The sequence below is a fragment of the Eschscholzia californica genome, unplaced genomic scaffold (genome assembly GCF_041429995.1).
Source record: "Eschscholzia californica isolate CP2 unplaced genomic scaffold, dmEscCali1.0.p SCAF_3, whole genome shotgun sequence".
NCBI lineage: Eukaryota > Viridiplantae > Streptophyta > Magnoliopsida > Ranunculales > Papaveraceae > Eschscholzia > Eschscholzia californica.
Genome location: NW_028238420.1, coordinates 40,315,165 through 40,421,928, shown reverse-complemented (window position 1 = coordinate 40,421,928; position 106,764 = coordinate 40,315,165). Strand labels below are relative to the sequence as shown.

The 106,764-nt window shown below is 36.3% G+C and overlaps 10 protein-coding genes, 1 long non-coding RNA gene and 1 pseudogene across 17 annotated transcripts; 7 read left to right on the top strand and 5 right to left on the bottom strand.

Annotated features, from left to right (window-relative positions):
- Positions 1-13,042: 13,042 nt before the first annotated feature.
- Positions 13,043-16,831, bottom strand: LOC147550286 (GDSL esterase/lipase At5g03610-like). 3 transcript variants are annotated; one of them, XM_086670762.1, is made up of 6 exons: positions 16,613-16,831; positions 16,351-16,464; positions 15,997-16,251; positions 14,852-15,123; positions 14,083-14,395; positions 13,043-13,341 (listed from the first exon to the last, which is right to left on the bottom strand). In XM_086670762.1, the coding sequence occupies exons 2-6, from the start codon at positions 16,430-16,432 to the stop codon at positions 13,127-13,129; spliced, it is 1,137 nt and encodes a 378-aa protein (XP_086526888.1). In that variant the 5' UTR covers positions 16,433-16,464; positions 16,613-16,831; the 3' UTR covers positions 13,043-13,126. The 3 variants fall into 3 exon arrangements, with proteins under 3 accessions (XP_086526888.1, XP_086526889.1, XP_086526887.1); XM_086670763.1 differs by lacking the exon at positions 16,613-16,831 and having other exon boundaries at positions 13,043-13,837; positions 14,035-14,395; positions 16,351-16,536; XM_086670761.1 differs by lacking the exon at positions 16,613-16,831 and having other exon boundaries at positions 16,351-16,531.
- A 712-nt stretch (positions 16,832-17,543) lies between these two features.
- Positions 17,544-22,160, top strand: LOC147550285 (protein SUPPRESSOR OF K(+) TRANSPORT GROWTH DEFECT 1-like). The gene is made up of 9 exons (XM_086666360.1): positions 17,544-18,262; positions 19,524-19,629; positions 19,943-20,141; positions 20,243-20,311; positions 20,410-20,484; positions 20,830-20,928; positions 21,093-21,248; positions 21,618-22,005; positions 22,106-22,160. The coding sequence occupies exons 1-8, from the start codon at positions 17,788-17,790 to the stop codon at positions 21,741-21,743; spliced, it is 1,305 nt and encodes a 434-aa protein (XP_086522486.1). The 5' UTR covers positions 17,544-17,787; the 3' UTR covers positions 21,744-22,005; positions 22,106-22,160.
- A 1,420-nt stretch (positions 22,161-23,580) lies between these two features.
- On the top strand, positions 23,581-26,612 carry LOC147550284 (S-adenosyl-L-methionine-dependent methyltransferases superfamily protein). 2 transcript variants are annotated; one of them, XM_086666358.1, is made up of 6 exons: positions 23,581-23,627; positions 23,665-24,009; positions 24,127-24,233; positions 24,413-24,893; positions 25,678-25,796; positions 26,167-26,612. In XM_086666358.1, exons 2-6 carry the CDS (start codon positions 23,767-23,769, stop codon positions 26,387-26,389), a joined length of 1,173 nt encoding a protein of 390 aa, XP_086522484.1. In that variant the 5' UTR covers positions 23,581-23,627; positions 23,665-23,766; the 3' UTR covers positions 26,390-26,612. The 2 variants fall into 2 exon arrangements, with proteins under 2 accessions (XP_086522484.1, XP_086522485.1); XM_086666359.1 differs by having other exon boundaries at positions 23,581-23,655; positions 23,714-24,009.
- Positions 26,613-26,944: 332 nt separating this feature from the next.
- On the bottom strand, positions 26,945-30,035 carry LOC147550283 (RNA-binding (RRM/RBD/RNP motifs) family protein). Its single transcript, XM_086666357.1, has 9 exons — positions 29,471-30,035; positions 29,265-29,362; positions 28,784-29,024; positions 28,599-28,696; positions 28,257-28,322; positions 28,031-28,105; positions 27,554-27,622; positions 27,323-27,429; positions 26,945-27,241 (listed from the first exon to the last, which is right to left on the bottom strand). Exons 1-9 carry the CDS (start codon positions 29,878-29,880, stop codon positions 27,155-27,157), a joined length of 1,251 nt encoding a protein of 416 aa, XP_086522483.1. The 5' UTR covers positions 29,881-30,035; the 3' UTR covers positions 26,945-27,154.
- A 5,029-nt stretch (positions 30,036-35,064) lies between these two features.
- Positions 35,065-103,760, top strand: LOC147550275 (uncharacterized). The gene is made up of 5 exons (XR_015237937.1): positions 35,065-35,957; positions 101,183-102,080; positions 102,587-102,641; positions 102,745-102,843; positions 103,255-103,760. It is a non-coding gene; the product is annotated as an uncharacterized LOC147550275 (long non-coding RNA).
- LOC147550282 (uncharacterized) lies at positions 36,260-39,004 on the bottom strand. Its single transcript, XM_086671137.1, has 11 exons — positions 38,693-39,004; positions 38,488-38,582; positions 38,239-38,296; positions 37,892-38,083; positions 37,663-37,739; positions 37,417-37,499; positions 37,255-37,306; positions 37,095-37,163; positions 36,814-36,900; positions 36,672-36,736; positions 36,260-36,557 (listed from the first exon to the last, which is right to left on the bottom strand). Exons 1-11 carry the CDS (start codon positions 38,832-38,834, stop codon positions 36,440-36,442), a joined length of 1,038 nt encoding a protein of 345 aa, XP_086527263.1. The 5' UTR covers positions 38,835-39,004; the 3' UTR covers positions 36,260-36,439.
- Positions 50,435-53,280, bottom strand: LOC147550281 (uncharacterized). Of its 2 annotated transcripts, none has more exons than XR_015237642.1 (11): positions 52,881-53,252; positions 52,686-52,780; positions 52,465-52,522; positions 52,083-52,274; positions 51,931-52,007; positions 51,753-51,835; positions 51,531-51,582; positions 51,190-51,440; positions 50,999-51,085; positions 50,856-50,920; positions 50,435-50,740 (listed from the first exon to the last, which is right to left on the bottom strand). XR_015237642.1 is itself a non-coding variant. In XM_086669278.1 (11 exons), the coding sequence occupies exons 1-11, from the start codon at positions 53,026-53,028 to the stop codon at positions 50,629-50,631; spliced, it is 1,038 nt and encodes a 345-aa protein (XP_086525404.1). In that variant the 5' UTR covers positions 53,029-53,280; the 3' UTR covers positions 50,435-50,628. The 2 variants fall into 2 exon arrangements, 1 of the variants encoding a protein (XP_086525404.1); XM_086669278.1 differs by having other exon boundaries at positions 51,372-51,440; positions 52,881-53,280.
- On the top strand, positions 57,261-59,076 carry LOC147550280 (zinc finger A20 and AN1 domain-containing stress-associated protein 4-like). Of its 3 annotated transcripts, XR_015238900.1 has the most exons (3): positions 57,261-57,632; positions 57,758-58,849; positions 58,911-59,076. XR_015238900.1 is itself a non-coding variant. In XM_086672481.1 (2 exons), exon 2 carries the CDS (start codon positions 57,804-57,806, stop codon positions 58,326-58,328), a length of 525 nt encoding a protein of 174 aa, XP_086528607.1. In that variant the 5' UTR covers positions 57,490-57,632; positions 57,758-57,803; the 3' UTR covers positions 58,329-58,510. The 3 variants fall into 3 exon arrangements, 2 of the variants coding, with proteins under 2 accessions (XP_086528607.1, XP_086528608.1); XM_086672481.1 differs by lacking the exon at positions 58,911-59,076 and having other exon boundaries at positions 57,490-57,632; positions 57,758-58,510; XM_086672482.1 differs by lacking the exon at positions 58,911-59,076 and having other exon boundaries at positions 57,492-57,632; positions 57,753-58,510.
- On the bottom strand, positions 61,616-64,334 carry LOC147550279 (purple acid phosphatase 22-like). The gene is made up of 5 exons (XM_086668963.1): positions 64,069-64,334; positions 63,558-63,849; positions 62,354-62,922; positions 62,182-62,270; positions 61,616-62,026 (listed from the first exon to the last, which is right to left on the bottom strand). Exons 1-5 carry the CDS (start codon positions 64,225-64,227, stop codon positions 61,822-61,824), a joined length of 1,314 nt encoding a protein of 437 aa, XP_086525089.1. The 5' UTR covers positions 64,228-64,334; the 3' UTR covers positions 61,616-61,821.
- LOC147550278 (beta-1,6-galactosyltransferase GALT29A pseudogene) lies at positions 69,550-70,803 on the top strand (annotated as a pseudogene).
- LOC147550277 (uncharacterized) lies at positions 80,001-81,744 on the top strand. Its single transcript, XM_086669289.1, has 2 exons — positions 80,001-80,745; positions 81,238-81,744. Exons 1-2 carry the CDS (start codon positions 80,298-80,300, stop codon positions 81,597-81,599), a joined length of 810 nt encoding a protein of 269 aa, XP_086525415.1. The 5' UTR covers positions 80,001-80,297; the 3' UTR covers positions 81,600-81,744.
- LOC147550276 (Sodium Bile acid symporter family) lies at positions 86,503-94,140 on the top strand. Its single transcript, XM_086669288.1, has 14 exons — positions 86,503-86,987; positions 87,066-87,168; positions 87,312-87,419; positions 87,510-87,577; positions 88,281-88,359; positions 88,457-88,515; positions 88,619-88,687; positions 89,795-89,908; positions 90,078-90,099; positions 90,248-90,315; positions 90,661-90,746; positions 93,098-93,227; positions 93,596-93,697; positions 93,786-94,140. Exons 1-14 carry the CDS (start codon positions 86,790-86,792, stop codon positions 93,858-93,860), a joined length of 1,281 nt encoding a protein of 426 aa, XP_086525414.1. The 5' UTR covers positions 86,503-86,789; the 3' UTR covers positions 93,861-94,140.
- Positions 103,761-106,764: the final 3,004 nt, after the last annotated feature.

Genomic DNA, 106,764 nt, shown 5'->3' with positions numbered 1-106,764 from the left:
TTTATTAGTTATTATTTTTTTTGTTTCTTTTCTCTTAAATTAGTTATTATTTTATTGAGAGATAGAGATTTTAATTTCTTTTTTTAACCATTGAAATTTATTTTGTTTCTTTTTTTCTTAAATTAGTTATTTTATTTCTAAGAAGGAAAGGATTATTGTTTTTTAAATAGGTAACTTTATTTCTACGAAGGACTATATTTTAAATTTTGAGAAGGGTTTCTTGATAATATTCCTTATTAAAAAAGGATGTTTGTCCCAGTCATCGTTTTCCCTTCTGTTTTATTATATAGATATTGTCTAGAAGCCCTTCTCAAAATTTAAAATATAGTCTTTCGTAGAAATAAAGTTAGTCTTTCGTAGAAATAAAGTTACCTATTTAAAAAACAATAATCCTTTCTTTCTTAGAAATAAAATAACTAATTACGAAAAAAAAGAAACAAAATAAATTTCAAGGGTTAAAAAAAGAAATTAAAATCTCTCTCTCTCAATAAAATAATAACTAATTTAAAAAAAAAGAAACAAAAAAGTAATACAAGAAAATAATAACTAATAAAATCTCTCTCTCTCAATAAAATATGATAATAAATTTCGTAACATTTGATTGATACAAGTGTTCGTGCCCTAGGGCACGGGATATACCCTAGTATCATATACATCATGAATTTTGGATGATTACTATAACAAGCAGTTAAGACATCTTAGACCCGAAAGACCATATAAATATCTTTGGAGCCATCTTGAGAGACCTGTAAGTCTATCGATTCCCACCTCTGCTTTATTCATTGCTTAAATTATATGAGATAAATTTTAGTGATAAATTACTTCTACCGAGACTTATCTCAAGATTTTATGAGACTTAGAAAAAAATGTCCAAACACTGCACTAAAAGTTAGTGGACATATTTTCTTGTTTTATTATATTATTTTATGTATTTTAATACATGTGAATTGTTTATAAAAGATAACCGTTGCCTTAATTTAAGTTTTGGAGTGATATATTACAAAAATCACTTGTAAAATATCTTCATTTTTTTTTTTCATTTCCACTTATGTTAGATTCACCTTTACTTTTTATATTTCTTGTAATAATGATGGACCTATCTCCCCATGTTTTCTTAATTTTATAATTAATAATAGTTTCTTTTGACAGGGAATTCTTTTTTATTAACAATATTATCACTTCCATTAACCTATACATATAGAAAGACCAAAAATAATAATTACATTGACGCTAAGGTTGTAACTAAGATATCCAGGTTTTTTTTTTTTTGGAAATTGACTACGATCTACGATAGTCATTACATTGGCATTGATACATCAAAGTAGTGATAAGCATGAAACTGTCGAATTCAAACTCCTACAAAGAACAAGCCTGTAACTCAACTAAACCATGACCTAAGGCATCCAAGTTAAGTATAAAGTCAGACAAACAAAGCCCCCTTATCCCATTTTGATTAGTTGCCCATACCCGAAAGGTATAACGCTTTTATTGAAATTATTGCTTGGCCCACAATCTAATTGGCATCCACTTATCAGTCTCTTGTTAATTAAGTTAATACTACTTGCTTTCTTTCCTATAATATGGAATAGATATTAGTTTGATAAAGTCTAGTGGTATTGTCGTCTTTGATACACCTAAGTCTCACGGTTTAAAAAACTTTACTAGAGAAGGACGTCTAACCTCTTAAGAGAAGTATTGCACACCGTCTCACCACTGATGTGGAATCGTTTTAGAACACACCATCTCAAGACCACATCACAGTAGAACGAATCGTGCTGATAATGTGTTATAGGATAATGTTAACCAGCTTTTTGGGCTGCCAGTAATACTGTCTACTTTGACTTTTCTAGGCCTCACAGATTAAAAGACCACACTAAGGATTAGGGAATGGTGTCTAACCTCTTAAAAGGAGCATCACACTCCGTCTCACCACCAATGTGGGATTGCTTTACAACACACCATCCCAAGACCACATCACAGTAGAACAAATCGTACTTATAACGTGTAGTAAAGACCAACTTTCTAGGCTGCTAGTGTTACTGTCGGCTTTGACACTTCTGGGCCCCACAGTTTTAAAAGGTCACACTAAGAAAGGGTGTTTAATCTCTTAAGAAGTACACAACACTCTGTCTCACCATCCATGTCGGATTGTTTTACAACAAATTGAAGATAAAATTGATATTCAATATAATACGAGATAACACCATTTTTTAGTGGTAGGTTTAGAAGGGGGTATTAAAATGAATGGAAATGTAACATGCTAATGTTAACGGTGACGTGGACTAACATAACTTTTTAACTTAAATTCTAATTTGATTATCTTTTAGAGATTCCATTAGATAAAAGTGAACACAAAGACGCATCTCAATTAGGGGTGTCAACGGGTCGGTTTCGGTTCGGGTATCTCACTACCCAGAACCGGAACCTATTAAAAATTACAGTTCCGGATCCTAGCGGTTCCGGATCCGGTTCCATAATTTAAGGATCCAGAACCGGAACCTATAAAAATTGCGGGTATCCGTCGGGTATCAGATATTTATCGGTTCTTTTTATGACTTCTTATTTAATCACTTTTAACACTAATTAGGAAGGTTATACTTCATTCAAAAACTTAAATATTTTTTGTAAAACCTATTTAATAAAAGATACACGAATGAGTTATTAAAATTTTATAACAAATCCCATTATTGTATATTATAAGTTGCAATAAAATTTGTTATTGAATATAACTTGATTACCAATTAAGAATGTTATGTTAAGTGAGAAACTCAACGACAAGATAAGAAAATATTTATCATGTAATAGGTAATTAGGACCTTAAAATGTGTGAAAAAGTCAACTAATTACGTATTAAAGTCGGGTGTCGGGTACCCATCGGGTACCCGTCGGATATACCCAATAAGTATTGAAATCTTATCGGTTCCAATCGGGTAATACCCGTCGGGTATTAAATTCTTATCGGATATCAAAATAAGGATCCAGAACTGGCATAAACAGTTCCGGTTCCGGTTCGGTTCCGGGTAAATGGGTACCCGTTGCCACCCCTAATCTCAATTGAAATAATAAGTTACTCATTGTCGGATTCAGAATTTGGACTCAGGTAACAAAATTATATGCCAAACGAAAAAGAATTATAAACACAAATATTAACAAAAGAAAAATTATCAACACAAATGCATTTTATATAGTGTAGAATGTTATATATGAATGTATATTGAATCAAATGCAGAGCCAAACTTTCACATTAGGCAAAACTGATCATACGTTTACAGGGGCGGAACCAGAATTTTTAGCTAGCCTGGGCAAGCTTAAATATGATGTATTAAAGAAAAAAGATTAAAAAAGTTATTTTAAGGTCTACTGTAGAAGCTGGTAAAATTTGGAGGTCATTTTTGTGAGTTATTCATATTACAAGGGCAAAACGAAGTCTTAAAAAGACCCCAAAAAAACTTTAAGGACACCTCTTTCCTACACAAACTTTGACTTAATGGAGGCGCCTTTCATAAGTATTGGGGTTATTTCCCAAATGGCCCCCAACTTTGTGACCAGCTTCCTGCCTGACCCCCTACTTTAGCAAAAATACCCATATGGCCCCTTTTCAGTTATCTTTAAGTTTCCGTTACTCCCTTTCCTCCATCTCATTTCCTCTCTCTGCCACATCATTGATTGCACCATATCATCGTCTTCACCGGCAGGGGCCTCCGGCCTGCGACCTTCAATTTTTTTTTAATTCTCTCTCTCTATAATTTTTTTTTATTCTCTCTCTTTTCTCTCTCTCTAAACTCCGGCGAAGGGGGTTTCCCTTCGCCGGAGGTTCGAACATACAGACATTGGTCTGTTCATCACGAACAAACCAGACCTTGGTGTTTACTGAAAAAAAAAAAAACATAGGGTGTGTTTGATATCTCCTATTTCCATGGAAATAGAAGAATTTCCATGGAAATAGGTATTTCCGTCGTTTGATACGAGGTATAATTCCATGGTTTTAATTTCCTAAGGAATCTATTTTCATGAAATAGTTCACTTTTAATTCCTTGCTCCCCCTAGGAATTAGTTTCCGTGGAAAGTCAAAAATCAAAATAAAAATATTTTAATATATTCGGATACTTGAAACCTAATATTTATCTCCATATATGTTCAAAATGACATTTTTACTCTAATGTGATCTGAATGACATTCTTATATTTACCTTGTAAAAATGGCATGTCTACACTTTTAAATTAAAATGACAATTTTACTCTTTTATATTAGTAAAATCTCTTTTTTATCCATACGTCATCAAATTTACATTTTTATCTTGCTTGACATTCTTACTCTTAAATTAGCAAAGTGACACAAGATTAAATAATTTTACAACATATACTAGTAAAAATATAGTTTTACAAATATAAAGGTAAAAATGTAATTTAGACAACATAAGGATGAAAATGTAGTTTTGGCAACATAAAAGTAAAAGGGAGATGCTAGAGTGCCTAGTTTTTTGGGCATTTTAATGCCCCGCTGATGTGGAATCACTAAAAGACAAGGTTTTTTCAAAGTTTGACTACGGTGGGGACCGTTTTTGTTTCTAAATGAGGAAATATGTCACCCTCTAAGTACCAATTTCTAAGTCACTCTATCATTTCCCAAAGTAAAAATGTCATTTTTACTAAATAATTGAAATTATTTTCGTAGAAGTTAGTTGTCAATCAAATAACAGAGTTCGTAATTCCATAGAATAATAAATGACTACCAAACAAAATAACTCTAATTTTTACTAAATAAATTCCGTAGAACACTTTCCTTCGAACTCTTTTATTTCTATGAAAATATTTCCCCGATATCAAACACAACCCTCGTGCATACGTATAAATTCTCACATAGTGCATAGGGCCTATTCTCACATAATCACATTTTATTTTTGACTCTGTACACACATCATATGCAGATCACTGACGTCAGTAAATCCTAAATAAAAGCGTCACTGGTGGGTCTTTTAAATAGTAGATAGTCGGCAGAAAGTTACTGGTGACCAGGGAACGAAGACAAAATTAGTAATCACTTACAGAGTTTTAAAGAAGACAGAATCAGTGAGCAGTTGGCAAAACCATATATCATTATCCATTGTTAAAGCAGGATGAATTCAATGGACGTACGCCTATGGATAATAATAGTACTGATGCAAGTTGCATTTTTCAACCTTGGAATGTAGTAACCCCTCCATGTCAAGAGATGCAATTGGATTGTTCAACTAGCAGTTAAATTTTTTCTTCTCAAGATATATAAGTGGGCTGAGATTTTATGACAAGATAGAAAGATTTCTCTTTTCAGTTTTGTCTTAGAACAATGGATAATGATATATGGTTTTGCCAAAGTATATTTTACTTTGTCATCATGTATAAGAGGAAAAAACTGTATGTGGCCGTAAATAACAGAAAAATAAAACCTTTGTTGTGTTGTTTTTCTGGTTATCAATCGAGAAGTCGATTTCTCTCTGGTTTGGCTTGATTTAGACAGAGTTTTCTTTCTCTAACTTATAGAGATAAACTATTAAAGAATAATGATTTATCAATATTTCTTCTTTCGGACTAACCGAGATAGGTGTTAATGTAGTCGAGGCAAGAATTAATTCTCTTTCCTTAAGACATTTTACACCCCCGTAACAGTACCAAACGTTAGGGTGTATGCCTTCGGGATACAACGACTTTCCTTTCAGAGTTTTAAGATGGTACTTCTTTATTCTGAAAGCGGACGAACCTTTGTAAGTATTATGAGCTCTTGGACTAATGCCGATGATCTTCTAGATGCTTCGGAAATTCAAATTTCACTCGAAACTTCTTTCTTCATTTTTCTAGATATTCTAGTCTAACCAGAACTTCTAGAAATACTTCCTAATTAGATATTTTAGGCAAACCAGAACTTCTAATTGTTAGAAGGGAAGAGAAGAAGAGAATGAATTGAATTGATGAAAAATGAAGTGGGTTTGGTGGGTTTATATAGGAATTGAATAGGTACATTAGTTTGAGACATATCTCTTGATTTTTTGGGACAAAACCCTTAGTTTTTGGGACACAACTCTTAGAAATGAGTTGGTTAAGTAACTGGGATTTTCGGGTGTAATTTGGAGCGTTCGATTGGCTAGAAAACGCGGACAAAACGCCCACCATTGGATGGACTTTGATCCAGCCCGAAATCGTCCCAAAAGAGTCCATAGATGACGTGTTAGTACCTATTTCAACCGAATTTCGTCTAAACTTTAATCTTGAATTTCTCATTCATCCGGAATCGGATTTGAGTGATTCTTGGCTCTAAATTGAAGAGCTCGACGAGACGAACGCAATGGTGCGTTCCGTTTCTGAGTTTGACGAGTCGGGTCGAACCAAAATTGGCTCCGATTCCAACAATTAATAAGCAAATTCAATCGGTATCCTAAGCATCATTCATTTTTTATGTTTGTTGGGGCCTCATGTGCACATATGTTTCAAACACAAGTCGTTTTCAAATAATGTGTATTAGTTGTATGTATCTTAGCACTCTTCTTGTGAGCTTCGGATTGAGCAGTCCGAGGTCCACAGATTAGCGAAGTCTAAGTGCATTTGGACTGAGTAATGTGCGTTGTTCAAGCCCAACACAAACTAGATCTAGTCCAAACGCCCTCAGACTGTGCCAAGCCGTGGGGCGCTGAGAGAGACAGGCCCAAGAGTAGACAGAAGGGGCGCCAATACACGCCCTCATATTAGCGTGTCAAACTAACTTTCCTTATTTAGGAATACATTATTTGTTATTATAGATTTTGGGAGTGATTATCTATCATTTGATTCTTACAGGAAAGAAAAGAAAAGAAAAAGAAAGAGAGGGGGAAGTTAGATCATAAAAACTGATATATCATTTTCTGATGGTGACTTTGCCGACTCAAATTAGGGAACTGTAACTATAAAGTTTCCCACGTTTTGAATATGTTGAGACATTCTTAATAAAGATGTCTGATTCGACTAGTCCTCATTCATGTCGACCATGACTTTGTAGGGTCACTAATTTGAACTTTCTTGATATTTCTTGGATCTCAACTATCCAATGGTAAAAATTATATCATACTAATTATGTATTCTCAGTGCTTCGGTTAAAGAATCTTCAGTGGACAAGTTCGATCTTAAATATCAATCGTCCGAGTCACAAGTAATTGGGGTAGAATAGTATAATGTATAGATATGAATAAGTTTAGTGGACTTGTAGACTTGTTATTTTCTGGATTCTAATGACCGTAGCGTGCTTTTTAGTTTCTCTCGCTCCATAAACTACGTAAAAAAGATTTTTACCCCTCTTAACCGAAAGTGTGAGAGAGCAATGCAGGTGGAAATAATAGAGACACAAATTTATTTTACGAAGAATAAATAATGACGTCATCTAAAGAATAAGCATCAACTACTTTTACGACAAAAAACTACCTCTCCAACAACTATCACGAAAAAGTGGATGTAAATGTTATACGAGGTAATTATAAGACATAAAGAGTTTGTAACTTGCTTTTCCAATAGTCGAATGCGAAATCCCATGACTCAACCTGGGGCACACTCAAATGGTTCTAGCTCTAACATTTTCAGCTGGACTGGACTACTTTAGCTCCATGAGATAAAAAAAAAAAACTACATAGAAGAAGGAGAAACTTGTAACTAATAAAACAGAGGAAACATGAAAAAATCCAAGTGATGAGAACATGAATATGTCGGCAAAAAGTGGGTGATAAGAAGATGATATGATGGGCATGGAGTACTAAAAAAAAAAGTGGTTCAATTCAGATAAGAAGAAATTTCATTCCTTTTCCACATGTGGGATGATCGAGTCTGGCCCGCTTGAGACTCTGAACTTGTACCAAACAAAAATATCAGACTCAACCAGTAAAATTAATGACAAAAATAAATCCACATGTCTCTTTTTTATTGTGCCTAAATGACCTAACTAGTAGCTAAAGCTACCTAAATATGTTTTATCTTATTTGAGTCATTATCTAATCATCAAGTTATTTCTGGATTAAGTGAATCATGCCTAACTTTCATCAATTCCTTTACTTGTAGACAATATTTTATAAACACATGCAAAATTTTTACATATAGGTCGACCAGACGGAAAATTTTAAGATATAGGACCACCAGACACACAAGTATAGAAAACATAATGATAAATAGATATTTATATTACAAATTAAGATTATTTTAAGTCAGACTATACGAATGTCAAGTTATCAACTGAAATTGTTAAAACATAAAAGAGGTGATCAGTCTCATGTACGTAGGACGAGCCCACATAGAGGCATGTGAGGGCACGTGCCCCAACAAACCCAAATGTGGGCTTTCCCAACAAATGCCCTCCAATTCAATTGTTTCTGACCCAAAACACAGTGGGCCTATTTGAGAAGCACCACTCACTATGTATTTATGTAAACCTCATCTATTCTTACACCTTTTAGCCCCCAATCTTGTTCCTTAACATTGAAACCCCACAAAGGTAATTTGAACTTACCTCCACGTAATTGTATATTTTAGATGGAAAATGTTATTTGACTCGATAAAAAGTGGCGTTAACATGGCAAATTGATGATGTCATGCTGATGTCTTGTCCAAAATTTGCTTTGGCGGGTCATTCAAGCCACTTTTTCGAATCTAGTAGCATTTTTTTATTTAAGATATCATTTTTCAATTACTAATCGGAGCTACTCCTTCTGATTTTTCATAAATCATGTGGGTTTTTTCATGCCGCTTCAGATGTTGGTTAACCGACAATTAAGATTGAAATTTATTTGGTAACATCTCGTCCCAGTACAACTAGTGATGTAACAATACCAAAGCTAACTACCAACTCTATAACACCTTGACAACAAAGCTAACTACCAACTCTTTATCACGAGAGGTTCTCTTTTTACTCAAGATCAACACATTTAAACAATAATAAGTGTGTATGAGGTCATAATTTCGAAGTTCTTAAGAAACTTAGCTTGTAGTGACGGGGGTTGTATTTCGAAGTTCTTAAGAAACTTGAAATCGAATGTGCGGGTAGTACAATTTCTAGTAGTATTTCAATGTTCTTAATTTTTTTTGAGATATCAAGTTATTAGTTCATAAATTTTTTAATTAATTACATTCAACATTATTGGTTTAGATATTTCTTAGAATTTTTAAATGATACCCAAAATTTTGACTCAAAATCAGGCTCTAAGACTTTTGGATATCAAATTACTCAAATTTTAAGAAATTTGTACTCACCGTGGTGCACATTACAAGTTCGTAGGGCAAACAACTGGAGAGTTAAGAAGTCTCATCTTTCTTCCTTTCTCACTCTCTAGCAATCGAACCAAGCAAGTGGTCTTTCTTACTCTTTTCACGCCACAAGCAAGAGCCCTCGAAACGCATTTCAAATCCGTTATCATCTCAAAGACAGCAACTGTCAGCAATAAATTGGGAACGTGGAACTAAAGCTCGACGGAGCCTGACCTTGCCCAACTTTACTCGCTTTGGGCCACAAGACTTTGGTGGTCACATGGCATAAATTAGTCCAAGTTATGTATGTGATTTTTTAGAATTCTCGGGAAAGTAGAATAAACTTTGATCTCTGTCCATGGTTATCTAAGGGATTTATACCGGTATGATAAGATGATTTAGTCCTACTGAAATCATCGCTTTTTTTTCTGCTCTAGATATGTGAATCCTAGATTAACAGTTTTCTTTCAATGAAGTAGAATAGTATACACGTTTACCTCATTAGTTGTGTTTGGTTACAGGTAAGGGTGGGAATCGGGCGGGTTCGGACGGGCTCGGGCAATATTTAGTCGGGCTCGGGCGGATCGGGCATGAGTAGTACTAGCCCGAGTGTTGTTGGCGGGCGGATCGGGCCGGACATTTGTCTCTATAATCGAGCCCGTAGCCCGTCCGAGCCCGCCTGCCCGAGCGGGTTCCAACGGGCTCGGGCCGGACGGGCTCGGGTAATTTGATTTAAAAATATTTAAACATAAAATTTTTTATTAAATAATTACTCTAATACTCAACCTCCTTGTGTGAGGAAAGTGAGAGAGAGATGTTTGAGATAGTTGGGAAGATGGATATATATAACTTTTCTCCAACTAGTGTTTCTTTTGTCTCAAAGGTGTGGGACTAAAACATAATCCATCACAAAACAAGAATTGAAGATCACTTTCTTTACCTCCATTCATCTATTTAGTCCCACACCTCTCATCTTCTCCTCTATTTATTCTCACACCTCTATACATCATTGTATCAACAAAGCATGAAAGCTTGTATATCAGAGGAACTGTTTAATTGATTGAAGTCTATTTTTTGGACTCGGTATGAATTGATTAAGGAGGATTGGACTCATGGACTACATTCAGGGTTTAAGATATTGGCTCCTACTGCCTATATCTTTTTCGCTTCCACTCTTCCTGTTATTGCATTTGGAGAGCAATTGAGTAGAGAAACAGATGGAAGCTTGAGCACAGTGGAAACCTTAGCTTCTACGGCTATTTGTGATATACTACATTCAATACTTGGTGGACAACCGATGTTTCAACCCCATCACCTATACGAGTTAGATGCAGCTGTATATGAAGAAATTTCTGGTGCACCTTTCCATACACGAAGCCTCTCACTCAAGGAGCCAGCCACTTCTGGTGAGGACACTGTACCAGAACTATGTGATGCTGAGATATTGGATGAACTCACCACAAGTAGAGGAGAGTTGAAGCTTAGAAGTGTAAGCTATAAGGAAGAGAGGCACTTGAAGAGAGGCACTTGCAGTGTAAGCTATAAGAGATATTGTTAGAAAGGAAATCATTTGATTAAGAAAAATGGTAGTGAAGAAAATTCATTGGAGAAGGGAAGTGGAAGAGGATTTATCCACTCGTATTTTCAACAACCATTTCACTAAAAGATATATATCATCATAATAAAAGAAAAGGGAGGTGGTGAGGGAAAGTGTAAGTAAGAGAGAATGACAGAGATCAGAGAGAAAAAATGGGAAGATGAAATGTAATTTTGTTTTGGGGTAGTGGCACTTCTTTTTACTTTTTTTTTTTTACCATTAGATTATTCATCATCATAACAAGAGAGTTAATTTTTAATTCTTGATATTTTTAGTACTTTGGGTGGAAAGAAAACACACCAAAGGAAGAGAGAGAAAGATATTAAGAAGACAATGTAATATTAATGATAAAGTGAGAAAAAATTAAGAAAATATAAATAGTTAAGTAGATGATGAGAAAAAAAAAAACTTTGAGCAATGGGGGGAAATCAAGAATTGTGGTTGAGTTATAATAAATTAATGGGTTTGATGTGCAAATAATGATTAAAAAGAAACGTGTATATTGGAGGGTCGGTACTTCAAAGACAAACACTACAACTACAACAATCTAATCACATATTGTCATGTCCTTTTGTTGAGTTTTCTTGTTATCTCTATATTATAAATATACATCTAATGAAAAATATCGAATCACAAATTAATTAACTTAATTGGAGATAAAATACTGGCGCGTCTCTCAGGTAGTTAGTTTATGTGTTCACTACTTCTTAGATGATATCAACGTACTCATCAAGGGAATAGTTCATCTTATTATCTATATTTATTATATTCAAATATTGGCGGGATATGAGAGTTGTACGAGAAGCCTAGATTCTACTATCTTGACTCATAGACATTTTTGATGTAGACAATTACTATTTACTATGTCCCATAGTTAGTCAAGGTCACAAGAAGGCCAACTTCACACAACAAATTTTAGACAAGCTTTAACTTTTAGTCCCACACCTTTGAGTTAGAGACAAAAGAAGCAAGGAGAGAAGTTATATATAACCCTCTCCTTTGCTTTTGAAGACATGCTTTTAGTCCCACCTTGTTGAGATTAAAGTAAAAGAAGCAAGGGGAGAGGTTATATCTACCTCTTCATTTGCTTCACAAAACAAGGCTTGATAAAAGCTAAAATTTTAAGTAGCTCAAGCTCTTTAGTCCCACACCTTTGGAACATATAAATTTCTGTTGGTGATATGTGGATTAGAGTGGTGCTCGGGTAGCAACATTCGGGTAGCGGGCGGATCCTCGTGGATGGGTTTCGGGCGGGTATTTCGGGCCGGGACTCGGATATGAGGACATGTCCGAATCCCGGCCCATATAGCCCGAGCCATCGGGCCGGGTCTGCCCGACTCGGGCAGCAGTCGGTTTTTGGACGGAAACGGTCCGGGCCGATCGGGGCGGGTATCGGGTTCCCGGACCGTTTTCCCACCCCTAGTTACAGGTAAAGTCCTCAAACACATTTGTTCTATGGGAGATTTTATAGGGCCCCCTCATTTTTGTTAAAATGACCCCCTCAATGATAATTTACCAAGTGAAATGGTTCATGGGGAGGCCTTTTAACAAAATTGGGGAGGCCCTATAAAATTTCCCTTGTTCTATTCTTTTTTCCTCTTTAAATTAGTAGACTTCAAACGAGTACGATAAAATTTGAAAACAGAATGTTAGTGGTTTTCTCTCCGTACGATCAAAGTTTTTTTTCGTTCGGAGTGAGAATATAGTGAATTTTAGCTATGTCTTGTAACTTGTTTTGTAGCTTCTCAAAGGCAAGAACGAAAAACTTATGTTGTTCCTTTTGTTCTAATGTTAGTTATGGGTCTTGAAATAGAGTAATAGACCCTTTAAAGTTTTAACATAAGTCTCTCTCTCTCCCCATCGAAAAAAGAGGACGGGAAATTTCCTTCTCTTTTGATGAAGGCAGCGGTTTGCCTTTGTCACGGTTTTAACACTTAAATTGGTCCAAGTCAAAGGACGAAATCAAGAATGTCGGGGTGGTGTAATACTAGTACTAATGTACTATTGCTATTGGCAAAAGTTTAGACGCCCCGAAAATGGTGCCGCAGCATGGTATATTCATGGAGTGGAAAATGGGCATACCGCGTCAACACTTTGTCAACATTTGGAGCCATGTAGTACCGATGATTGGCAAACCCGTCTCACTAGACCAAAGTGAAGATATGAGATGGTACATCTTTCTTCTCCACCTTATTTTTGACGAACAAGAACTAAGTAAACCAAGAGAAAATTAGTTATATAAAAAAGTAAAACGATACAAACATACAAGGGAAATTCATATGCTTGTAAGAGAGAGAAGTTATAAATACAACTGATCAAGAGAACTTTTCAAAGCTGAGTAAACTGCATGCCAACCTTGTTGTGTAGGATGAACCTGATCCCAGAAGAAGGCATCAAATGGTTTATCACAAACACTATATTTCTTCACTCCATTCTCATCAACACTCCCGCACTTGTATTCACTGCTTATACCCACACAACATGGTTTCAACGGGTTCTCGAATTTCAAATTACCTGTCCAATTACAACACCAAATCAACCGTTATTCTTCGCGGTGTTTCTTTTGTTAGGTTAATCCCACATTAGTTGTGGAAGGGGCAAGGGGTGTGTTAATAAGTGTGGGAGAAGCCTTACCTCTTGAGCTAGCTTTTGGGGTGAGAGAGGCCCAATACCACCCAATACTGGTATCAGAGCCCAGTAATAACAAGTCTCAGCCCAATAACTATGATGTTAAGAGCCAATGTGTGAGGGGGAGATTGTTAGGTTAATCCCACATTGGTGGAAGAAGCAGGGGGTGTGTTGATAAGTGTGAGAGAAGTCTTACGTCTTGAGCTAGCTTTTGGGGTGAGAGAGGCCCAAGACCACCCAACATCTTTTTCTCCAAGTGAGGTCTAAACATTTTACTCGAGTTCCAAATTGACTCGAGTCAGATTTCAAACTGTTTGCTTTTGTCTGACTCGTAAGCCTAACTCATTCGCGTGGTTAATTAGGGACAATTTTGACTCCATGCCTGTTGATAAGTGTGGGAGAAGTCTTACGTCTTGAGCTAGCTTTTGGGGTGAGAGAGGCCCAAGACCACCCAACATCTTTTTCTCCAAGTGAGGTCTAAACATTTTACTCGAGTCAGATTTCAAACTGTTTGCTTTTGTCTGACTCGTAAGCCTAACTCATTCGCGTGGTTAATTAGGGACAATTTTGAGTCCATGCCAATAAGACGATTCAGATTCAAACAAACTCTACAAATTCTGAAGTTACCTGAGGGGAGAAATGGGTCTCGTTTGTTAAAGACAGACATGAAAGCATTGAAGAGATCAACAATCATAAATGGAGAATCCTCTGTTTTGTTGTTAAGTTTCTGAACCATTTTCTGCAGCAACAAGTTGTGGAATCCAACAGCAGTGTTTGTGGTTTTGTTGCATTTCTGGAAAGAAGAAGTTGCAGTATTTACTGGAAGGCATCCTATTGGGGGCAAAGTTGAAACAGCTATCTTCTTTACTCCCATGCTATGAATTTCTCTTACATTTATTCTTAGTTGATTTATTACTCTTGTTATGAATGCAGGCAGACCCTGAGAAGAAAAAGGAAGAAAACATTCAACAATCAATTAACGTACTTCGACATATTCATTGAAGAACAGACCACTCCGGCGAAGGTCTCCCTTCGCCGGAGTAATTTTAGAGAGAGAGAGAGAGGAAGAGAGAAAAAAAAAAATATTTTTTTTTTAGTTTGAAGGTCGCCGGCCGGCGACCTCTGCCGGAGATGGTGATGAGGTGGCGTAACAGATGATGTGGTGTGAGTTGGCAGAGAGAGAAAACATGATGGAGGAGAGAGAGTGACGGTGTTATAACGGAAGGGGGCCATATGGGTATTTTTCGTAAAGTAGGGGGCCAGGCGGGAAGCTGGTCACAAAGTAGGGGGCCAGGCGGGAAGCTGGTCACAAAGTAGGGGGCCAGGCGGGAAGCTGGTCACAAAGTAGGGGGCCATTAGGGAAATAACCCAAAAGAAAATGTGCATAGTTTGATACCTCTGAACTGCCATTCTTGACATTGTAAGTACTATAGTCATTGCCAGCAAGGGAGATATAAGCAATGGAGGTACCGAGGTCCTGTTTTGTGTAAACTCCATCAGTCAATAGCTGTTTCAAGAACTTGATTTGGGTAGTCATGTTCGGTTCTGGAACCAATGTATCAAATACACCGGTTCCTCCGAACGCAAAGTTCATCCCGTACCCGATACGGTTCTTCCCATATTCCCTCCATCTGTATGGCAATGGTGACTTGATTCCCACATATGATGCTGTTCATAGAACCATTGTGACTTTTTAATTGAGTCATTGACTTCATTTGTTATGGAGAAAGCAATAGATATATCATGAAATATGAAACAAATCCATCTTGGTTGAGTTTAGGAAGACAAGGAATGCTTTCAGCTTTCTCAAAAGCAAGTGAGAACATAAAAAAGAATGACGACATAGTGAGAAAAAAGAAAGAGGATCCAATCAAAACAAGCATAGTATGGACAAAATAATGCTCATCAAGTAAAGTAGAAAAGAGTCCAATAATTATGCGTGTTTTTACTCTTAGCACCTCCATTTTCTATAAACTTACTAGATAGCCATCCCAAATAAATTAGAATTCGATCCCTATGAGGCTTGGGGGGCTTTACTAGAAGTCTACAACATGTACAAATGAAAATTTAGAAGTAAACAATGTACCCTGAAAATCACTTTAAGTCGAGGCGGTCACATGTATATCTCATCGGATTTCGGGAGTAAATGCACTACCAACTATCGAAGTAGTTGTTGGCGCAAGACTCATCACTATCTACCTTACTACCTTACCACCTCTAATTAGAAAGAAGAAGAGAAATATAGTTTCAAGAGTAATCTCGTAATTTCAGTCTTTTGTCCTATTATTCTCGCAGTGTGAGTATATTTCTATATGAAAAAAATGTGATCGGCTGACTAAAAATAATGTTAGGTTGCACAAAGTCATTGTCAATTAATTTTGAGTAGGACACTTTGACAAAATCTAAAAGTATTTTTTCATTTTCCAAAACTACATCCACCAATAAGGACTACTCTCACTAACTTTTATATGTCACCTTTAGCAAAAAGAGAGAAAAGAAGGGAAACAAAGAAGAAAGAGACATGATAATTGATAAACTTACCGAGGTAATCGGGGAAGACACGGCCGTCGGAGAAACGACCAGAAGATTTACCAGGAAAAGTGACACCATAGGGGACCTTCCAAGAGTTAGCCATGGCTTTCTGACTATTTCCTGTATCAGCATATGAATCTCCAAATACAAACAGCTTTGACAGTCTTCCGTCGTGGTGGTCATTGTTAGACAAGTGGAGGTGGCGGTGGTGGTGGTGGTGGTGGTCAGATGATGAACCAGCAGCTACTTGAACTACATGAGCTCCTGAAATTCAAAATTCAAAAAAATGCATCATTATAACAAAAACCCATCAAGGAATTACATAAAAACAAACATAAAATCATCATCTAAAAGTAATTCAACCTGTGAGAAGAGCAGTGAAGAAGAAGAGTATAATTGATGATGAAGAACAGAAAATGAGCTTCCTCTTTAGTTCACCCTCCATTATGACAGACTGCCCAGCTAGCTAGATATTTCCTAGTAGAGAAGGAAGCAAATTAGGAGAGAAAGAGAGAGAATGGGGTGGGAGTGGGTGCCTTTCACTAGTTAAAGGAAGAGAGAGAGAGAGAGAGATGGGAGAAAGGAAAAGGAGATTCCAGTTTGTACTAAAGGCTATAGTGGTTACCTCTTTTTGTCATTAGAAAGTTTACCCTCTCCCTCTCTCAAGAGAGCCCTCTCTGAGAAAAAGATATGAAAATTTTGCAATCTCCCATAGGCCACAGTCACTTTTGTCACATGTGATGATTCATTTTACTAACTTTTAAGGGTGTCTTGTTGATAACACCACCGACGGATTAGACATACCGAGCAAGTGCGCTGGTGAGAGTCTAAAGGATTTTGCCTCAAAATTCATTTGGTTCTAATTGGTGTTAAATTGGAAATAACTCCATTTAAATTTTATCAACAATTTGATGATGGATAATTAAGATATAGAAGACCAAACCAAGACAATCATCTCTCTCTCTCTCTCAAATGGATCGGATGTATCTATGAAAAGGCCTCATGATCAAATATTTGAATCTTTTATTGAACCCAATTCAAATCAGTATTACAGTTTTGGTAGATGTGATTCGAAATGCCATTTAGACTGAAACCACATTGACTTCAAATCTCCAATAAGCCTCCCAAGATTATATATACTATCACTCCATGTGTGTTTTTTTTTCTTGTTGAACTCCATCACTCCATGTTAAAGATCCAAAACTAAACTCCAATTGCTATTCTTGTAAGCCTTAAAATGAACCTCAAAAGACATATTTTCTCCTGTTTTGTTGATGTTAAATTTATGTTGTACTTTCGTGCGACAAATACATATAAAGTCTCTTTGCAACGTCTTAGATATTATGTACGTGAAAAAAATAAGTGTATGCGGATAAAAATAGAACTAGACCTGAATAAAAAGCAATCTTGAGTGTGATCGATAAAAAAGATAATTTATACATAATTTCTCATAAAACGCCTTTTAAAATTGTGTAACATAAGTGAGGTCTGAAGATATAAGTGTAACCAGACTACGAATGAAAATATATGCAAATGTATACAAAATTTTCTTAAGAGGCCCTTTCAAAATTGTGATGCGCCAAGTTACCAGTTACCACACCACCTAGGCATCTATCATGGCCATGACCCATGGCTAAAAAAAACAAAGGACAATTATACGCCACATTCATCTGTCTCTCTCTCCTACAAACGAAACCCTAGAATCTCTAATGGAAAATATCTTCTCTCGTAATTCTCAATTCCGATCTTTGTTTGATCATTAGGGTTTAATCTTCTATGTGATTAGCTGAAACCAAAATTATGTATAGCAATTTCAAGGAGCAAGCAATAGAATTCGTAAAACATGCTGTTCAAGAAGATAATTCAGGGAACTACGCTAAAGCTTTTCCCCTTTACATGAATGCTTTGGAGTATTTCAAAACCCATTTGAAGTACGAAAAAAACCCTAAAATTAAAGAAGCTATTACTCAGAAATTCACAGAGTATTTAAGACGAGCTGAGGAGATTCGAGCTGTTTTAGATGATGGAGGAGGACCTGGTCCTGCTTCTAATGGAGATTCAGCTATAGCTACAAAACCAAAGACAAAACCAAAAGATGGGGAAGATAAAGAAGGAGATGATCCTGAAAAGTCAAAATTGAGGGCTGGACTTAATTCAGCTATTATAAGAGAGAAACCAAATGTGAAATGGAATGATGTTGCTGGACTTGAAAGTGCCAAACAAGCTTTACAAGAAGCAGTTATCTTACCAGTCAAGTTCCCACAGTTTTTTACTGGTTAGTGTTCTTCATTCATTAATCCCATTTAGGTTTTGCCAATGATTTGTTCCCCTACTTGTTTTTAGATTTCTCTTATAGAAATGTTTAGTTCTAAATAGTAATGGGTACTCTTTAACTTCATTTAATTAGTACTAAATTTGGTTAATTTGTTGCAATTAATGCCCGAACGACGCTCATTACAAACGCAATTGTGGTAGGAGTAACTTGTTTTGCTAGTAACCTTGCTTGAGAAGTAATCAGCCATTAACACTAAATTTATAGATTTTATTTTCAAATCGAGTGGGAGGCGGAATTGGTAAACCACAATCACACCATGACTCATTATAGTTACTCAATGAATATATCCTGCTCAGAGAAGGATTAGAGCAATGGAAAAGCCTGAAACTACTACAAGGGGAAACGAAACTTGGAGCCTAATCCCAGCGGCCGTCTTTTGGATCAGTTATTGGAAAAAAGAAATAAGGGATATTTAAGGAGAAGGATTGTTGCACAGAAGACACAATCCGGGCAGTTAAGGGATTACTGTTTCACTGGAGCAGAATTCGAAGTTGGATGAAACTCAAAAGTTTCCAAGATTTTGTGTTTTTTTTTTTTTTGGAAAACTTGTATACCGAATTGGCAACTGTTTTCCTATCTTCTCTTTTTATTGCATAAGTGATAATGTGGGATTCCCTTGGCTTGGTAACTGACTGTTGAATAATTGCCAGAGCACTATATAACTGTCCTGATAGAGACTACCCAAAACGGATACTTAGTCAACAAGGAAGGCACGGATTCATTGTTGTATACTTCCACTCGGGGCTGTTAGCCATTTTGTTACTTCTAACTTGAATCGAACGTCTTCCCTAGATTTTACTCTCTCTTGTGAAGCTCTTATTGCGACATTGTAATTTTCTTTTTCTCAGGCCTGCAGATGCCTAATCTGCATAAAATCCTAAACCCATGGCTCTAGGATCTTGTAATGATCTCATTTCATTAATATTAGTTCAATTTTTTTTATAAAATGTATTTTCTTTGAATGAATTCTGAAGCTTCAATTCCAAATTATAAGAACATTGATATATGGGATTGTCGAAAAGTAGAAATCTGTTCTATCACATGTGTTTCAAACAACTGAACACAATTTTTATTGTGAGACTTTTAGCATCATCTTGGTTGATATTGTTTATAAATAACTGAAATACATATTATATTGGCACCCAGTTCATTCCGTTCATTTGTTTGACATTGTTCACTTGAATGAGTTTTTCCCTCATAGGCAAAAGGCGACCATGGAGGGCATTCCTTTTGTATGGGCCACCTGGAACTGGAAAATCATACTTAGCAAAGGCCGTTGCAACAGAAGCAGATTCAACCTTTTTCAGGCAATTATATTCATCATTCCTTCATACACTATTGTTTGTTTTTTTGAGAAAACGTGTGCATCAAACCTCCATGAGCCCAATTAGACGATTAGTGATTAATTGCGTATTTTGAGTTCTGACGGATTTGTTATTGAAATTGCACTTCAGTTAACAAGTTTCCGTGCATATACAGTTTTAATACATAATCAATACATAGTGGAGTTTCTATAAAATGTTGTAATATTTGGGTTGTCTATCTTTTCCAGTCAAGGTTGTCATATACATGTATGAAACAGGTCAACAAATTGATGAGTCACATATTCTATTTTTGCAGTATTTCTTCATCAGATCTGGTTTCAAAGTGGATGGGTGAAAGTGAGAAGCTTGTTTCGAACCTTTTCCAAATGGCTCGTGAAAGTGAACCTTCTATAATATTCATTGATGAAATAGATTCTTTATGTGGCCAGCGTGGCGAAGGAAATGAAAGTGAAGCTTCCCGAAGGATCAAAACGGAACTTCTTGTACAGATGCAGGCAAGTTATATTTCTAAATTCGGTTTCCAGATCCTATCAAGGATATTTTGATTCTTCAGTGCCAAATGTTAAGGCTTGACCTTTTGCCTCTAACATTTCAGGGCGTGGGAAACAATGATCAGAAAGTTCTTGTCCTTGCTGCAACAAATACTCCCTATTCTCTAGATCAGGTAAAGAAAATCTACAAGTACGTGCTCAAGGTTTCTGTTTGTTTGTCTAGGTTAGGAGACAAACTAGGTACTTCTGTTGCTAATAGAATGATTAATAGGCCATCCGGCGGCGATTTGACAAGCGGATTTACATTCCTCTACCCGATGCTAAGGCTAGACAACAGATATTCAAGGTAATAAATCTTGTTTGCATAAATCCATTATCTTAATTTTTTTCTAATTCTAGCACTTTCCCTTGTTTGGCCTGATTTATTTTTAAAACTTCGAATGGAACACATTAAAAAAGTAATAATTACATGTGGTAACCAATAGATTTACGTGAGCCTAGGTGAAAGAAAACGAGCTACACCAATAGATATCATAAAGCTCCTCTACAAAAACAAAAGTTTCATAGTTTCTACGACTCTATCAATGCTCCCTTGTTGGGTCATATTCTCTATAGCAATTTTTTCTTCTTTTATACAACAAATCTTAGTTTCTGTTGATTTGAGGTAATAGGGTATGATGGCTTTGAGCAGGTGCATCTGGGAGATACACCTCATAACTTGACAGAAAGCGACTTTGAGCACTTGGGTAATAAAACAGAGGGGTTCTCGGGTTCTGATATTTCTGTCTGTGTAAGTGGTTCACATTCTTCCTTCATATTCATTTCAATATTTTTGCCAATTTCTGTGTTCTTTTTCTACTTGTAACTGATTGAGAGAATGAGAGTAGTAGCTACTTTGGGCTTGTCTTATTTATTTATATATTCTGAGTGTTTTCCCCTCATTCTGACGAGCAGGTGAAAGACGTTCTCTTTGAACCAGTTCGAAAAACTCAAGATGCGATGTTCTTTGTTAAGACTGCTAATGACATGTGGATGCCATGTGGACCGAAGCAACGAGGAGCTGTTCAGACAACTATGCAAGAGCTTGCTACAAAAGGACTTGCCGCACAGGTATAGCCTTGGAAGGATTTATCGAATCAAAATTCCTTCGGATGTTGCAGATAGTAACCCAAAAACGCATCCCTAAAGCCTACTACAAATAACTAATCTTAAGATCTTTTATCAAATCCGATACTAACCTACTTCGGTTCTAGAGATATTAAAATGCTATATGATTCCAACAAACAACTGCACAACATTGAACCATGTAGGCTAGCTTAGTTGTGGGAGAAATACCTGAAGGCCTTGTACTCATCCTGATCACCTAAATCCTAGAGAGCCCATGATCTCCCATAGCCCCAATGACCTTTACACTGTTAAATTTTTTTTAGAAATGATGCACTTCTCAGTGCTAATTACTAGTTAATTCTTTGTGTGTAGATCCTTCCACCACCGATCATGAGAACAGATTTTGATAAAGTACTTGCAAGACAAAGGCCAACAGTGAGCAAATCTGACCTCAACGTGCACGAAAGATTTACGAAAGAGTTTGGAGAGGAAGGCTGATACAATGAAAACGGTACCCGAAGTCGAGACTCGAGCGATTCCAAGAAGAGATAGGTCTATGTATTCTAGCTATCATTATGGGATTGAATGAAGCATGCATCACACATCTTTGTGGGCAGCTTCTTCAAATGTGACATATACATGTACGGGGAAAAGAGAAGTTGTAATTGAATTTGATAGTTTTTCTTATTTGGGATTAGATTTCCTCCAAATCAGGAAGGCACAATCTAGGTCTTACTGTAATCTGTTCTGTCCTGTTACTGTAATCTGTTTTTTTTTTGTTGAAACGTTACTGTAATCTGTTCTGTCCAAATCAGGAAGGCACAATCTAGGTCTTACTGTAATCTGTTCTGTCCTGGCAGAGTTGTAAACACTACAATTTGTTCAAGGGGGCGTTTTGTACAAGTATTAAATAAATATTAATTGCTCTTTCATTATCTAGTTTTTGTTGATGAACGTTTTAATCCTTCATTATCTAGTATTAGTAGTATATGCTGTAAATGGCAATATTGTGTATGACCCCCCATGTGCCCAGAGTTCCAGTTGCAACAACTTGATTTGGCTTCGGCTTTGGCTTCCCAAACTATGATTTTGGTAGTTAAATGTGACTGTCAAAAAATTTCTTTAGCCATTCTTCTCTAGACCCCCTCATAAATTTAGGTGGCCAATACGCGGACAACCGTTTTTCTTATATGGACAACTATCTTATGTGGACAACGCAAAAAAATTAAATTTTTATATGGACATCAGTTTCTAAGGGGACAACTCTCTATTATTTTTCACTCAATCCTCTTAGAATCAAATGTATTATTTTTTATGACCTCCCTCTTTCTCCATAAACCCTAGGTTAGTTAGTCTTCATCTCTTCTATTACTTGTTCTTCGTCATCACCCAAATTTCTAGAGAGAGAAATTCCTTGGAGAAGCATTGGTGGTTATGGCATCAAACAAAGGCAAGGGAGTTGTTGTAGAATCTTCCCAAAGACAAAGGTTAGAACCCTAAAACTCTAAAACCAACCATGAAGAAGAAGATGGTACTGATGGGAGAGAAAATCAGAGAAGATGTGGAAGAAGAAGATGAATCTGTTGGTTCCGACTCTGAAAACGATGGTGAAGATGAAGATGAATCTGGTAATTGGGGTTGTGCAAATATATGACATAACAGAATTACTTGCGATGAAAATCTGGCATAATCAGAAAACTTGCCAGATTTCGTCGCAACTTAGCTTCTGTTATGCAATATTTTCGTCGATTTTCTGCGAAAATATGGCATAACAGAAGCTAAGTTGCTACGAAAATCTGGAAAATTGTCCGATTTTGCCAGATTTTCGTCGCAAGTTATGTTCTGTTTTACCTCATCAATTTCATTAATGCCTATTATAGAAACGTCCGGAAAAACTTCTTCATGTGCAGATTGAGGGATTTTGTCTTCTTCATCCATCTAGGGTTTGATAAAAAAATGGTAGAAACTACAATTTACTTTTAGTAGAAGTGAAGAAAGAAGAATAAGACTAAGAAGAGATTTTGTCTTCTTCATCCATCTAGGGTTTGATAAAAAAATGGTAGAAACTACAGTTTACTTTTAGTAGAAGTGAAGAAAGAAGAATAAGACTAAGAAGAAGGAAGAAGATGAAGAAGAAGACAGTTTAGGTTTTCAATCTTTAATTATTATTTTTGTTAGTAGTCCACAAGTTACTAATTATTAGTATTTAAGACTTTACGGAGTTGTCCCCTTATTAAATCAAAGTCAACTAAGTCAAGCATAGTTGACTAGCATCGGGCCCGAAAATAGTTGTCCATATAAGAAAAACGGTTATCCACGTATTGGCCACCTAAATTTACTACCGAAGTTTTGACCTCAAAGTTTGGGCGTCAAATTAGGAGAGTGGAAAATTAGGGCAATAATTAGTTGTGTAGGAGAGTGGAAAATTAGGGCAATAATTAGTTCACTACTAGTGAAGTAGTGAGTAGTACTATTACCTAGGAGCAGTAAGAAAGAGAAAGAAGGTGGAGTAGAAGAGAAGATGGGAAAGCGCGGGAAGAAGCAACAGCAGCAGCAAAGGGGGGGTCGTAGGGAGTATTACGGCTCAGATGCAGAAGAAGAACGAAATGAGGTCATTCTTCCTCCTTCCGACGACGATGATGAATCAGATGATAATCAACAACAAAAAACCGACGACGATGATGAACATAATGAACAAGATCACTCTATTACTAGCTGTACTGATATTCCTTCCAAGTTCTCTCTCTACCAAGAATCCGTCCAGGTAATAACAATAATCCCTTCATCAAACCAATCTACCCCTCTCTCTCTCTCTCTCTCTCTCTCTCTCTCTCTCTCTCTCAAACTTTATACTCATTTGATCGTTTCATATTGTTGGTAGTCTCCAAAGGGGGATATAAGCTATCTGCAGAAGTTTTTCTTGATGTATGTCGGCGGCAGAATGCCCCTCCATCTCCAAGAAGATTTCTGTGGTACTGCTCTTCTCAGGTACCCTCTCTCTCTCTCTCTCCTTCCCCTTTAGATTATCCTGTAACTTGGTTTGATATGAAATAGGTTGTTGATTAATTTCCATCCAGAATGGTCTTGTTTGCCACTAGATATATAACCCTAATGGCCTACAAACTTAGTTGAATAATAAGAAACCCTTTTTCTTGAAAAAATTTCAGTACAGAATGGCTTCGTAGTGACTCAAGAAGAACTGCAGTCGGAGTGGATTTCGACCTCGAATCACTTACTTGGAGCTTGGAGAACAACATTAATAAGATTGGAGCTGATGGGTATTCAAGAATATCCTTGTTTCATGGGAATGTCTTGAAACCTAAGGAAGCCAAGCTTGTCAAATGCAAACTCGAAGATGTCATTAAGAACATGACATTGGTAGATTCTGAAGTCATCGAGAAACCTGAAGCTACCAAAATTGATGAAGAGGAGTTTGAGGAGGAGGAAATTTCATTGCCTCCAAGAGACATTGTGTGTGCATTTAATTATAGTTGTTGTTGCCTTCAGAAGCGAGCTGAGCTTGTACTTTATTTCAAGTACGTTCTAGCAACCTTGTCTATTAAAGGTGGGATATTTGTAATGGATGTATATGGAGGTACATCTTCAGAACACGGGCTTCGTCTTCAGAGAAGGTTCCCTAATTTCACGGTAATTCACTATTGATATCAGAATATATGCTAGATTGCCAGCTATAATATTAAACATACTCTCGTTCTTCTGTTTTTTTCTGGTTTTACTGCTATCATGAGAAAAAACCAAGTTATATTTTATTCGCAAGTATGAACCTCAGAGGTATATAAAGTGTATGATTTGCTTCACTGATGAAGCAGGATAAGTCATGGAAGCACGGATTCCTCTGTGCAGCATATTGGATAGCGGTTATAGATCATTTTTGTACCTTACATGAATTTAAATGCTAACAAGAGTGGTTTCGAATCTCTCGTGGACTAAGCAAAAGCATTTAACACTATCTAAATCTTATAGAGATTTTACTGTCAGTTGGGAGGTGTTTTTAGCAACATTATAGCATCCTATCTTCTTTTTATTGTAATATTTTTTGTCCTTTTTATACCGTTTTTCATATGAAGGATCTTTTTTTTTCTTCAAAAGACACCCTTATACTTGTTCTGGAACCGAGTTGGCCGATTGTCCGTTGTATCAAAAGGATGAGTGAAAAGCATTTCATTAACCTTTAATCATAAAATGTTTAGTATATGTAGTGATGGATCGTGCATTAGGTTGTTTAGATTGCAATTTATCTTCCTTTTTAGTTTTTGATATGCTATATTGGTTCGGTATTACTTTTCTTTGTACTCGATAAGACTGTAGAATTAAGTAACAAATCAAATATGTTGTACTTTTATTTCATCATATCGGATGAACATCATATTATTTCCGTTTCCTATAACTATCGCTATATATAAAACTGCAGTATACTTGGGAGCAAGCTGAGTTTGACATTCTCCATCGTACGACAAGGATAAGCCTTCACTATGATCTCCGAAATAAGCAAAAGAAAATCCGCCATGCATTTTCGTACAGCTGGAGACTGTAAGTGTTCTTTGTTTACAAATGCTGTGTGTATACTTGCTAACTATCCGACCAAGATTCACAAATGATGTGCAAATGGTTGGATGGAATATCGACCGATAGTATTTCTGCAAATTCATAACTTATTTCCCTAACTTTCACCAGTCATAGAATAAGGTTTTTCAACATAGCAAGCACTCGTTGTTCTTGTTTTTCTGACAACAGGCTATGCCGCTTGAGCAAGTGCCCGGACCAAATTCTCTGTTAACACTTTCTCCTGTTTATTGGAATTTGACTGGAGTTTCATTTGTTCATCCTCCTGATTTCATTGTTGAATGTGTTTAGAGAAGACGAGTCGATACTCATAAGTTGGAGTTGTTTCTTTGTGCAGGTGGTCATTGCCTGAAATCAAGGATTGTTTAGAAGAAGCTGGATTCCAATCTGTCCATTTCTGGATCAGGCAGATGCCAGATACTAGGCAAGTGAGGAAGTCTGAAGGTTTTGGTGTTGGACGAGATGTTAAGTACGAGGAAGTCACAAGTTTTGAGCAACAAGATGCATGGAATGCCTATATAGTTGGTGTTGCTAGTCGAGGTAGCAATTCCACTTTGTGAGGAACAGAAGAAAACATTGTACCTACGAGGTTAAACTCTGGTACATTTAAGAGTCCTGTGGAAGGGATTATTTCATCTGCTACATTTTTCCATTTTGTGCTCCTTTGATGTGTTCTCATGAATTGATATGCAATTTTCTAGTTTCTCTATTACTTGCAACCGGGTTTAACTACTTTGAAATTTTGAATAATGCTTTTGTGTACATAAAATTTTCCCACCGTTCTATTGTGCTCCAATCGTATGTCTTAACCCTGAAAGTATTATGTGGTTGGCAGTCGGTAAATCCATTTTTTTCATCTTTTTGTGCACATTACAAGGAGGTTCTATCTAGCACAAGCGAATGTAAATTTATATCAGAGCTTGGTCAGGCATAAAATTAGGGCAAAAATATACTTCTCTTAGATTTCCTTACAAACAGACAACTACGCACGACGAGTAAACAAACAAAATAAAGGAAGAAAATAACAGCTCTACAAGCTGACCTCCTTATTGGCAGGAGAAATAATAGAGATGCTAAATGTGAATTAGACCCATAGGTGATTAGGTTACAATAGCTGAGACCAAACCCTTTCTTAAATATATTAATTCAAAGAAGCAAGATAGTTTTAAAGGATTATCATCAATTTCTCTTTATCACGAGAATTGCTGATTGATCAATACAATTCTCATCAGAACAATATTCTCCGAATACTCCATTAATGGCTCTCTGATGCTTTACTGGAAGATTTCGATGAAGGAAATAAGGACTCCTTCAGGTGTCTGTTTTTAAAAGGTTGGTCTTGGACGGTTTCTGCTAAATTTGGGTGGATTCATTTTTGCAACGTCGACAACTATCATCCATCCATTAATGATCTGCAAGCAAAAAAAAAGACAGTATTGAGTATGGACTTTCTAGATCTAACAGAAACAGTGAACAAATCTAGGGGTCTCTACCTTGCCGTTCATCTCCTTGAGAGCCGAAGCTGCAGCTTCCTCTGTGGTGTACTCGATAAATGCATATCCTTTCGACCTCTTAGAGATCTTGTCCATTATAATCTTGACTGTTTAGAAAATACAGGGAAGATTCAGCCATTTATCTCACAAGTTGTGGAAAATATATATACATAATTTATAATTGAACTCAGAATGAAAATGATAGTGAATCAGATCGGCAAAGAAACATACCTTCCACGAGCTCACCAAAGCCTTCAAATGCTGCACGTAATGTTTTCTCCGATGTATAAAAGGAGAGACCTGCCCAAAGAATGCATCAACATTGTCAATGGGTTAAATTTATCTGTTCTCAAGAATGTTGAAAGAATTTCCGGTTTATGATCAGCTTAACATTCTTGCATGTTCATAATATCCCCTTTAACCGGTTCTATTAGGGCCAATTTTAGGGTTTTAGAGAATTGCAATCTCCTCCTTCAACCTCGTACCAAGATATCTTAAACTAGGATAAGCCTTCACTATAATCTCCGAAATAAGCAATCTCCTCCTTCAACCTCGTACCAAGATATCTTAAACTACTAAAGAATTGAATGATCATATAAAGATACAGCATCAGATTATTTATCTCATTACGTACTATACTGCCATCTAAAGAATAACCAAACTCTAGCTTGACAATGGAGAAATAATATGTTCGAGTATAAGTCTTACCAGTTATAAAGAGCCTCTTTGTTTTAATATTTGGTGTTTCGTTTGTACTTGATGAATCATCTGAGTTCCCATCACCTGTATAATACATAACGATTAAAGAATTTCGCTACCTCGGTTATCTTAAAGAGATTCGCTAAACCTTTAAACAATCAGTAGAACTTGCAAACTGTATAGAGTTATATAGAAACCTGCACGTAGATTTCTCTTACTTATTTACACATCATACCTCTGTAATCCTTATTTTCTGATGCAAAATTTTTATCCGATTGAACAGACATAACGCCAGGCACACCTGCAGCATGCGAAAGTCAATATACTCGTAATAACATACAACAATTTTATTGTGCTGGAATTCTGTGGAAACTCAATCACCCGGGCCCGTATATTATGCTGCTAACAATCAAATAGGAAACTCGTTTTTTCATGTACATCTCAGGTGGGGGCAGTAACTCGACAAGAGCCTTGAGTCAATACTCGGGCCGAGGTCCAGGCATAGGATTCTGTTACAATATACTATTCCGACAATAAAAGTAAGACATCATAAACTACAAGACTTGACGATACTAACCAGTGAGTTCACGGGCACACTCGTCGTCAAGTTCACAACAGAACCCAAAATCGTCTCTCCAAGAAATGTGATATATACACATTTGGGCATCCTTCTCACTGCACGAAACAAAACGGCGCATTGGTTTTAAAGTTGGGAAAGGCGCGGCAAACTGAAGTAAAAGATGCTTAAAAGATGAAGCTTACTTTCCCAAAACCTTAGTTAGTATTAGAGCATAGTAGTCCACCATTTGTGCCTTTGTTACGACTTCAACAGCTGGTTTCTCCATCCTAACAAGCCAGTATTTAGAATTTCCCTCCGGAAATAAACGAGGAATTCCGCCATTTGACTGCAACCCATTATCTAAGTGACCATTTCCGAAACTGTAATCCTTCTCCACAGATTCGAAATTAGGGTCAGGCCTAACAGATACAACTTCAGGTAAACCTAAAAAGCCAAGGATAAAGAACAGAAAACTCCGCCCCATTAATAAATGAATCTTCATAATTATCCATAGCTAAATAAACAGATAGTTGAACATGAAAAAAACCCATTTTCGAATCACTCAAAGCAACAATTTTTGTTGTTCTTTTTCTGTTTTTGTTATCAGTGGGTATCCATTAATGTTCAAAACCCTAACTTGTTTTTAACAAGACAAGTAACTAGAATGAAGATTGATGAACTTACAGGCGAGTTGGCGGGAAGTCTCTTCATCAATGTCACAGCAAAACCCAAAATGGGTTTGCCAGGAAACATTGTAAATACACATTTGAGCTTCATCTTCACTGTAAAAACACATCACCCACAATCAGTAGACTGAGTCAGTACTCAGAGTTGCTAACAAGAATAGAAATGAGGAAGATAATAAGGTTCAAATTACTCTACAAACTCACCTTCCTAAAACCCTAGTAAGGGTTTTGACATAATAATCAACGAATTCTGATTTAGATTGAAGTTCTTGTACAGGTTTTTTTATCACCACAATCCAGTAATGTTGGGTAGAAGAAGAGGAATAAGGGAATGATGATGATGAAGAAGAAGAAGAAGGGAGGAAATCTAACGTTTTGGCTGAAGCATTTATAATTGCTCGTGTGTTTTTTGAAGAAGATAGGGAAGGAGTATTAGGGTTCCAACCAGAGGTGATTCTAAGAGCGTTTCTCTTATTTGAGTTGCTTAATTTGATGTTTATGGGTGGGAAAGTTGAAGCTTGAATTGAGATTTTTAATGGCTGAACTGCAATTACGTTGGTGTTCTTGACGACGGTGGTGATGGTGGTGGAGGAGGTAGGGCTGAAAATCTTCATGGCTATAAAACCTGCAAGGTTTATGCACAAAACCTGCAAGTCCAGTTTTTTACGTTGTAGATGAGGCTATTAAACTTTTATAGATCAGACAACACTCATAGACCTTAACTCCAATCAACACTAGTATCACACTAACTGTCTTAGATTTTTTTTTTGCTGACCAATACGTGGACAACCATTTTTCTTATATGGACAACTATTTTCGAGTCTGGTACGAGTCAAATATGCTTGACCTAGTTGACTTTGATTTAATAGGGGGACAACTCTATAAGGACTTAATAAAAATATAAAACCTAGTCAGTTCAAAAAACTAAACTAGGTCATTCTTCCTAAAGATAACACATGCCTTCAGCTACCCAACCCTTTCAATGTTCTTAACCTTTCCTTCCATGGTGGTTGAAATTGTGAAACCCACCTATCAATATTCAAACCATCACTCCAATATGTGTTGGACGAATTATCACACCAACCCAAAACCCTAACTAAGTTCTTGCGATCTTACAATCCAATTGTATTTTGCATTCTTCCATAAATTTCTTTTGTTCTTCATATGAAATATTGACTCTGTAAATATCAATTTGAAATTTAGTGCCATCTCTTAGATTTTCTCTATATACGCCAGGTTCCTCAATTTTAGCAACCAAATTTAATTAAGAGAATCCATTTGTTGCTGCCTTGATCGTGGAATGTATAAAAACCGATCCATATACTGAATTGCGTTAAAGAACAGGTTACTGTTCAGCAACATACTTCTCACTGGGCTTAACCGAACTCTTTGATGAAGTAAATCTGCCACCTCTGTCTTAAACATCACAGGTTATATACTCAATTCAAATGACTGAATGTGGAAGTAGCTTTGCATCTTTATGATTCTTAATATATAACTTCTAATATCAGGGCTTGCAAGGAACTTCTTCACTAGTAGTTTCCCTCTGAATTCTTCTAGATATTTTGAATAATTTTGGTGATAATCGGCCGGTGTGAATTAAAAATCGTAGGACTCTAGTTAAATATATTAAATTAATGTCCCCTAATAAATTTGTGGTCCACTTAAGATTTCTAATTTATTAGTTTGTCCATATAAAATTGTTGTCCACATAAAATTTTTGTTTGTCCATATATTGTCCACCTTTTTTTTTGTAGAAACTGTCTTAGATATTAACCTGTTCATTTTTGCACTTGGGGGTTTACTTTTTTTGTTGTTGTTGAAACTGTCTTAGATTTTTTTTTGTTGGAACTGTCTTGGATATTAAACTGTCTTAGATATTAACCTGTCATAGAAAGGCCAAAGCCAAATGTAATATAATACGAAGTTAAAAGAAACACTAAACGTACACTAGACCATTATAAGGACTAGTTCACAAAGTTAAAGAGAAAGATGCTCCAAGATTGAATGGGCCAGCATGTGGGCTTCAAAATTGGCTTCTCGCGGACAATGTTGAATGGTCCTTAAACGAGAAAACGCTAGCTCAGCCTTAGCGTCTGAAATCAACGGTCAGATCCTCCATGGTGTATCATCTTGATCGTCCAGTATGGCTGAAATCAACACTTGGCAGTCCCTTTCGTATATAATAGGGACTAACTCTAGTTCATTGCTTATCTCCAACGCCAATAGACAGGCTCTGGTTTCACACTCCAAGCTTGAGTTCGCTTCAATCCTTCTCACTTTCTGGTTGATCATCTCATTTCTATGGTTCCTCACTACCGTACGGCTGATCCTCTCGAAGTGAAAGCCCCATCAAAGTTTATTTTGAGCATGCCTTCTGGAGGAGGGATCCACTCTCTGACAGTAGTAGGGGGTTCTTCAACTTCAGATCTGTTCGAAAATCCTTTTGCTTTGCTATTAGCTTGATGTATGATGGAGGAGTAACATATCTGGTCTTGTCGAAAATGTTTTGCATTCCTATTTTTCCAGAAGAACCACATGAGGTACATCGAAAATACCACTTTTTTCTCATCCTTCCTGTTAGTAATAAGATCTCTGATATGCTCCACTGGATCAATGAATATGGTGAAGAATTATGTTTGAGCTGCTCTGAAGCATAGTTCTTGAAACTTGGAACAGGATCCGAAGAGATGATTAGTAGTTTCAGGAGCTTGGCCGCACAGTATACATGTAGGATCTACTGAGTTGCTCCCTCTGTGTATACTATCGATTAAAGGTAAACCCTGATTAACCAGTTTCCAGATAAATAATAAAACCTTTGGTTCAATACCTTTCATAAGCCAAAATTTAGACTACAGAAAATCTAAACCTCCTCTTTCAGTAGTGGTTTGTGGAGCAACTTGCCTATAATAAGATTTCGATGTGAATTTTCCTTTATCATGCGAGGTCCAAATCAATGTATCGACTTGTTGGTGGCTAGAGATGGGTATTTTGAGGATTTCCTTTGCCGACTCCTCCTCAAACAGATCATTAATAAGAGGTACGTTCCATTTAGAGTTACACATTAAATCTCTGACATATAAACGGTTGCTATTCCTTCCGATTCTCATAGTTGGCCTGAAATTTTGCAAAGTAGGTACCCAAGGGTCTGAGAGCAGATTAATATCTTCACCGTTACCCACTTGCTAGCAACAATGTTGTTTCAGAACTTCCCTAACCTTAAGAAATGAAGCCCAAATCGGTGATTCTTAATTACTGTCCAAAAGTCATCTAAGTTGTAATATTTAGGTTGTGTTTGATATCAGGGAAATAATTCTATGGAAATAAAAGAGTTCCATGGAAAGTCTTCCACGGAATTTATTCCGTGGAAATAAGAGTTCTTTCGTTTGATAGTCATTTATTATTCTGTGGAATTACGAACTCTGTTATTTGGTTGACAACTAACTTCTACGAATATAATATTCAATTAAGAGTTTCTAGTTACTCCTTATGTAGTCAAAATGTCATTTTTTCTTTTATGCTACCAAAATTACATTTTCGTCCTTATACTGTCTAAATTACATTTTTACCCTTATCTTTTCATAATTATACTTTTGCACCTATGTTGTAAAATTATTTTACTTTGTGTCATTTCAATGTGAAAGTGCAGACATGCCATTTTTACAAGATAAAGGTAAGAATGTCATTAAGACCACATAAAGGTAAAAATGTCACTTTGATTTACACGAGGGTAAAAATGTCATTTTAACATAAGGGTAAGATGTCAATTTGATATTATAAAAGGGTAAAAATGTAATTTTAGCTATATAAGTCAAAATGTCATTTTAACAACTTTGTAAACATGTCATTTGGTAAGAAGGGCAAAAATGTCATTTTCCCAATGTATAAATAAAAGTTTATTTTGCTAAATTTTATGGGTAAAATGTCATTTACAACATATATGGAGATAAATATTAGGTTTCAAGTGTCTGAATATATTAAAATATTTTTATTTTGATTTTTGACTTTCCACGGAAACTAATTCCTAGGGCGGAGCAAGGAATTAAAAGTGGGCTATTTCATGGAAATAGATTCCTTAGGGAATTAAAGCCATGGAATTATATTTCGTATCAAACGGTGGAAATACCTAATTCCACGAAAATTCTTTTATTTCCATGGAAATAGGAGATATCAAACACACCCTTAGCTTTCATAATCTGAACCCAAGTCGATTGAGGATTAGTGAGAAATCTCCAGGCTAGAGTAGCCACAAGAGATTCATTGACCAAGGCCAAGTCTCTGACACCTAGACCCCCTAATTCCTTAGATTTCCGAATAAGTTCCCACGGAAGAAAATGCATTTTGTGTTCGTCAGCCTCGTGGTTCCACCAAAAGTTTCTTTCCAGTCTCTCGAGTTGGTCAATAATACCTCTGGGGATCAAAGAGAGGCTAAGGAAGTAAGTTCCAATAGGATTAAGTGCTGCTTTAATCAAGGTAGTTCTACCTGCCTGAGAAGTAAGATTTTTCTTCCACCCTGCTAGCTTTGCTTTAAATTTGTTGATGAGGAACTCATGTGATTTTATTCTGCTTCTAGGTTTGAGTATAAGAGTCCCTAGGTATTTCTCAGCATCAGATATAATGGGTGCTTGGAGATGGGATAAAAATAAATCTTGTTTTGTAACATTGACACCAGCACTAAAGTGGATAGAAGACTTTTGAAAATTCATTGCCTGACCTGTGAATAAAGTATAGGACTGTATAATTTCCATCACCGCATATAAGTTTTTCTCTGTGGTCTCTCCTAGAATAAGGAGATCATCTGCAGACAACAGGTGAGAAATTTGTGGGCATATTTGTTGACTCTGTAGCCCTCGATATGAATCACTAACATATTTGTCGATGAGGATAGAAAGCGATTGTGAGACCAATATGAATAAGGGGACAAAGGGCACCCCTGACGAAGCCCACGAGATGCCCCAAATTGACCATATTGTTTCCCATTAACCAAAATGCTGAAGGTGGGGTCGATACACACCACATAATAAGAGAATGGAGAGTACCTGTAATACCAATAGCATAAAGAACCTGCTTGAGAAAAGGCCAGCTCACCCTGTCATAGGCCTTTGCCATGTCCATTTTCAATACAAAAGCCCCTTTTTGAGATTTGGATAGATGCATCGAGTGGAGACACTCCTGAACAATCACTTTATTTTCCATAATCTGTCGCCCAGGTACAAAGGCACTCTGGTCCCAGTCAATACGGTCCTCTAGGAAAGGTCTAAGCCTATTAGCAATCAGCTTAGTGATGAGTTTATGAAATTTTTTTTGGACAACAAACTTTGTACTTACTTTTTTTCTCGTCACCATCATTTTTCTCCTCTCCTTCTCTGGCTCTCTCCTCCCTTTCTTCTTCTTCCTCCCACCAACACCATCTATCTTTCGTCTCTCTCCCTCTGTATGTTTTGCCGAGGGGCCGAGGGGAGAGTTCCCCTCGCCAAAATGTCGTTTTGATTTAGGGATTTTTCTCAGTCTTTTTCTCCCATCCTCCCACCACCACTACTACTGCCTGACAGGCCGACACTACCTCCACCTCTGATTCTCTCTTTCTTTCTCCTTCGACCACACCAGCGAAGGAGAACTGGAGAGAGAATCAAAAGTGGTTGGAAGAGGAGAAGACCAGGAAAAAGTATGGGGAAATCAGTTTTTTTTCACCCAAAATTCTTGTTTTCTCCGAAAATGTTCTTGTTTTACTAAATCACCCATCCATACTTTATAATGCTCAACCAAAATGAGGTTCTCATGTGAGGTCTCTCTCTCTCTCTCTAATTCTCCATAACCGTTTTCTGTAAAACTCTTTGATCGTCGTTGCTTCTCCGGCGAAGGGTTCTCCCTTCGCCGGATCCCTTTACTTTTCGTTTATAATAAATTGTTATTTGTTTTGTTGGTCTTTTAGGGCCTGTTTAGTTGATCTATAGGATCTTTTTTGTTGTTTTCGAATTTCTTCCGGTTCAAGTGTTTCATCATGGACAATTCATTGGTGCTTCTTCAACAACTCGCTTCTCTCTTCATTTAAAGAGAAATCTCAGGAGATGTGGAGTTACTCAAATTCAAACTCATCATGTTAAACTTAGGTTTGAGAAGATAGGGAGATTTTGCTTCTTCTATGGGATCTCTTGAAGATCAAAGTATTGAAGTTGTGGAAAACAAAAATTAAGATCGGGGTGAGACTCAAGCTTCGGGTTGCATGGAGGAAGATGCTGACTTGACAATGGGAGTCAGATCCGGCGGCCAATGGAGGTTCTCCGATCAATCCAGTTTGTGGTGGGGAAACGGTTACAAGCTTTGACCCACTCAAAGTTAGTGGGGAAACGGTTACAAGCTTTGACCCACTCAAAGTTAGTTACTTAACTACTTGAACCAATGGAGGAAGTGGTGGAAATGGGTCATGTACTCATGAAAGTGGGGAAACCACTAAAGACACACAGAAACTATTGTCTTCTTCATATGTAGTAGGCATGGGATTATTTTCTTTGTGCTTTCTGTTTTCTTCTAACTTCTTATTGTAATCCATCTTGGCTTTGCCTAATCAATGAAGTTATCAGATTCCAAAAAATAAAAAAATGAGGTTCTCATAAAAACAATTTTGAACCCCTAAATCTTAGGGCCGAACAAAGAAGTAAATGGGTAAAAAGAGTTCTTCGTATCTCTAGAGGTGAGAGAGTATGGCATGACAATATCAAAACGACAGTTTATGAATCAGGTGCTAACATGTCCGAAGCTCGATTGAAGGTTTGAGAGTACAGTCTGGCAGAGAAGAGAAGTGGTCTAATATCAAGTTATCGATAATGCTATGTATGCCAGTGACAAAGGTGACAGTGATTAGCTTTATGGTAGAGCACAACTGCTTCAAGACTAGGCTTGAGGATTCAAATCCCTCCTCTGGAAAGTAAAGAAACGAGTTATTACGAGAAAAATGGATAAACCAATGAGGATTCAAACCCCCCTAGAGCCATAGAACAACAACAATTTTCTTTTATAATGGGATAGCTCATCCTCTTATTGTCTGCCATCTTTAGGAACCTTGAAGGCAAATGAATTACATCCAGTGATTACAACAATATCTGAAGATCAAATAAGATCTCAGAACAAGAACATTTTCTGAATGCGCTTATCATTATACCAAATTATTACATTTCAGCTAGCCACAATAGCAGACTCATTTCTAGCTTCTTCGTCTTCTTCCAGAACTTGATAATGATTATCAACATCCCCATTCCCAACACCAGCAGGATCGTTTATCGCATTCTTGTCACTGTCGAGGAAAACGTACAAAATAAAGTTATATATTCTGATATAAAGAATTGATATTGAGAAAAGTAAAGATGCAATGTGGGACTAATAAAGTCTTGTCAAAATAAGTACTTACGTGACCGAATAAGTGATGAGTCCAAGAGCAACAACGGCAAACGAGATATAGTATAACCAGTTTATCTGCAATTGTAGATTCAAGTTCGTAAATGAGAAGTCAAGTGAGAAGTGTATAAGACTATAAGATTGTAAAAGTCTACCTGTTGGTGGTAAACGAAGAGACGAATGAAAACTGCCCACACATCAGACGTGAGAAGTGAGAGATTAAACAACGCAGATCCACCAAACTACAACACATACAAAAACCCGTTTGAACATTAACGAAACGATCTTTTCTGATGAAGGAAACCAGAATGAGGCTATCGATATGGACCATATGGTTGCACAAGGAATACTATATTATATGTGAATTTCCGAAAAATCAAAATGCAGCTTAATTAACAACGTCTATTGGTAAACTACTTCGAAATACGTAGCTGACCTTAAGAACGTAAGGCACGACCGAGTAGAACGTAAAGGTTGACAATGCAAAACCACCGAAGAGTGCTATCTGAAAACTCGAACAAGAAAAAACACAGACAGTTTGTTATTTGCAAAATATAACTATTAAAATCAGAAATTGTAAAATGCATAAGACTTACAATTTCGGGCGACCACTTGATTGCTTCTATATTATTCCTCTCAAACAGCAATCTAAGAGAATGTCAAAGATTTAAGCTATAATAACATGTCAAACAAAAAAACTAGTGGGAGGAGACGGACTCGTCGAGTATAACCCCGAGGACCACAAGTTAAGAGGATACATTTGGCATACAGTCACAAGTAATCCGAAAATTCCGAGCATCGAAAGAACTTCAACAAGGTCTTTCTTCTTGACACAATATTCCTGCATTTCCGAAGATAAGACACACCAACAGTCACAAACATCCAATAAAAAAAAACTTTGGTTCCTCTCACAAGCAGAAAGAGAAAGGAAAGATTAGAAAACAGCGAGGTCATTTAGAAGAAGAAAACAAGAAGACACAACTGCCGAATGAACGTTTGCTAACCTCTGCAACATTACTCATCGCGTAACAAAGTGTCCCTCCAACAACAAGTACATCACCAAGAAGAGGGTTCTTCCCACCTGCAACATAACATAATAAGAATCATTCAATTCTACCCCAATAGACTTAACAATGTTATTTTGATCGATGACAAAAATACCCAAGAAATTTTGTGTCCATTTTGGTTAGTAAAGAACAATGTCATCTAAGTTGTACGAGAGATGATAATCACCTGAACCACTTGATCCTGAATCAGATAAGAAGACTAAACAAAGACCAACTACACACATAGCTGCACCGAAGAATTGACATAACGTATATCGGGTTCCTAGGAAAGCCCATGTAAGAATTATAACCCATGGTGTTGTCCAACAATCCAATATCGTCACGCTAGTTATCGAAGAAAATTGAAACGCCTTATTCACTACAACAAAAAATCACTCAAATATTAAACCAAATTCCGAAATTTTTAGCTTCATAAGTAATGAAAATTCTTCAAGTTTTGGGTAAATGGGTAAGCATGGAAGTTGCTATATTAGGGATTTGTACATTGAGACTGGAATAGAATGTGTCACCTACCAAGGAAATTCCCTTGAACATCCACGAATCCTAAGAGAAGATACAAGTACCATGGAACCTGCAAAATCCATCACCAATCACCTTAAGATTCTAACCATTCAATTCAACAATAAATTTCTCATGTTTCCTGGTTTACAGTAACAATTTTTCGCTGAAATAAAACAAACCCAAACAAAACTAAGATTGAATTTAGGTACTAAAGTTGATGATTATAGAAAATAATGTTAGTGAAATTGAAGATGAATTTACCAGTAATCTTTGGCGGCGATATAATAAGATAGGAGTATAAACCAGAGTAAGAAAGGAGTAAGTGAAGAAAGATTGAGTTAGAGGAGCATTCACCCCTGAAAAACAAACAATATGAAATTAAAATAGAGAGAGAGTTTTAGAGAGAGAGATAATAGCCCAAAACTCCAAAAAAGAAAGATTTAGGAAAGGGAAAAGAAGATCTTACCTAGTTTAGCTAAGAGAGAAGAAGTGAAGCTAGTAACAGCAAGGTTGACTGAAACAAGTTGACCAAGAGATAGTACAAATAATACTCCTAGTACTTTCTTGCTGATCCATCTATTGTTGTTAATAGCTTCTATCAAGCTCATAATGTTAATTTCTTTCTGCTTATTATTTCACTCAACAAGAAGAAGAAGAAGAAGAAGAAATGAAGAACATTTGTAGGAGGACAAATGTTGTTTGGGTTTTTTCTGATTTTGACATTTTTAATGTTTGAGAATCATTGAGATTTGATTTTATGTACAAATTTAGGAAAATCAACGGCTAGGATCAGAAAATGACATTGTAAATACACTACTTACTACTCATGGGGAGTAAGATTGGGAAGTATAGGACTGGTTGGTTGTTTGCCTACAGCCGCAGCCTACTCAAAGTCACGTGCTGCTACCCGTATCATTTGAGATGTCACCAATTTTTTTTGGGTTAGTTCCAATTTGACCCCAAACTTGTTACAAACTGAAAATTTTGGACCCCATATTTATCCAATATTTCAACTTCACCTCCTAAGATCATAATTTTGTTAGTCAACCATCATGGTCAATAATTTCTTCCTCTATTTTCATTTTAAAAGACTTGCCTTTCTATCCTCTACCTACTCATTCACCACAAAAAGTCTAGAGCCAACGGTCCACCAACTATATGCAAACCACTGATAGAACTTTATGATGGAGACCATCAAGATGGGCCTCACGGCCGAACTAGTTAGAGGGCCTCATGGCCGAGTCCATTAGGGTTAGAGTTTAGGAGTTTTCATGTTTTAGTATTTCCTACTAAGTCTAGGTTTAGAAGTTTCTATATTTGAGTATCTTTGATATTTAGGAATCCTAATTTGAGTCTATCTAGAATTTCTAAGTTTCTATAAAAGGAAGTCAGGTCTGTCCTTGTTATTCAGATCAGAGAATATTATCAATCGAGTTTATTATTAATCAGGTTTATCGTTTTGTTCTTTACTTTATCAGTTTATTTACGTATTTTATCAGTTTATTTACGTATTTTATCATTGTTATAATGGTGGATTCCATTACTTTTACGCTTCCGCAACAATCTACATCAGCTGGTATTCAGAGCTTTAAGAATCTGGGAACAAATAATTTTTTTTTAAATACTTCTCATCTTGAATGTTGGAATAATCTTCCGCGTTTAGGTTGGGATCCTTTAAGAGATGCACAACAACTCTATGTTGATCGAAAAGATCAAAACAAAATTAATGTCGATTCCAAAATTCCTAAGTTTGATTATCAATATCATATAGATTTTTGGATTCAACAGATGGAAGATTGGTTTATAAACCAAGAAGTCCATGACGAAGATAAGGTTTTTGTCATCGAACAACACTTGTCTAAAAGAGTCTATGAAAAATTCAACGAGATGCAATGGAGACTCATTGATCAAGGAAAAAAATTCGTCGACGATTGGACTACATTGAAAAGCATCTTTAGGTATGTTTTTCTTCCTTTAGATGAATATTTTTCATATGTGGAGACAAAGATTGAATCCAGTAGACAGTTCTCGAATGTTACTTCGGTCACCGTGTTCGATGGTATTGAAGAAGTTCTTCACAAAAAAAATAAAATTTTCTCAATGACGGAGGAACAAGAAGAACAAAGTGAATTATCCTCTTTTAGCTTGAAAAGGTCAGTTCATTCTAGTTTAGATTCGATTAAGCCATATTCGAATTTGGTTTATAAGCAACACGAAGATGAACGTGGGAAGATCGTTCAAGTGAAGAAATTCAAGGTTGATTTTTCCATAAAATATTATGTGGTGTTTGTGGTCTTCTTCATCAAATTAAAAGATGACGGGAGATGTTGCAATTTGTTGGAAGTTTCTTTCCTACATTTATTTTTGCAAGATTCTTTGCACTATGAGATTGAAGCTAGTGATTTCGTCCAAGTGGGTGTCCTTCGACCCCAATGCACCGTTCGCTCGAAGTGGGAATTAAGGATTGCATTATTGAGTCTCACTTGAGGGCAAGTTCGTTCTCGGTCGGGGAGTATGATGGAGACCATCAAGATGGGCCTCACGGCCGAACTAGTTAGAGGGCCTCATGGCCGAGTCCATTAGGGTTAGAGTTTAGGAGTTTCCATGTTTTAGTATTTCCTACTAAGTCTAGGTTTAGAAGTTTCTATATTTGAGTATCTTTGATATTTAGGAATCCTAATTTGAGTCTATTTAGAATTTCTAAGTTTCTATAAAAGGAAGTCAGGTCTGTCCTTGTTATTCAGATCAGAGAATATTATCAATCGAGTTTATTATTAATCAGGTTTATCGTTTTGTTCTTTACTTTATCAGTTTATTTACGTATTTTATCAGTTTATTTACGTATTTTATCATTGTTATAATGGTGGATTCCATCACTTTTACGCTTCCGCAACAATCTACATCACTTTACTTGAGAGATAATTCTGATTAGTAAATAATTTTGATTCTCAATTGTGTTACTAAAAAATGAGTCAACACCTTCTTATTTATACTAGTGAATTCAGCTCAAAGAGCAATTACAATTAACGGACTCTGCCGTTAGTACTTAACAGTGAAACAACAAAAGAAAACACAATTCTTTTATTACACCTCAGTTACACCTTACACCAAGGTTACTATACTCTAACAGTCCCCCTCAAACGAAGACTGCGATGCAGGACGAAGTTTGCTACGTAAACCATGAGTAATAGGGAGTGAGCATCAAAATTCTGGGAATGCTGAAGACTTTGTATAACCTTATTGACTGAATGACCAAACCGGTTGTGCCAAACAGAGGTTGGAGCTTGAATAGCCGATAAAGCCGTAGACGCAACAGTTGGCATATTAGGGGAAGGTTTAAAATCCAAATTAAGAGGGTATAAGTTGTTAGACTCATTACCTTCAACCAAGAGAACTCCACTTTGAAGATCTTTGATTTGATAACCCCATGGAAGAAACTCAATTAAACACCAAATGTCCTTAGTAAATTTGCCAACCGAAAGAAGACTGCGAGTGATATGTGAAACAAGAAGAACATCATTTAGCTCAAAGTCCTTTGAACCAGTAGACATAATAGCAGTTCCGGTGTGTGTAATATCCAGAAGTTTGCCATCACCTATTTGTATTTGGTCAGAACCAGTATACGCCTTGGGATCATGAATTATGGTTGCATTGTTTGTAATATGATTGGACGCTCCATTATCATTTAACCAGGGAGACAAGTTTGTAGAGTTAGCAACAGATGAACAATCCTTGTCCGGAGAAACTTCAGTGTTAGAACAAGTCAGAGCCACGATCTTGTCATCAACAGATGACGGAGACGAATGTTGTAAATTGCGAGCCACTCTAGTATGAATACCAGCGAAAAAGTGTTGATTTCTTTTGTCCTCGGACGAAGATGATGAAGCAGGGTTAAAAGTCATACCTGCAAACTGTGTTGCCATATTTTGATTGTTGTTATTTGAGGAAGCATACCTATAGTAGCACTTGCTAGCTAGGTGTCTCCACTTATGACAAATTCCACAAGGAACTTGACTGAAATCAAAATCTTGTGCAACCTGCGCCATGTTTTTGAATTTGGAATCAGATTGTGGAGCCTGATTATGTGATTTCGATTGGGCTACTGGCTGTTGAAAAGATTGATGATGGTTGTAGTTATAGGCATGTTGATTTGGAAGTTGTTGTTGAGGTTTTGAGTTATATGTATCGTTATTTGGATAATTATGGCTATTTGTATTGTTATTTGGATAGTTATTTGGATAGTTATGGTTATTTGGATTGGTATTTGGATAGTTATTTGTATAGTGGTGAGATTTTGATGACTTGTGATGATGTTGATTAGATGAAGAGGTTTTGGAGTAAAAGGTTGTGGTTTCAGGAAGCTCATCATCTTCATATTGCTCAAGAAGCCATTGTTCATGACTAAGTAATCGAGATCTGAGTTCAGGATAGGTTAATTTACCAGATCTATGTTGAACTGTAATAACAAAATGATGAAATTCCTTTCCTAATCCATTCAACACAGTACGAATCAATTCAGACTCGCTTACTTTATCGTTTATGGCATTTAACGAATCTGCGACAGATTTAACTTGACGAAGATAATCAGTAACAGAAAGGTAACCTTTCTTCATCCTCTGAAATTGATTACGCAATTGAGTTTGCTTTGCTTTAAAAGCTTCGACAAACACTTGTTCAAGATGTTTCCAAAATGTCAATCGAAGTCCGTAAGCCGAGAACATCTGATGAGATCGAGTGAGAGAAAGTCGCCTTGAGACACGACTTTACAAAGCTATCCTTCTTCCGCCATGAAAGATACTCAGGATTACTCACCAATTTGTCATCAATCATTATGAATTGAGTAGGTTCTGAATTTGTGCCATCAATAAATCCAATGAGATCTGTGCTAATAAGCAAGGTTTCAATCTGATCTTTCCAGATCAAGTAATTGGAATCATCCAATTTTTTAGCTACAAAGTGAGAAATATTGGAGATCGGTAAAAAGGAATTTGACATCGATGTGGAAGAACCAGCTTGCAAAGAAGAAGATGATGGAGAAGAAGGAGAAGCCATGGAAAAACGATCGCGGAAGCTTGGTTGTGGAAAACCTAATCTGATACCATGATTGAACTTTACTTGAGAGATCATTCTGAACAGTTAATGATTTTGATTCTCAATTGTGTTACTCAAAAATGAGTCAACACCTTCTTATTTATACTAGTGAATTCAGGTCAAAGAGCAATTACAATTAACGGACTCCGCCGTTAGTACTTAACAGTGAAACAACAAAAGAAAACACAATTCTTTTATTACACCTCAGTTACACCTTACACCAAGGCTACTATACTCTAACAACCACCTTTAACTTTAAGAGAAAATATTTTGTATCTTCATCTCTCTTTCTCCTCCCCTCCCTCCCAACACAACCGCCACTATCCCTTCATCTAAATAGAAAGGAGAAAGGAAAAAATGGCGGTGGTGGTAGTCGGTGGCCAGAAGTTTTGGGGTGGAGGTGAAGATTAAGAACTGAAATACAATCAAGTTTACTTTTGGGCAAAAATAAAGATGTCCCCCTAAGTCAATCTTGATCGATTAAGTCTTTATTCCATAGATACTTTTTCATATGTATCAAAGTTGCAACCAAAATGAACAGACAAAACCTAATCATCTAATACTAGGACCAGGTCATGGGAATTTGGGCAAATAAAGAGACATCAGTTTGCAATTGGCTAGCGTTTTGGGAAAGCTAAATAGTTTCCGGGTGTGAAATTTTATAGGGATTATGCAAAATTTTGAAAATTTTCCGGGGAAACATATTTTAGGGGAAATACTTTTTACCTCTCTCTCTCCCCACCTCACCTCATCTCTCAATCTCTCTCCCCACCTCACCTCATCTCTCTCTCTGTCTCTACTTGATGTTGTAGAGTTTGAAAGCTTCTTTAGAAATTTCACAAATTATTCAAGTTCCTAAGAGACCTTATATAGAACTCCAAGTTAGAGTCAAACCCTAATTAGATTTTCTAAAAATCCCTTTTGAATAAGATTAAGGAAATAGTCGAAAATAAAAGTCTCTCTAATGGCGTCTTCTGTAAATGTCAGAAATTTACGACTTTGACTGTGAAAACACGACCGTTTCACTTTTAATTCAAAACCCACTTTTATTAAATTTTACTGTTCAATACCCATCCTCTCATTCTCTCTTAACTTCTCTTCATCTATCCTCTGCGCTTCTACCTGAGCACACGCAATGGTGTCGTAGACAGTAAAGTGAAATCCAATCCACAAAATAATTTTCTGTCATCATTTAATAAAAAGTAAACTAGGTAAGAAAGAGTATTATTTTAATAATAAAATACTCCCGTCCCTCATTACATTGGAAATTCATATCTATTTTTTAGTCAAATCCATAACCAAATCACTTAATAATATCTCTCTATCTCCTTCATTTTTGTTTTCTCTCTCACTTTCTCTTTCTAAGATGATGAAACTTCTCTTTACCTATCCTCTACTTTCTGCCATCACTTAATAAAAAGTAAACTAGGTAAGAAGAGCTTTCTGTTCCAAAAAATGAAGTAAGAGAGAAACTAGAGAGTGAAAGAGAAGAACTTGTTAAAAGAATAATTATAAACAATTAATACATAGTTACCTCATGTCACTATTATATAATCTCTAATTGTGTAGTAGTCCTATATCAGATAACAACAAAATTTCAACATAAATTTTAATTTTAATATTTTCAATGATCCTTATCATATTTTATAAATTAAAAATATTAATTAATTAATATCAAAATTTCAACATAAATTTCAATTTTAATATTTATTAAATAATGATACAAATTCTAGTTAAATAATATTTATTAAATAATATTATTTATTTAACTAGTTAAAAATATAAAGTAATAAATATTAATTAATAATAATACGTATACTAGTTAAATAATATTTCACATATTCAGAGGTTTCTCGTTTTTCACATATACTAGTTAAATTTTACTGTACAATACCTATAATAGATTTAAATCACGTATGCTTCATGAGTTACAAATGTTATTTTCCGGTAGTTACTACAAACTATAGGGTATATGAAGACTATTATTGTACTCTTCAAGAATTTCTTTGAAGAGAGGAATCTAGAATGGATAAACGTGAAAATGATTTTTTTGTGAAACACCCCAATGATTCTTATGGTGACTATACCATATGGGAGGAAGGACATCACCCCTCCAAGATATTGTTAAACCTAATATACGATATCTCAATGATCCTTATCATATTTTAAAATTAAAAATATAAACTAATAAATATTAATTAATATTTATTGATTAATAATACAAATACTAGTAAAATAATATTATTTATTTAAATAGTTAAAAATATAAATTATTTATTTATTTAACTAGTTAAAAATATAAAGTAATAAATATTAATTAATAATAATACATATACTAGTTAAATAATATTTCACATATTTAGAGGTTTCTCGTTTTTCTTTAATAATAGTTTTTATCGCGAAGGAATTAAGACATGAATGACATGCATTTGTGGAATATTTAGATGGTAAGAAAAAAGTTTGAAGGCTAAATTTATTGGAGTTAACAAGAAAGGAGTTGAACTTTCGTGTCCACTTTCTATAGTATGTGTTACGAGAGTTATCGATATGTGTAAGTATAGTTTTCTTTCCTAAATCTTTTAATTATTATTTTTTTATTAATTTTCTTGTTTTATAATATAACCTTATTGAATTTATAGGTGGATTCATGGTGGATTCAATAATTCGAAAATATCATTAGTATTTTATTATTAATTAATATTTATTAATTTATACTCTCATCAATAAAAATATGATATAGATCATGAAAATATATTACAAATTTAAATATAATTAATAATAAAATACTAATTTAAATTTAATTAGTATTTTATTATTAATTAATATTTATTAATTATTAATTTATATTCCAATTAATAAAATATGATATAGAACATTAAAATATATTACAAGTTGACATTTATATTAGTTAAATACTAATTAATAATATTATTTATTTATTAGAATAATAATTAACAATATTTTTTGTTAGATACTAATCAATAATATTATGTTTTAACAAAGAAATAGTAAGCTTAACAATAAAGAAAAAAAAATAGTAGTTAATATTAATCAATAATATTATTTATTAGAATAATAAATAACAATATTTTTTATCAGATACAATACTAATCAATATATATATATATATATATATATATATATATATATATATTAACAAAATAACATTATTAATAAAATAATAATATTTATCAATTAATAATTAAATTTGTAATTTATTTAAAGAGAACAGTTAATGGATGTCTTAGTCTTCTAGTGTTTGATTTGTAACATTATTGAGAATCAAAGTTTAAGTTTTGTTATCTTGCTTGTTTTGTGTGGAATGTCTCGTTCTCAAATGATTTGAGGCATTAAATAGAATGTGAAGCCAGAAATCCTGCCAAGTCAAATGTTTATGGGTTATTTCCCAAATGGCCCCCAACTTTGTGACCATCTTCCTGCCTGGCCCTCTACTTTAGCAATAATTCCCATATGGCCCCCTTTTTCCGTTATCTTTGACGGTACGTTACTCTCTCTCCTCCATCTCATTTCTCTCTCTGCCAAGTCACCTATCACGCCACATCATCATCTTCTCCGGCCGGAGACCTTCAATTTTTATTTTTATTTTTAATTCTCTCTCTCTCTCTAAAATTTTTTTTTTTTTTTTTTATTTCCTCTCACATCTCTCTAAACTTCGGCGAAGGGGGTTTCCCTTCGCCGGAGGTCTGTTCGTGATGAACAGACTAGTTTAGAGAGAGAGATGTGAGAGGAAATTAAAAAAATGAGAGAATAAAAAAAATTGAAGGTCGCCGGCCGGAAATTTGGCCAGCCGGCGACTTATGCCGGAGAAGATGATGATGTTGCGTGATAAGTGACTTGGCAGAGAGAGAAAATGAGATGGAGGAGAGAGAGTAACGGATCGTTAAAGATAACGGAAAAAGGGGGTCATATGGGAATTATTGCTAAAGTAGGGGTCAGGAGGCAGGAAGCTGGTCACAAAGTTGGGGGCCATTTGGGAAATAACCCAATGTTTATTTATCAATCTGGTATTAGAATTTCTAAGTAAATATGTTAAGTATAAGACTACGAACTATAAAGATTCTGTCACTGTTATAAATGGTTATGATCGCGGCTCGTTGAAGATGGAGCAAGTGACAAATGGTTTCCGGGGAAGTGTAGACAACCTCATTAATGACAATAAGTTTTTGGTGGATTTAGAAGTTGTTAAGATCTTCGAATATAATTTGTTCAAGTTTATTCGTGATTGTGATTTTCCCGTTCTTGTGTCGGAGGATGACAAATGATAGGTAAGAAGACATTATATTGCATTATGTTGTTGTCTTGTTTAAACTATTATCTTCAAGAACATTTCATCTTATCCCATTATAGTGTTGTTCTTGCAGGTGTTTTATATCTCTCTAATGTTTAGAGATTTATGTTGATTCCACGAAAATACGAGTTGCAGCCTGATGAAAAACTTTAGTAGAAAAGTAAATGTGATGAATATTGCTCTAACTTACGTATCAGACTGTATAGTTTTACTTGTTACAACTAATATGTTCCTAAATTGTGGTGCCTTCAGGGTAGGGGCGTGGTTGAGGGGGTGCAGTCGGTGCGTACCTTAGTTGTTTAGATCACAATGTGATATGCACCTTAGTTGGTAAGGAACTTGACCTACATATTTGATGACTCAAGTTCGAATTTCATCATCAACCTGATTAAATTTATTTCTTTTTTCTAACCTCTATAGGCGCCACCATAATGGATTCAAGCCTCTACATGTCATATACAAGATAAAAGGGCACTTTCATGATTTCATAACTTATAAATTGATATTTTAAATGTCATTCTAGCCTCTAATTATTACTCAAATGGACCCCAACTTTGTGACCAGCTTCCTGCCTAGTCCCTACTTTAGCAAAAATTCTCATATGGCCCCCTTTTTCAGATTCCGTTATAACACCATTAACTAGTCATCATCTCTCTCTTCTCCATCTCATCTCTTCTCTCTGCCATCTCATCTTCTCGCCACCTCATCTTCTCCGACGAAGGTCGCCGACCGGTTTTCCGGGCGGCGACCTTCAAACATAAAAAAGAAAAAAAAAATCTCTCTCCTCTCTCTCTCATTTTTTTTTCTCTCTCTAGAGCTGGTTCTTGAAGAACCAGATCTGCCTAACAGACCTTCTTAATTGACTAAACCCAGATGGAATTGAAGAAGAACTGATAGTATTAAAAGCTAAATTCAACTTTTGAAGGTACTTAAGTTTGAATAGACTCAGGGCCGTGTTTGGGGGTGTGCGGGCAGGGCGCCCGCACTGGGCCCCCCAAACACAAAGGGCCCATTTTTTATTTACTATAGATGCCTCCTCATAAAATTCGCAGATACCTAATCTAAACGAGACAAGCAGTTAGCTTAGTTGGTAAGCGGAGGGGCGTTTCACGTGTTTGACGAGGGTTTGACTCCCCTGGCTCCCATTTTTATTTGTTTTTGTGGTTGGGATCTATATAGACCCCCGAGCTATTGTATTTGGCATCTCTCGGTACAAAATTGAAATTTCTCTGTGTTATTGGGCGCCTTAAACAACCATAATGGAAATTCTATAATTATTAGCAGCATGATACATAATGAAAATAGAATAAATAAATCTTTTTGCTGACCGGTGATTATGAATTCCTAGACTAGATTTCCAATAAAAAAATGAAATTTTAAAATGAAATGTTTTTTTTCTTACGACTACTTTCTTCGAAATACTAATGTCTTCATTTATGATTTCATCTATCGACTGATGAATTATCTTGTATTTGTTTAGTTTTTTTGTAACTTTTTATTACACGAAGGGTCCATGTTTAAATTTCGCACAAGGCCCCTGATTCTCAGGCACGGCCCTGAATAGACTACTTGAACTATCACCATTAGAAATGAACTCAGTACTAAGACCCAAGCTGGTAATATGACCAGCTTCATCACAACCGACACCATGCCAACAATCTTTGTTTAAATTCCATGATTTACGTTTCTATTTTGGATTTGAAATCAAAGGAAGGGAAGTAATTAGACTGTTGTTTAATTGGATTAACAAAGTTCTCTGATCATTGAGACATTTGGTATGAATGATTTTAGCTTGGGTAAGTATCAAAAGCAACAAAATTAACAAAAAGCCATGGAAATTGGTGAATTCTCATTGGAGATGATTATGTGAAACGCCCATGAGATTGTTTGTGGTGATTCTGGGATGCAGATTTACAAATAAAAGGAAGAATTATATTCAGTGAAGGTTGTTTTAGTTGAAGAAATATGGTGTTGAAAGTTGAATGACCGACCACTTGGTTTAGGTAAAGACATGAAGCCGAAAGAACCTTAGAGAGAGTGTTAAGTTTGTGGTCATCCAACTCAAAACCAATTGGCAATGAGTGGAGAGGACCTAGACATTATATTCTTGGTTGCTAGATACTCATTCTCCCATGTGGGACTATTCTCACACGCCCCCTCACGTGTGGCTTTCTTTGAGCCTAGCACGTGTATTTTTTTTTCTTTCGGGTGACGTGGAGCACGTGTGGCTTTTAAGCCTGTCATGTGTGGGCCTAGTTCTGATACCATGTTAAGTTTGTGGTCATCCAACTCAAAACCAATTGGCAATGAGTGGAGAGGACCTAGACATTATATTCTTGGTTGCTAGATACCCATTCTCCCATGTGGGACTATTCTCACAGAGAGAAAGAACAGTAGAGAGAGAGAGGGAATTGGGTGCTCCTATCATAACTTGCAATTCCTTTTTTTGTTTACCAAGTCTTCACACCCCAACAACTATTTTGCTTTCTCCAAAACGCTGGCCTTTGCAATTCCTTCCATGAATTGGGTGCTCCTATCATAACTTGACATTAGGACATAGTGTCATGGCACAGTGAAAGTGAATCGAAACTTAGCATCTGGCAAGTTGCAAGCACTACCAAAGCGCGCCGAAATAGCTTCATAGGTTGCCTATGGCCTAGCCAAGGCTAAGGTTGAGGGTTTAAGTCCCTCTATCCTCTTCGCGATTTCAATATTCCACCGGAATCCAGTAATATATTTTACGAACCTTTCCATCAAATAAATATTTTTGTTATCTCCTTTTTTTTTGTATTTTGAAAGTCGTAGCAATACACATGATCGATATTTTTCATTGAACTTCTTTCTAAATATCCATTTGAATGGACCAATTCTTATCAGAATAACGGTTAAACCAGTAAAGAGCTACTCCTAATTTTTGTGTTTCCCACTTGACGGTACTTAAAAGAAAAACACTATTATTGCTTAGAATGCGTACTAGTAAATCAGATAATGACATATATTAGCTAGGTAGAAACAACGTGCTTATTTCTAGCTTCCTCCTCCTCTTCGAGAACGTGGTATGGGTTACTAACATCCTCATTCTGAACATCATGTGTGTTTATCGAATTCTTGTCACTGTTACGAAAAACGTAAGATCAGTTAGGGATTCAGATCAGATGTAAAGAATTGATCTTCAGAATGTAGGTAAAGATACAATGTGGGACTAAAGGCTTGTTAGAGCAGTACTTACGTGACTGAATAAATGATGAGTCCAAGAGCGACAACAACACACGAAAGATAGTATAACTTGTTTATCTGCAATCATGGAGAAAACTTGGTAACAGAGAAGTTAAGGGAGAGAGATATCAAATATATAAGAGTTCAAGAGCTTACTTCTTGGTGGTAAATGAATAGACGGATAAGAACTGCCCACATATCAGACGTAAGAAGTGATAGATTAAATAACGCAGATCCGCCGAACTGTAAAACATTTTTAAAAAAACTCTATTTTGTATTAATAAGATTTTCTTAAAATACAAGCATAGGAATTGCTTCATTAAGTTCAAACAAGTGAGAACACGAACCACATCTACCAACCAGTATATGCTCGTATAGGTAGAGTGCACTGAGTGAGGCAACCGATATGGTTGCACGAGTAAGCACAAAGAGTATATGAATTTGATGAATGGAAACAAAATGCAGCTCAATTAGCAACACCTATTGGTCTAAATTCATATTGGTAACTACTCAAAATTATAAAGCTGACCTTGAGAACGTACGGCACGATAGAGGCAAACATAAAGCTTGACAATCCAAAGCCACCAAATAGTGCTATCTGAAAACCCAAAAACACAGAAGACGGTTAGTTTATGTAATATGGTCTCCTTCAATAGGTATAATAATGCAGCAGAACCAAATTACTTACGATTTCCGGGGACCACTTAATCGCTTCCAGATTATTCCTCTCGAATACAAATCTAAAAGAACGTCAAAGAATTGAAGCAATTTTATATATTTTGTATCCTTCGATACTAACTTAAGAAGTAAACTGAAAGCGAGAATTTGTTAAGCTATAAATTCACATTTCAAACAAAGAAACTATTGACTCGTCAAGTATAAGCCCGAGGAGTAAACGTCTGGCGGATACATTTGGCATGTAGTCACAAGCAATCCGAAAATTCCGAGCATCGAAAGGACTTCAACAAGGTCTTTCTTCTTAACGCAAAATTCCTGCATTTACAAAGATATGCTCTCCAAATTCAAAGTTAACACTAATGGTAATACAAATCGCCAAAATCCAGGAGCAAGTTAGTGTTAGGTCTAACCTCTGCAACATTACTGATTGCATAACAAAGTGTCCCTGCAATAACTAGTGCATCACCTAGTAGAGGGTTGCTCCCACCTGAAACGCGACATAATATTTGATCCAACGATAAAAATATAGACGAATTTCGAGATAAGAAGACTAAGTCATTACCTGAGCCACTAACTCCTGAATCAGATAAGAGGACTAGACAAAGCCCAAATACACACACGCCTGCACCGAAAAATTGACATAGGGAATATCGGGTTCCTAGGAAAACCCATGTAAGAATTATGACCCATGGTGTTGTCCAACAATCCAATATCGCCACGCTAGTAATCGACGAAAACTGATACGCCTTAGTCACTAGGAAGAAAAAAAACACCATCCGATTGTAAACCAAATATCAAAATTCTTAACCTTATAAGTCATCAATTTCTTTACTTTTTTGAAGACAAGTAGCTTGATAAAGATAAAGAGGGTAACTAGCCTATTACGAATTCGAATTTGGTACAAATGGGTAATGCCTAAAATGGGAATAGAGTGTGTTAATTACCAAAAAAGTTCCCATGAACATCAATAATGGCCCAAAGAAGGTACCAGTACCAAGGAACCTGCAAAATCCATCACCAATTACCTTAAAGATTCTACCCATTTATTTTTATACTTGTAATAATTTTAATTGAAATGAAACAAACCCAAACAAATTTTAATGAGTTTTGGGTATTAAAGTTCATGATAGTAAAATATGATGCTTCTAAGTTGAAGATTAGTTACCAGTAAACGTTGGCGACGATACAAGAAGATAGGAGTATAAACCAGAGCAAGAGAGGAGTAAGTGAATAAAGATTGAGTTAGAGGAGCATTGACCCCTGAAAAAACAAATCAAAAATCAAGCAATCGATGAATCAAAGTAGAGAGTGAGAGAGAGAGAGAGAGATTATATCCCAAAGATTGAAATGAAGATCTTACTAAGGTTAGCTAAGAGAGAAGAAGTGAAGCCAGTAACAGCAAGATTGAGTGAAACAAGTTGACCAAGAGATAGTACAAATATCACTCCTAATACTTTTTTGCTGATCCATCTGTTGTTGTTGTTGTTAATGGCTTCTATTAAGCTCATAATAATGTAAATTGATGCTAATTATTTCAGACTTTTGGTTCAGAATGAAGATGATGTTTTAATTGGGTTATTCTTTGATTCAGACTTTTTGATGTCCGAGAATCTTTGAAATGTGATTTGTCCTTTCGAGGTATATCAACGGTGAAGAATGACTGGATGACATTCCAATTACAATACACTCCTTGGGAGTCTTACAATAAAAAGTGGGAAATAGGTGAGTAGTCAAAAATCTCATATCATCCCCTATCTTATAAAAATGTCATAATGTATGTTATTAGGGTTATTTCCCTTATGGCCCCCAACTTTGTGACCAGCTTCCCGCCTGGCCTCCTACTTTACGAAAAATACCCATATGGCTCCTTTCCGTTATAACACCGTCACTCTCTCTCCTCCATCATGTTTTCTCTCTCTGCCAAGTCACGCCACATCATCTGTTACGTCACCTCATCACCTTCTCCGGCAGAGGTCGCCGGCCGGCGACCTTCAAACTTTTGTTTTCTCTCTCTTCTCTCTCTCTAAAAAAAATAATTTATATTCTCTCCCTCTTCAAGGTCACGAACAGATCTGTTCAAGGTCGACTTCGACCTACTCCGGCGAAGGGAAACCCCCTTCGCCGGAGTTTAGAGGGAGAGAGAGAGAGGAGAGAATATAATTTTTTTTTTTTTTAGAGAGAGAGAAGAGAGAGAAAAAAAAAGTTTGAAGGTCGCCAGCCGGAAATTTGGCCCGCCGGCGACCTCTGCCGGAGAAGGTGATGAGGTGGCGTAACAGATGATGTGGCGTGACTTGGCAGAGAGAGAAAACATGAAGGAGAGAGAGTGACGGTATTATAACGGAAGGGAGCCATATGGGTATTTCTCGTAAAGTAGGGGGCCAGACAGAAAGCTGGTCACAAAGTTGGGGGCCATTAGAGAAATAACCCATGTTATTATTCCTTTCAACAAAAAAAAATGTAAGTTATTATTCGAGCAGAAAACAAGGGTAATTTTCCAATTGGCTCACTTCCAATTGGAAATAATTAGGGTAATGTAAGTTATAAAGGACTTAACAAAATTTAGAAACCCAATCAAATTCAGGAAATAATTAGGGGTCAAATCAGCCACCTCGTCACAACTCAAACATGAATTAACTACAAATTTATAGAATTAAAATTATTAAAAATATAAAAGATGCCATGGCATTTGAAGTGAAATTCTACTTAGAAGAAAAATAAAGAATTTATGCCAATACAAAATTCTAGCGCTTGGAGACTCCTATAGGGGACACGCCCGAAGCTGGTTACAAGGAGGAAGTGCAAATTACTTCAGGTTAAACAGGCACTATCAACTCATAAATATCTTATCTTTTAATTATTGGTGAATGGTGACTTCAGCACTAATAATATTGGCCATTCCTGAGATGATGATATATGCTTATCTCTTTGTGGTGTAATCTAGTGTGATCTGCCTTTCATATTTATCCACATCCTCCTCGCATCAATATAATAGCAGAACCAATTTGGGTCACTAATCTCTTTTTCATTGTCAAACACTACCAGTCTATATATAGATATACTCACCTAATCTAATAACCAAAGTCGGTAAAAAAAGATTTATGTCGCATTTATGCACATAGACATAGTTAACTCTTCTGTGGAGAAGTTAGTTAGGCTAGACAAATGGTTAAAATCCCTTGGTTAAACCTTTTCATGTGTCATAGAATTCAAACCATTTCTAAGTTACAAACCAAAAATCAAATACAACTGACTGAGATCAGATGATCATAAATTTCCTATGGTTATACATACCTTGACACCCCAGGAACAGTGGAAACCTCCGCCCGCCCTCTACGTGAAAATTAACGTTGATGCGTAATTTACTAATATTATTGAAAATATAGGTATTAGTTTAATTGTTCACAATGACCTTTTGAATTTTGTGACAGTCAAAGTTACGGTGGCTCGAGCTCGAACTAGTGAAGAGAGCGAAGCAATAGCAATACTGCAGGGATTGTCGTGGGCAGTGGAAAACAATCATAAGTTGATCATAATTGAAAGTGACAATAAGAATATCATCCTCCACTTGAAGAACCCGAGACACAAGATACAGTGGCAAACTATGTTTCACATTCAGAAGATCAAAGAGATGAAAAGTTGTTCAGACAACGTCAAGTTCGTGCATATCAACAGAATGTTCAATGTACCAGCCGATAAATTAGCTAAATAGGCTCGTAAGAAGAATAGATCTAAGTTCTGGAAGAATGTTCTTTGTAGGTTAGTTAATCAATATTGTAATAATACGCTTAAGTATTAATGGAAGTAATAGTTCAAAAAAAAAAAAAAAAAATATATGAAAAGAATAAAAGGTGAAGTAGTTTGTGGTCAGTGAGGGTGAAGACTTAACTGCACAATAATCTAAGATACAAAACACATGTAGGCAAGGGCATAGCCATTGTAAGTTAAGCTACCCCGGCTAAAATTACTATGGAGTAATTTTCTACTTTTACTTGTATGATTATAATTTAAAAGCATTTCTTTTATGAATGTGACACGTTTTTTTCATGATTCTAGTATACATCTAAATTTCCTAATTAGATCCCATAAATAGCTTGAATGGAAGTTTTTTTTTTTTTGAATGGAAGTTAAAAAGAGAAAAAAACTTTTGAATTAACGAAAAATAGAAGGATAAAAAAATGTGGTCATAAAATAAACGCTAAATATTTGGACAGAATGTAAAAATATATAAGAAATAAGGGACAAATTACACACCTCCACCACATTAGCTAAGCGCACTCAATGTAATAAACGTGACTCTATGAGTATAAAATAGAGTGTTTAAATTTACCCCTTATTACAGTTAGGGTTGCCCCCACTTAGCACCGCCCCTGCACGTGGGACAAGGAAACTGAGCATTTATAGCCTTATAGGGTTCCTCCTTGCCTCTTTTGAATGGGGCGAGAATCGAGTTGAATGAGCGGAAAAGAGACACCAGCTTAACCGGTCTAGAGGGGACCGACACAAGTCTTAAGTGTTCATTTGAACATTCGGACGAAACGAACAGGCATTTTGGATTTTTCTCCAACAAAGAGCTTGTCCGTGACCGTTTTAAGAACCAGGCCAAAACGATTGATTGTTGGTCGATCGCGCATCGGTAACTAATCAACAAATGAAGAAACTTTTATTCAAAGTTAAAATCGTTTGGTAGCTAGATACAACTTTAAAATCTCCCACTTTGCAATTCCAAGTAACTAAATACAAAACTAAAAGATCATCATTTGGTAGATACTTCGATGATGACAAAGACATGCGGTGTCGATTATTAGATTCAAAATCTTGACATGTCATTATGTTGTCGAATCATCGACCCTCATAGGCTTCAAGCTAAAACCTAATTATCCACACTAGTGTCAAAATGTCGATTCATTCTGAAGTATCAAAATCATCAGAATGACTACAAAGATCTAGCACTGCTAGTTCTCCGTAATTAAAAGATCATCATTTGATAGATACTTCGATAATGACAATTACATGCGGTGTCGATTATTAGATTCAAAATCTTGACATGTCGTTATGTTGCCGAATCATCGACTCTCATAGGCTTCAAGCTAGAATTAATTATTTACACTAGTGTCGAAATTTCGATCGATTTTGAAATATCAAAAACATCAGAATAACTACGAAGATCTAGCATTACTAGTCCTCCATAATGGCACATAAATCAGACAATCTCAGACGAAATACCAGGTTGGCAGGTAGTGACCAGCTCGCTCACCCAAGGCTCACGAACCCTTCAAACGTGGTAGGTCGCGGGCAGGTTCTGGGCTTCCAGCCAAAGTCCCACTTCTATCTCTTGGGGATTAAAAGTTAAATAGTTCACCAGGAAAGGGGGTAATGAATAAGAAGCAAAATTTGTGGATTCATTTGTAGAAAGTGAATACTGCCGTTCATTGAGGACCCACCATCTCATTGTCAGCTACGACTTACAAATTTATGAATAGGATACCTCACAATAATCATATGCCACGTGCCTTTGTTCCTTTGTCATATCAAAATATCACATGACACAATACCAACGGCCCAATTCGCCATCCATTTCGATCACGAGAAAACGTATGGATCCGACGGTTTTAAACCTACCATCTGTTCCTAAATGTGGGCCCAATAGAAAGATATAGAATGCACGTATGATAGAAAGAATGGAGAAACGTGGCATATATACGCGCCACAGGTATAAAGATATACATCGAAAAAGTGATGCGGAAGAGAGAGAAAGACGGGTCAGTAGGAAGAGGTGTATCTAGAACATTTAGGGATTATATAAAAAGGAAGAAAGTAAGAAATGTTGATGATTTAGGTGAGAGAGAGAGAGAGAGAGAGAGACGAATTAATTAAGCAAGTGGGTTTTTTTTGCGTGGAGGAAAAGTTTGGGACTTTTTTAGAGGGGAAAAAAAGGAGCCTTGAAAGCTTCTTCTTCTTTAATATAATCTCCATCCTTCCTCCTCCACTTTCTCTCTCTATAAATCCCCTTTTTAATTTGGTTACACCAGTAGGTAAACAAGAAATTCAATTCTTGATCTCTTCTTCCTCGTCGTCGTAGTTTCTTTCTCTAATCTACAAACTCTTGAAAGAGGTAATTAGATCTTCTTTTCTCTTTGTTTTGATTTTTGTGATCCTCGGTTCTTAGGTAAATGAAGCTTTGATTTCTGTGATTTATTCTAATGTTTTCTTTAATTTTTTTTTATTTTGATAGTTCAGATCGGAGGAAATCAGTAGATCGGAGGAGATCAAATTGGAAGAAAAAATGGCGGAAGAACAAAGATGTCAACAAGCTCCTGAAGGTCATCATCTCTGTGCTAACAACTGCGGATTCTTTGGTAGTTCAGCAACTCTAAATCTCTGTTCTAAATGTTACCGAGATTTCTGTCTTAAAGAAGAACAAGCTTCATCAGCCAAATTCGCCGTTGAAAAATCACTCGCCGGATCATCATCATCAAAATCTTCATCAGCTTCCAACACCACCACAATCTCTTTCTCTTCTCCTATAACTCTACCAGCAGCATCACCATCATCATCTGATCTCCGGTATCCGATCGGTGCCACATCACCGGCGCTGGAAACATCCGTCGTATCACAGCCAAATCGGTGTTCAACGTGCCGGAAACGCGTCGGATTGACCGGATTTAGATGTAAGTGTGGAATAACGTTTTGTTCATCCCATCGGTACCCAGAACAACATGGATGCACGTTTGATTTCAAATCAGTTGGAAGAGAAGCTATTGCGAAGGCTAATCCAATCGTTATTGCTGAAAAGCTTGAAAAGATTTGATTGAATTAGAGAAATTGGAATTGATCTTTTTTTTTTTTTCTGATTCCTCGATTTCAACTTGTTGATCGATCATGAGGTTGATTGATGAAACTGTTCTTACCACTGTTGTATTTGTTATCAAATCCGTCGGTTGGATCATCTAAACTTTCTTTCTAAAATATTTTTATGTGGTTTACTGTTAATGGTGCGTTATTTTCATCTTTTCAAAATTCATTTCTTTTCAAAACTCATCCGATTGGTTGGAGATTTAATGAACCCGATTTAGAGAGAGATTATGTCTATGTGAATTTATTCCATCCCTCAAGTACCTTTTCTCCCGAGAATGGTATGCAAGATCTATCACATCTAATTTAGGTACTGTATAAAATAGAGGTAGGAGTAAATGAGCTATCAAGTCTCCTATAATGATCCTGAAGTCTTTATTAGTATATAGTTTTTAGGGTACAAGATTTCTTAATTGATGGTTATAATGCTTATTCAAATTCATGATGGATTGCATATTATTTTTGTGTTGTACTAATGTCATTGAAATGTAATGACTCTTGGAGTCCAATCTCAAAAAAATAAGAATGGGACTCCAAGAGTCATTACATTTGGATGACATTGATACATCATTAACATAATGTGTAATACGTTATGAATTTAGATGAACACTGTAACCACCATATTTAGAAATCTTGCGTCTTAAGGTCATATAAAGATACTTAGGACCTATTCTAGGGAGCCTGAAAGGCCAACTATTCCTAAATCTATTTTATTTATTGTCTAAATTACATAAGGTAAATCTTAGTGATAAAACTCTTTACACCGAGAATTCATCCTAAGACCTCCCGCAAAATATAACTGCGACCAAAATATAACTGCGATCCCATTCTATAGAGAAATAATTGTAGTAATTGTTCATCCCATTTGGCCTACTTAAATTAGTTTTGTAAAAGCCTCAGAACATCTCCACTGCAAGATCGATATTGAAAAACTTTAAGTGTTATTTAAGATTTTTTGAGCATTTTACTAAAAGTTGTCTCAAATGAAAAACTCAATTTGAGTCTTAAGATGGTGCGACAACATCTAATACTAAAAATGTCTCGAGAAGAAATTCAGTTTAAAGTCTCGGTTTACAAATCTCACAAACTCAATTTACAAGTTACAAATCTGAAGCAAAAAAATAACGGAAAGTTTCTTCTCGTATCTAATGTAGCTTCTTCATCTTCATAACCTCACATTAGTGAACAATATGAAAACAAATTGAAGTCTTTATCCATCATGGAACAAACTAAGTTTTCATCCGTAATCTTTTTGGAAGTGCAACCGTTGTCTTGGTCTGACTTGTCAAACTGAGCATGCCATTTGGTCCGTCTCGTCGAGCTCTTAAGTTTAGAGTAAAAAATAATTCAAATACGATTCCGGATGAATGAAATATTCAAGTTTAAAGTTTGTTCTAAAATAAGTCAAATTAAGGATTAAAAACAAACTAGACTAGTTAGTTGGGGGGCCGGAATGCAAACGAGGAACCATAGTGACCTGACGCTCCACGATCATTCCTCTCAATCCATATCTAACGATGGGCGTTCTTTGTTCGCGTGCGTGTTGGGCAACTTGTCGGAAGGTCCCGATGGGGTCCATCTGATGGTCAGAAACCATTGATCTTCGATACAACCTTGGTATAGACTCCCAATCTAACGAGCGATGTTCTTTATGCACACTTTTCTCTTGATCTAACAATTCTAATTGCTACCGACACCTATGATACACCAAACTCACATTTTTTTTGTCCCAACAGTTACCGACTGTGTCTCAAGTGCCAACAAAAGTGTCCCTTTGCACACCACCCTATTCGGTTCCTATAAATTGAACTCAAAACAACTTCAAATTCAATTAGATTTTTTCCTATGCGTTCACCACTAAGAGATCTATATTCTTATGTGTCAAGAATATCAACTCTAAGTAAAAATTGAGGACCTCAACAAAAAAAATATAAATAAAAATAGAAATTAAGGAGCATTCTAGTGTGTCTAGAATAATACTTCAGTGGGAATTGCATAAGGATTCCATTCAGTCACTCTTTCTCTTTTGAATCATGAAGCATTCCAAGTGTATCGGGAATATAAGCCTTAATTAAGAAATAAAATCAAGAGAATGGAATTGCAAGCATTCTTGTATGTCTAGATACAAAACCGAGAGCTTTCCAGTATATCTAGAATCAAGGACTTTCTAGTATATTAGGATTCTAGAATCAAGAGAATTTGATCTACAAGATTCGACGGCTCGCGCTAAGCTCGTGTCGGGCATGGGGTGGGACGTCTCGTTCTCTCCATCTAACGACCATCGGCGTCTCCTATTCGGTGCACTTCCAGAGAAATTCAAAGGATGTCATTTCATCTGCGATTTTGAGCCAAGATCGGACGTCCCATATCAGATCTGGCCAAGATGTGTGGGGATTAAGTGAAAGGACACTTTTCTCATTAGATGTGTCCCTAAAAACCAAGAGATGTGCCCGTAATTAATGCATTTATTCGATTCCCGTAAATCAGACACAATGAACTCCAATTTCTAATACGTTTTTCTTCAGAGCATCAATCATTATTAGAAGATCATTTTAGAGAGTCTAAGAAGTACACCTGATAGGGTTCTCAAGGAGTTTTATAAAAGCAAGTCCAGTCAATTCCCATATAGACTAAGGTTAGTATACTTTCAAGTTCGACTGCTTTATTATTTGAAGTTTCACTGATATCCTAAGAGACAAACGTCGGTAACTGTGTGGTACAGAGGGCGTCAATTGTCTTAAGAAAATATGAATACTTCGACTCAATTAAAATCTTCTTCTTTTGATCCCCCGATTTATCTTTTTCTTTTTCGTTTATCTCATTTCTAAGTCGAAGACATTCTAATTTTTTCAATAAAAAGTGTATTGATTTTAAAGTAATAAACTAGAAAACACAGAAGGAATACAATTCCTCTTTCCGATCGTAAATCGATAGTGAGATTCGACTACGAATCATCTGTTCTGGATAACAAACACTATTGATTAGAAAACAAAAGATATTGAATTGTTCTCTTCCTTAGTCTTTCTTCATTAATTTAAAACGAAAGTGCTTTCGATTAATTTACGGTAAAATTCAAGTAAGAACCAGTTCATCAGTGACTCGATAAAGAGACTCACTGAGTCAACTCACTGAATCAGTACACCGAAAACACCGGGTTCCACATAGATTGACAATTAATGAAGAGGTTAAACTCGTCTAAACAATTGCTCATACTGCCAAAGGATAAATAGGAACAACGAAATAGGAAATGAGAAAGAATCTACATAATCAGACTCTTCTTATTTCGAGAGAGTTAATATCCAAAGTTTTCACTTAACTAGAAAAATCTCAAACATGAAACATCATAAGCAATAATTCTAGGTTCCACTGTGGTTCTCAAATTAATCCCTAAATTAATGTAGAAAAACAATGAGGTTATGTTTTAATAATTTCCTTTTTTATGAGCTTAGTCAAAGTTCATCCTTAACAGTGGCATAATTGCATGGTTTAGATGAGCTTAAACTTTCCAACCAGATTTCATCCTTCACTATCGATTCTTTGTCATTGTTCCGATGCCAAGACCAATGGGCATGTGTCTCATTCACTACCCTTAAACGGCCATGCCCAAAGCTTGGTTCTCTAAACACTGATAGAGGACTCGACCGCTTCTTAAACCTTCAATCATACAACAACATTTTCGTAATTAGAGCGAAAATATCAATAGAAATGATCTATATAACAATTGGGAAATATATCCACAAGAACGTGCGTGTGTGTATATATATGTAAATATCCATAAAAAAGACAAAACAATGGAACGATTTACTCACGATAAAGCAAGTCCTTCTCTGTTTCCACCATCTCCAATCGTTATATGCACTGGACCATATTGATCAGCCTTATTATCATAAACCCTAGTCTGTACGGACGAAACAGAACCCAACATTAATACGATATACAATCACTAAAAATTGTCTAAAATACCTTTGAAAATTTACTTACAAAACGTTCATAAGCATGAACATGACCAGCAAAAACAACATCAACCCTAGCTTGGTAAAGCAAATTCTCCATAGCTTTTCTCATTTTCTCTCCTTCCCCTTGATGGGCAGTATTAGTATTATACCATGGGGCATGAATTAGAGCAAAAATCCATGGTGTCTTCTTTCTATTGACTTGGCTCAAATCAACTTGAAGCCACTTATACTGAGCTGACTCAGAATCAAAATCGGTATAAGATCCTAACATCAATACATGGATCCCACTCACATCGAACGAATAATATAAGTTTGACTGGGACCCACATTCATCGTACGGCATTAACCATCTGTGATTATAAGCCGTGAAAGGATGGGAATCAACGATCGGAAATAGTTCGACTTCGTGGTTGCCTTGAGTAACCATCCAAGGACGTTGACTTGTGTATTTTTCAACAAAACGACCGAAAGTATCCCAAAGAGGTTGTTGACTATCGGCGTATGATAGATCTCCAGGTAGTAGTAATACGTCATAATCTGATTTGCTAACGTGAGCTAGAGTTGACGCAGTCCATTCTGTTTGACCTAGATCGCCTGTTTATATGTAAAGCAATAATATATTAGAGGCGTCTTGTAGTTTGGCAACTAGTATTAAATGTTGGTGGGTATGATGTCTTACCATTGCTTAAAGATATAGAATATTTGAGTGAACTTTCTAGTTTAAATATAAAAATATTTCAAGTATGTATTTTTCTTTTTAATTATGCTTGTCGGACACATTCTTTAAAATAAATAATTGAGTAACAAATGATCACATATCAGATTCCTGCAACATGAGAAACAACGTTAAGAGAGAAGATGAAACATCAAGGGACGAGAGATATGATGAGAAGGAGAGAAAAAAATGACATATAACTCGTGTTTTGACCAATCACATTAACAGAATAACTGACGACTTATAAGTTATTGAGAGAGCTCAATCATTTGTCCAATATAACCAAGCCACGAACTCTGAGCTCTCACTAAACTTCAGAAGTTTCCTTTTCTGGAAATAGTAAGATTTCGATTTTTATATCTAATGGATACGAAGGGGAGTATTCGATACATACAAACCACTATACATAATTTTGAACCCAACTCTTAAGATAACTAATTCTTAGAGTTCTAACTTGTCCAATTGAAATATTGCATCAATTCAAAGTTGGAATAAATGAGTTAAAGAAACTAACCTGCAACAACAAACTCGATGGGGAAATTAGATGGAGGTGTCTTCAAAGTAAACGCGTTGCCAACTCCACCACACCGATAATAATAAATAGTATTATGATCCAACGGTCCAATTTTGACATGATGGATTCTGCCAGATTTGTAAAAGAAGTAACGGTAGGATGTGTATTCACCAGTCGCGGATGCATCATAATTCCCTGAGGTCTTACCGTATTCAACAATCGATGGCGTGTGTTTATCATCTGTGATCCATGTTACTCTCATATGATCACTCCCCACCATTGATATATGAACCTAAACAAATTATAAAGCTTAAGTCAATTATGTTACTATAATATGTCTGTCTATTTCTACACCTATTATGTGCTAGTAAAGAAAATACAGTAATGATATGTACTAATAACATCTACATGAAACTTTTTAGAAAACAAACTTGATAAATGATATGATTTTCAGTGAGAATGATATAAAAATTTGCTAAAGAAAGCGGTAAAGGAAATAATCTATTATAACCTGTTGCGGGTGAGATCGAGGTCGATCATTAACGGTAGATATTATTCTACCGGGTGGTGGTCGAATATATTCGGTATCATCCTTAGCCTGAAGAGAATGATGAAACAGGAAGAGAAAGATGAAGATTGATTGAGAAAAGTGACATTTTATTATCTTCATCAATGTTGATCACAAATGGAAGTTGAGTTGTTTCAATTCCTTAACAAGTTATGTGAAATGACTATATATGTTTTTATTTTGTTGTTGAAAGAATGACTATATATGTTTTTTTTTTTTAAAGTAATGACTATATATGTTGATAAACACATATATAATATAAATAGGGGAATTTGGCCAAAACTCCCTAAGAAATTATGACTTTGGTTAAAAAGGATTCATCAAAGTATTTTAGGCTTCACCTCCCTGATGGCAATTATGTAATTTTCAATTTCAGTAAAATGACCAACCTAACCCTAGTCTAAGAAAATACCTTGCAAACACTTTGCACTGCCTTGCAAACACCTTGCACTGCCTTGCAAAGCCTTGCAAACACCTTACATGGTTTTTGCAAACACCTTGGATAGCCTTGCAAACAAATTGCAAAGCCTTGCGAACACCTTGCAGAGCCTTGCAAAAACTTTGCAGAGCCTTGCGAACACCTTGCGTGACTTTTACAAATACCTTGCACAACCTTGCGAACACCTTGCAGAGCCTTGCAAAGCTTTGCAAATACCTTGCAGAGCCTTGCAAAGCTTTGCAAATACTTTGCAGAGCCTTGCAAACACCTTGCAGAGCCTTGCAGAGCTTTGCAAACACCTTGCAGAGCCTTGCAAACACCTTGCAGTGCCATGCAAATGGTTTGCAAATTAGTTTTTGAATTGATTTAACATGAAATTTGTTACAAATTATTATATTTGGTCTAATAGAATGTTGTATCGAAAAACTAGCTAAAACCCCTACAAATTCATAATAGTCATTTTATAAGCTCTAGCACCATCATTTTACATTTCTTCGAAAAACTTCCAAAGCTTTCATGAAATTCTCAATTTGAACATAAATACCAATTATGATTGTCCAAGAAAAAATATTTCTCATAGGCATTTCATCTAACAACTTTATAGCTATTTCAACCAATCTAAGTCTTGTATAACCAACTAACGTTGCATTCCAAGCAACAACATCTCTTTCAAGCATTTCATCAAACACATTGCTTGCATCAACTATACTTTCTCAACTTCCATATAAATCCAACAAATAAGTTTGAACATAAACAACAAAACTAACAAATTGTCATCCATCATTCATAACTCAATGAAAATAAAACAATGAAGAAGTTGAATTATACCTTGAAACACTATCAATTTCTCCTTCCATTGAAAGTATATAAAACTTTCTCTCTCTAGAATTTAGAACCAAAAACTAAATCAAACCCCTTAAAAGCCTCTTCAAACAACAAGCAAATAGATTAAATCACCAAAACCTAAAAACATCAACCTATCTTATAGCCAAAATCGATTCAAACCCCAGAAATTCTAATCGGCGTCGACAATCCAACTCGGTTCGGTCATGAGAAAAACTCAAATTTTTGATTTATTAGTTAGATTATTACTAGGTATTTCTAATTGAATGAAAGGTACTTTTGACACTTAAAAAGTTGGTGCCTTTAAAAATGTCCTTCAAGCCTATTTTTATAACTTACTTGGGGCCTAGCTAGTTAAAAAGATGGGTTGTCTTTTTAACAAAAAAATACTAGAAATTGGGCCTCCGGCCCAATTTCCTGATATAAATATATATAGAATTTAGGAATTCTATGGCGTGAAGGAAGTCTTTTGGACTAAAATTGGTTATGCTTTCAGCAATGTCAATTACTTTTCATATCTAGATCCAACTGAAATCCATTATACTGGTACCATATAATTAACACCTTTATCATTCACAGCTTTACTTTATTTATTTTTGAACTATAAAAAGGTTAATTTGATCTTAATCTTAATTACTAACTAAGATTGATCACTAATGTATTGGTTGGTTGGTCGGTCGGTCGGTCAGATTAATTAAGTGGTAATTAAGATTTAAGAAAACAAAAATACTGCATCAAACAATGTTTTATTTACATCAGATATGAAATCTGATTTAAATTTGTGGCTTGAATTGACTCAATAAGTTATATCTTAGAGTGTCTTTGTTTGCTTGAAAGGTAGAATTACCACTCAAGAACCACGATAAACATAAATACTTGAATTTGAACAAATTCAAGAAAGAGTTGTCTGAGTAACAAATAGTTCTTAGGTATCTGAATAGACACGTATAATTTGGTTGTACATATCATAAACGAATGAAAATAAAAGATATGTTGGCAACACTTGAAATTCAGATACAAAGTCTAACAGTGGATTTGAAAAATCACTAAGGGCTACGATCTCACAAAACTCCTCAAAGGGCAGACGTGCATAACTGGATCGACAATGTAATTCTAAAGGCCTTGATGGATACATTGATCAGGAGAAAGCAAAGGAAGTGGGTGGACTTCCTGGAGGATAGGTATATGTGATTGAAGCCAGTGGACGCAATAAACCTAAAGAGTTGTTGCGTTGGCACTAATACGGTAAGTCTAGAGAATTCAAAACAAATAGACTAGCACCGTAATGCAATTGCTCTCAAGGAATGCATAAATCAAAATTAGGGAAATGCTAAATGTACAAAGAATCTTTGACAAGATTGTTGACAAAATGCCATTTGAACGGTCCCGATCAAAGTCAAATTTTGATCAATTTTTGTCTTTTAGTGAAAAAAATTCATTAAGTCACAAATTTTGTCAAGGATCTTGTACATGTAGCACTCCCGTTAAAATTATGTTCAATCCCAAGTTACTTGGCGGATCCGTATAGAACAAGGGCGAACAAGACAATTGAAATTGCATCATCAAGGGAATGTGGCAAAAACGCCTAAAGTAAATGAGTAAAGGCATGGTGAAACCCTACCTAGATGACTGGAGATCCCACGATCTAGGTTCAAAGGGCAACTGAAGTTATATCCTGACTCGACAGTAACACTGTAAGAGATTTCTATCTCTTACCCATTCCTAGGATGAAAATAATATTGCCTGCAGTGAGAGGCTAAGCATTAAGCTTTTAATGAATCCGAAAACTTATAACTTGATTCTAACGTGAGGTATAGCCGGATGCCTTATTACGGATAACCTATATGTGTGTGAATTGATGTCGGTTCTATGGGAAGTCGTGTAGGCCGACTTCCCTAAAGCACACATGAATTTAGGATTGTTCAGGATCGAAATGAACACAACCGAGAACCTAAGTAAGTAAGGGATTAGCTGTGTGATAGCTATTTAGGTTTACGATTTCCAGGACTCAGTTCAAGACGAAAAGTTCACTGCCGTCCTTGTAGACCTTGTAGTTATTCACTAGGAAAGGTTCAAAGTCGAGAGACTACCTTCTTCCGATGCAGCGGAGTTCCGCATATGAGCTCTTCTAGTGTCAGTATGTCAGTATAACATATATATCACAGTAAACCTCGAATTTTATTCATGTGGGGGATTGTTGGAATCAGAGCTGATTTTGACTCGACCCGACTCGTCAAACTCAGAAACAGAATGCGCCATTGCGTTCGTCTTGTCGAGCTCTTCAAGTTAGAGCTAAGAATCACTCAAATCCGATTTCGGATGAATGAGAAATTCAAGTTTAAAGTTTGGACGAAGATCGGTTGAAACAAGGACTAAAGTGTCAAGTTGGACAAGTCACTTTGGGGGCCGTTTAAGCGAAGCACGCGGATCCTGATCTAAATGGTTGCGTTCACTCAGCGGGATTACGCAAGATCTAACGGTTGCGTGTTGGTTTCCGTGGGACAACGTTGGGACGTTTCCTCGCGCGTTGGATCGGCAAGATCCAACGGCGCACGTTCACTCCATGTCGGGCACCGAGTGGGACGACTCCAAGCTTTTAATCTAGCCGTTGCTTTCTTCATCTGTTAGGCACGTCTCGGGATTTATCTAGAACCATCTACGGCTGGCGTTCCACCCGAGGAATTTAGCCAAATCCAACGGTCTAGATTGCCACCGGCCACCGCCTCCAACTTTCAGTTATACTTCAGATTAGTCCCTATATTCTGTACAGTTATATCACTTAACCCCAAAAGGCAAATGCACCCATTCACTTCTTATATAAACAACCCAAACTCTTCTCATTTATCATTCCATTCATTCTCTTCTTCTATTATGTTCTAACAATTAGTATTCTGTGTGTCTGAAATACTGATCGGGAGGTAATTCTAGTATATCTAGAAAAAGGAAGAAAGAAGTTTTGAGTGAAGTTATAATCTAAAGCATCTAGAAGATTCAAGTCCATTCTTTTCTTCTCTTCTAACAATTAGTATTCTGTGTGTCTGGATTACTAGTATCTCTAGAAAAGAAAGAAGTTTTGGTTGAACTTATAATCTTAAAACGTCTAGAAGATCAATTCGCATCAGTCTAAGAGCTCATATTATTTACGAAGGTTCGTCCGCTTTTAGAATATAGAAGTACCATCTTAAAATTCAGAAAGGATAGTCGTTGTATCCCGAAGGCATACACCCTAACGTTTGGTACTGTTACGGGGGTGTAAAATGTCTTAAGGAAAGAGAATTTATTCTCGCCTCGACTTCATTATCTTTTGTCTATTTCGGTTAATCCGAAAGAAGGAATTATTGATAAAGTTGGTATTCACTTATCGTTTATCTCTCTATAAATTAGAGAAAGGAAGTTCCCTACTTCAACCTAGACTCTAGCTTAATCAAGACAAGACAAAACAAAATTAATGTGAACTCAAACCATAACCAGAGGAACAACAAAAAGAAACACTCCAAATACTAGGGCACTTTGACTTGGGTAATTGGTTAATTTCAACCGCCCAATTCATCCATCTTTAACATTGAGGATTGCCAAGCATAATATTTTAAGAGACATTAGGTTAATATGGGAATTTCTTTCTTATAAAAGTCTCTCGAAAACTCTCCATTTTATCTAGCTGTTGTAGCCGATGATACAAGTACTTCCATGTACACTTTTGTGCATGTCATGAGTAGGACAAGCGACAATTTTATTTTTCACATCCTTTCGAAAGGTGTGAAAAGATAAAATTACCCATTGTCATATTAGTCACTGTAAGACAGGCGGTGCACAAAGGTAAATGTAGTGTCAAATTTAAATATTTTTCTAAATTTTTTGTTAAGACAATCCTAAAAGGATATATACCAACCTCATTTCCATGATGAAACCTGCCTCATTTAAAGATGATGAAGTCATATATAGATTCACTACAAGCAAAACCTACCCAAAAAAACACCCTCCCCATAAAAAGCATTTTCCTTGTTATTATCACAAATTCATTATTGTATTGCAACTTTGAATTGAAGTTTTTGAAGAAGAAATTACAAGACTTCCATTGCAAGATCTCTGTTTTAGCTAGCAAAATAGAACTAGAGCTAGATTGTGAGTTCTTGCAGCTAGAAATGGTAATGAAGAAGCTTCAGAGTACTATTAGATTACAAATTCACCCTCGTCTTCTGTTCATTACTCTCTTCCTTATACTCGCTTTTATCACAATCTTGAGCTCTAAAATCTTGACTTCTAATTCTCTTGGAATCAAAACCTTCCTATTAACACTATCATCACAAGAAGTAACTAACTCTGCAACATTACTAAAGTATGCAGCTATTGATATTGGAGAAGAAAATACCAAGCTAGAAGTCAATCAATTACTTGAAACAAACTTCATTGATGATAGAGTTGATCATCGTTATCGTTCAATATATTCTTCTTCCAAGCAACGAAACCGCGCAACTAGACATGCCCACCGAGGAAGAACACCGATAAATCTTCGGGTAATAGATGACAAGAAAAAATTGTTAGATTTTCGCGGAGTTCTTCGTGATTGGCTTAAGAACAAGAGGTTTGAACCTAATATCATGTCTGAATTGATCAACCTTGTGAAAATCCCAATTCAAAAACACTATCATGGTTATACTAAGTTTGCGAACTCAAATAGTACTAGATATTCTTCTTGTGCAGTAGTGGGAAATAGTGGAATTTTACTAAACAATGAATATGGAGAATTAATCGATACTCACGAGGCGATTATTCGATTAAATAGTGCTATAATTTATGGGTATAAGAAGAATGTAGGATCAAGAACAACAATCTCATTCATTAACAGTAACATCCTTCATTTTTGCTCAAATATGCAGGGTTGTTATTGTCATTCATACGGGGAAAACGTCTCAACAATAGCATATATTTGCCAACCGATACATTTTATTGACTATATAACTTGCAAAAATTCATCTAATAAAGCTCCATTATTGATTACAGATTCAAGATTTGATATTTTATGTAGTAGAATTGTGAAGTATTATTCAATGAAAAGGTTTCTAGAGGAGACAGGTAAATCAATACAAGAATGGGGAGTGGTTCATGATGAAGTTATGTTTCATTATTCTTCTGGATTTCAAGCTGTGATTCTTTCATTAGGGATTTGTGATAAAGTTAGTTTATTTGGGTTTGGGAAATCAAAATTAGCTAAACATCATTATCATACTAATCAAAGGGAAGAACTTCATTTACATGATTATGAAGCCGAATATAATTTCTACCGCGATTTGATTGAAAGACCAGACGTAATTCCTTTTCTTGTTAATGGTTATAATTTCAAGATTCCTCCTGTTGTTTTATATCATTGAAATTGAATATAATTCTTCTCTTATGTACATTTCATTTTTGATCTTTTCTTAATTCTTGATGAATGTTATGAAGTAGTCTTTCTTTACCTTTTTTTAAAAATGTTGTAATTACTATTTAAAATGGAAAAGAAAAGGACATAGTGTTATGATTTTTATTTTTTAGTGTCATGATACATGATAGGGTTGTGTTAGCTTCTGTCTGTGTGTTTATCGGCAACGCTAATAGAATAAGAGAAATGTCCAATTACCTAGGTTTACATATTATTGTCTATAGTAAGTTCAAAAAATCCATCATGATATTGTAATTGACACATGGGTTTTTATACAGTTATACCCTTTGTAAGCAAAACCAATTAGCTATAAGTGGTGGACTGGACTGACTGGTTGCAGATGTTATTTACTTAGGTAGGTTGATCGCGAAATTTTCATCTATCTATGTAAGAGGATCTTTACCAGATTTTCTTCTCAGTGATTACTCTGATTAGTATCGTGGTTTTGATACAACTTGAAGACTTTTTCTGATTTCATGACTCGTACGCCACATAGGACGTTACACTGTAAATTTATTTTTGTTCAACTTCCTTTGAGATTTTGTGGAGAAAAGGTTTTTTGAGGAGAGAGAGGCTCTGATCTGATGTCAGCGAACTCTCCCCTTTCCACCTTGAAAACCCTAATCACTCTCCCGCCGCCAACCCCATCAAGACTCCCTGAGTGCATTAACTAAGAACAGCGTCATCACGATCTCCCTCTCGCTGTTTTCCCACCTCATTACGCCTCCTATCCTTCTCGTAATCACCAAATATTGAGCATGATCTAGCAGTTAATGGACTAGCAGTTATTGGTCTTCGTCTTCATTGCATGCAAGTCAAAGCCGTCCCAGAAGCTTCCTTCTACACTGGCGAGGTGCTTTGTCCCGAGAAGAACAACATGCACGCCATCAGTTACTCGAGGGTAAGCCTCTTCCTCTTCTCCAGTCTCTTTGTCTTTAGTGCCTCGGTTTTACCATTTTCTTTCTCTATCCTCTCTCTCTTCTCTCTCTGGTTTTATTGGTTTTTCACACGAAGTGGTTTTAGCTGTTTTTCGTTTGGTCTTCTTTATCTCTCTAGCATGTCAATAGTCATTTCCGGCGAGTAGACATTTCTGGTGGGTGACACTCTCACCAATCCCTGTTCATGCATGGCAATCGATGGCTTCAGCGTCTTCTGATGGGCCTAGAAAGTTTCCTAAATAGGTCTACACCCGCAAGTGCACGGGTGTCAAGTTGTAATAATTCCGGTAAGACCGGTTCGTTCCTCAGAGACTAAGTGAAACCTATTCTAAGACTTGGAAGTAACTCGGGTTTGAAATTGGTTTTGGTTTTAAAATAAAATAAAATATTAAAACAAATAAAAAGATGAACTCAAATGGGGGGAGAAGTCTAGGGGTTTCGGAATCTACCACATAAAATCATCTTTAGAACAAATAGTTAAATAATCAATTCTCTTTCTTTTTATAACTCGGGATTTCAGATAATGAACTATCTTAATTCCGGAAGATGTTTTCGTTTAAAACCAATAATCTATAACAATGTAATTGTATATTTCGAAAAACAAATCTCTAAACTATTGTTTATCAATCAATAAGCATATATCATCAAAGAATCTAATCTAAGCATGATATATCAAATTTAAAAGTATAAACAATGAAAAGAAAATCAATTCTACAAATTTAAACAATTTCAACTTTAAATCACAATCAAGAGAATTAACAAAATAAAAATATGTCTCTAAAGGTTCAAGTATGGGTTTTATCCTAAAACCCTAGATGGATGGTTAGCTAATCATGGCGAATAAGATTAAATTAATATGAAGAATAAGAGAGAATGGAAGAAAACTAAACTTTTTCTCGCTGGAAATTGTTTCCTGTTGCAGCCAAACGCGCCTTAAGGGAAAATTAATTTCTCATCTTCTCGGAAATATTTTCCCTATGGGAAAAGTATTTTCCAATCTCTTTTCTCGTCTTCTTCACTGTTTTCTCTCTCTCTCTCTCTCTCTCTCTACTGTTTTAAACTTCTTCCAGTACCTCTCTCTCATACAACCATGAATAAAGAAACCTCCAGAGAAACAAAAATGAAGAAGAAATAAAAGCAATTGATTATTTATCTCTCTCTCTCTCTACAATTTACTCCTTTCTCTCACTACAAATATTTCCCTCTCTCTCTCTGTTTCTTTCTCTCACAAAAAGAATTACAGAACAAGAAGAAGAAAAAGAAGTGGATGATAATGGTGTTTCTCTCTCTCTCTCTCTGATTTTCTCTATAGGTTGAGCTTAGAGATGGTGATGTTCTTGACCCCCAAACCGAGATGCCCTTTCTTCTTTCTGTTCTCCCATTTATATCCAACTAAGAGAGCTTTATCTCCCTTTCTCAATACATTTCATTCTCGGTTTGTATGAGAGAAGGAAATAAAACTTTCCTTTCTCTCTCTAAAACCAGAGAGAAAAAGATAACTTTTGATTTCTCACAATCATCTCCTTCTAAAGAAAATAAACTTCTCTTTCTATCAATCGATTCCATCTTCAATCTTTTCTTTCCTTCTCTGTAAAATTTCCATAAGCTCCATCTCTATTTCAGTTGCTCTTTCTTTCTAAATCAGAGAAAGGAAATCAAAACAATTTGATTCTTCCATCTCTCTGTTATTATCCCAATATAAAAGAAATTCCAGCCGAGAGCTCTTTCCATTTTCTGTTATAGTTTCAATCTTCACTGTCAAAGAAATAAATAAAGAGAATACTCACTTTCTTTCCCTCTTGATCTTAGCCGAATATCCCTTGCTTTCCATCTCTGTAAATCTCTAGATTTCAATCATCCTTTCCTTTTTTGTAAAAGAATTCCTTTCCATAATCTTCACACAAACATATCCTATCAATCATTTCATTCTCTAATAAGTTCTTGCCATAAAACAGTAAGGATACTGTTTATATGAGAGGTATGGTATGAGAGAGAAATAAAGAAGAGGTATTCCCAAATTTTGACCAATTCAAAATAGAGAAAGTGGAAAGAGAAAAGATTTGCAATAAATCTCCAATGGCCCAGTCGGTGTTTACAGTATGGTGTTGACGTGTTGGCTATTTTGATAAAGGATTCGGTGCATTGCAACCTACCATCTTATCTTGCGTCGGCATACTTTATTAACTTGTACCGTGTAGTATGGAGGCAGCAGCTAATAAAATACCATAAGAGGTGCCGACCCCAATCTTTGAACTAGTCTATCTTGCTCGTCGGGACTCCGATTTGACGTCCGTTTTCGCCTATGGGTTCGTCTTGAACTCTACTTTTCAACCGAGCACCAAAATTGACCAGAATACCCTTGTCATTAAAATGACCAAAATGCCCCTCAAGTATGTCTTTATCACATGTTTTCGCATCGAACTCCATAACCGAGACCTGAGAAAGAAAATCAACCAAATCATCAGAGTAACCGCTCGAACTGGACTAACTAACCCGAGTTAAGAGATTCAGATGAGACATTCTCATGTCCCATCATTTTCTTCTCCTCCCCGACCTACTGCTCCTCTATATATATCTTGGTCCTTCTCCTCCTCTCATCACAGTCCTCTATTCATCCCTGCTTTAACCCTATCCTCATGGCTACTCATTTTGCTCTTGCTCCCCGTGGTCGTCTCCCTCTCAAATACCCAAAACCCTCCACAAACCAGGACCTCCAGACTATCAACCAAGGTTTTGTGGCTAGGTGGTGCTGTCCTCAAGAGGCAAACCTGGCTCACCTGAAACACATGCTCTTCTCTCAATCCATTTTCTTTCGCGACTGTCACTACTCCACTATTGAAGGTCCTCTTAACACCTTTCTTATAAAACCTAAAAGCTTATTCATCCTGAATGCACTAAACTTTGGCCGTCCATGGATTCTGAGGGGCATGCTTCTTGTTCTTAAACAAGTTGATTTTCCACTCTCGGAAGGAGTTGATGACCTATTTTATGAGCCCATGTGGTGCAACCTGTATAACCTACCAATGGCCATTCAGAACAAAGAATACCTGGATGTCCGATCTCCATTATTAGCCACCATTAACACAGTCTTTGTTGATAGAGAATTTGACATCAACTTCAGTTACCAAAAATTCCCAAGGGCAATATGTCAAACCTGCAGGATTATTGAACATCCTCTGGGTCACTGTTCGGTGCTTGAAGATCCCTCTGAAGATGACAGTGACCCAATGGATACTAATGTTCTTCCCAACCATGATCAGAGCCCTGAGGAACCATTACTTATAGCCCCCCCACCTTCACCTGTGTATCATCAAACCCCTCCACACCTACTCTTTACCCCCTCGGGTAAGAGAACAAGAGAAAGCCCTTCCCACCACTCCATCAGCTCGGATGAGCTTTCAGACGATTCCAATGAATTCCAATCCATGCTGTTGGAGAATCGAGAGGCGAGGAGAATGATTGCTGAAGAAAGGATGGTCAACCAGAGTATCAGGGGTAATGTTAATCAAGGAAGTGGGAGTGTCGTAACTCCACCAGAATGATCTACTTTAGTTGTTTTGGTTTGTGGTAGTTGTGTTTAGTTTTAGTTCTGTTTGTGTTTTCTGTCTTGCTTTGTTAGGTGTAGTGTTTTGCTTGGTGGCCAGTTGTGTGGCCTTTGTTTTGGCTCTTCATGTTGGTACAGTAGCAAGGAGGGGACTCCTCTAGCTGTTTCCTTGCTAGGTGTTGAGAGTTGAAATCTCCCTTTTGTTCCTCCTGGCCAACTGTACCGCGTGGGGGAGGTGTTTAGTTTTTTGTGGGCTTTCAGCTGTGGTGGACTGTTTTGTTTAGTTTTTGTAACTCGTTTGGTTTCCTTTTCTGTTAGTTAGTCTCTTCTGTTGTATCTTTCTGTTAGTTAGTCTGTTGGTAGTTTATTAGGTTTTTGGGCCTCTCTGTCCCCTTTCTCCCGTTCCCTTCCCCCTTCTGCTTCAGGCACTCCTTGGCTTGTTAGCCTCTTTGGGCCTGCTAAGCTTGGCTTGGTTGGGCCCCTTTGGCCGGCGACCAGATGGACCAACCCCATATAGATGTATCTATTTTGGCCTGGAACATGAGAGGCTGCGGTAATTTTCTGAACAGAAAGCACCTCTGATCTCTTGTTCGAACCCACAAACCTGACATCATTTTTTTATCTGAGACTAAGTGTATTAATACGAATCTGAACAAACTCCTCAATATGCAAGCCCACTACAAACAATTCACGGTTGAACCTGTCAACAGAGCTGGGGGCCTTGCGGCCTTTTGGTCCCATAACTTGGATATCCACACTTCTTATGCGGATTATAACATTATCCATCTTAAAGGCACCCATGACAATAATAAGGAATTCTATCTTTCGTGCTTCTATGGTTGCCCCTATAACTCTCATCGGATGGGTCCCTGGGCCCAACTCTCTAAGCTTACTCCGGATCCCTCTATTCCTTGGTTGGTTATAGGCGACCTCAATTCTATTTTGTATCCAGAGGATAAACTCGGAGGGAGGTCTAAGTTCCCCTCCCATGCTCGGCAAATCCGCACGCAGATCAATACGATGGGCCTTCATGATCTTGGCTTCAATGGTGACCCTTATACGTGGTCCAATAGACAATTTTCGGGCAACTTGATTAAAGAACGTCTTGACAGAGCTTTATCGAACCAGAAGTGGGCCACGGACTACCCTGACTCCATACTTCACCACCTGCCGGGGTTGGCTCCGATCATGTACCCATCCTCCTCACTACCATCCTTCAAAGGCCAATTGGTCGAAAGCCGTTCAAATTTATCCGCATCTGGATGTCTCACCCAGATTGCTACAGTTTCATTAGCAGTAACTGGCCTCATTCCCACAATCCGATCCAGAATAAGCTTAACCACTTAGCTATCAACCTCGCCAAGTGGAATAAAAATGTTTTTGGACACATTGAAACTAAAATCAACCATCTCACGGATGCCCTTCAATCTATAACTACCCTTGAGAGTCTGCATATTCTTAACCAAAAGTTGGAAGAAGCCTATAACCATCAGGAAAGCCTGTGGAAAGAGAAATCTAGAGTTGCCAATATACATCTCGGTGACGGAAACACGAATTTTTTCCATGCAAAAGCTATTCAGAGAAATCGTAAGAATCAAATCACCTCTATCAAACGTTCTGACAACACCTGGACGAATGATCTTGAGGAAGTGGCTTCTGTTTTTTCCTCCCATGTTCAGCAGATATCCACGACTATGGGCTCCATTATCTCTGAGGATTTAATCAATCTCTTCCCCTCGCAAATCACGTCCACCCATAACAACAACCTCATCAAGCCGCCTCTTGAAGATGAAATCCGTACGGCGGTTTTTTCGCTTAAAGCTGATGCTGCTCCGGGTCCGGACGGATACCCGCCTTTTTTTTACCATTCTAACTGGGACACGGTAAAATTAGATGTTATCAGCATGGTAAACAACTTTTTCTCCCACAACTATCTTCCGCCTGCATCTAATCACACTCACATCTGTTTGATCCCTAAAACCAAAACCCCTCAAACCACTTTGGACTATAAACCCATCAGTCTCCTAAACACCACCTACAAAATAATCACTAAAATTCTGGCCAACCGGCTTAAGATTGTTCTTCCTGAGATTATCTTCCCCTTCCAAGCGGCTTTCGTTCCTGGCCGGCAGATCACCGATAATATTATCATTAGCCAGGAAGTGTCGCACTCTTTCAAGAGGAAAAAAGGGAAGAAAAGCTATTTTGGTTTAAAGCTGGATATGTCTAAAGCTTTCGACCGGGTTGAGTGGTCATTTTTAGAGAGAATCATGTTTCAGATGGGATTCGCGGAGCAGTGGATTAATCTGATTCATACCTGCATCTCCACCTCTTTTATGGCGATTCTTATCAATGGTCGTCCAGGTAAGAATTTCAACGTCTCCAGGGGCATTAGGCAGGGTGACCCGTTATCCCCTTTTCTTTTTGCTCTAGCTATGGAAGGCCTCAACCGTCTCCTGGAATCCAAAAACAGTCAAAACCATTTCATTGGCTTCAATTTTCCTAATTCGGACTTCTCGCTCACCCATCTGCTTTCTGCTGATGATTGTCTCATCTTCGGCCTTAACTCTCTTGACAATATTACTAACCTCCAGAACATTTTGGATACTTTCAGTGCGGCCTCGGGCCAGATGATTAACTACGCCAAATCTACTATCTTCTTTTCCAAAACCACCCATCCTAAATTCAAGCGGATGATTACTCGTAGTCTGAAAGTTCACCAAGCTTCTTCTCTAGACAAGTACCTGGGCACTCACCTGTTCATCGAAGCCAATAAAAGGCAAGTTTTCTCCTCCCTCCTTAACCAAATCCAAAATAAACTTTCTAAATGACATACAAACCTTCTTTCCCAAGCTGGCCGCTCTGTAGTGATCTCCACCATAGCAGCGGCCGTTCCCCGATACCAAATGCAATGCTTTGCCATTCCTAAAGGCATAAGTAATCGCATTGAGACCATCCAGAGGTCTTTCTGGTGGGGAAAATCGAAAACCATTCACACCATCAACTGGCAACAGATATGTAAGCCTCGCAGACTGGGGGGCTTGGTATTAGATTACCTTTTCTGGATAATGAAGCTTTCCTTAGTAAACTCCTTTGGCGTGCTCTCAAAAACCCCGATACTCTTTGGACGAAGATTCTTAAAGCTAAATACTACCCGAAAGATACCAAGCCTTCTATGGCTAAATCTAACCACTCCTGGTTTTGGAAATCTATGATGCAGCGTTATAAACAAGTTCAGGAGCTCATTTTTTGGGATGTGAATAAGGGCACTAATATTAACATTTGGGAGGACTACTGGATTCCGAATCACAAACCTCCGATACCTAACATACACAATTGCAGCTTACAAACGGTTGATCAACTGATCAATAATAACCAGTGGAACATGAACCTGATTCATCAACTTTTTGATATCGAGGTCGAAAAGGCGATCTGCAGTATCAATTTACGACATGATAAAGATGACGCTATGAAATGGTCTCTCACCAAATCAGGTAACTTCACTATCAAATCTATGTACTTTCATTTGAGAACAAAAAATATGGACTACCATCAACCAGAGTGGAACTATATATGGAAAATACAAACGATACCTCGAATTAAACTGTTCTTGTGGAAGTGTTGTTCCAACAGTCTTCCAGTTCGTGGACAAATTGGTCAGTATATAGGCAATGTGTTTAATTGTGGGTTTTGCGACAAGGTCGAATCGTTATCTCATATCATGCTCCATTGTGCTTCTACCCGTACTATCTGGTTCTACTTTAATATCAGGGTGGATAGTATTGACAATTTGCAGGACTGGATCTTGGAGTGGAAATCTTTGGAACCAGAATTGCAGTCCCTTTACGCTAATATTTTGTGGTTCATATGGAAAGCTAGATGTGAACAATGTTTTTCTTCGAAAAAACAAACTCCGGTACAGGTTATCAATAACATTAAAGGGTCGGCTATTGCCCATAAGAAAACAAAACCAGCAACCAACAGAAAGGACTCGCTGGTCTGGAGACCTCCTGAATTTCCTTACCTGAAATGTAACGTGGATGCTTCATTTAAGACTCTTACAGATCCGGCAGGATATGGCGGAATCATTCACAATGATAAGGCAGAATTTATTATCGCGTTAGCAGGTGTCATCAGAGGCCAATCGGCAGAAGAATGTGAAGGTCTAGGCATTCTCAAAACTATACAGTGGGCGCAACAGCTACAGATTACTCATCTTATTTTGGAAAGTGATAATTTTAATATCATTCGGTACCTGAACAATGGTGGCTCGGCTATTGAATGGCAGACAGAGAAATTAATGGACAACATCCGTGAGACATCAGGTCACTTCGGCTCTATCAGATTCGTCCACATTCCCAGAGACCTCAACAATTGGGCAGATAAATTAGCTAAGTGGGGTAGGCAAAATAAGTGTAATAGGGTGTGGAACTCCTGGGGGGAGCTAACGAGGGAGTTAGCGTTGTAAGTGGTGTGGGTAGCTTGACTTGTTTTCTTTTCGGTTTTTTTCCTTCAACAAAAAAAAAAAAAAAAAAAAAAAAAAAAAAAAAAACTTCCTGTGAGATTTTGTCCCATCATAGCCGAAAAGATGACATGGCATTTTCATTTTCAAATACTTGGTCCCTAGTTAGACTAGTTGCAAGAGAATTTGATCTATAAATCTACCTTCTGTTTAAGACAACCCTGATTTTTTCTGTTGCTACTAATATCCTCATACCACAACTTAACGGTTTAGATTTAATCGTCACTAAACTATATCAGATCTGTCCTAATCCAACGGCCCTTAACGCTCATCTTCCAAACCCTTCTGATTTTCAGAAGACATTTCAACTTCATTTTCGAATATTTCATTTGTTATACTATTTGGTTCAGCAAGATTTGAATAAAAATGGCGAGATATCCACTTCGAGATCTGTGGTTTATTCTTCAAATTAGGGTTTATGTTTGTTAGCTGAAGAGAGAGAGAGAGAATCTGTGGATCAAAAACTGATGCGAGTAATTACTGAAAACGATGAGGTTTCAGATCCGTTTTATCTGGTTAAGATCTATACGTTTCTTCTACCTAATTTAACGAATAATTTCTTAAATTGGATGATTCAAGAAGGTTTATCTTTTCAAATGAGAGGATCTATTCGTGTACTTTTCAGTCTCTTTCTCTTACTAGCTATCGTCACTTCTCTCAGTTCTAAAATCGCAACTCGCCGGAGTTTCAGTTCTTTTCCGACTGAAAATGTCTTCGAAATGAAACAATCAGTGTCGGAACTAAACTCAACATTGTTAAAATTTGCTGCCATTGATATCGGAGAGATGAAAGCTAAACAAGAAATCGAACAATTACTCCAATCTAGCTATGGTTTTACTCAAGGGCGTTATCGATCGATCTCATCTTGGCAACGAAGAACTCAAATTGATAAACAATCAAGATACTCGAATCGAGGTATACCAAATCATTTTCGTTCACCTAAATATTATAGAAACTGGTTAGATTTTCGTAGAATTCTTCATGATTGGTTTAAAAACAAAAAATTTCAACCTGATATTATGTCTCAATTGATTAAACTAGTGAAAACTCCTATAGATCAACATTATGGGTTTCTTTCGAATTCGAAAACTAGGTATTCATCTTGTGCTGTAGTTGGAAACAGTGGGATTTTATTGAAATCAGAATATGGTGATTTGATTGATGATCATGAATTTGTTATCAGATTAAACAATGCTGGGATTAAAGGGTATGAGAAAAATGTAGGATCAAGAACTAGTATATCATTTGTGAATAGTAATATTCTTCATCTTTGTGGTATAAAAGAAAGTTGTTCTTGTCATCCATATGGCGAAAATGTTCCGATTATTATGTATATTTGTCAAGCAATTCATCTAATGGATTACACAATTTGTAATTCATCTCATAAAGCTCCATTGTTAATTACAGATGCGAGGTTTGATGTTTTATGTGCTAGAATTGTGAAGTATTATTCATTGAAATTGTTTACAGAAGAAACAAGAAAGTCGCCCGAAGAATGGGGACCTACCCATGATGGAAGTATATTTCATTATTCTTCTGGTTTTCAAGCTGTGATGCTTTCATTAGGAATTTGTGATAAAGTTAGTATATTTGGGTTCGGGAAATCGCCTATAGCAAAGCACCATTATCATACGAATCAGAAATCGGAGCTTCATTTACACGATTATGAAGCAGAATACGCTTTCTATCGTGATTTGGTTGAACGATCGAAGGTTATTCCTTTCCTTGTAAGCAAATTTAAGATCCCTCCTGTGGTTATATTTCATTGAATTCCTTATGTTTAGAAACATTTTTTTTTTGTTTTTAGGTTTTGAAACCAGTTATGTTATTTTTTAGCTCTGGTTTCTTTGTCTCATGTTGTAATAGTAGTTTCCCACAAAAACTTGATAGTAGAGTAAACGAATTGAGTGAAAAGTTCATATTCTTTTTTGAGACCATCTACTTTCAAAGATGGTAGTTGGCACTAGTTCTGTAAGATTGAAACCCTAGAAATGTGATGTAGAAACGCAGCGGAATTAAAGAAGACGAATAAACTTAACAAGAACGATAAAATAAAGATGAAATAACTCGAAAATACTAAACTTTATTAAACTTCAAAGGGGTTTTCTCTTCAATCTGAGAATAATAGACAAACTAGATATCCTTTTATAGGATTCTGGACTTTCCTAGATAGACTTGAATTAGACTTCTTAAATAATTAAAATACTGCAACTGCCTAAATAACTAGACTCAAATCTGGACCTTTCCAATTATTGGAAATATTAAAATAGCATAATTTCCTAAACCTAATTTATCTAATAATCATACTAAAATAAGGACTCCTTAAATCTACTCTCTCTGGCCGGTTGGTCCATGACCGGGTTCGGTCATGGAAATAGTCTCCACGCCGGGTGCCCCTGCATCAGCTTCCCCTTCTCCCACGAGGTTCGTCCCGAACCGAATTGCCGAAGAAAACAAATCGATACACCCACATACGATGAACTCTGTCAGGGCGATTCGTAATTCCCACTTTGCACGAACGGCGTGTGAAATCCGATGGATAGAGAAAGGGACCAAGTCACCAACGACAAACTAAAACCCGTAATGCGAAGATTTACGCAAAATCGACAGTAGTGAGTGAACATCCAATAAATTCCGACATCTTCCATCATCTTGTAGTTTGATGAAGAAGACTGCAAATGCTATATTGTGCGCTATGAAAACTTTAACCTTGAAATTCATCTTCCAATCCATCACGGTTCTTGCCTCTCTTCTATCAATAATAAATGGAATACTCGTAACGACGTTTGGACCATCATACGAAGAATGAAAGTGTAGAGAAAGAAAAACAAACGAATCACAAGGTTCCCAAGTAAAAGTATGAAAATTATTAGAACTCGCAACAATCTGAGTACTGTTATGAGTATTCACTTGTAATACTGTAAAGTACTCAACTAAGCCTTCGAAAATATCAAAGAGAACGTCGGCAGTGGTATCCTCACGAGAAGAGCCAAAAAAAAGTGCAAACCACCGTATAATTTGAAGAACCGTACGTCTTGATATATTTTGCATGGCCTCACCTTTCATCTTGGTCTGAGGAGCTGCTTTATGTTTAATTTGATATAGGTAAGAAAAGTATGAATGTCCTTGAGAATCATCACAAAAAGAAATCGGACGAACATAATCACGATCAAATACACCAATAAAAAGAGCAGAATCAATTCCATGAGAAAACTCAGCAGAAACACTTTCATCGATGGTCAATAACTTTTGTTCTTCGGATTGTAAGTTATCATCGTGATTGAAAGCAACTGGACTAGGGATGAAAGAGGAGTTTTGGGATTCACCAACATCATCAATGTTTTTCAAAGAATTCATAACGTTTTGAGACGTGTTATCTAACACCGTATCCGTGTCACTCAACAAACGAGATGGGGTAGTTAGCTTTGATGATTGGGAAAACGAGTAAGGCCTAAGAGGGTCTGGGTATTCCGGTGTGTAATGGGGTGGAGTTTCGATGGGTCGGTAGTAGGTGGGTTGGGAACGGTTTGGTTGAACTAGGGTGGTTATCGTGGGAGCTTGGTAAAGTTGAGTGGGTGGGAAGATCGTGGTGTTAGGTATGATAGGTGTTGGCAGTGAATATGGTTGTATGAGAGGTGATGAATACGGGTGATGATTGTAGTGTTGTTGCTGTCGCTGTCGCTGTTGCTGTTGGGTTTGCTGTTGCCGTTGCTGTTGCTGTTGCTGTTGCTGTTGCTGTTGCTGTTGCTGTTGCTGGAGCTGTTGCTGTTGCTGTTGCTGGAGGCGTTGCTGTTGCTGTTTTTGAAGTATTTTAGAAGATGATTTATCAAAATTGAACTCCTCTTCGCAAAACGAAACGAGGAGCTTTGTTACAGTTTCTCGTTTAGAACCAACCTCGTCTTTTCTTCCTTTATCTTCGACTTTTTCTTCTTCTACTTCGGAGAAAGATTCATCTTTTTCACACTCTTTGTAATCTTCTTTGCCTTCATCTTCTTCTTCTTCAATGGAATTATCCTCTTGTACGACAGTATCATAACCCATATCTCGAAGAATAATCGTTTGTAATTGAAGAGATTGTGGTGTATTAGAAGAGAATAGTTTGTCCAAAGTGTCAAACGATTTGAGAGCTTGTTCATTGGATATTTTTATCGAATCCACCTTCAACGAATCATCCTCTTTCTTTTTATCATGAATAATTTTTTCTTCGAACAACGAGGTAGGTTGCTGCCAAAGTGTTAATGTTGGTGGTTGTGGTGAGTGGCAAGTGTGCGAAAGTGGTGAATAATAAGGGTACGGAGGTGGTGGTGGTGGTGATTCTGGTGTTGGGTAGTAATAAGATGGCGGTGATGGTGTATAACATACCGGTAGTGGTGGCGTAGGTTGATATTGATAAGGAGAAGGTTGTAGTGTATAATTAGAGTACGTAGGTGGTGGTGTTTCGGTTGTGGTGGGATAATAAAAAGATGGAGGTTGTGATGAATTTTCTCGTACGACTTCTCTCGGATTCCAATGATAATAGTATGAATCTCGATATGCATACGAACATGATGCGCATAAGCATCGATTCGTTATCCCTTGATGAGTATAATCTGATTGATTATAATCTTGTCGAGGAATAGATACGATTGAAACTGATTTAATTGATCTGGAAAAAAAATTCCAGAATCATTAGCCCAAAACTTTGGTGGCTCTGAATACCACATGATGTAGAAACGCAGCGGAATTAAAGAAGACGAATAAACTTAACAAGAACGATAAAATAAAGATGAAATAACTCGAAAATACTAAACTTTATTAAACTTCAAAGGGGTTTTCTCTTCAATCTGAGAATAATAGACAAACTAGATATCCTTTTATAGGATTCTGGACTTTCCTAGATAGACTTGAATTAGACTTCCTAAATAATTAAAATACTGCAACTGCCTAAATAACTAGACTCAAATCTGGACCTTTCCAATTATTGGAAATATTAAAATAGCATAATTTCCTAAACCTAATTTATCTAATAATCATACTAAAATAAGGACTCCTTAAATCTACTCTCTCTGGCCGGTTGGTCCATGACCGGGTTCGGTCATGGAAATAGTCTCCACGCCGGGTGCCCCTGCATCAAAATGTAATGTTAAGATTATGCTTTATTGAATACTATATACTAGAAACATTTGCGACTTCACCATTATGCTGTGGTAGTTTATTTCCACAAATACTCCTTACAAGTAGAATTTATCGTCCTTTACTATGTAATTTAGTGTTATTGTAGTATATTTGAAGAATTCCAAGTATTTTGGCGCGTCTACTTTTATTTTGGTTAAGAGATCATCCAACATTTGCTGTTGATATTCTTGCTAGAAAAGCTTGCATCATAAATAAGGACGTAATAATTGTATTATCCCATCTATACGCACTTGTATCTTCAAAAGGAAAAAAAGCGAAGGAGAGAGAGAAAGGAAGACATGTATGTAGAGGCGTAGAGCATTTAGGACTGTCTGCCCTAGCTTAACAACCTCTTACCTTATCTGCAAGGCCGAGCATTGTTTAATTCTCTTAATTTTCTTTTACAAAGAGTTAGAAAGAGAGCAAAAAATAACTGATTTTAAAGTGTCTGTTATTCTGTTACAGTATCTATCACTTGTTACTGTTCTTACACTACAGTTACACTTATTTTAACTTTCATATACTCTGCAAACACCTCTTTTCATCTCTTTTCTATTTCCAATTAAGATTCTCCTATACTATCTCAAATAAATATTAACCTTGATTTATTCATTTACTTGAAATATAAGTTGAAGTTTTAGTGAGGATGAGTTGACGATTTCGACAAAGGGTTTCTCGGAAGACCTTATGTGATCTTGTATATTTGAATACAAACCCAGATGTATAATACAAAGCCTTGTGCTATTCTTTCATGTCTTCTCCCATCTCCTCTGTATGCAAATGATTTACGACATTTTTTCCACATAAATGGCTAAAACCCAATGAATGAAAACTAGGCTAACGAATGTCCCTTATAGAACTTTCTACTCGTATCTTTCTCAAGATGAAATTGGTCTCAACTAATCTAATGTATCAAGAAATTTAATGTCCTTCAATGGCTTGGTTACAGGATGGTTGATGTTCTTCTTCTTGCGACCATGAGCACAAAATATCAAAGTAACTTTCTCTTTGTTCTTTTGTTATCAACTCCACCGGTTTTCTCTTTTTTGATGGAGTTATTATTTACTTAACATGAATGGCATTTTGCTCGTTGACAATACCAAATTGTAAGTCAATTTTTTTTTGAAAATAACACAATAATACATCTACACTTTATGGACTTGATGTATTATTGAATCAAATAGGATCTCAAATTTACTCCCTTACCATACTATCACATAATAGAGAGACCCAGTCAACTGTCACTCTTAACTGCCTCTATAAGATGGTGGCACCCATGAACTCACTCCCAAATCAGAGAAGTCGTCACTGACAAAAGAAAAGAACTTTGGTTAACATCTACATATTGCTTGAAACTTTAAAATTTAAATATAACAAACTTAATTAGCGAGCGCAAACAACTGCTTGTTCAGTTGATTGTGCATTTACTTAGAAAATCTGAAGTCAGAGGATCGAAACTTAATGACAGTTACAAGCATATCCGATCCTTATCGATGTATCAAAAGGACACTAAAGAGTGAACTATATATGAAAGTTCGATGTCAAGTCCGTACATGAGCTAGGGGGCCTGGCTAACCGCATTGGACCTTAAATATGCCTACAAGGCTACACTCCGGGCACAACAACCCATCCTGGGCCTCTTCTCCACTAGGGTCAGGCCTGGCTCGTATAAGGACACAATGAAAATCTGATCAGCCAAACGAAATCTGTATACCAAACATCCCCCTTCTTCTTTCTGTTCATTCTGAAGGGCTTCCCTTTTTCTGCCATTCTTCCGAGTTCATTTGCCGCCTGAAATTAGAAAAATGGCGGGAAGCCTTCAAACTCTAAACCTCAGACCTCCAACTGCTCGGACTGGATTTTACCGGCGATCGACGCCATTGATTCCGTCTAATCATATCCAAATCACCAGCAATTCCTTTGTTTTCAGCCCTAATTTACCCCTCATCCGAATAGTTCCTACAATTTCACTAACTGCAAAAGCCAGTGGAGCTAATAATCAGGTTTTCATTTCCATTCCTCTTCAAGTGTTTGTGTTTATATCCAAGGCATTTAATAATCTCAACTTTATTTAATGGCAGGTAGATGGTAATGGAGATGAACACGCTGGAATATCATCGAAGAAGATGTTAACATTGAGAGACTCCGTTTTAACATTTGCAGTAACAAACTTTCTTCCATTAGGTAAGCCCACTCAAATGATGAATTAGGGTTTCATCCATAACTCCAAGATCCTATAAAATTGTATGCTTTTATAGAACTTTCTATCATTTTTGTTCTTTTTATAGATTGAATTACAGTTAATTTTCTCTTCGATTTTGTTGCAGCACTTATAAGTGGAGTAGCTTTAGCACTTGTGAATCCAACCCTTGGTTGTCTTGCTCATAAATATTCACTGTCCAAATTCAGCACCTTTGGAATCTTTCTTATTTCAGGTGATTTTCTTAGTTTGACGCGCCTTTAAGTTTACCCATTTAATTGTTATTTCGGTTTCCAGAAATGCATTTTTTTACTTTGTGATGTAGGGCTAACGTTGAGGAGTGAGGAAATTGGAGCTGCCAAAGAAGCTTGGCTTGCAGGATTGTTTGGGCTAGTATGACCTAAATTTCTTATATCCCTTCTTTATTTTGTAGCTTTGTAGGTCTTTTCTTCACGAGTTTCTACTTCAGTTAATACGCAGATCCGCAGATTCAAAACATTGTCAGTTTTGTATAAGTAATGTACAAATGCATTATTTTGAAGCACAAAATTTCATGTCTTTCTTAGTCATGATTTGAACTTCTTAGTGAACTTCGTTTATTTAGCTTTTTGAGCTATGTAATTTGCGGTATATCGGGTATGAGACGATGGGAGATATGGTGACAAACAATACGTGATTTGGCAGATTATATCACCTATAGACGTTGACATCTGATATAGTTTATATATTCGGCTGCTGCAACTCTTGTTTAAAAACTTCAAAAAGAAAGGAACAAATTGTACTGTATTAGTTCTGATTATAGTTGAAACTCAAAAGCTAAAAGATGTTGAGACCCTTTTTCTTTCTTTTTGAACTGTCACAACGGTTTTATAGGGGACATCATAGTTAATATTTGATAATTTATATACAAACTACAAATAGTCAGATGTATCTATATATTATCCAATTCTATCCTCTGCATCGTTCTTCTCTTCATTTACAGCCGAATACTTAATATTTCTTGTTTTCATATATATATATATATATATATATATTTCTTCATATAATGGCTGCTAGTATCTTGTCTTTTATAGTGTTTTATTGTTGGCTCTTGCAGTGTTCTATTCTGCTATTTACTCCATTTGTTTCCAGGCTTATTTTGCAACTTCAGTTGCCACCTCAAGAGTTTGTAACAGGCAAGCTGACTGACCTATAGTTCCATAGTAGTTTATTAGTCTTCAATTTCAATAGAGATAACTATACTCTGGGTACTAAACGTCTACAAGCTTACAGGATTAGCTATCTTCTCATGCATGCCAACAACATTGTCAAGTGGTGTGGCACTAACACAGGTATATCAGCCAATCTTATATCTCTGAACTTAGTTAATTTATTCAGCACAAGAAAAGATGCATTAAGTTTAAGTATAACAAAGTTCACATTGAAAGGATTCAGCTCGTTGGGGGGAACTCTGCTCTGGCTCTTGCAGTTACAGTAATATCAAATCTGCTTGGTATTTTGACTGTAAGTATTTGTATCCACTGTGCCGAGATTGTAAAACAAAGTGTGTTGCGTCTTCTCTGATCTACACGAAATTTGTGCAAGTTTTTTGTCTCTTTGTTTCTTGTACAATGTTTTAAAAATTATTTGAGGCGTTGAGGCTGTTGGCTTTGTTAAGGTGAAGAATAGCTTTTAGGCGGCAATGGTAAGGCGCTAAGGCGTATGTCTCATCTAAGACTCAGAACCTAGTTATAATTACTCACCTTAAAACTACTAAACATTGGTTTCCATTTCTCACTCGACCCCATCAGTAACCACAAATATATTAATATGGCCAGCCCTACTGACTTTTTGGATATGTGATCAACCCAATGAAGAATGCTGTTCTGTTCACCCAAGTATTGAAGCACTATTGCCAAACCAACGTGGCCTCAGATGCCCTTATTTCTTTTAATCAGGTGTTGTTCACCTATCATTTGCTATTTGACCATTGCAGCCTATGTGTAGCAATAATTACATGTTGCCTTGCAATGCCATCTATGATGAAGTATTGTATAAGCAAAAGCAAAACATAACAAACGGTCCAGTGGACAGACACTGACTCGGGGAGTCACTCGCTGAGTCATCCGAGTCACTCGGGCTAACCCTAGACTCAGAAACTTGGTGATGCTCGGCTCAGTTATGTCGGAGTCCAAGTCGTATCCCGAGTCACTCGGCTGACTCGGCCGAGTCGGACTACCTAGGGTGAAAGTTCTCAAAAGATAAAGATTTTGCCCACTTTTTGGCATTTCCATATCCCCGATCTTAAAGTTGCACTTTGCCGATCCTCTCTAATTCCAGCATTGATCTTGTGCATGTCTAGAAAGTCAAGTGAGTACCACCATTGAGTTTATTCGTTCTTTATCAGTCTTATACGTTCCTCATTTTCTTTTTTCTTTTAATACTTTTTGTTCAACTTCTTATTTCATTTATTTTCTTTTGAGTTTCTTCATCCTATCACCCACTCATCCCTGTATCTCAATAAAGTAGTTTTGTTTCTGAGTTACTTACTAGATATAACTTCAAGTGTAAATTAAAATTAAAACTGCTCTAGTTGGAGTCACTAAACTTGTGGGCTATCTTACATTTTAGGTGCCTTTTTCTATCAAGAAGTTCATAGCTGATGGAGTTGGTGTAACTTTTCCAACCAGTCAACTGTTTAGAAGCCTTTTAATCACACTTGTGGTTCCTTTAGTATTGGGGAAGGTATAATAACTGATTCTGTTTATCATTGGAGATCTCCTGTACCCTTTGAAGCTTTGAAACCGTGCAAATCATTATTATTTTTATATGATCTACTGTATACTTGTGTTTGTAACATATTGGCTTCCCTGATTTTTGAGTTAGAGGAATAATATATGGTTTTCGTTTTCAGGTATCTCGAGATTGCTTCAGTGGTGAGTTTCTTCCGAGACCAATTTCTTTCTTTCGAAGATTCTCAATTTTTTCCATGAAAAGTATTTGCAAAATACACAGCAGATGCGGCATGTGTAGAATAATCTTGTTTAAGTGTATATTATTTGACTGATTGTACCTGTATTGCAGGTATAGCCAAAATCGCTGATCAGAACCGCAAGAAGCTTTCAATGATTAGTGCAGTCTTCCTCAGTCTTGTAAGAAATAAACATTGATCTACTTCAAAATTTAAAGTTTTTAGTTAGTTTTTGGAAGACACATTCAGAACATGAAATTAGGATAATTTTATTTACTCCAGCGTAGAGAAAGAAAAGAAAGTTGTCTATCAAAATGAACAGTAGTTGCAAACTTAGCATTTGTTTAGAGTTTAGACTAGCAAATGAGTGGGAGTTCTAACTTGACTGCGAACTTCATTTGCCTGAGTTTTTGGAAATATTGAACAAGTTATTTTTTCCTGTTACCCCAAAAAGCTTGACAAAAAAAGAAGGCATGATGGGTTCAGGAGCCACTGTTTTGAAATTTTCCTGGTCATGATATTCCAGGTTCCATGGATACAAGTGAGCCAATCAAGGTCCTTGCTGTTGATGGTCAAACCAACTATGTTTCTTGTAGCTATCGGAGCGGGACTGTATGTTTACTGTTTCAAGTGTTCTTAATACATGAAATTAGAATATATATTTTATTCCTTAGAGTTATTTAGACAGGGTTGTATTTTTCTTTTCAGTCATTACATTTTCTGAAAAAATCGTATATTACCACTGACCATAGTCTGCCTTGCCCTTGTCACTCGTACACAGTAACATACACATACGCATATAAGCATGTACGCATAAACATTCACACACACGCATAGGTATGCACATACACTTATACACTAACACGTGCATCTTGATGGATACTGACGCAGTTCCAAGCCATTGGTACAAAAAAATCTCTAATTACTTGTCAAGACACCCTGATATCTCATTATGTTCACTTTACTCACCTATGTATGGTCTAGGTTCTGTGTCAGAGGCGTAGAACAGAAAATTACAGCATGATCATCTATTATTGATGCCATTCTATTTACTTTTGACCTAACTATCTGAGGGGCCCTAGCCCTGGATACACTAGCCGAACCTACGGAAAAGGAGGTCAAATTTTTTTTTTTTTCATCTTTGTATTTGTTGGTTTATCGTACTAAGGTAAACTAGATTGTTCCTAGTATCTAAGCTTCCCTTATTCGTATAAAGTAGTAGTTAGAAACCTATATGGAGAAGGATATCATATGTTTTCTTTATATGGCTATACACACATGGGCTAGCCATTTGGAGCAGGCAATTTTATTAATATTGTGCCTTTTGTTTAAACCTTTTGAGTTTATAAATCCTAGTTCGTAGTTAAGAAATGCTTTTTATTTCACTAAGTAAACCTCAATTGAACCCTCTGGCGATGAGTTTACATCGCATTTGTAATTATCATAACCTGCTCAAACTTTTGGGCTTTATTCATTTTGACCATCCTTCTATCTATTCAGATGTAGATAGGGAAATTTGGCCAAAACTCCCTAAAAACTTTGGCCTTTGGTTAAAAAGGATTGGACAATTTTTTATGGGCTTCAGCTCCCTGTGGCATTTTTGTAAATTATCTAATATAGGGAAAAGACAAAACTGACCTTATTGCAAACTAGTTTGCAAACCAATTTGCAAAGTAGTGCAAACTAGTTTGCAAGGCAAACCAGATTGCAAACTAGTGCAAACCAGTTTGCAAATCAGTTTGCAAAGCTTTGCAAGGCAAACCAGATTGCAAACCAGTTTGCAAATCAGTTTGCAAATCAGTTTGCAAAGCTCTGCAAGGCAAACCAGATTGCAAACCAATTTGCAAAGTAGTGCAAACCAGTTTGCAAATCAGTTTGCAAACTAGTTTGCAAAGCTTCGCAAAATCAAACCCTAACAAAATAAGTAACTAAGAAGTAAGATTATATAAAATGTGAGGGTTTTTGGAAAATCTGAGGGTGTTTCTAGAATTTTCCTTTATACAAAGGTCAATTCAGGTATACAAAATTAAGGGATTTTTAGAATTGTCCTTCAAGCCTATTTCCAAACTTTTCATGGTGCCTAGAAGGAAAAAAAAGATAACTTGTCTTTTTGAAAAAAAAAAACAAAAAATTGGGTCTCTAGCCCAATTTCCTGATGGGAAATTTGGCCAAAACTCCCTAAAAACTTTGGCCTTTGGTTAAAAAGGATTGGACAATTTTTTATGGGCTTCAGCTCCCTGTGGCATTTTTGTAAATTATCTAATATAGGGAAAAGACAAAACTGACCTTATTGCAAACTAGTTTGCAAACCAATTTGCAAAGTAGTGCAAACTAGTTTGCAAGGCAAACCAGATTGCAAACTAGTGCAAACCAGTTTGCAAATCAGTTTGCAAAGCTTTGCAAGGCAAACCAGATTGCAAACCAGTTTGCAAATCAGTTTGCAAATCAGTTTGCAAAGCTCTGCAAGGCAAACCAGATTGCAAACCAATTTGCAAAGTAGTGCAAACCAGTTTGCAAATCAGTTTGCAAACTAGTTTGCAAAGCTTCGCAAAATCAAACCCTAACAAAATAAGTAACTAAGAAGTAAGATTATATAAAATGTGAGGGTTTTTGGAAAATCTGAGGGTGTTTCTAGAATTTTCCTTTATACAAAGGTCAATTCAGGTATACAAAATTAAGGGATTTTTAGAATTGTCCTTCAAGCCTATTTCCAAACTTTTCATGGTGCCTAGAAGGAAAAAAAGATAACTTGTCTTTTTGAAAAAAAAAAACAAAAAATTGGGTCTCTAGCCCAATTTCCTGATGTAGATATAACAGTCTAATTAGAACGCTGGGTGGATACACCCACTAGGCTGCACCCAGAATACATCTATTAAATCCTTCTCGCCCATGTTAGGTGCAACCTCCTTTTCTTATATGAGATCTAATCAACTAACCGATATGATTACTTTCACATATTGCAGGCTCCTGCATCTCACTCTATTAGCTTTCAATATACTAGCAGTTCAGAGTCTCACGGTTGTCTCAGGTGGTAGCGAATCAGTTTTTGCCAAGAAAGAGAATGCTCGTGCCCTCGTCATCGTTGCTAGCCAGGTCAGTGCATAAAGTTATTCATTTTCAGTACTTCCCATTCAAATCTGGATGTGATAGACAGTATTTACTATGAAAGTATATCTGGATAATGCATGTGCGGTAGTTTAGGACCTATTAAGGAGAATCTTTCAAAAGCAGAAAGAAAAAAAGTACAAAAAGAACAACAATTTTTATTATCATAACTAGCAATTTGGTTTCTACACCATCAAACATACACAGTAATTTTAAGAATGTAAATGTTATACTGATTTAGTAGTGGTTGATGTGTGATTTCATTTTCCATAGAAAACCTTGCCCCACTGTAATTTTAAGAATATAAACAGTACACTGATTTATGAGTCGTTGATCTGTGATTTCATTTTCCATAGAAAACCTTGCCCGTCATGGTAGCAGTAGTAGAATCGCTTCGTGGTGCTCTAGGTGAATCTGGTTTGCTGGTCCTTCCATGTGTAGCTGCTCATATTAACCAGGTCACTAATCCTCCTTTTATTCCTGCATCTTATTTGAACTTGAAACTTTAAAAAGACCATGTTACTTACACCCGAGAACACGGTGCAGATTATAATCGATTCTTTTTTGGTCAACTTTTGGCTTCGGAAAGATCAATCAACCAACAAACTCAAAGAAGCTTGATGCATGACAAAAAGCATGCACACACATGATTGGTAACACAGTGAAGCATTCTTGTAAAATTTTCACCTCTGATCACTTTAATTTACTTCATGACTTCCAGTAAATTCAAGGACGTGTATTGGTAGTGCAGTCAGTTGTATTCAGTTATACTCAGACTTTATATAAAAATTTAAATTCATTATAGCTCTGAGTTAATGTTATAAAGATTATAATTAAACTACTTGGAGTCAAGACCTATATTAAGATTAAATCAGATATCAAACAACTTGTTGTATTGCTATCTGGGGGGCAGCTAAAACTAGTCCGGTAGTTAAACGAGTTTATTTCAGTAGTCAAATGTTTGGTAGTTGCAGTTACAACAACATTATCGTGTACAGCTCTTTGATTTCATGAACTGTCAAAGCCAGTAGGAATTCAACCAGGTCTCTCAGTTTCATACCTCTTCAACTGTTTATGGTAATCTTCTATGTAACTTTTCACTGCTATTGTGAAATCATGAATAACATCCAAAACCACTTAATTGTTGTTCTGTTTATCCTGAAGTTGTTTTTCAATAATTAATTATGATGTTTATAATTGCTATGGAGTTTCTAATTTCATTGTTAATGTTTAGTTTAGTCATGGTTTTAATGGCAGGCAGATGGTAATGGAAGTGTTATTATGAATGTTAATTAAATGGTTGAAGTTAGAGTGTCATTTAAATATTTGTTAAGAGTCGTTAGCGTGTCTGTTATCTTCTTTTTTATTTGCACAGATAATATCGAGGTAAATGCTGATTCATGTCACTGAATCTGCCTAACGTTTAGGGTTTAAATTTTTATAAAGCTTTATGTAAACCAAAAGTCAGATTACTAGAACCATTGTGTGTGGTCCTTTATTTTAGACAAGAAGTTTAACTTTTGGGAGTTTGGGTGATAATACATTGATTCTTCTCTCACCTTCAATGAAATTTTAGTAGTATAGATTTGATCTTGGGTTTGTAAAGTTTTTGCAGGGAAATATGTAACTAAAGATCACAGTTGTGTTCATGGTGGGGCTTCTAGGCTTGATTTATCAAACGATCCAGCCTCTCCTCCAAAAGTTTGTGGATCTATAAATGATTCTTCTGTAAGAATCAAACTCAGTGATGCCTTTCTTATTAGGAATCAGGTGTATTGACGCACGGAAAACTCCGAAAAGAATTAGAACTCCGTCTAAATCTTATAAAACCCAGAAAAAACCTTTAGATCTCCGTCTTAAGACTTGTAGAACCAAAACAACACAACTGGAACTTAAGATATCCAAGATACTTGGAATATCTCATGAAAATCTCCTTGCATCATGTACTTCTTGTTATATTAGCTAATGCTTTTGTTTAACTTCTACTGGAACTTATCGAAGAACAGGGCATGTACTTCATGTTATTTTTTTCTCTTTTCTGAATAATTTGATATAATTGAAAAGAAAAATAGAGGTTACAAAGCCCCAAAGGGCATTAAGGAATGAAAATTACAAAAGGGAAATGGAAGGAGCCCAGGATTCCACCATGCTAACAAAAGAGAAAACACTAGCCCCAAGAGAACTTCATACTCCAATGTTAAATGAGACATTTAGCTGAGAAGAAGATGTGCTCTTTTGATACTGTTTTGTTGTTGAAAATGGTTTCATTTATACCCTTCCCAATAGCCCAGATATTAGCAAAAGGAATCATATCTAGGATAATCTTCTTATGTTTACTTCCTTTCATCCCTTTCCAAGCAAGAATCGCTTCCGAGGTTGAGTTGGGTAACGATTCCCAAACTCTGAATGAAACTATTCCAAATACTGTGAGAGACCGAGCATCTAATGAAGAGGTGATTCAAAGGTTCTTCGTCTTTACCTCAGAGAGGGCATTTGTTAGGGGCAATTAGACCTCTTTTCCTTAAGAAATCAGTAGTGGGAATCTTTTCTTGGCAAGCAGTCCAAAAGAAAATGTTGATCCTGTAAGGGATTAAGTTTTTCCAAGTGGCGTATGAGGGTGGTGTTCGACTTCCTGATCGAGAAGGATATAACCGGATCTGACTGTCAATTCTGTGAGTTTAGAGGAAATCCACACCGTACAACCATCCTGGTCTGATAAAGTAATTTGATTCAGGTCCTCCAAAAGACTATTAATCTCCTAGTTCCCAGTCTTAGAGAATTATTCTCACTTCCAAATTCCACGAATTGGAGGATAGAAGTCTGAAACAACACCCTCTCTGTTAGTGGATATTTTGAATGACACTGGAAAGACTTCTTTGAGAGAAGGGCTTTCTTTGAGCCAAATATCCATTCGAAACCATCGAAAACATTACAAACTTTAAGAGACACTGAGAATTTTCTTACAAATCTATCAGAATACACAAAAGAAAAAGGATCCCACATACATATGATCCCACCTGCAGACTCAAGTGGCTGGGAGCACACCCTAGTCCACATTACATTACCTCATAAACCAAAAACTAATCTAGTATTAACGGCTTCCAGTTTTGTTTCTTGAAGAAACACAAAAAATCTAGCCTATTTTTCCTAACACTTGCTTTCTTCTTTGCTGTTCCCGGACCCCTAATATTCCAACTGATGAAATTAATTGACATCTTTCAAGAGACTACCCATTCTTGAACACGACCTTGTCCTTCTATCCCATCCTCAACTTGGATTTTTAAGTGTCCATTTCAATCTCCTAGCTTCCCTCTCTGCCTTGGACATAGATTCTGCTCTCTTACTTCCATTGCCTTGGCCTGGAGATTTCTATGTTCCTCTACCTGTGGACTTCAAAAGGACTGGACTTTGTTCGAGATTTCTAATCGTACCCTCCAGCTGCTCTACCCTGTTCTCTTCCAGGTTTGCTCCTTCTATTTCCATGATCTCCTCCGCTTCACCAGGAGGAAATCGCCACAGGAGTAGCCACTAAACTTGACTCCTCTGCACATTCCTCACCTGAAACCTCTGATAGATCACTACCAATGATCTCGAGGAGGTCGCCCATTTTTTCCCTGACCACCACTTCAAACCCCAAATATGAGCCAGTAGCCATAAACTCTTCTGATGTAGACGCAGCGGAATAATTAAAGAACAATAAAATAAACTACGAATAATTAAAGAAAACTGTAAGAAACAATAAAATAAACTTAAATTCTTAATAACTTCAATGATTTTTCTCTTCAAGGTGAATAATAACATAGACTAAATCTCCTTTTATAAGATAATAAACCTTCCTAGATAGACTCAAACTAGGATTCCTAAAATAATAAACTACTCAAACATAGAAACTTTAAAAATAAAGAAATATCAAATTAAAGTAACTTCTCCTATACTAAATAAACTACTATTATAACCAAATAGGATGTGGGCACGCGTGGACGTGGGCCCACACGTTTATGCGCCTGCATCAGCACCCTGTTCCCCAGACGGTTCGTCCCGAACCGATTTCGATGAAGAAAACAAGTTGATGCACCCGCAGACGATGAACCTTGTCATGGCGATCCGTAATTCCCACTTCGAACGAAGTTTGCACTGGAATGGAAGGATACTAATGTGCAAGTAATCGTCAACCTCGTACCCAAACTCATATGCCAATGAGTCTCGCAAAAGTAACCTTAGTGAATAAATAATGTTCATCTCGCCATCTTCCCGCGGTAGGCACAACCACTTAATCTTCAAGAAAGTGTGAAGTACTATGAGCAAGTGTGAAGTAAGAGTAATTGTAACAAATTTCCAAAATACTTCATCAATAGCCAAAGTATAAGCATAACCATCGCTAACTAAGATATCGATATGGAACCATGTAGTGTAGATATGCCACGCAAAATTGACTTTTCCAAGTTCATCTTCATGTAGTTTATGTACTCTAACGTGATCAATACCTGGAGCCCACTGTTTGTTTTCTTCAATTGATATGTGAAACCTAGATGGAAGTTGTTCAATTGGTATGTGATCTTTGACCATTGAGTATAGGTTCATTGTAAGAATTGGGAAATTGATCCTCTTTTTCTTAATTGTTTGAAGAAAATTTATTAGGAAGAGATTTGATAGAGAAAGCGGCGATGTGGGACATAATTGATTCGGAAAATTCTAGGTTGTTCTTCTTGTTCCTCTTTTTCTTAATTGTTTCTCTTGTTGTTCTTCTTCTTGGTTGTGATGGGTTTTGATAATTGCTTTTTGTTCTTCTTTTCCTTCACTAAATTCTGGGTTTTGATTACTTGGGTGTGTTGATAACTGAGTTTCAACTTGAGGAGAAGATTCAAAATTTTCTAACAGAAGTGTTGGGGATATGGAAGATTCAAAATTGTCTGGTAGAAGTGTTGGGGATATGGAATAGTAAGGAAAGGTTTGTTGTGTTGGTGATGGTGTTTGACACCAAAAGATTGGGAGGGAAACAGGAACATGTTGGTGATATTGGGGTAGGGTTATTTGGGTGGTGTCTATAGATGGGATTTGAATATTATGTATAGGGAAACTAGGGGTGCCTATAGAATCCGGGTTGTAGCCTACATAACTAGGGTTTGTATATGTGTGGTAGAATGTTTGGTTGGAGAAGGGTTCCTGTAGAGAATGAGGAGAAAGATGATGTGGAGGTGCTTGTAGTTGTTGTTCCTCATTGTAAACTTGTGGGTGGTTATAAGAGTTGAATTGGGAGAAGCTGAGTTGGTTATGGGTTGAGTGGCCCAGGGTGGTTAATGGTGTTGTAGGGTATGTGGCAGTGGGTAGTGGGTTTTCGAAAAAAGTAGGGTTTGGGGGCTGATGGTCGGGTATGTGATGGTATATTAGCATGGGTTGGCCAATTGTGTTTGCGGAAGATTCGAGAAAGAGTGGGTTTGAGAATGGAGGGTAGGGTGCGGTTATGTGGGGGCTAGTAATGTTGTGTGGAGTTCTATTGGTGGTCTGAATTGGTGTAGAAGATGTGGGTGGTATACTGTTGTAGGTAAAGTGGAATGGTGGGGGTGTTGTGGGACATGGGTTGTATATTGTAAAACCAAAGAGTGTGTGTGTAGTTGGATTAATGGCATAAGTGTTGGAACTTCCTGGGATGTTGAAAGTGTTGGTGGGTACTGTTGGTGGACTAATGGAAGTCGGGTAAGAAGTGGGTTGTTGGGCGGTGGATGGTGGTGGTGTCGGTAGAGATGAGGGTTCGGGGTTGGTAGTAGATTGGTGGTCGTTGAAGGAAAAAGGTGGTGTGGGTGGAGTGGTTGTAGGGTTTATGTATGTTAAAGGGAAAACCGGTGAGAGTGGTGATGTAGGGTTGATGTGAATCGGTGGGAGGAAAGTGGTCGGGCATGGGTTAGTGATAGGTTGACCAAGTAGGGAAATTGAAATTGGTGTGGTGGTTGCAACGGTTGAGTTTGTGGTGGTTGGAAGTGGTTGTGGTGATGATGTTTGAATGGAAGTAGTAGATGAAGGAGTGGTGGTAAAAGAGGGAGACTTACATATGCCTTCGAGTTGTTTAGATAACTTCATGATGGAATCATTGACTTGATCGAATTTTTCCATATTTTCCTTCTTGTAATTTTCGAAAGCTTCTTCCAATTTTGTAACCGAGGATAACTTCTTGTTGATGTTGTCCCATTCGGAGGCAAAAGTTGGTGTCTTCTCTTTGATTGTTGGAGTAGGAACAGTAGGATTAACCATTGTGATTGGTTAAAAAAATTGGCTCTGAATACCACTTGATGTAGACGCAGCGGAATAATTAAAGAACAATAAAATAAACTACGAATAATTAAAGAAAACTGTAAGAAACAATAAAATAAACTTAAATTCTTAATAACTTCAATGGTTTTTCTCTTCAAGGTAAATAATAACATAGACTAAATCTCCTTTTATAAGATAATAAACCTTCCTAGATAGACTCAAACTAGGATTCCTAAAATAATAAACTACTCAAACATAGAAACTTTAAAAATAAAGAAATATCAAATTAAAGTAACTTCTCCTATACTAAATAAACTACTATTATAACCAAATAGGATGTGGGCACGCGTGGACGTGGGCCCACACGTTTATGCGCCTGCATCATCTTCCATCCAGCATATACTTCATGTTATATTATAGAACTGACTATGAAGAGAGTAAATAATTTGAAAAATTCATGAACTTTCAGATAAGTTGGAGCTTGGATCACAATTTTCCATAGCTGGAGTGTCAATGGAAGCTAAGAACATCTCCAATGCAACACTCAATCTTAGAAACTCCGAATGCCACTTAGGATTTTTTAGAGTTTTTTCTTAAAAATCCTCTCCAATGCAACACTGTATTTGGATATCTAAGCTGACGTGTCGAGGGTGGAATCACTATATTTCTAGAGTGTCCTCTTGAGATATCTCTAATTGTTCAACTCATCAATATTTAATTTTCAACCAATAGAAATCGAGTCTTCTATATTTTCTAAAAATAACTAATTATTTATTTACAAAAATAACTATTTCACGTAAGTAAATAAGATAAGTTTAGAGTTTTACATTAGAGGAAAAAAAAAAGGCCAGCGCTTTGGGGAAAGCTAAATAGTTTCCAGAGTGTGAAATTTTAAAGGCAATATGCAAAATTTTGAAAATTTTCTGAGAAAACATATTTTATGGGGAATACTTTTTACCTCTCTCTCTCTCTCTCCCCACCTCACCTCTCTCTCTCCACCACTCTCTCTGTCTTCTCCGACCAGGTCGCCGGCCGGAAAATTTTCCGGCCGGCGACCTGGTCGGAGAAGACAGAGAGAGTGGTGGAGAGAGAGAGAGAGAGAGGTAAAAAATATTCCCCATAAAATAAAATTGTCAAACAAAATTGACCAATTTTTTACCAAGTCTTTATACCCCGGAACCTATTTTGCTTTCTCCAAAGTGCTGACAAAAAAAATTTGAGGATCTCTATTAACGCCACCCAGGAGTGAGAATCTCAAATGGAAATTGACACATAGGATGAATAGAGATTTTTTTGAGTTTTGCATTGGAGATGCTAGAGTTGTCTGAAGAAATACATAACAGGCAGGTTCTTGAATTTGTCAAATTATTTTGGGTAGTTTTAATCTTAAATTCCAAATGAGTTTTTTGGTCAATAAGTATAGAAAGGGGATATTGTTAGAAAAAAAATAGAAAATAATTTCTAAAAATATAATTTTCATTGAAATTTTGATATCTCATGAAAAAGTAATATGTGTATATATTTGAAGTTAAAATAAAAACATAGTTAAATAAAAAATATTTTAGTCTTTATAAATATTCTGATGAAATTGATAATTTTCTTTTTTTTTTCTTTCTTGAAAAATTAATTTAATAGTTACGAAGTGTTTGTTGTTGCTGTATTATTTTGGCTCATTTAGAGTCACCCCATCGCACTAGTCATTTTGACAAGAGGAATAATGGCTATTTAGGTCAATATAAAATACACAATAGCTCAAAAAGCCAACAACATTTTTAAATAATCAAAGTTGTCAACTTTATTATGGGTAACTGTTATTTAGGTTTAAAATAATATCACAAATTATCAATCAGGTCATTTTATAAAAATATTGTTCCTAAAATAACCTTCCCACTAAATCACACTACCTATCTCTCATGAACGCGGGAATTTTTAGGAGTTTTTCAAGGGTTCTTCAGATTGGTGTGTTGTTTGGTTTGTTTTTCTTGTCCAACAGATCTCTCTCTCTCTCTTCACCGCTCACTTCTATTGCTCTAACAGACCAAAAGTAAGTAAATTTTCTAAGATCTTATCGTTTCATTTAATCTCAGGAACTTATCAATCTTTCAACGCACTTCCTGCAACTTGATTTCTTGATGTTCGAATTTGCTAATTTTGGTTGGTTAAGTTGGACGATCAATTCCATTACTTCCTTTGTTTAATCGGGTACCTGTATTAGATTTTTGATATTTAGGGATTTCTTCAGGTTTCTTCTCTTCTCTTGAAATAATTAATTTTGGAGTTTTCAGGGGAAAGCTTTAGATCCTGTTTTATTTCCTTTGTTCAGAAAAAAATGATTTTAACAATTAACTTCTGAGACTCATCCCTTGCGTTCATTGAGTAGACTATGCCTAGGTTAAGGGTTCACTTTGGTTAAGAAAGCTTAAGTTTCATGTTTTATTTATCTTTATAAGCTTTATCGAATTGAGACCTAATTTGAGGTTGTACAAGGCAGAGTCTTTTGTCGAAATCTTCTCTATGAAATTTCTTTAGGTTATCAGCTTGAAGATGGGTGGGTTACAAATGACTCGGAGGAGGGATCTTTGGAGATTGGAATGGGTAAGTTCTCGATAACACTTTTTTTCAAACTATTAAGTCGTGTTATCTTGAAGAAGGTGAAAAATCGCCTACTAGATCTATTTGTATATCCACATTTTATACTGTTTTTCATTGTTATTGTGGGTTAAAATTTTGCTTTTGATATCATCGGTTTGGACTCTTGATATTTCATATATCCTATATACTTCTATCTGCCTTTTGTGTTGGTAATTGGAGAGGGAGCTTTCTATCTCAGTTTCATAAGATCTTTAGTCGCTCGGAATTAAAAATTATGAAGTAGAATCTCCTGGGCCATGTTTAATTCTGAATTTAGATTACCCAAGTGAAGAGCTTATGTAAAATTATTTTTTATTCAACTGGTTATTCATCACTTAAGGAGAAGGATTAACCTACTACCTTGACTATATTCTGTACGCTAAGTGCGTGTTTTATCTCACTTCATATATTTGAGTTAATATAACATGGATCACTGATGATGAAATCATCATTTTCTTTGTGAATTTCAGAATACAAACTGTTTCTGGAGTTGCAGGACCACTGGTTATCTTAGAAAAAGTTAAGGTATACTATTTGCATTTTCCTTTTGGTTATTCTGTTTTATTGTTATTTATGTTGCAGTGACGTGGTGTGCAGTGTCATTGACGTTACTTTTTAATCGTTTCAGGGTCCCAGATATCAGGAGATTGTCAATATTCGCTTAGGAGATGGAACTACCAGACGTGGTCAAGTCCTAGAAGTTGATGGAGAGAAAGCAGTTGTGCAGGTTGTCAAACTATCCCTGATTCGTCATCAATACCTCATATTTAAGGGATTTTTAGTTGTCCCTTATACTTTTAAGTTGACATGTTTGACTTTGGAGTCCTTTACGGTATCTTTGCTTGCATATCGCATTTGTAACTTTTCATGTTCACAACCCTTGTTGCTTAGAGAGTCTTACACCGTTGTCCTATAATGATACTTTTGAGTTACATGGTCACTCATTCTTCCATTCATTTTCCATTAAGCAGGCTTCCTGTATAATATAACGCATATCCTCGTTTAAATCTATGTGTCTGCCTCCAAACTAAATGGTTGATTGGTTGCATGAACATATGTTTCTTATACTTTTTACATGTACTTCTTTGGACTTTGGATACCAACATGTTCTTAAAGTTTTGGCTTTGTCATGCGATAGTGTTTTTGTCAGGTCTTTGAAGGAACTTCAGGAATTGACAACAATTGTTGCCACCTATGGTGGTGGTGGTGCAACATTAGTTGCAGCTGAGCAGAAGAAAGATGTAAAGGTTGTTGTTAGGGTTTCTTACTTGTATCCTTGGGGATCTTTTATCACTTGATTATAAAGGTTGAAAACAAAGCATTCCCGTTGGTGCGTCTTTAGATTATGATTTGAAGAAGGATTTGCTAATTCAATAGGATAAGGAAGTTGTTGACAAGAGAAAATCCATTGTTTTTAATAGATAGATGAAAGGGTGGTCGGGATGCCTTGATGAATAATCTATTGTTGGTTCTGTTTGGTACAATCTACCGGTTGTGGGTGTATTTGGGGTTGGAATTAAGTAAGGGGTGTATCAAGATTTAAGTTCAAATGATGTATTCAGATGTTTTCTTGTGTTGAATTTAAAAAACATTTACATTTTATATGATGAATTAAAAAAGAATTTTTAAAATCAAGATTTTGTAGACACACTCTTAGTTTATATGCTCGATTTGCAAATCGAGTCTGCAAGATATGCAACTCATGTTTATATTCTGCAAAGCTTGCAAATTTTACATTATGCAAACACATATTTGCAGAACGGATTGTTGCAAACACGTTTGCAGAACGGATTTTTGCAAACACGTTTGCAGAAGGGATTTTTGCAAACACGTTTGCAGAACAAATTGTTGCAAACACGTTTGCAGAAAAACGTAAAGGAAAAAATGTCGTTTTTTTCTGGGTTTTTTTTTAAAAAAAAAATATTGAAAGTGGATCTTGTTAGAAAGATAATGAAAAATCATTTCTAAATATATATTTTTTATAGAAATCCGACATCTCAAACAAAAGTTATATCGATTTAAAGTTTAAAGAAAAATAAAAAGAATTTAGTTACACAAAATGACAAAAAAGGGTATTTTAGTATTTGAACACTTTTTGACCTGAATAATAATTTTCAAATGTTTTGTGCTTTTCTACTCATTTTCAATATTATTTTGACCTTTTTAGAAAGGTCATTTAGGTCGCGGCTTTGGGGAATAAAAAAAATTCTTCGGGAATAAAAAATTTAGTCAATAAATATCTAATCATTAGAATATTTTGTTTTTAGTCAAAAATTTGACTTAATCAAACATTGTCCCTTAATCTTCATCTTCTCTCTCCCTATCTCTCTCGATTTATCTCTCTATCTCTCTCTCACCATCTCTCCCAATTAACCAGAGTTTTTCATGGTGGATTTACAATAATTTCTTAATTTAGGTAACCAAACAATTCCCATTATCAGCAGTGTTTTTATCAATGAAACCCTTCAAATCTCCATAATGAACCACAATTGCAGGACCTGAAGAATTTTTTATCAACTTTGATAACTCCTCAAACTTTAACCTCAATAAACCCTCACTTAAATTCCATTGTTGAACTCGACCACTTCATTTGCAATAGAAGTAAAATTCAATCCAGAGATCTCATCAGGTAACACTTCTCCTCTTTCTCTCTCTAAAATCTCTTTAAAACATCTAAGAGCTTCATTTGCAGAAACCTCAACGAGCAATGGATTTTTTTTCTTTCTTCTTAACAAGAATTCCCTTAATTCTACTACAATTATCATCACCACATCAGAATTCCCCAACCCACCACTAGAAATCCTTGAAGAAAACGGAAAGTTAAAACCTTTTTTACCTAATTCGATACCAATCCCAGTTAAATTACAGAGAAATAACGGTGTTGGATACCTAGAATTAAAAACCCTAGGTACGAACAATTGATAACTTTATATCATTACTTCTAAAACCAGCTTCACCAAAAACCCTACTAACAATTGGATCATCAAGAATCGATAAAATTAACTGTTGTAATTCAACTTTCACTGTTGGTTGTTGATTTTGCTGGTTAACTTGAATCTGATTAAGATGATAATTATCTGGATGTCTTCTTTGACAAGCTTGAGATCTTTTAATGGCGACCATGAACGAATTTGAAATTGGTGGTTCATCAGGTAAATTTGAAGAAGATTTTGAAGATGGAAGACTATCTAAAGCAATACTAAAACAAAATTCTAGGGCTTTGAATTGAATACGAGAGAGGGTAGCAGTGAGCTAGGGAGAAGAAACAGAAGATGTGGCAATGGTGGCCGGAATGGTGGTGATGTGAAGTTGTGACTGTGAAGGTGATAAAAAAGATGAAGATTAGGGGGTAGTGTTTGATCAAGTGAGTTTTTGGACTGAAATAAAATATGTCCCGGAGAATGCATAAAAAAACATGGATTCCCTAAAGAATTTATGCCTCGGAGATTATTCTTTATTCCCCAAAGTCGCGGCCTTTTAGAAATTACCTCAAAATTTATCTAGGAAAGTTGTTGATGTAGGGGAGGTGGTGGTCAGGAAATTCATTGAAGAAATCGATAGAGCTAAAAATAATGATAAACAACTAAAACTAGTAAAATCAAAGTTGTGGTTCGGAAATCCTAGTATAATATAAAGGAGATCTAATCGTTTTTTTGTAAGAGCGAACGCTGATTTATTGACAAATGACATTCATCTTGGTTCGAAAATCCTAATATTATATAAAGGAAATCTAATAGTTATGTCCTCGTCTTTTTGTAAGAGCAGACGCTCATGTATCAACAAATGGCATTCATCTTTTAGGCAACTTGGCAAAAACAGTTCTTTTAGGCAAGTGAAATAGTTTTGATTTCAACAAAAAAAAAAAAGTGAAATAGGTTCGGATGTTTTGTCAATTTGACAAAAAAGAGTTAAAAATTGAATAACGAGTTGTGCCATACTTGTGAATATTATGCCTACTATTTGCTTTTTGTGGCCGTTCATTTCTCACCAAATAACGTTCATCTTTTAGGTAGTTCGGCCAAAATAGTTTTGGATGTGTTGCCAATTTGACAAGAATATGAGTTAAAAATTGGATAGGGAGTTGTCCGTTACTTCTGACTATTATGCCTACTATTTGCTTTTTGTGTACGCTTATCTCAACAAATGACATTCATTTTTTTGTGGCAATTTGGCAAAAAAAAAGTTTTGGATGTGTTACCAATTAGACAAAATAAACTGAGTTAAAAATTGAACGGGAAGTTTTCCGTTATTTGTGACTATCATGCCTATTATTTGTTTTTTTGTACAAAAAGGGACTCCCGTCCTAACATCTTTTACTAAAATCAACACTTGGTTGTCCAAGGGATTGATAGTAATGACATAAAGTCTACAGTTTTTGAAGGTATGAAGTTTGATTCCTAGAAGAGGTGGTTATTGAATTTTGGTAATTTAACTAAGACAATTATCGTGCTTATCACATTTTGATGATGTATCAATGCCTTATAATGACTAATGTAGATCCGTAGTCAATTTCTCATAAACTTCTTTTACTAAAATTAATAGGGATATTTTGACATTGACTCCCACTTTTAGACGGATATTAGGACCACACCCCCGTTTTTTTTTTTAACTTTCGATTTACACCCCCCGGTTGACGGAACATTAACTT

Coding starts and splice junctions, on each gene's coding strand:
- LOC147550286 (XM_086670762.1), bottom strand. CDS start 16,432: ATGGAGGGTGAACTAAAGAGGAAGCTCATTTTCTGTTCTTCATCATCA. Junction 16,252..16,350: donor CTTCACTGCTCTTCTCACAG/GTTGAATTACTT, acceptor TTTGAATTTCAG/GAGCTCATGTAGTTCAAGTA. Junction 14,396..14,851: donor TCAAGAATGGCAGTTCAGAG/GTATCAAACTAT, acceptor TTTTCTTCTCAG/GGTCTGCCTGCATTCATAAC.
- LOC147550285 (XM_086666360.1), top strand. CDS start 17,788: ATGTATAGCAATTTCAAGGAGCAAGCAATAGAATTCGTAAAACATGCT. Junction 18,263..19,523: donor GTTCCCACAGTTTTTTACTG/GTTAGTGTTCTT, acceptor TTTCCCTCATAG/GCAAAAGGCGACCATGGAGG. Junction 19,630..19,942: donor GCAGATTCAACCTTTTTCAG/GCAATTATATTC, acceptor CTATTTTTGCAG/TATTTCTTCATCAGATCTGG.
- LOC147550284 (XM_086666358.1), top strand. CDS start 23,767: ATGGGAAAGCGCGGGAAGAAGCAACAGCAGCAGCAAAGGGGGGGTCGT. Junction 24,234..24,412: donor TGTGGTACTGCTCTTCTCAG/GTACCCTCTCTC, acceptor AAAAAATTTCAG/TACAGAATGGCTTCGTAGTG. Junction 25,797..26,166: donor TTTTCGTACAGCTGGAGACT/GTAAGTGTTCTT, acceptor TTCTTTGTGCAG/GTGGTCATTGCCTGAAATCA.
- LOC147550283 (XM_086666357.1), bottom strand. CDS start 29,880: ATGAAGATTTTCAGCCCTACCTCCTCCACCACCATCACCACCGTCGTC. Junction 28,106..28,256: donor AGAAAATAAGGATTACAGAG/GTATGATGTGTA, acceptor TGTATTATACAG/GTGATGGGAACTCAGATGAT. Junction 27,430..27,553: donor CTTTGGTGAGCTCGTGGAAG/GTATGTTTCTTT, acceptor TTTTCTAAACAG/TCAAGATTATAATGGACAAG.
- LOC147550282 (XM_086671137.1), bottom strand. CDS start 38,834: ATGAGCTTGATAGAAGCTATTAACAACAATAGATGGATCAGCAAGAAA. Junction 38,297..38,487: donor ATCGCCGCCAAAGATTACTG/GTAAATTCATCT, acceptor TGGATTTTGCAG/GTTCCATGGTACTTGTATCT. Junction 36,737..36,813: donor TCTTCGTTTACCACCAACAG/GTAGACTTTTAC, acceptor CTACAATTGCAG/ATAAACTGGTTATACTATAT.
- LOC147550281 (XM_086669278.1), bottom strand. CDS start 53,028: ATGAGCTTAATAGAAGCCATTAACAACAACAACAACAGATGGATCAGC. Junction 52,008..52,082: donor TTCAGGAGTTAGTGGCTCAG/GTAATGACTTAG, acceptor GTCGCGTTTCAG/GTGGGAGCAACCCTCTACTA. Junction 50,741..50,855: donor CTCATCATTTATTCAGTCAC/GTAAGTACTGCT, acceptor TTTTCGTAACAG/TGACAAGAATTCGATAAACA.
- LOC147550280 (XM_086672481.1), top strand. CDS start 57,804: ATGGCGGAAGAACAAAGATGTCAACAAGCTCCTGAAGGTCATCATCTC.
- LOC147550279 (XM_086668963.1), bottom strand. CDS start 64,227: ATGAAGATAATAAAATGTCACTTTTCTCAATCAATCTTCATCTTTCTC. Junction 62,923..63,557: donor CATCGAGTTTGTTGTTGCAG/GTTAGTTTCTTT, acceptor ACATATAAACAG/GCGATCTAGGTCAAACAGAA. Junction 62,271..62,353: donor TTCATGCTTATGAACGTTTT/GTAAGTAAATTT, acceptor TCGTCCGTACAG/ACTAGGGTTTATGATAATAA.
- LOC147550277 (XM_086669289.1), top strand. CDS start 80,298: ATGCGAGTAATTACTGAAAACGATGAGGTTTCAGATCCGTTTTATCTG. Junction 80,746..81,237: donor ATCAAGATACTCGAATCGAG/GTATACCAAATC, acceptor TGTTAATTACAG/ATGCGAGGTTTGATGTTTTA.
- LOC147550276 (XM_086669288.1), top strand. CDS start 86,790: ATGGCGGGAAGCCTTCAAACTCTAAACCTCAGACCTCCAACTGCTCGG. Junction 90,747..93,097: donor GTAGCTATCGGAGCGGGACT/GTATGTTTACTG, acceptor CACATATTGCAG/GCTCCTGCATCTCACTCTAT. Junction 93,228..93,595: donor TCGTCATCGTTGCTAGCCAG/GTCAGTGCATAA, acceptor CATTTTCCATAG/AAAACCTTGCCCGTCATGGT.